This window comes from Lonchura striata, chromosome 13 (genome assembly GCF_050655825.1).
Source record: "Lonchura striata isolate lonStrDom1 chromosome 13, ASM5065582v1, whole genome shotgun sequence".
In the NCBI taxonomy this organism is placed as follows: domain Eukaryota; kingdom Metazoa; phylum Chordata; class Aves; order Passeriformes; family Estrildidae; genus Lonchura; species Lonchura striata.
The window spans coordinates 10,027,499-10,171,677 of record NC_140715.1 but is presented as its reverse complement, the minus strand read 5'-3'; the positions used below and the strand labels follow the sequence as shown (position 1 = coordinate 10,171,677).

Here is a 144,179-nt window from a genome sequence, read left to right as displayed (position 1 = left end):
GCAATGATTCTTACCAGCCCAAGACAGAGCCCTTGATTTTAATACTAAATCAGATCAAGTCTACGGTTCTTTAAAAACTCTGTTTCATGGGAAGGGCCTGCTTTTCACTAACCTATAATTAAAGAAATAGTTTGGAGAGTTAAGCTGTATTTTGAAAAATAAATTCTCCTTCAAGCTGATGGCTTTTACAGCCTAACCAGCCTCAGAACAATGTCATGTGAAATGACAGAGATCAAGACCTTTAGTTAAACTGTACAAGAAAAACATCTTTGGAGAATAAAGTGCATGATCATTAATTATTGCAGCACAAGGAACACAGCTGTAATTTTTTTGTTTGCCCAGAATATCTCCCACAATTTTATGAGTCTTATTGTTAATACAAGAAAACAGAAGCCCTTATTTTTTCAGTCTTTTGGTAGTGATCAAAATTAGAAAAGATTTATAGTTACAGCTGCTATTAATATATCTACTCCTTGAAAATATGGTAGTTAATTTCTTAGGATTCAGTGCACTCAATAAGCTATTCAAAACTGTAATTGTTCATGGCTGTAATTTTGAAGTAATTATAGAAATAACTATAGAAGAAATGCTGAACACAGTCTTTCCAACACACTGAAGTTCTCCAAAGTGAAAAGCATCCCTGTTAGGAAAATCAAGCACATAATCCCACTGTTGCCCTCTGCCCTAAAGTCACTGTTTATAGACACCTTTGTAGCATAGGGACTTCTTGCCATTGTAACTCCAAAGGCCCCAAAGGAGGGTGTTTGCTCAGGAGACATACCACCAGTGGCCCTGTGTCAGCACTGGATGCCCCCAAGGGACTTGATGGGGTCCCCCTGCACAGACTTGGGCTTTGCTTCCAGGTGCCTTCACCACTGCACTCTGCTGGCTCCAGGCTGTTCATAAACCACTTTTCTTTCGGTGACATTAGTGAAAATATTCTAGAAATTAATCTGATTAGCCAAGAAAACTAAATTAATGAGCCTTTGGGGAGTAAGATGCTCATCTCTCAAGGAAATGTTCTCACACTTCTTCCTCAGCCCAGCTACATGCACTTCCGTAAGAAACACTGTCTTAATTTTCAATGCCACTTTAAGGAAAATGTTTTCCATTAAGAACCTAGGACAAACTCCGTCTTCAGCTTTCCCACCTGGCTCCAGCACTGCCACCAGTGACACATTCACGTGTCCCAGAGCTGCAACTTCAGCCCATCCTGCTCGTGCAGGAAATAACGAGGAGAGCAGCATTGGTTGCGATTGCTCCAGCACAGCAGAGCCACCCACACATGATCTGCACAACCCCCCATTCCTCCTGAGTGCTTTTCCATAAGAAAACAGCAGGGCCTGTCCAACCACTGGAATCAAAGCTTATCTTAAGGAGTTAACAAAGAAGGAAAAACAAGTTCTAGATTAGACACTCTGGTTAGTGCTAGAAACTGAACAACGGGAGCAGGCAAAAGCACGGTGGTCGGAGAGTTTCACTCTATCAGAATTTTAGAAAGCACAGAACAGATGAAAGAAAGCTCCAAACCAAAACCACCAGCAATTAAACAATGTCTTTATGGGCTAAAAGGCAGCGGCCCGGGGATGGCCCTGATCTCTGGCACTGCGGCACCACAGGGCTCCCGTGCTGCCCTGTGACTTGTGCCAGAGAAGGGGCTCCCTCCAGTTCAAACAAGTTCTGTTTTTTTAAAGTGAAAAAGATGCGCCAGAGCAGGACACTTCCATACTGCCACCCCTCGTTCTTCCTTAAGATTTTTCTTGGCCTATAATTTCATTTCTGGGAAGCTTTATCTAGAGAAAAACTGTTACCAAGGGGCTGGGTTGCAGGTCCTTAAGGCAAACACCAAACTGAAAGCACGAAGGTGCAGTGAGAGCTGAACCACGGCACAAGTCCGCAGCAGCACTCGGACTGGGCGCTCCTCCCGCGGCCGGGGGCCTGGCCAAAGCGGGGGCACAGGCAGAGCAGCTGTGTCACAAGAAAAAGGCATCCGCTTATCGCCCGTGCTGCTTCGGAAATCGGGGACGCGCCTGCGGCCCAAACACTTCCTCTGGGATGTTGCAATGAGGGCCGCTGGCCGGGCCGGCACGGCTCCTCCGCGCGGCCCGGCGGCACTGAGCACCCGGACAGCCGCCTGGCTGTACCGCGGGGCTCCGAGAGGGAGCTCTGGGCAAAGCCGGCCGTGGAACAAAGCGAGCCCTCCGCCCAGCGCGCCCGGCAGGAAGCAGCCCCGCGGCCGGGCTCGCCCCGCCAACCCCCGGGCCGGTTGTTCCACCCGCAGCGCACCGCGGCACTGCCTGGGTGCCGAGGGGATCCGGGCACGGACTGCCCTGCCCGCAGCTGCGGCCAGCCGGGCACGGCTCGACCCAGCGCGGCTTGGAGCAGCAGCGCGGGGCCGGGGCGGCGCCCGGGCTGGCCTGGGCTGCGGCGCGCTGAGGGAAGGCGGGCCCGGGCCGCCGTGAGGGCAGCCGGACGCGGCTGTGCCTCACCGCCATGCGCTCCCCAGTGCTTTGGGCAGCCTCTCCTTATCACCGACATCCCAAACCGCCCGACCAGCTGCCTGCTTCACCTGCCTTTACTCCTGCTCCTTCTTGTGCCGTCACCACCGGCCACAGGCGTTAGGAGTTCTCTGGGCCCTGCTGCAGCTGGTTCCCTGGAGCTCAGGCACTGATCCCCACCCTCGGAGCAGAAGTCTTAAGCTCTAGCTGGGAACAAACAGCTGGAACACACAGAGGTTTAGAAATCAAATTCTGCCGCTGTACAAATATTTTTGGTAATGAAAATAAATACATGGGAGTAACGTGCTTCCTGCTATGCTTCTAGGAGGAGACGAGCTGCCAGAGAGCCTGGGAAGACCCAAGCGGGTGACATGTAGGTGACAGCTCACAAGAAGCTGTTCATTTCCAGAGGCCACACAACTGCCCAGCCTTGCAGGCCAGCAGGTGCTGAGGCAGAAAACGCTGCCCAGCAGCAGTCCCTCGGTGGAAGGAGAATCACAGCACCTCTCCTACACATAAACCCTCACTCCAGCTCTTCCACCAGGTTCCTGTGGGGACCCACAGCCCCGTGGGATGCTCCATGCTGGCACTTTCCGTGCCAGCTCTCACTCCTGTTCCTCGCTGCTGAGCTGCCTGTCTGTACTGTCAGTTCCTTCCCACTGACCACAGCAACAGGAAAATTAACCATCCCTTTTTGGGAGAGCTACCAGGCACATTGGGCACAGATGATTTACCTTCCAGCCCCTTTGCCAGAGACCTCTCAAAGCAAAGCAAAGCAAAGCAAAGCTGCTGGGGAATCAGGTTCTGCTCCAAAAGCCTGGACAGACCGCATAGGATTTGAACTTGTGTTTTTTTGGCAGTCAAAACAGAAAAGTGCTGCTTCCAGTAAAGAAGCATCTGCAGCCAGCATCAGCAACACTTTCTAAAACCTGAAGCACTGGTGTATTTAAATTTGCCTGTAGCAACAGCAAAGATGATCTTGTACAGGGGGAAGACAAGAAGGCTGCAGGGGTGCTGTGCAAAGCCTGTAACTGCTCCTGTACCACAAAATAAATGAGGGTATGGCTGGAACAGAATGTGCAAGCTGCAGCACATAAACAGAGATGTTCCTTGCAGCACAGAGACTCAGAAGTCACATGTGTCTCCATGCTCTCTGCTTACTTTTACCTCCAACTACCAGGCCACTACTTTTTAACAATAAACGTTTAAGAGAGAAGAAAGCAACAAGAGCTGTTAAGAGCTCTGTGCTTCTGTGCAACAAACACATCAAGCTGCTTCCCACCCCTGGATCCAGAAATTGCCCTGTGGTTACTTTAAGCCACACAGAAAATAATCATATCCTCTTCTGCAGACCCCTGGGAATAATGTGGGAGATGAGAGACGCCATGGTACTCGGGTGCCCGTGGCTTCCTTCCATCTTTGCCTCAGCTAAGTGAATTAGCTTTTGCTTCAGGAAAGTAAGAGAATTACAGAAAAGGAGTAACAATACATTAAAAATATTGGCTAGCAAGTGCTATGTCCCAGTTAGCTGGAAAGTTAAAAATGAAATCAATTCTGGGCATTAACATCAGCATTTTCTGGATGCTGCAGTGATTACACTGCTGAATTTACTGCTCACATCATCGCTGCCAAACACCCACACAGACACATGACTCCAAGCTACTCTTGCCATCCCCGTCAGGAGGACACCTCATGACCATCTACTCTGGTAACACAAAATTCTCTGCCCTCTGTCAGGTGCACTCAGCCCAAGAAGCCCTGCAGGAGGTCTGACAGTGCACATCTCAGTGCTCCATGGCAGAACTCCCAGCTAAAGCCGAGCATCTCCTGCTGCAGACTCTGCTGGAGCTGCCTGCTCAACTCCTTCAGTGCTGCTGTGGGGCTGCAGGATCTGCCTTGTGAATCCAGCGTGGAACAGTGCACCAGGCCAGCAATAACCCTCTGTGTTGTCAGTGTAAAGGGCAAGGGATCCTGTGTTAATTGCTTTTGTTGACTCACCCACATGGAGCACTGAGCCATTGAAGCAGTGTTATTTGGGATGCCAACAGAGAAGGCAGAGCCAGGGCACTTCATCCTGCGCACAGGGAAACCTCATGGTGGTATTACAGGACCAGTTTAAGCACCCAAGAGTCAGTTGTTGTGGCCTTCAGTCTTCTGAGAGAGGACAAATTCCATTCTTTCAGACACTCCCATCACGGGCATCCTTTTACAGGACTTGGCAGGTGCAAGTGGAAATCCTAGAAGGCCCCTGTGCTGTCTGGCTGTGCTGAATGTGGGACCCACAGTGTTCCCTGCCTGCAGCTGGTCACTGCAAGACAGGGCTTGGGGACACGAACCTCAGCTCGTCCCTCAGCTCATCCTGTACCTCACATGTGCAAGGGCACCTGGGCAGGTACCTACCAGGGCAGGAAACCACATACCATTTACAAAAAAGAAGAAGAAAACAGAAGGTTTTCAAAATAGAAGATGCAGTTGCTTCAGGCAAGGTTTCTGTCTTCTGCTTGTCCTTTTTCCATTCTTTGCAAACACGGGACCTTATTTAACCCAGATGCTTTAAAGCCTCATTTGTACACTCTGCTACATCTTCCTAATTGTTTTTCCTGTCATGTGATTATTACTTCACTTTTCCTGGCAGCACTGCTATCACAATTAGCTTAGATTCAATAAAACTTTACGAAGATTCCTCAATAACTTTCATTCCTGTGCAGTGGCCCAGAGAGACAGAGAAGGGATTGTACTCAGGCAGATGGGCACAAATACAGTGATAAACACAATGGCAAACACCTGTGTGGCAAACTTCCTTGCAGGTCACTTCAGGAATGAATATATGAACCAGTGGAAGACAATGGCTTTCTGTTTATGTTTGTTCACCTCACACAAAGTCAAGCATCGGTGCAGAGGATCAGGACCTCCCTCCTATCTCACTGCTGCCTTCTGGGGCCAACAACATTAACAGCTGAAGGGACAGCAAGTTCAATTACAAATTCTTGTTTGAAACAATTAATTCCTTATGAGATCCAAAATTCAAATAGCTGTAGCACTACCAAGTGCCAGAAACAATGTCCCAAAAAGGGGAGCTGAGAGGAGACAGGTGTCACATGTGAGATGGTTGACTCACCCACGGACTCATAGCACATGTCAAAAAAGGGACACATAAGGTACCAGAACTAAACTGACAACTGATACTGTATTTATTGCACAAATTTCCCCTAAAATTGGGAATGGTTATTATAATACAAGTGCACATCTTGGGAAATATATACAAAAACAGAAGAGATAACAAGTATGTACATTTTACCCAGCATTTTACAAGTACCATCATCTAAATAATTTAGAGAAAGCAAAAAATTGTCATAAAACATCTCTAAGAACTAACAGGGAAAACATATGCAAGGTGTAAAATCTGTTCTTTTAAACAGTTTTTTGTTCTTAGCAGCCCAGTGTTTGCCAATTGCAACAAAATCAAATTTGCTAATTTGTGTGCCTAGTATAATTAGGTTTCAGCCAGAAAATTAAGACATGTTAATAATGGAGATTGCGAGTAGTGGAAAAAACAAATCAAACATTAGTTTGCTATTCACATAAAAGAATAGTGATATATTTTAAAAAGTCAATTCTATATCCTGTAAAAATCCCTTTTTGTATTTAACAAACAGACATACGTACCACATTGTTCACGTACCCAAAAAGTTACCTCACAGGAAAACTTCCCATCACACAAGGGTTTTGGTTGTGTTCTGCCCACAATACTGCTGAGAGGTGGAGAGGGTGCTGCCATGCCAGGAGGGACTGGCACTGTGGGAGGATGACGAGGAAGCTGCATCCGTGGCTGCTCCGAGCACATCATTAATGCCATTACTGGCTGGTGTTGGGCAGAGAGCAGCAGGGCAGGTGCCACTCAACAGCCACCTCCTTCTCCTCTCACTGCAATACTCACTGCAAGCATGCAAGGGCCTTTCTGGAGAGTCAAACCCATTTCAAAGTGACCCCAACAATTTGTGCAATAAAGGCTCAAATGAGGACCAGTATTCTCCCTTAAGGGTCACTGAGCACAGTCCTGGGGGATGCCAGGGGGAGGGTGCAGCTGCCCAGCTCTCTGGGCATGTGCTGTGGATGAACTCATCCACGGAACCTCCCAAGGCACAGGCAGTAACCTCCTCTGCCAGCCCCAGCAGCAGAGACACAGCCAGGCCACTGCTGCCAGTCTATGCAGAGCATGGTATCCCAACTTCTGCCTATACCACACGCCCTAGCAAAGAGTTAAACATCCATGTTCTGAGTGCAATCCTATATTTCATTAGAAATGTGTTTACACAACTGGGCCCCTGTTTTGTGCTCATTCCAAAAGATAGATGTAATATAATTGTGTGGCAAGGAAAAGACATTTGAAAAATGGGAAAAACAAATCCTTGGATCACGTATTAAACACGAGGTTTTTTCCTGCAGCAGTCAGCATTAGATTTTATATACAAAAGTTTCCAATGACACTGCCTGTATTAATGTTGGGGTCACTTTCTGATGAAGACTCAGTCCTACATGGAAGGGAGATGTGGGTTTGCCACGTAGATCTCCCTGGAACAGAGTTTTAGGTGACATTCTAAATAGTACTGAAAAACTACTCCAGGTGAATCCTGGCCCCAGAGAAGGAAGGGAGGAGAGTTCTGTCACTGACAGAAGTGGGGCAGGGATATCTCCTACTGTTTTCAAGTTTATCAAATGGTTAAAAGAGATTTGTACTTAAAGTAATTCTGCAAACAACAATAGCAGGCATGCTGTACTATTGAAAAGATGATTACAGAATGACGTATTTATAGAAATTTTATAGAGTTTAGCGACCAAGTGAATACGTGTCTCCTACTTGTGTGAATAATCCATGAATTTCAATATACTAAACCTAATTGATGAAAACAGAAACTAAAAATCAGCAACATTAATTGGCTGCTAGGACAAATATGCAAAGCAAAGCCTAGAATGAAGTGTCCAGTTAAACTGAGGTAGTAGAGCCTTCAAAAACATAATCCACCTCCCACTGTCTATTTACATTACTTACACCAGGTTGGGTCCATCAGCTACTCGTACAGCTATTGTATATACAATGACAAACCAGTGATGGCTGAGAAAAAGAGAAATGCTGAGAATAAAATAAACAACATTTCCTGCTGGTAGTTACACGAGTGAGTAGAAAAGGGATAAGAGTCATCTGCAGCAAGGGTGTATTTGTCAAAAAAATAATTTGGATATTACTACACTATGGTGTAATCAATGTTCTTTTTTTTTTAGAACAGTTTTAAAAAATGTATCAATTAGTTACCTGAGCAATTAAGGGTAATAGTCTACTTATTTTGTCCCCAATGCTTTGGTACAATTATTTTTAGTTCATTATTTCAATAGCTGACTGACTGCTGTAAAAAGAATATGATGGTCCAAGATTTTATAGATCATAAAAAAGTTAGAGGTAATTGTCATGTCATTCTGGGGAACCCATGGGAAAATTACAGCCAACGTTCTCTTTAGATTATTTTTGTTTTTAACATTTTGATTACGTTGACGAAGAAAAGCATCATCTAGTATAAAGCAACATTTAAACATTATAAACATTTAATACTGGTTACAGCATCCAGCCAAGAATCTCCATTGCTAGTTTGTCTGTTGGCCTCTTCCTCTGTTCTCCCTGTTGCCCTCTGTCCCCCTCTATTTCCTCTTCACAGGAGAAAGATCATAAATAAACTCTGTAGCTGACTGTCATTAATAAGCTTCTTACAAAAAAAAACAGGCCTCTGCCCCGTTCTTCCTCTGGGAAGTATTCAGAATTGGGCTATGATGTGAAAAAGTAGAAGTTGTTTACAAATCATTGTAGCTTGAGAATTACAGATCCTAACGTGATCCTTATCAGCTGCAGCCTGGCTGAAGGCAGCTGCTCTCTTGTTCAGTTTATAAGGGATGATGGCATCACGTATTTCTCAGAGCAGTTCTTCCATTCCCAGTATAAGTCACAGTCAGCCATTGTCGCAGAAACTGCTAAAAAAATGCATCTCTTCAGCTTTGCTAAAATCTCCACTTTTCTCTGGCGGAAATCTTGGGTTTACTCAGTTTTCCTTTCTCCTTTCTTTATCTTTGTTTTTTAAATCGCTATGTGGGAGAGGAGAAGTCTCCAACTGTTTGCATGCCATGCAGTCATATATGGAGGTGCTGCAAGCTCAACAAGCAGTTTGTTTTACTTGCTGCAAAGAGAAAGGAGCCAGAACAAGTTGTCTTCCACTTTGTTTCCAGAGAGGCACGAAGTCAAAGTCTGCGGCCTCTGGCATTTTAAAGCAGGATCTGGGCAACATACGGAGAGTGAGTGCTCGCTACAGCTGCCAGCAAGGGGAGGTCGCTGGATTCAATCCTGGAAGGAAGCAGAAGAGTCATGTGTAATCCAAACTGAAATGTCACTGGGCTGAACACGTGTCAGAACCCACACTGCCTGCTCAAGCCCCAGCACTTGCACTTGGGCCATGGGCTACACACTGCAGCTGCCAGATTGCTCCTCCCAGCCCTCCAGATGTGCCTGCTCCCACAGTGTCAGCACTGCCTGAGCTCCCACCTGTCCGGTGGTTTTTAACAGGGCAAACAAACTGGTGAGGAAGCACATGGGGAAGGAAAATTCCTGCCTAACTTCAGAGTAAAGGGAATAATAGTTGGGGAACAAAGTACAGGAGCAGAGGACCAGCTAAAGCTGCCACATCCAGCACCACACGTGCTCTGTGTGCCTTCCTGCTCACGCTGCACTCCTCTGCAGGAAAACATGCTCAGAGCCTTCCTATAAACACCCCTTAAATATTAGCTCCTCTGCCCATGGCCCACACCCACAGAGAGGTATTATGTGCCTTACATGACACAGAGAGTGTTTCCTGCCATGTAGGGAAAGTCAACCTGGAGGAATCAGGTGCCCCATGCTGTTCAGTGACGACTGACCAACTAAGGAGGGCGTTTGATAAGCTCCGGAGTGCTGAGCCCATCTTCCTGCCCGCAGGGAAGCAGAAAGGCTGGGGGATCCTTGTGATTGAGCAATGCCTAAGGAGAAGCCTGAAGCCATGGGTAACTTAGGAGTTCCAGTCCCACTTAGGAATCCATTTCGCTGTGCTTAGGAACAAGCCCAGGCAGAGGGTATGGCACCAGGACACCCAGGGTAGCACTGCTGGGAGAAGTTTGTGACCATACCCCAGCACCATGCCCAGCTCCTTGACATGGACTCTCATCTGGCCCTTGAGATACTCAGACAGCATCTTGCTTTTGAAGTAGAGCTCCTGCAGCCGATCTTCCAGGTGCATCACACACTAAAAAAAGAAAAGGGAGTTGTGTCAGGGAGAAGACAGAACCAAACCAGAAAGCACACATCCCACACCCCTGTTCTGTGGCCATGTCTAGGTGAGATATTCTCTGTCAGGACTTCCATTTTTTAGCAGAAGCCTTTGATTACATGTTAAATCAAAATAAATGAGGCAGCTGTTTTGATTAGAGTGGTTTACAAACATCTACACCAGAAGTTGCACTGGCTATGAATACGAACACCAGGCAGAGCCTTACGTATCTCTAACCGTAAAGTTAAAGGGTGCTTCAAAACCATTGCCCTCGTGATTTCCATTTAGACTTACAAAGTTTGGAGATAAATTATGCTTGTAAAGCTGAAGAGTGGAATGAAGCAGGTTGGAGACGAGACTGGAGACTAACACTTCTTTTCCTAGTTTATTCTCAATCATTCGCCTCTGGCTACTGGCCACTTGCACCGTCCATTTGTCCGTGTCTGCAATAATGCAGACAGCTTCTGCAATGGGCTCGTCCAGAACAGGGTGCTAGGAACAAAAAATGAAGAGCAGATTCCCAAGAATGACAAATGACAGCAGTCTTTTCGCAAAACTTTTCACAGAAATATCCATTCTGGGTATTAAGACAGCATTGCTGGTTAGCAGGATAGCATCCCAGACACTGCTTCACCTAAAATACATCTGCCCACATTGCATTCCATCCATGAAACCAGCAGGGTTTTGAGAGCAAGGCACAGTCTTAGAAGGATAGTGGCTATTTTATCTTTTCTTACAGGCTTTAAAGCATGTCACTAGCTGACAGTTACATCTTTCTGGTATTTGATAAAGAGTTCTGACATATCCAAAGTGTATTTTAAACTCCTAAAACTGAAAGCACCAAAAATCCAGCTTGCTGTTTAATGTGGCTGTGCTAACGAGGTCAGATTATTCCCAGCTGTCACTGGTCTTCCTTCACAGGAGGCCAGCAGAGGGAGTTAGGAACCCAGTCTGTGCCTTGCCGTTCGCCCCTGCTGGTGTTCCACCTCTCCAAAGCCATGAAAAAGGGTTCAAAAAAGGGAGTATTTGGAAACTCACTGTCCTTCCCTAATAAATTTTATGGGTTGAACTATTAGCAATTATTTGCTTCCAGGGAGTCAGAAAGGGCATGCAGACAAGGACTGCAGGTCTAATGCACATTGTTGAAGTGAGAAGTAGAGAAAAGGGGACTTTCTGGAAGGTCTCAGGAAAGTGGCTGCTCACCAGTCTGTTTTTCCTTATTCTCTGGGGAATAAACTAGATGGAGCAGATGTCACACTTTCAGTGACATCCTGCTTTCTACTTCTTTCCTTGTAAAAGGGGGAGGAAATACCACATTTCTAGTCATGCCCCAGTTCATCTAGGGAAAAAAACTGCTGTGGAGGAAAGATTATCTCCAACACGTCAGAAGCACGAGTTCCCTTCAGGCCATTATCTTTACACTGGTTTCTCCTTTTCCAATGAGGATGGTGCTATTGGACACATGGACTACCATCCTAAAGAAGGAGCAATGTCTCCAAAATATTGAGCAATCATGAGGGAGAATACATTCTGCTGCACAAGCAGGAGCACATTGGTCAGACGTGCAGGGACAGAGCAGGGAGCAATGAGAGCTTCTGCAGCACTGCAGAAGGACTCTCTGCCCAGGAAGAGAGGCACAACCTCAGCAAATGGGCTTGTTTAACATCATTCCATCCTGCAGGGACACAATCATCAGCTTCCAAGCCTACAGGAGACAATGATACAGCTCAGCACTGAGATCCATCTTTTCAGAGCACAAGCCTCCCAGCTGGCTTCAGTGGGAGTCTGATCTTTCATGCTCCAAATTGCAGTGAAATATCCATGTTTTTCAGATACGTTAATTGAGAGCAGAGAAAAATTGGTGACCTGGGACTGCAGAAATCTGACAGGAGCTGTGACAGGAAATATTTCCACTTCCAGCAGGTTTGTACCTTCACAAACATTTATCTTTCCCTACTGTGAGAAATACATTTACCAAATATAGCTTAATTACCTGCACAGCATGAGACAAATCTGACACCAAACAGTGCCTCAGCTTTTCATCACTTCCTATTCCTTGCAAAACAAAGTCAGGGACGTAAGAGGAACAGTAGCCTCCTAGTAAGGATCTTCCAAAATTGGCAATACTGGGCTGGACAGAGTTGACTTCAACTAATTTTGACCTGCAAGAAAGGCATATCAAAGAGATGTACAACAGTAAACAGCAAATTCAGCTTACATAGGTTGCATTTCTACTTTTTTCGTATCTCTTCTAACTTGAAGTCAAGCACTTTTAAAAAAGGTTACAGTCAGCTTTTGCAGTCAGCTTATCATGGAAGCAGTGAATACAAGTCAAGATCACAATACACCATTAGTATTTTTTTCCAGACAACTGATCTCTCAATATTCCTCAATAATCAGCAAGCTCAAGAGACACTTTTCCAACCCCCGATGCCAAGTTAGGCTATAGCCCTCCAAATACATGGGAAGAGGCTCCATCTTTTTTAGGTTCTGTTAGTGCTGAACAGTACTTACCCAGGGAAGGGAATCTCATATTCCTCTGCCCAGTCTTCTTGCTCTCCTCCATAATAGTTACTGCCCAGTCTAGTTAGATCATGGCCTGTATCCTCACTCTCACTGTCACCCAGGGCACTGTCTGAACTCTCATTTCTTGGAATGTCCCAATCAATTCCCGGGGCCACTTTTTTCTCTATGTTTTCCCTGTCCCCATGGGGGACACGAATAGAGATTTTCTCTCTTTGGTCCTGCTCATTAAAGCAGTTTTTGTAGGTCTCTTGTCGAACAGAGTCCATAAATTTACAAAATTCACTAGGTGGTTTGCAAGCCTTTGTACACAGCTTTTTAGAAAATTCTAAACTACTGTTGTGAGCAAGAAGGTTTGCAGCTGCTTGCCCTGGAATATCATCAGTAGTCTGGGTTTCAACTGAACTGTCATCAGTGAAATATTCATCAAACAGACTCATGCTCTCAGCACTGTATGGGTTTGAGTTCCAGCTCTGATGCTCACTAGCAACTTGAGGAAAGGGTTCAGCTGTCCCACAGTCTCTATTTTGGTCCTCAACAGTTTGTTTAGCTTCACAGTTCTGATCAGCAGACACTCCTGCCTCCGCTGCTGGCGGGCTGTGATGCCTGGCAATTTGTTCCACTACTGCCTGACTCCTCAGTTCAATGTCTGAATCAGGTGACATGGAATCTCCGATGAGGAAAGTCACCTTTGTCTGAGCCTCGGCAGCACTGCATGGAAACGTGTCCATGAAGAGCTTATCGGGCGGCTTCTTCTCCACAGCAATGCCGGGTGTCCTTGTCCCACCTCCCGCCTGGCTGCCCGCCTCCAGCGCATCCTCCCTGCTCCACGTGCTGCCTGCTGCCTCCAAACAAGGCTCTGTCCCCACACATTTCTCGGGCGAAGCTGACCCTGTGCACACCACAGTCTCTAGTTTGGTATCCAGGCAGGGCCTTGGTTGTGTCACATCCACGGCATCTTCCTGGCCATCCTCAGGAACGATGGTTCTGTTCTCATCTGAAGAAGATTCCAGCTCTACCTTAGGAGTGCTTTGCAAGTCTTCTCTCTCTTGCTGTGCAACACCTTCTATGTTCTGTGCGAGGGAAATGGGACATTTGCAATATTTACAGCTGCAGTTGGGAGCTCTCATCTCTTCAGACTCAGTGGGTAGCAAGTTGCCCCTGTTCTTGTGCATTGTGACAAGCACATACTCAGACTCTTCCACTTCTCCTTTCTCCAGAGTGGTAGTGATAACAGTGCCAGGCATGACAATGGCCTCATCTTCCCCATTTTCCAAGAGGTGTGTCTCTTGAAGTTCAGAGCATCTGATGAAATAAGTGAGGAAATAAAGCAGCCTCTGGACCAGGTCATGTCTTTTGCCAACCACGACTGTTTTCGCTAATCTCACAGGTGATCCGATGGCCCCATAAAGGTCACCTAGGACAGGAAATTAAACACACAATTACTTGGCATCTTTGCAATAATTTATTCTTCTAACAGCCAGCTGTTGGGCCGCTTTTCAAAGACCAGATCTACAAGAGAGAAATACTAAAGCAGGAGAGTTACAAAAGTTATGCTGTATTTTGTTTTCAGTAAGAGAATCCCCAAGATGCTGTTGGTATGATCTGTAAGGTGAGCCACTGGTCAGGAGAACATCTGATCTCACCCATCAGTGAGCATTCACACCACCTCACTCTGGCTTTGGAGGCTCATCTCCTGGGATCCTTATACAGCCATGGGAGAGAGGAGAGGTAATCTGTGCCAAATTACCCTGGAAAGTCTGGAAAGTGGGCTGGACTTTTACCCACCAGAGAAAGCTGTAAAAGAAATAAACCTATGCCAGGAACGAGGACAAAAAGTGACCGTGGCAGATACATGGCTGAAGCCAACCTCCTTCTCTTCCCCTCCTTGAGTTCTGCTATGGGTTGGATGGGGTATTCTGGCTGTACTCAAGTCACCTGGGCAAGTGCCTGTGCCTGTGTGTTTTGGAGGTATTAGGGCACTGCATGACTGCAGGGCTGAGGGGACAAGGAGTCCTCTTGAAGGCCACACTAACCACAGTTGGTCCCTCAAGCCACAAGAGGCCTGAAATCAAGTTTTCTCACCAACACCCTGGCTGCTTCCACGTATACAATAATAGGACAACATCACAAAACCTTCCTTCCCTTCCCTAACCAAACTCTATGATTGAGTGTGTGTGCAGAGCAGGACAATCCGACCTCCCCTGCTCTTCTCTACTGGGCGATTATCAGACAGCATGACCAGCTATACCAGTGACTGGGCTCTGAGACCTTGCCTGGTGACTGCCAAGCTTTGATTTCATGTTCTGCTTCATTCTGTTGTATTTTAAACTTCTGATTGAAAGATGAGATTTCTTGTTTTTCTCATTCCAGAATGAGGTTTAGTGATAGTGGCATCCCAAAACATAAAAGCAGATTTTCCTTATAGGAGGAGGAGGACCAGAGGAGGCCTGGAATCCTTCACCAGCATCAGAGCAGGGAACCTTAAGGGACCCAACATAGAGGACTAAAGAGGCCTTTACTTTTTGGCTAACATTTTTTAATGGATAATGCCTTAAAAACTTAGAGCATAAAAAATGACAGTGACCACCTCTAAGCTTGAAACACACTTTTGTCTCATTTTGCATTAAAAATAAATAACTTAGGAGGGGAGTAAGCAGCATCATAAACCCTACCTCATGCACTCCCATTTCTGTAAAGCTGCTGGGGTTTAGAGGTATTTGCCACGTACCGAGCTGAGCCCATAGCGGGTTGTAGGGATGAGTTTTGGCCAGCATGTCCACACTCTGGGAAGAATGCTTCTCCAGGAAGATTCTTATTGGTGGCTGGCCATTGGGCATGACAGTGGGGACCCAGGCCAGGTGGTTCGTCAGCACTGCAGTCAGCAAAGCTGGTAAAAACCTGAAAGCAAAATGTTCAACATCGTTTTTCTTTTCCCAGATACACACTCAAGATGTTAAAGTGACAGCAGCTCTCATCTATATGGATCAAGGATTAAAGAAACAGCCTGACAAAATCAGCAGAGATCATCCCTTCAGTCTTGGTTCCTTGTGGAGAGAAAGAGTGGCTGGACCCTCCATCCCACCCTGGCAAAGCTCTTTTTAGAACACACATTTAAAGTAAAATGAAATACTTCAGCTTTGTGGCATCTCACTTACTCTGTTTTGCAATAATTTTAAGACTTCCTATTTTGCAAGTTTTATGTTGTAAAACATCTCAAAACCAATTATTTCATTCACTTTAAGAAAGCAGTGACACTGTGTGGCCCAAGGAGGGTCCAAAACCCCTAAGACTTGTGACTACAGATGAGAAGGAAGACTATTGCTACCAAATCTATAAAATAGCTGGGTGCTGTGTTCTTTCACCTACCTTTTGTGCAATTTCAGCCCATATGGCCGCTCCCTTTCAAAAATAACTCCCCCAAAGTTCTGTAGCTCAGCCAGAGAAGCTGTGTTCTTTTGCTGGCAAAACAGTTTTCACTAGCTAAGCAATTAAGGTGAAAAAACTTCCTGAAAAACATGAACTATCTGATTTACTGCAATGATAGAACATGGTTTCTGCTCTGTGGACTTTTCCCAGTCAGTTTTCCTGGCAGGAGTTTGGCCCAGGAGGCTCCACACACCAGCAAATGGTGCTAGTGGCCACAGTGGCTCACAGTGGAGAGGAAAAAAGCCAAATGTCTCAAAATAGTGTTATTTGAATAATTTACAAGCATCAGGAACCTCACAGCTTCTATGCAGCCACACTAGAGACAGTCAAAGGAGGAGAGGAGATTTAAAACTAGATTGGGAAGGATAAAGAGCTTAATTTTTCTCTGGTTTCCATCACTTAAAATTCTTATTATATTTAAAATAAAGAAAACAAACTCAAATAAATGACTGTTTAAATGTAAGGAACATGTGCAGGACTCAGAATGGATCAAAGGAGACAATCCCAGCAAAGGCCCTCCACTGAAGCAGGAACTGATCTCAAGAAAATACATCTGCACCCCTCACAACTCCCTGTGGGTTCTCCCTTGCCCTGGGGCAGGAGCAGGCAGAGCACAGTGACCACTGTCACACTGACCACTGTCACACTGACCACTGTCACACTGACCACTGTCACCTTCCCCTCAGGGGAGAGAAGAGAGGTCAAAGGTGGTGACAGAGCTGGAGGAGAGGAGCAGCAGCCCCTTCCCACCCTGCAGGGAGCAGTGCCCCTGACCAAACATCTGACCTGCTAGTGCCATTCCCACCCAAACTATGTCTGTGCTCTTTTTAGGACTTTAAAAAACTTCCCCTTCTCATGCCCTGGGGAAAGAGGATAAAGTATTGACAAAAGAAAGAGTGAATTTATCAGATTCTCCCCAGTTTATCAGGAACTTTCTTTCTCTGTTTTCAGCATCTGCTCACAGCTGGGGCCTGAGCCAGAGAGGTGAGTGAGCACTAAAGAGCACAGCAGTTCTTCAGTGGCATTTTAAAATGATTTAAGGTTTGAGAGCAATTTGTGGTCTGACAGTATTACACACACAGCTCTTTCTGAATGTATAATCCTGCTCATCATATGATAACTGATTCTGAAAGATAAGTTAATGTATTTTGTAAGGTATCTTCACCCCTTTCTAGATATCCACACACATCACACACTTCCTATGGACATGTTTCAGATGTTCAGCCTCTATCAAGATTTAGAGAATTGTGAAAAAGCAGGAACTTAACGAGATAATTTCTTATTAGTTTCAAAAATAAGGTATGTATGGATGGCCTTTTGATTCTTTGATTATCAGGATTTTAACAACTTACTTAAAATTTAGTTTGAAATATAAAGGCACAATCATATATGTAATTTAGAAACTAAAATCCACCATACTGATTTTTAGAAGCATTTTCCATCAAGAAAGTGAATTCCTTCATGAAGCGATGGCATAGCTGGTTTTTCTCTGGTGTCCCTGACATCATGGTGAGCCAGACAGGCTCCCCAATCCGTGGCATCGTGTAGAGATTGCAAATAGTTGTTCTAGAAAACAAAAGCAAAAAATCCAGGAGGTTAAAGGAAAAAACAAACAATCAAACAAACAAACCCAAACAAAAAACCCAAGAACCCTCAAAAAACCCAACCAAACAACAACAAAAAGTAGAAATCCCAGTTTAAAAGAATTCTGTGCAACCTTTTGATCATTTCTATCAGAAACAAAATTTCTCTTCAGCAAACATTATCCAAACCATGGTGTTCATTAAATAGTACAAATTCACCCTTTACCTCGGAGAGCTGAACCTCTCAGGCTCCTCCTGCATCCACCTGACCTGATCCCAAACTCAGCAACAATCCCTGTCACAAGTCAAGAGCTGCCCTACTCTCAATGAAGAAGGAATGGATCATTTCTTCTTGCTGCTATCTCCCTGCTTGTTCTTTATTTCATTTAAAATAAACTTCTGCTTTATTTATGACTAGGACAAGATTGTATGTATCTGACTTATAAAAATACCTTAACTTCCTCCTTGCTTTAAAAACTTGGTGTGTCTCCAGGCCAAACCTATGAAGTGTGGGTGTGTAGAGCAGAGAAGCAGTTCACATCTTTAGCTTTAAATAGAGAGTACGAGAGTCAAAGTCACCCTGTGGCTGTACCTATTACACACTCATCACATCCTTTTTGACTCTACAGAGGACAGTATATGTATGATGAAAAATTTGCTCTGCAGTAACATACCAGATTAAAATCCCTCAGATTACTGTTGAACTCCTCTAAAATATAAACAAGTTATAGTTCAGTTTTAACTACATTATGACACTATGGGAAGCTGTATTTTTAACACAGTAAAAATGTAAGCCTGAAAAAACCCAAAAGGACATGAGAAATGACTGATCAATTCAGGTTTCTCCCTGCCTAATGCACTACTTTTTCTAGGCAAAGTATTTTTGTTTTAAAGGGCAAAGATAAACATTACCCCATTATCCCTAGCACCACCCCTAATTTATAAAGATCTTATATCTTCTTTTTTTATAGATATAAAAACTTCTGAACTTTTATTATATCTTATATATCTTCTCTGGATATCATGGTCTCAGAATTTACAGACACTTTGAGAAGCAGGCAAACACGCTGGAGCAGCAGCTGCCAAATCTTCCCTGGTTTAGTGTTTGAAGTGAAACTCCCAGGAAGTGAGAGCTGCACGTCAGCAGCAGCAGCACAGCCCATCCCGCCCTGGGGAGGAGGGAGTCACCCCAGCTACTGCAGCCACTGGGCACAGAAGCAGCTGGGTGGTGAGCCCAGAGCTGCTCCCCAAAGGGCAACAGAGGTGACTGAGGTCACCAGGGCTGCTCCAGAAGGGAGAAGGTGAAGGGGCAGTGGCATTCTCTGCCTTAATTTTCCTACCATTTTTCATCAAATACAAAATCCATTCCCTGTGCTCACAACAGTCAAAATCAGCCCTGTCTTCTTCAAGGTTAGACCTTCAAATCCTCCACCTCCAGAAGCATGATGAGAGCACCACAAAAGAGTCAGTGTCCTGGAGAGGGGGGCAGCTGAGTTACCTCTGCACTCCCCAGCCCCCAGAGGCTTTGCTGTCTGCTGGTTCACTTTGGAGCAGCCTCACCAGCTGCTCCATGTCACCCTCTGCTGCTGGCGCTGTCCTGGGAGGAAAGCCCAGCCTGGTGACAGACCCAGGCACAAGTCCTGCCACCTGGAGTGGGGCACACAGCCAGGGACACCAGCCCTGCCTCTGGGCCACCAGAGGGTCTCCAGCAGCACAGAGTCGTGGGGTACTGGGAGTTCATTCGTCTGCAGGGGGCAAGCTGGGACTGGGGTGGGGTTATTAGGGGAAAGCTTTCTGTTCACAGCCCATTAATCGGAGTGGATGTTAAAGATGCCAAAAAAAAAAAAAAAAGAAACCTCAAGTCCGAGGATCTCAAACTCAAGGAGTTTCAAAGCTGAAAACAAGTATGAAAACTTACACCCCCCAGACACAGCTGACCTGAGAAGCTGAACATAAACAGCACAACTTAACGTAAAATACAGTTTATTTCTCCAACCTATGCAAACTAACCCAAGCCAAACCTCTTGCAGCTCAGCTGTTTTGAAAAAAGAAACTACTTCTATACTAAAACCAACATATTAAAATACTTGTTTTCGTTGAAAAGATAGCCTGAGTCTTGTGATTCGTTATTTACTATTCTGGTAACCCTGGCTGCATCTGCAGCTGATAGTGTTTCCTCCGAGCCAGATCAGATTGCCCTGGCCCGTGGCCAGCAGGCATGTGACTGCAGTACAGGGAACCCTCCACGCCAGCCAAGGCAGCAATGGCACAGAGACCAAGGGCAAGGATTAACTGCTTCCCAGCTCTTCAAACACCCGGGGAAGGACTCTCCTGCCAGATAGCAAAGGGCAAAAACGAAAACAAAACAAAAAACCGACACGAAGAAACCTTCCTCAAACACTACTAGGGTAGTTAACTGGATTTTAAAAATAACAATCATTAAAAATCCCTTGGCCCCTCTCCTCTTGGCCATCTGCAGCAGCACCCCCTCCCCTCCCTCCCCACACACACCCCAGCATGTGAGGAAAGCTCAGTTAATGAGAGACTCTACTCTTTTGAGGGTTCCAGTACATTTAAATTGGTTTATATTTGGAAACGCCTCTGGGAGGCTGAACTCCAGCCTGGAGCTCCCAGGCACCTTGGCCCCAGCATCGAGCACAGGGGCAGAGGAGCCCCTCAGGAAACACCTTCACATCTCACAGCGTTCGAGAGCCAGTGAAGCCCAGCCTGGCCAAGCAAAAAGGAAGCCCTGAGCCAAGCCCAGCCCAACTCCTCTGGGGTCTGCCTGCCCTGTGGGCACAGGTGGCACCAAGGCCAGCAGCCCTGCTCCCACAGACACCACAGCACAGCTGCTCCCTGCCTCACCTCACCCACATACACCCCCCAACCACCCTCGAGTTCAGTACCAATTTTCAGTACCAATCCCAGACATCTTGCCCTGGTGCTGTACAAACCAAACGAGCCACACAGCTCCTCATGGATGAAAGCATCCTGCTGCAGCCCCCTTCCTCCCCAAGGAAAACACACTGACCCTCAGCACTGTGCACCCAGAGCTGCTCTGCTGTTTAGGAGCCACAATATAATGGCAAAGAAAGAAAATAATCAGTGGTTTATAAAGTTTAATTCACATACATTTGTTTCCTATCCCCACACTTTCCTTCCAAAGATGATTTTTCCTTAAAAAGGAACAGCAGAACAAAGGCAATCCCCACTGCAGGGAATGCAGGAGCAGGGCTCCCCCACAACTCAGTGCCCATGCTGGCACCACTGAGCACAATGCATCACTCAGCTCACAGCAGCATAAGCTGCTTAAAAATTACTGGCAGAAAATGGGATCAAATCTGTCTGCCAGAGAGCAGAGAGGTGTTTCCCCAGGCCCTGCGATCGGGGTTTCCTTGCCAGCCTGCGTTTGTGCCACACAGGTATTAGTCACATGCATAATCTGTGTTATCAATGTGCTGCGCTGGCCTCAGGGACTGGGGAGCCAAAATGTTTATGCAAGTACAGTAGCTTATTTCGAAAGTCATGTGTCTGCACAGCTGACATCCACAGAGAGTTCTAAGCCTCTAAGTCAAGTGTTAATAGCTAAACCCATCAGTGCTTTAGAAAATTAAAAATTGCTGTAAAGTGACTAATGATGCAAAGGTAAGCCTGGAGCTGGGCACCAAACTGATGGCAAATTTATCAACAGCCTCCATTTGCAGAAGCAGCCTGGGCCTTCAAGAGAAGGCAGCTTTGTTTTCCAACTTTGACCCAACTCCCTTTTTGCGGGCAGTGAAGTGACCTACAGCCACAGCCCCTTCCCTGCAGAGGACTCGGGTGGCAGATCAGCAGGGCAGCACATCCCCCATGCCCACTGCTCTGAGGTTATTCTGATCACCAGACAAGTGCACATCAGCTACTCTTGAGCACCTCTGAAAATCTGGGGGGTTTAAAGAAAAGCAAACAAAAAAATATTCTCCTTAAAACAACTAGACTGCAATGAGTTAAACCAGCAACAGGATTATATTTTAGAATCACCAACCCACTGAAGTCAACACCCTTCTTCCCTCCAGCACAATTTGCTAAGAGGACAGCAATCAACACAAGTCTCAGGTTCACTAAAGGACTGTCTCCTGACTTCCCCGTGACTTCAGTGGGAAAGGAGACACCTAAAGAGATAATAGTGTCCTAAATGGGTTTGCTGAATCTGTGCCAAAGCATCTTTGCATCCAGCCTTTGGTATTTAAATATACCTCTCTCTTCTTACCAGACACATCCTGCATTTCTTTGAAAAGCAAGGGGGTCTTGCATGTCACAGAAATGAGGATGACACACGCTCTTGCATCTTACAGGGGCACAAGGATCCTGCCTCAACTGGGGGCACCAGGTGTTGCCCACCTCTGAATGCAATCCCTTAAAAAAACCCAGCAAGACCCAATATTGCCAAAGGCTGCTGCCCCAGGAAATTAATTTCTATGAAATTATACTGGATTTAATTAACTTCATTGCACTATTAAAGAGCAATATTTATATCACCATGGAAACCTCTGCATAGAACTGGTGGTTACATGCTCCAAGTGCTGGTTATGCAATGGCCATGTCATGGGAATGATCCCAGCTCCTGGTGTGCAGTGAGTGCCAACCTGCCTGTGTCTGCTGGGACAGGGCTTTGTTCCTGAACCTGACCACAGCAGCCTTCCTCACCCCATCCCAGCTCAGCACTGCTGAGCGTCCCTCCAGGAGGGAAAGCCAGCACAGGAGATTTTGCCTCTGTTTTCAGGGTTTTTTTTCCTGCTTTTGACTTGGGACAGGTGTCCCTCCCCAATCCTCTGGAACTGTTTAACTTGGAAGGACAAAGGAGAATGGACAAAGTCCGCTGAGTATATCTTGAGGGGGGATGTTTTGGGAAGAAGGTTTGGAACACAGTTGGGGAGCTGGTGTTAACAGAGGGTGAGAAGGCACAGAAATGGCTCAGGGAGAGACCTGGGAGGAGAGACAGGGCAGAGCTGTGGGAGTGCAGGAATCATTGTGGCTGCTCCGAGTTGCTGAACTTGTCTCAGGCCCCTGGGCTGGATCAGCAGCTCCCAGCAGTCATGAGCTCCCTCTGCTCCCTCTCTTGGAACAGCTTATCCCATCCACCTCTCACCACAGGCCCACGTGCTCCCTCTTTTCTGCCTTCTGTCCCTACAGGACATATCCCTCTGCCCTTCCTTGTGACTGCCTGGAGGTGAGCTTCTAAAAAAATTAAAAATACACTGTGCCTTCGTCCTGCAGCACCACCTAATCCATGGCATTCAGGTAAGAAGTGAAATTGTAGAAAAATAAGTGAGCCCTCAGAATCCTTCTCTGTTCAGTAAAATACATCCTGATGTCAGAAATTTCTCTTTATAACATCAGAGAGCTGTCTTCAATAATGTCTCTAAAAAGTAGCTCTACAGTGGTTGTAAAAGGAAGCACCCGCCACTCCCAACTGAGAGGAGATGAATCACTCGAAACAGACGGATTTCATCTTAACTCCCTCCCCATGACTTCAACTGTGGAAAGAAAATACAGCTAAATGCCAGGGATGTGCTTATCTGTGTTACTTTGTATAATAACTGTTGAACAGAGAGGCTCTGCAGGTACCAATAGCCAGAGATTACAGCACTGCATTTGACTGTGGGAAAAGACAGCTCTCCCTCCTCCTAGCTGTTTTTCTGAAACGCCTTTAGAGCACAGCTGAGCGAGGGGTCAGCTTTGCTCACACATCAGGACAACACACACTAGAGGAGGATTTCCCTAACAGGGCTTTGCAATGCTTTTCCTCCTCTTGACAAGCAACAAAAGACTATTTAAGAGGTCACTGGGAGCTTCCTTATCACCTAAAGCACAAAAAATCCTGAATATCTGTGTCCTATTCACACAGGACTGATGGACACGCACACTTGGAAAAATCCAAAACCTCAGAAACATCCATTAGGATGGTTTGGTATCACCAGTCCTTTGCTGTACTAACTTTTGCAGAAGACTTTAGACATTTCAAGTTATTTATCCTGCACTATGAAGGTCTAAAACACACTCAAGTGCTTTTGAAGAAAGAGACAGGAAGGACAGGAGACATGGGGCTCACCTGAACTCATTTAGTGCATCCACAATTCTGTTATATGCCAAACTCCGCTGGCTGGCATCAGCTGATCTCCGACTCATTTTCATAGCCTTGAAAACAATCATTAAACAGATAAGTAACACAGAGCTACAGAAGCACAGAAAATGGAAAACCAAGTCATGTGTTTGACTTTATCTTTTGTTCAACTGATCATACAAGTAACTTTTTAAAGTGATAAAGTGACGGTCCAAGTGCCAACTTTCCTATCTAAGGGAAGACAGGTGAGGCACGTTTGCAGATTCTGCCTCTTTTGTGCTTTTCACCATTCAAGGCATAAAAGGGGTCCAAGTTTTAACTGCAGTGATGCAATTCCCACACCCAACATCAAGTTGATCCCACTTTTGTAACTAGCAACAAGAGTTAGAAATTAATCTGACAGGGCTGGGAGAACATACAGCAGTACAAGTGCAAGAAGCCAAAGCAACTGTATTTACCTGTTCTATTGCACTCTTCAGTTTGTTCATGTGACTCTCAAAAAGAGGGAAGTGTGAAAAAAAGAACTCGTTAAATTTATTGTTTTCATCTTCATCTCTTGAGAGTGAAAAAATAACCCCAATTGCTATCTTTTTCTTCCTAACAATTCCTGGGGTTGAACCAGAGCTGTCATCTGACAAGTTGAAGCTTTCATCCATGGACCTTGGAGAATGAAAAGGGAAAGTTAATGTAATCCACTGCTTAAAGTTGTACCTTGGTTTCCTGTGTGATTCAGTTCTTGAACATTTAACTTCAACAAATACCTTTTGCTTGAATGTGCTGTCAAATAATCATCTTTTATAACAACCCCTTTGTGATTTTTTACAAACAAATATTAGTTGATTCTGCAACCACAAAACTCTGGAACCAGATTCAAAGTGTTCATAGGATCAGAATATGGTATTCTAGTTCTCTCCCATTCCTGAAAAAATTTGTGTTTTGAGTACCATTTTAGGGCTTCTAATCCTCAAAAATACAGCCTACAGATTTACATGTTGCAGATGGATATCCAGTTAGTGAAAAAACAATGAACACCATTAGGAACAGAGACTAAAAAAGATCAGCCTAACTTACACCTCTGCAAATACCCCACTGAAAGCATCAGCAAGAGTAGATGTACATATGCAAGAGCAGAATCAGGCTGACAATGGTGTGTGGGCTGCAAGCAGCACTTCCATCCCCAGCTCACCATCGAGGGAAGACCCCGTTCTCCAGGCTGGTGGTCTGGCTGCGACGCCAGCGCCGCTGGTAGCTGCTGGCACAGCTCTTGTTGAACGAGGAGCCCGGAGATGGAAACGGAGTGATGAGCAGACTGCTAAGAGATGCTGCAAAAACAGGAGGAATAAAAATCTCTCCAGAAAAAAAGAGCATTTGGCATATAACACCAGCAACTAAACAAAGTCCCTTAAGACATACTGGTGTTGCTTCTCAAGTGTGTTCTCTTTTGCTTATCTATGTTTCTAATATAAAAATAACCAGTTTATAATGACATTAACAAGCCATACAAGCACAAGGGTGGGACAGTCCTGCTGATTTACATAATAGGTAATGCACAGGATGCACCTTGCCCAGCAACCTGAGTATCAGGAAATAAATTCCTTGTGGAAAGGAGTAATGTTGGTCACATCCTTTAACAGCCTTTACAATCCCAGTCCAAGTGTCCAACATCCTGAATTTGGAGGGAAGAAAGGGGTGTTGTTGAGGCCAATTTATGTTTTAACATTACCATCACAGGAAAACAGAATCACAGAATGATTTGGGTTGGAAGGGATCTGAAAGCTCATCTCATTCCATCCCCTGCCATGGGCAGGGACATCTTTCCCTAGACCAGGTTTCTCTAAGCCTCATCCAACCTGGTCTCCTGGATTTGGAAAGGAGATGTCAGCAAGAATGGTTTAGGAATGCTGCAACTCATTCAATATTTAATCTGCCTTGCTTATTTGCAGCAATAATATAAGACACTGCTGTCAGGTTACAGCAATAATATAAGACACTGCTGTCAGATTACTGTGAGGCACCCTCAACAACTGCACCACCTGGACCTGTACAGAGAGGTGTCATTAATGCCACAGAGCAAAACAGAACAATCCCATTTCAGCACTGCTTCATGATGTGCAGAGATCCCATGACAAATGAATATTTTTGGCATTTACAGGGTTAACACATGGAACTGCCATTACCAGATCTTGCTATACCGCTGTCTCTGTCCTCATTCTGCTCCCTCCCAGGCATATCCATAGGGTTGCTGTGAACTGTAAAACAAGGAATACCAATCAGCAGGGGAATGCACAGTTCCTTTCTTGTTTGCAGATCTCCATGTAATTAATGAAACAAAACATGCTCATTAATTCAGATCAACAGCACTACACAAGGCCATCACCAAGAAAGACTGCTTAGCTGAACAAACCAAAACACTTACCTGAGAAGCCTGTATATATTTTTCTCAAGTCCATACACCTATTTTAATGCAAACTAAAACCAGGACTTTGTTTCTTTCCACAGATAATTTTCAATAAAATTTTATTGTACCAAGAGGATGTTGATAACATTTGTACTACTCAGTGTATAGGCAGAAACACACCAAAACTCAAAATAAACACAACTTCATTCCTATACCAGCTTTGTCAGGTATTATATATGTATTTTTAAAGGAATTTTGAATGCTGTCTTTTAATAAATTGATACATTTTAAGTTGTGAGCAGTGCATTGGTTGTTCAACTAAGCTGTAAGCTGTCCAGATTCGCAGTCTGCATATAGACAAGATCAAAGGTGTGTCAGGCTCAACAGTCTTTAAATGTGATATATTTTACAAATATGTGTGTGAAATAAAGCTACTCAGCCATGGAAATAAGATCCAGCCACTAAAAGCAAGAAATATCCATTTTGAATTAATCTAATTTGGCTCTAATTTTTACAGTTTGGTTGAAACCAATCCAGATCAAAATAGCTTGACATCATTGTAAAATACTATCTCCATAAATATTAATTCCATATTTAAATATTTAGGTTTCCAAAACAAAACAACATAGATAATACCAAAGAGGACTATTAAATGCCTGCTGTCCTCTGGGGATTTAAGGAATGTATCCAGAACGGTAAGGGAGCAAACAGCACTGTCCATTTTTTTTTTTTTTTTTTTTTTGTATGAGATCTTATTTGCAGGGCTAAACTACAAATCCACACAGTTTGTCACCCCAGCTAGACTAGCCCCACAGCACAGCACACAGCACACAGCAAACCTGCAAAGAAAGAGGCGCTCCGGATGAGGCGGAGCGGACCTTGCTCTGAGAATGCCCGCCTGGGGCTGCAAAGCTGGGAAAGACCTACATGGCAAAACGTAAAATACACATCAGAGAATGAGGTTAGTAAAGCAGAACAGTCCATAGGGAAGGGGGCCAGGGCAGGGAGAAGGTTTGAGCCAACATAAATGCAGAGTAACACAGGCAGGAGAACAGCTCTGAGGCTTCATCAGAACACTGATGCGAGGATGAGTCTCACAGCTGGCCTATACAGTATTTATAGATTAAAATAATAGACCCAGCTTTCCACTGTCTCCCATACAAGGATGGGGTTTCTCAAAAGGGCTTTTTGATTTTTTTTTTTATTTTAAGGTTGAAAAATTATTAATTTATGCAGGCTCAAAGCCTAACTTGACCACAAATAGGAGATTCATCACAGAGTATAATGTTTGTTTTAACATCCACACTGCTGAGGTGCCTGGGAACACTGCTTCTGAAGAGAAGGAGGAACGGAGAGAAAGAAGGCAGGAATTCATCTTAGTAGAACTAACAGAAAATTATAGGCTGAAGTAGTTCTGAGAATAGTCAGTACATAAGTTGAGTGAAATGACCACACAGAAAATAAATGTTAGCAGTCCCAGTAGTTAATTTTAAAAGTAATACTGGATTACAGATATACCAGGGAAACAGTGTATTTACTGTGTACAGAGCCAGAAAAAAACATGTTTAGTATTTTTAAAAAGTTAATTACCAGTCCCTCTCCTATATTTGAAGTCAATGCTCACTCAAAGTTTTCTGATTATACAAAACATGAAGGCTGCACCTCAAACTTCCCTTCCATTCTCTTAGGCCTCCAGTCATTAAAGGGAACACATGACCAGGGCTGCTTTGTTTGTTTTTTTTTTTAGCCAGCACATCTGAAAAAAGCACCTTGTAAATAGTTCCCAGCCAAAACACATAGACCCTCCTCCTGTCACAGGTGAGTCAGGAGCAGTCTCTGCTGCTGAGCACTGTTCTTAGAAATGCTGCAGTTACAGATTAACTCCTCTCCCTACTTTACCTAGGGTTCCCTCTGTGCTCAAACGGGAACTGTACACAAACACTGTTGAAAACTTGTGCAGCTCAATTACAAAGAAAACTTCAGCATCCTCTTCTTGCTGGCAACCTTGTGCCTCTTGCCACACACCCTTGCTCCGAGGTGCACATACCTCCTGCTTGGTTCTTGGGGCAGTCATCAGAGTCACCTCTCAGCTGGACACAGGTGAACAGGTGGCACTGGCTACACCTGAATCACTCCATGCCTAAGAGCTGCATTATCTGAACTGGACCTTGCAGTTTAGATCACTCTAATGCTACAGCAAACTTCTACCAGGCACAAGCCACAGCAAACCCTAACAGTAGATGAAGGTGATCTCCTTGCTCTTAGATCAGGCATCACATTCACTGCAAAAATCACAACTGAATTCTGAAAGGACTGTGGGAAATGAATTTATAAGGTTCTTACAATCTTAATTGGTTTCTCTTACAAATGGACTACTGCAAATTATTTTAATGAGGTATACAGTTCATGAGCTGGAGAAGCATTCAAGCCCATGCTTGGGCACAGTCTTAGCAAAGTCAATGTGAAGGAAAGCAGTAAACACCCCTAAGATCTAGAACTACATCAGAGTCAGAAACCCATTTAAGAAAACACAGTCATCAAATATACTCCTTACTTCCAACCCTATAAAAGCATATTTTACATACAGCAATATCCTGGAAAGCAATTGTGAAAATTAAGCCCCTTATTCCACCTACAACAGACATTTGCTTGGAAAGTCAACAATCAAAATGAAGGAAAAGGGAAGATGTGCTGTAGAGCCATGGACCAGGCTGCTACACTGGGCAAGCAAGCACTGAAGTCCAGTCCTATCAGCTCAACTGCTCCCAAGAGGAAAAGCCAAGACCTTTGTTATCTAATGTTCATGGAGCCTCCACCCACAGCTCTTCCAGGGAAGCTGAGAACTGAGGATTTCAGATGGTTTCTCAGGACTGTTTAGCTCCCATGGTCAGCCAAAGGAGAGAACACAAAAACATTCTGTCTAATCTGATACAAAGCTCCAGCACAGCTGAGCAAGGTTAACTGAGACTCGCACAGGACACGTGGCTACAAGTGCTCAGGTGGGCAGAGTACAGAGCAGAACGAGAATTATTAATGAAAATAAAACCAGGGAACTGAGCCAGGCAGAATCAGTCCTGCCTGATCAGAGATAGGCATTTCAGGAATTTCTACACAATGTTATTTTCCAACATTTTCTGTATTTGAACTTAAGTATATATAAATATTTCTATTATGTACTTTATATACACATATGCAGCTGTGTATACTGAATGACTGCTAATTCCCTGAACAGTCCAATTTATTCTCCTCCAAGCTCCATCAGCATTAATATTCTGTTATGTCTTTAACTTTTTAGAAATTTTATTCTATTTAAAAGGTTTGCATATTCTAGAATCTATGACTACTCAAAGATATCAGCAAATAAAATCTTTTTGCAATTACCTATATTCCCAAGAAGTCCATTCATAATTGTACTGTGGTCAGGCTTTAATGTATTGCTGTCTTGATTAATGAACTCAAGACTGTCCTGCAACCTATAGCAAACATAAAACATATAACAAAACCAGTGATTTGCATTTCAGTAGAATAGAGAGATAGTTCATTATAGCCAAAATGGAACAGACAAGGTAAGAACACAGGCTTCTACTAGAAAAAGTTTTCATAGCCTAAGCCACATCGTCAGGTGGGTCATTTAATAACAGAAAACTAAACTTGGAACCCTCTGAAGCCAGATATTTTGTGACACCTTTTTCTTCATCTTGGACTGAATCCCCAAGGTTGCAGGTAGGTACTTTTGTACCTTACAATATCAAGCTTCACCATATCAGCATGGAAGGAATGGTTCATTCATTCCCTCAGAGCCAGCTGAGGTGAAGACAACCATGAGGGAAAGGTGAGGACACCACTGACAGGGTGTAGCAAGGAGTTATTTTTTCAGAGAAAGAATCTGGAGGGTCCAAAGCAAGCCCTGTGTGTTCTTACATTCACCTGCTTCTGTGCAATAGCTACAAAGTGTAGTGCACTCACGTGTTCAGACTGCCATAGATGCTGCTTCCCGTGCGAGCTGTGAACACCTTGCTGAGCATGAGCTGGGGAGGGGAGCTGGGGAACAGGAGGGAAGATGTCAGTCAGAAACACTGCCAAGACAGGCTTTGCCTTCCATTTCACAGCCCTCCTGATTTTATGGACCTTAACACAACATAACAGCCTTTTATTTCAAAAATGACACCAGACTGACTTCAAAGCAAACACAGAAATCCATTTTACTATGTACTTATGCCATTCATTCCTAGTTTATCAGCACTAAGGAGTGAGTCTTCTCTGAAAACACCTGCAGCAAAAAGTTAATCTTACCGGATCTGATGAATTTTCAATGTGGAGCCCTTGTAGCTCATGGCCACAGAGCCAAACATCATCTCTCCAAGCATGTTGGCATCCGAGGAGCACCGAGAACCCTGCAAAAAATCATATCCACCAATATTTGGTTTTAAGCATTTTAGAGGCACACTTCTACTAAGGCAACACACAAGAGAGAAAATATTCCTTATTTAAAAGATAAATATGTAAAATATCTTGCTGGAACAGTGTTGAACATGAAAAATTGAACAGTTTAATCAAGATAATGCTAACAGAGAAAGTGATCTTCACACTGGCTGTGAGCTCAACCACTAAATCCATGCAACAAACCAAACCCACCTAGGTGAGAAGAAGCAGATTCCAACAGCACTGAGCCAGGGGACTAAACTTTTAAGAATGTGCTAACACAGCTCACTGAATTATGCCTAAACCTTGCTCCTGCTTGAAAAGAAGAATCAGCAGTTCACTGGAGATGTTAAGACTGTGCAATGGAGCCAAACTGGAACAATGTTTACTTGACAAAGACTGATTCATAAATTATCCATGGATTTTATATGGGACAAATCTCTCCCTGATGCTTCTGTGATGGCACCAGGAAAGAGCTGCAGCATCACAATGCCAGGCTCAAGGGGTATAATTCCTGCTTCTCTGGTGGCAGGAGTTTGCTGTAAGGCACACAGGCTAAATACTAAGGAGCAAAGTCACTATGCTGCATGATTGGCTGGGGCAAATTCTGCAAACAAAACCCTAAAATTAAAAAATTACTCAGGGCAATCAACTGGAGACAACTGCTCTGCAGACAGACTTATTTGTGTATTTTCAGTGACTGTGATTACTGTCCCTTTGTCGAGGGCTGTTTCACTCTAGGCCAGCAGAGTTTAAGTGCTGGGTCTCCACTTGCACCTTGCCCTGAATAATTTAAACTGTGGTGATCACTGAGTAACAGAGCTCAGCCAGTTCTCAGGTGAGGAGGTTTGGCACTGTGCTAAAGAGCAACACGTTTACTTCAAAGTGTGTGATAGCATGCAATTACTCTATTCCTTGGAGTATTCCTTCTAAAAGATCCCTTAAACCACTCACAGAAACAACTCTGCTGGAAGATGCTCAGTGCATCTCCATATTCCTTATCCAAGCTCTGAACAACCAGTATCCTGAATAGCCATATATTCTGCACATGACTGAGATACAGAATGACAGAATGGTTTGGGTTGGAAGGGACCTTGAAGCTCATCCAGTTCCACCCTCTGCTATAGGTGGGAACACCTTTCACTGTCCAGGTTGCTCCAAGCCCAATCCAGCCTGGCCTTGAACATTCCCAGGGGTAGGGCAGCCACAGATTCTCTGGGCAACCTGTGCTAGTGCCAGTGAGCCTGGAGCACAACCAAGGACAGGGTGTCCCCACCACAGACCACTACTGGGAGCAAGGATAGCTGTGAACATGCCACTCAGTGTTCCTGCTCACACCAGCCTGCAGAGCAAGAGTAAGAACAAGGAAATGCTCATCAGCCAAAAGGCAACAATCTTACAACATTTCTCAATTTTTAGTTATTTTCAAGGACTCTTAATTAAGCTGATGATACCTTTAACAGCCATACTTTTAACCTCTGAAATCTATCCCTGCAAGGAGGGGGGATGACTGAAAGCAGAAACCACAACTGTAAGAATGAGGGTACAACTCCAAGGTTTGTAAGTGTTCAATGACAGGCTGGGCCTCAGTGAAATTTCCATCTCTGTCTCCCAGGACATCGCACTGCTCAGGTGCACTGTAGGCAGTACTGGAAAAACCAGAATTTAAAACCAGTCAGTATGACCCAGCAGCTCCAAGGAAATCTCAGCATAGATGTTAATGACTCCAGGAAATAACAGGTTTGCCAGCATCACAAAATCCTGCCTTAAGAACACTGCAAATTACTACAGCCTCACACTGTGATTGTTGTTTTTAAATCTGTTGCAGACCTCCAAATGAAGGACACAATTCTGATTAAATGTCGAGTTGTTGATGGTGGGTTTTGATTTCAACTTTCTGCTGTTGTGAAAATATAATTCTAAAACTCAGTAAAAATATTTTAAGTATTGATTTTCTATGTCAGACAACCAAATTAAAGTGAAAATCAGCTGCTTTCAAATTTAATTATAGGGGTTTCCCTTTCCTCTGAAAGACAGACAAGCCCTGCTGAAGGCAAAGAGTGTGATAAGATGAGCCCATGGCCTGTTCAATCTGGCATTTCCTCTACAATTAATAACAGTAATTTTACCATGCATAACCAAAGACATGTATTTCATGCTTTTAGTATGGAAACACTGTTAGAACTCAACTCTTTGGGCCTCTAATGCTGCAAAATACAGGTCACTCAAGACCAAAGCAGAGTACAACCAATTGGGGAAAGGGGTTAAATATTAAAAACTCAAACAAAAGGTAGCCAAGGAGCATCTGGCAAAAAGGGCACAACCTGCAGCACTGACAACCTGGACACAAACCAGCTCCTCAGGTCACAGTTTATAGCTCCCATAAAAACTGATCATAAAATACCCACAAGTGCTTGTGATTGCACATTAGCATATTAGAGGCAGCAACATTTGCATTATTTGCAAATTACATTTCTGAACATATTTACAGCTTTTAATACTCCCTTTACTGTACATAATGTCCTGTCAATAACTAAGTGTATCTGTAAATTAAAAAGGCAATAAGGAAATAAATGTTAAATATGGGACATAATTACAGATTTGGAATCCTGGAGCAAATCCTCTGTATTTCACCTTGCAATTAAAGATGCTTATATATAATCAAAGTGTATTTAAACAAGAAAACATAAAGCAGTATTTTAAAAATCCCACAGTATTATATTATTTGAATTTCCTTTTTATACCCTTATAAAAAATAAACAAGAGAATTTATAAATACTGCAAATCCAATAAGTAACCTCTGAGGTTACAGATACAGCAGTTAGAACATAGGAAGTGCCAGGGTGAGTGAAGTCTGGATAAACTCACTCTGGCCCTTCCACATACCCAATACTAAATTTTATTGCACATTAAAGAATTATTGTATTTTTGTCTCTCTGCTCACTTGCTGGGGAAGCCTGGAAGGAGTCTGATGAATGCAGTAGACAGTTCACAATAAATATGCTGTGGAAGACCAACTTCAGCTGAAAGTGTGTGGCACAGTCACACAGCTACTGCGATTTCAGTTCAACTCAGAAACATTTTGAGTGAGTGATACACATGAAGGAATGCAGACTTCAAAAGGAAAACTTTCCACAGCTTTAAAATACGTTCTCATGCCAAACACTAAAATTTATTTTCTTTAGTAACATTGAGCATTTTTTGCAGAGAGCCTGCTCTGGAGGAGAGCCAGTTTCTGGGTAGTGGGGGGCATGGTTTTTCTTGGGCACACAGTGCACAAAGGAGGCTGCTTTGTGCTGGAAGGGAGCTGCTGACAGAAACGTCTCTTCCTTTCATAACCGCAGTTCAATGCCCTGCCAGGAAGGGAGGAACGGAAAACAGATCTTCAGCCACCTTACCCAAGCTGTGGAAAAGAGTGTGATGAGACAGAGAAAACAAGAATACACAGCTTGCCAAATATAGCAGGAGTTAACGTGACAGTAGGAAAGTCAGCACTGGAAGGTTCTTCAATTCTAATCTACGGGAGATTAAGACATCAGTAGTATTGTACTCCAGAGCAGGTTGTAGAGATAGCAGCTTCCCTCAAACACACAATTACTTCATTACAAAGAGTGAAAAGGGCTTAGTTCTATTTTAGGGTGGCTTAATATAAAACACTTGTGATCTGTGGAAGGAGAGATGACAAAAATATATCCGTGTCAGATGACTCTAACTACTCTCATGGCCAAAATCTCTTATATAAAATGGAACTCAAGTGCACCAAATCCCTTAAAAACCTGCTACACAGACTATCCCTACAGACAATGTGTCTCTCTGTTATTCCCCTGGCAATTGACAACAAAATAGACTATTTCATCTACACCAAGATATTTGTGGCTAGTCTGATCACATCAAATGAGTGTTATCACCTGCGTCACAAAATGGAACAAATGCCCTGGAGAAATTGCTGCCATTCAGGACATCCCAAGAGAACCAGTTGGTTGCTTTTAGACTTGATAATACCCAAAGCTAAAGTGTTAAACATTCCTGAGTCTTAACCAAGGTCTTGGTTCTGACTGAAAACTGCTCTCCATTGCCAGCCTCTCATTTCAAGTACTTTAAAACAGTCGTGCATTCACCTGCTGTTAGCATTTGACATGCGTTATGGAGAGAGGAAAAAAAAGTGACTCACCTGGTATTTTGGGCATTGTTCTTTTGGATCAGAGAATGAGGAGGATGAATTGATTGAACTATCCAAGGAAGAAGAGCTGTCTCCTCCAGGCTTTAGTTGGCAACATTTCCCAAAAACTCTCACTTGAGCATCACTGCAGAGTTTCTGAAATAAAGACAACACATGTGACACACTAAGACCCATGACCTGAAATGACTGTTAATATCATTGTACTTACCTGTTTAAGTAAGATATTTAACAGCTGAAAGGCTCATGCCCCAGGAAATAGGTAATACAACATATAACCATATCTTGCAGCCTGGCTGTCCAAAGGAAAGCTGAGCTCTTTTACTTCCAATTAGCAAGAAGCCAACAGGTCACTACAACTCCATCTTCTTAAGCAGAACTTTTTAGACCCAAGATTAGGAGAGAGGTTGGTACCAAAGCATTTAAAGGAAGGATGGCAATGTCCACCTTACTCCCTGTGCCTGCTAGAGTGGAGATGACACAGGAGTGTAAGCAGCACACAGGAAGGAGCAGCAGTTATCAAGTGAGAACAATACAGAATTAAGGAGATTCATGTTACACGGGCAAGTGGAGAGAAAAGATCCTGTTTTCCACAGATCTCTCCCTAGCTGTGTTTAAGCCTCCTAGACTTTCTCACGAGTGGCACAGAGGTGACACATTCCTTACGTTTTCTGTAGGATGGAATTGCGAGGCTGAAAATGGACAAAACTAAGAAACACAGTTGTTACAGAGAAGGAAAAGAAGATTTGCAAAATTATGGAGAATCAATGCAAAAGGTAAATTCTGATAGAGATTCAGACAGGAAGCAGAGCAGAGAATTTAGAGGGCCCAGATGGAGCTGGGACTGATGTACAGGATGGGCAGGATCTGTGTCCACTCTACACACAGAGAATTATCAATCACTGGCATGGGAGATGCTTCACTATGTTTCATTCACTACTTGAAAGCATTTGTGATTCCCCTTGAGAATCCCAGTATCCTGAGCAGAATCAACATCCACTAAGTTAATGCAATTTACACAGCATTGGCATTGCCAACCCTCTTCACCTAAAGATCTCAATGTATTTTTCACACACTCGTTACACTTCAGCACACCCCCATAAGGTTGGCATTATTTACATCTGCTGGTAGGCAGCACTAGGAGACAGAAATAGTCTACACTGCTCAGAATTCCACACTAACTCTGCCCTAAGACTTCCTTAATTACCATTTCCTACACAATCACCAAACCAGCAAGAGCAAGCTGGAAGCAAACCCTACTGAAAGCAAGGTTTAAGGGACAGATGGGAACACAGAAGTGCTGTTATATATCACAGCTTCATCTCTGGACTCACAGCTCCTTGCCACAAGCTTCCCCTTCATCCAAAAACATGGCCATGTCTCAACTTCTAAGGAAAAGGCATAAAGAAAAGTGTGAAATAGCCAAGGCACACATCAGTAACTCCATGACTGCTCAATAATCAGCAACAGCTGTTTGAAAAGATGACTGGCCTCACTGCTGTGGAGGGATGGGAGACCCCATGCCTCTGTCCTAGGCTGTCCAGGTTACTTTTTTAGGGACAGGTGACTTAAATTTGGCCCTAACTGTGGATGAGGTTTAGCAAAGCAGCAGAAAATCGCCAGGATTACAAAGCCCCACGTGGCAGCCTTCACTGCTGCTCCCTCAGAGAGCTGCTGCCACAGAAAGCCTCAAGGAAAAATGTGCAGAGAAATTAGTAACTCCGTGGCAGAGGGGAGGGCAGTGTTCACTTTCCCCCAGCCCTGACAGCTTTCCTGACACACAGCAGTGCCCTCTCCTTTCGACATCGTGGAGAGCTGGTTGAAATCCTACAATATGTAGATTTGCTAATGGCTACTGAGGATCTGTGGCTTGAGCACAGTGCACAATGGCTGGAACATGTGAACGATCATCATATGACTTCAGTAGGAGCTCGTGAACTAGAATTGCATTTTATCTCTGACACAAACAACAATGTCCTAGGCTAGGCAAGCATCATGTGATAAAACCACATACAATCCACAGGGTTACAGCAGCTTTTGCAGGCAAACCACATTTCAGCTTGCATTTTCCATCAGATGTTGAAAGTTCCTTCTAAAATGTTACAATTATAACTAAGCTTTCTTGAGACTGTAGAAATGCATTTAGTGACTTTACAAGAGAAAAATTCTGTGCATTAAAAAGAATAGGCTGAGTTTGTAAATCAATTACTTTTACATAATTTCTTCTCATTATCACTGCTTTTTTCTGCACAGCAGCTTTTCCCAGATCCACTGAGTGGTTGGGTAACTTGCAGTAATAGTAGCCTAATTTAAATGGCAAACCAGGAAAATGGCTGGTTGGTCTTTGCAGTGGAGTTTAATGAACCAAAACTCCTGCAAGGAGTCTTTAAATGAGGTCAGAATCTTTCAGCTCCCACTTTTCAGAACCTTCAAAACCTTGTGAACAGTAAATCCCTCCTAAAATGCAGTTAACTGATGAATTTTGGTGTTTTCTCTTTCACAAACTTAGCATATGTTTAAGATGAACTCCTTGGACAATGAGATCAAGTACTTGCAGTGACCCTCTCCTCTACAGTTTCTGACTTCAAATGTCAATGAAATTTTAGATGCTATAAATCTCAAGATATTATCCATCAAAGGAGTGGGATTACTTGCATTCCCACATAATATTCCAAAGACATTCAAGCTAGGTTTCCAAAAATAAAAAAGTAACCTAATTATTTAAGAACTATACAAGGGAATGTTTCAAAGCTGTGAATTTTCTTCCCAATTAGACATAGTTTTATCAAATCCAATCCCCGGGCAGGGTGGTGCTGGAGTGCTCTGAAATGCCCATTTTTGCTGGAGAGCAGAACATCTGCTGGAAGGATGCCATGGGCAGCTCCACTCCTGGCTGCCACCCTGCTCTCCCTGCTGGGGTCACACTCTGTTCTCTCCCTGCCAGCTCACTGCAGATACCACCCAGCTCCAAAGACTTCTGGCAGTCCCAGCTCTGACATTAGAGGTCATTGTTTGCTGAAAGTCTTGGAGACCTATCAGGTAGTTCTGAAGAAAAAGTAAAATGTCTTTATAGGGTACAGGGTACAAAGTCATTTTCTTCCTCAGTTCCTCTCCTGGAGTCTCTTTTCTCCACATCTGTCAGCAGAGACTTTTAACTCTTTGACGCAAACTCTCTATTCTCCTCAGCAAGAGGGAAAAACATGCCCAGTGCTGTGAATAGGAAGAGGAATTTCTGCTGGGCAGGTTTTGCTTTGGGGATAACAAGAAAGTTGAAAGGAGCCTGGTGTGTTGAACTAAATCAAAGTCTGTGTAGGTGTGTTAGGGCTGTGAGTGAGTGACAGAAGGGAAAGGAAATGTCATCGTATGCTTTACTCTTTTTTACCTCTGCAACAGCAGGTGCTCAAATACCACTGTGCTGGCAGTGATAGAGAAATCTCTATTTCCAAGCAAAGTTGCTACTCTTCAAGAGCTCTGCTCCTGATTTTCAAAACAGGGTTTCCAGAATAAAAAGAAATTCAAAACAGATAAATTAACTCTTTTGATGTATTGATATGAGTTGATCTGTATGTGCAATGAAATATATGTATCCACCTAACACGTGGGAGTAACCTGAACAGGCACTCATTCCTCCCCTTCAAGTGCTCATGTAAAAATCCAGATATCTTTCTTAAAATGCAGCTGCCAAGTGCTGCAATCTTCATTTCTACAGTTGTTGAGTTCCTCTATTACTCAGAGGTCAGTGAAAGAAGTCAAAACAACCTCGTGCTCCCTTACTCCTCTAGTATTTTTCCATGTCTGTTTAGAGAGAATAAGCTGAGCTAAGAAGGTGGGACTTGATCTCTGTGCTTACAGCTTGATCCATCTGCTCCGCTTCGCTCACTGAAACCTGTCCTGAGAGCCAGACAGAGTCCAGAGTCTCCATTTCACACAACTCACCTAAAAGCAAAAGGCTCACTATCCAATTACTAATCCCTCAAAGCAATTTGCTGTTCAACATTTATCCAGTGCTGAAGTATATTAGAACACGTGGCTAATCCTGGCTTGTTTCAAACAGCATGCCATTTCTCTACTTTGGGATAAATATGACATTCAGAGTAAAAGAAATTGCTGCTGAAGGAGATCAAGTATCATATGACCTTTTACTGAAATTATTCAAAGATAAGGACAACTCATGGAAGAGGTGAACTTTCCATTCTCCAAACTGAACCTCACTATTGCACCTCTACATCTCAAATTCTGCACCCCAGGTCTCTCATTTCTTCAGAAAACCAAAACAAATGCTATTTCTGAAAACCTTCTTCTGCCTCTAGGTCCTGGCAACAAGTCACTGCCCTTCTCTGATTCCTTGTCTTTCTCCTTTCCTACCACATGCCCAAACTCTAGATCTCTGCTCAGCACAGTGTAGTTTGGATCCTTCCATTTTTTTCTCCCTTCTCATGCTCCCCTGACACCCCTCCTTCCTCCCTGTACTTCAAACCTTCCTCTAGGCTGATCTTTAAACTTAGGAAATCTTTTAGCTCTTACATGTCCCATCAGCACCTCTCTCCAGCCAGATCCCCAATGTTAACCACTCTCTTGTCATAAATCCCCATTGGACAAAACAGAAAGGAAAATGAGCATTAGAATGAGACACTTAATCCCTGTCTCTGAACTCATTTTGCCTGTTCCAAGGAAGCCATGATCCAAGGTTCCCCTTTTCAGTTTCTTCTTTACTTCACTCCCCATTCCTCCCTTGTGGCACCATTCCTGTGGCATCCTTATCCAAATCAATTACCAGCCCTTGGAGGCAAACTCCTCATACTTCAGCTGGCCTTTGCACACTGGCAGTTATGGGGACATAATAAAACACAAGCCAGCCTTAGTGTGAGCTGAGTCTAGATGCAGTGTCAAGGTTGGGAAGCCAACCAAGCACAGGCAAAGGCACAGCTGAGGCTGACAGTCCAGCACTGGCTGGGCCACCTGCCTGCTGCACCTTAAGCAGGAAAAGGAGCTGCTTGTTGTGCTTATTTGAAATTCAAAGGAGCCTGGTGCCACAGTTTTTTGAGGAGCACACCTGTGTTCACACACAGCTTCTGGCTCGGGAACTTGATATAGCCCACAGCACAAGGAGGAGAGTGGGGTTGATGGCACCTGGGAGCAGAGAGCAGGAGAGGAGGTGTCAGAGCAAAAGGAGCAGACGAGCACAGAACAAAGTTGAACAGCAGAAACCAGTCATAGCTTGTAACATTATCACCTGCACACCAAGTCTCATTAGAAATGAGATACTTACTGCTATGAGGAATTAAAAAAAACTCTCTAGAGGAGACAGTGGCTCAAACCCACAAGCTTGGGTTCTTTGGTGAAAGAACCAAAGAACCCCCATAGAAGTTCTCTGATGCCCAAAAATCCAAGGGATGTGGATGCTTGGGTGGGGATAGAGGCTGTCAGTAAAGCCACCAGCAATGCCTCTTCCTCATAGCACACACTGCCCTGGTACATTCAGTGTGCAAATGGCTGTTCTGAAGCATTTGCTCATGACCTAGTGCCACAGGGCTGGAAAGGGCAGCCACTCTCCTCCTGGGATACCCTGGCAGAACTCAGACACACTATTTTCTGATGTTTGGGAGACAGCAGCCTTTCCCCTCTGTTCCAGTGCCCAGCTGATCAAGAGCCCATCCCCTGGAAAGCTGGGGAAGGACCTCTACTGCTTAGCACCAAAAAAGGTATAGGACTCACAAAGGGGATCTCTCTGCCTCCCACATGCAAAGTGCCCACAGCTGCCTGAGGCAGATCTCTGGCTGGCACAGCCTTGGGCCAACATTCCCGGTGTTGGGAATGGCCCCAGCCCTCCTTGTCACCGGCTGCTGCTCAGCTCCCCTCACCAACTTTAACTCTAGCAAAGCTGGGGGAGTCAGGACTTCTCCTGAGCAACTAAAATATTGTCATGGCCACGCTGCAAACTCTTGACTGTTTTCAGTGTCCTGCTGTGCAAAACCCTCCCCAAATTCTTGTCTACTTAATATTTATCTTTACTGAAGACATGAAGAAGCTGAATCCAATGAAAACAAAAGGTCCTCTATTTGTGTTATAGCCACATTTCCCTCATGGGTAAGATGAACCTAGCAGTGCTTTACTAATGAGAGACCAGCTTGGTGTGAACACAAACTCAGCAGTTTTCACTGATCAAAAATCCACAGCTTACTGTTTTATTTCTTGAAACATCTGTGTCTGCAAACATTTTCTCTGATGCTCCTTAAATTTTATGACCACACCCTCCCTTACAGAATTCAAATGCCTGAGCCATGTTCAACCTCAGCCCACCACACACAGCTTTTAACATATGTAGAGATTATACATATAAAACAGACCAAAACACATCTCACCTTGCTGCAGGCATGCAACTCTTAAATTATAATTGCTTTCATGTCTGATAAACAACAGAAAATGGAAACTGAAGAGCACAGCACCATAAAGCAAAGTGAAACCCTCTTGATTCTCTGTGTTAGACTACTTTGACTTGAACCAGAACACTCTGGCCACTGCCAGGCACTCTTGCAAATGTCTCCCCGGTGTTATTTGCAATCCAGAGGTATAAGTCCCATTAGAAAGTGGGGGGTGAGAGGGAAGAGATGCAGAAAGCCTTGCACAAAAAGTGGGGTGCTGAACAGATACCCTTTCAGAACAGAGAGTGCCCAGCCCACACATGGCTGGCTGCAAAAGGGCAAGAGTGCCTTGGAATGTGCTTAGAGCCAAGATCTGCCTTTGTATAGGCAGGGTGTGTCTTTGCTAATGAAAATCATGATAAAGAGCAAGAGAAAGGAACAATGCAATTCCTTGAAAATGGCCAGTACATCCTGCTCACGGCACAAACCCACACTGAGCTCACTTGATCAAGCCCAGCCAAAGACTCTTCTGCATGTTTTTACCTGCAAACTTTTGTTTTATGAGAAAAGTTTTGCCTGAACTGACATTATCTGAATGCTGGAGTAAGCAGGCACAAGGCAAGCAAATGCTTCAATATATCCACTTTCAAAGAATCCTAATACTATGAAAAATAAATGTATCAAGTTCCTACAGATGACTTCTGGGTATTTCAAATGCCCTGGAAAGAGTTTCCCTCCACTAGTTCCAGGTGGAGATGGTGACTACAGCTGTTTCCCTCCCCTTTAGCAAAGAAAAAGGGAAGATTAATATGGAACCATATCAGCTCCATTATCAGCCATTTATTTATCCTGTTGCTCTTGAGATGCCACAGTCAATGAGCTTTCTGAACTAACCCAAAGCAGTGAAGTTTGCATGTTCAGTGGGCAAGTACACATCTATCTTAAAGAGGTTTTAGACTTTCAAGAAATTAATTTAAATCTGGCAAGAGGATTTATACTGTAAGTTATTTTTATTAATGAAGTAACAGTGGTAAGTACAGCCAGCAATTCATACCAATAAACCACTTCTAAAGATCTCCTGTCTTTAAAAACCTGTTTTTCTGGCAAGAACATCAGGAAGAACAGGAACTAATAGAACCATTCTAACAAGTTTAAACAAAAAAGAAAGATGCATTTTTTAACATTTGTGAAACCTGCTTTATTTCACAAATTCTCTATAAAAACTAGGAAATTGGGATCTTGATTCATGGCTATAAAAGCACTGGAGTAAGCAATGAAGAAGCCTAGAAGTTTGTGCCTGGTAAGACACAGACTCCAGAGGTTTGGATATTGGACACAGCACTTGAGACCAGGGCTAAGAGCAACAGCCTGGAAGAGTTTGGAAAGCTGAATGAAAAATCTTGCTGTACTCCAATACCCAACAGGAAAACCAGGGCTTGGGGGTAATGTGTTATTTTGTGCACTCCTGCTTACAGAGGGACCTCCGTAAGTCCTATAGGTAAAAGCAGCTGGAATCATTAATTTCAATTTGCACCATGCTTTCTGCTTGCAGACCTTAAAATTATTTGTGAATGTTCTTAGAAATGGTGAAAAGGAAGCTCAAAGCAACGAAATAAGTTGTCCAGCTTCACACCACCACTTTCAGTAGCACTGTGCCCAGAAATGAATCTTCTGTCCAGAGCTCTTAGAAGGAAGTATCCTCATCTGACCTCATCCATTTCAGTTTCAATTAATAGATTACTACACAAATCATGCCAAAAGGAAAAACAGAGTTTTCAAGTAACTTTGTGTGAAAAAACTGTCAGCAAAGCATACAAACAACAACTGACAAAGTTAAGCAAACAGGACATAAGAGGACACAGGGCTGGGGAGACCTTCTGATTAAGAATGCAGACCCTACCATGGCACAAAACTAGATCACTAAATCCCAGTTCAGGCCCTGTTTCAAGCCCCAGCATTGCTTGCTGCAGCCCCAGGAAGGAATCCTTCTTGCTGCAAGAGCAGAAAGTAGATAAATCCCAGAATAAAGATATCACTACAGTATTTAAAGCTGGTAAGAGCGAAACCACTGAAGCCTGAATTATTTGTAATTTAACAGGCATTTAAATATAGCCCTGCATATAACCAACATTTAAATGTCAATGTGAATAAAACAGAACATATGCAATTTATCAACTTGGCCATTTGAAAAAATACAACTATAAACATGTAAATTGCAAAATACTCACCGACACTGAAACATCCTCTATTTTTCTTTTAGCACTGGAATCAAATAAGACATTCCGTCCTCTTCTTTCACAGTCCTGATACACAATCAGTCGGATCTGGCTTGGGTCAAACTCCGGCAAAGGCCAGCTTTAATTGAAAAAGAAAAGAGCAGAAGGATCAATTACCACAACTCTTTATTACACTGTTCTTTTTACATTACCTGCATATACAACTTGATTAAAACAGAGTCCAGAAAATTCAATGCCATTTCATCAAACCCTTTGATCGTGTAGCCAGAACTACAATCTTTGTTTTCTTTTCTTCCCCTATATGTGCCAAATTACACTGTCATAAACTGCACCATTCCTCTACAACTGCACAAAATGATTTGTGCAGCATTAATAGATCTTGTGCTCTGTCTTGTGATGTTTTCAAGTTCCAGCTATCTAAAATCAACGTCATAGAACTCAGCTTTTGTGTTTAAAGACACCAAAAAACCCCAGGGTGGTTTGAGAGAACCAGCTGGTTCTCTCCACATAAGCCACTGTGACTCAAGGGCATGGTCAGCAAACCACACAAAGTAGTCCTAAAACACCTGTTCCCAAACTGGTTTCCAAGGGAAGCTTTCCCAAAGCCTTAGAACCTTCCCTAGTGCCATACTCCAGATGAGGTCTCACAGGGAGAACTTGCAGGGATCAGGCTTGGAAACCATTCCATAATCTTCTCTTTAAGGGTGCTTTGTAGTCACCATCTTAAATTTTCACTTTAAAAAGCCAGCCATCACTTTAAAGACTAGCAAGCATTGTCATCTCTTGGCTTGGGAATCCATTTTCACTGACACATCTCAATTCTTGGAAGATAGGAAACAAGATACTTGCTGTATCCATGAAACCACCATGGATCATCTTTCAGCTAGTTTACAAGCCATTTCCTAGATCAAGTGAAATTCTGTCTTCCTTATTCTTGGCTTTTAGGCAAGCAGTGTTAGCGAGAACTTCAAGAAGCCAGAAACAAGGCACTGGAACTTTCCAGCTATTAATGAAGGATACAGAATCCCAATTTGCAAGAAGCTGTACACGTATTTCAGCAGAACGACACCCATAACATGGGTTAAACCTGGCATGTTAGACTCCAAGACAACAGCAAAATTTCCTCTCTAACTCAGCACCCAAAGGGTTTCCTGCTCTGTACCCACATTTTATGTGACCAATGAGTTCTGTAACAGCAGAAAATCCATTTGACCACCAAAGCCAACATCACCTATCAGAAGCTTTTAAGGCTGTTCAGTATAGGTACACAAGTTTTACAGCTAATGTAGTTACAATAAGGTGAAACTAAGCATCAGGACATACAGTTACACATTCTCCTGAGATGGAATCTATTTCCTAATCTGCCCATCCCCACCATTTAGCAACAAGAGAGAAAAACAGAAGCTGCAGAGAAGATGGTGTGCAACAAATGTCCAAATCAACTTATTACAAGAAAGAAAACCTTGAGCAACTTGAGCTGAAATAACTTCATGTCTAGATTTGGGGCCAAAGAGCCTCATACCCTCTCATTTGGACACCTAAAGCCAAGTGTTACCTGCAGCATGAAATGCCCACATGAAATGAGGACACCAAACTGAGCAAACTCTGTACCAAAACCCAAGCACAGTGATAAATTCAGAGCCAAGCTTACACTTACTGGAGGCTCTTCTAATTAACTCCATCTTGCATTTCAGAAAATGTAAGAAAACAAAGCCCCTAGTTTGACACATGCCTGGGGTGTTAGCAGGTGAGAGGCACAAAAGGCACTAAAGCTGGGGATGGTAACTGCTAAGAGCATGACTTTGGCCACAAGTGAGGAGAACCACTGCATAAACCGGCTTCCTGGAGCAACAGCCTCCATATATTAAAGTGAAATCAGTGGAAGTCCAGAAACAAACATTTTTTCCAGATAGGCCACTGTGGCTCCTATAAAGAAACTGTGACAATAAATAATGACTTGCTTGCCAAAAGGGTGCTATTGCTTGCTCCACCCTTGCAATGCGTTTGAATTTCCTTCACACTCAGACAAAAGCATGTCTTCCATTACCTAGTACTTTTGATATTTGACTTTGAAATTACTGGCAAAGAAGGCAATAGCTGTTCCAGATCTTAGGAAAGTCTACTTATAAAAAGCTCCAAGAGCAGATTACACACTAAGAGGAGAGAAAGCTAAATATAAAACTCTTGCTGTGTTCAGAAACATATTTGATGAAAGTAACAAGAGCTTGTTTACTTCTCAGCTTCTGCACATGACATTTTAACTTTCTCGAGACAAGAATTTAGTAGCTATTATCCATCATAATTTGTGATAATTCCAAAGAAGCGCTATCTCTGTTACATAATAGCATCCTTAAGCACATTTCAGCCTTGCAAAAACATTCCCTGGCAATAGCAGGCCACTTCCCAAACCAGAAGAGCCTTTCAGAGAGCTGGGGGAAAGTTCATTCAGACAGACAGTAAACAGAAGGCAGCCTGGCACCTCCAACTCACCCCCACCAGTGAGGGGGAAGCAGGACACAGAGCTCTGCTTTTGTTGTTAGCAGATTTAAGCTTGATATCTGAATAGATTATCCCCAGAAACATAAAATTCCTGCATGCAAGAGGCCTTCTCAAAACAAATATAACAGGGCAGCACTCCAGCGCTCCTCTTCAGGCAGATGAAAACTGACCTAGATCTTCTGAATATAATTAGTTCTGTTTATAAATGGAAAGTAACTTTGACATTTAACTGATGTTTTCTTGAGATTCCTACAGGAAAAGCAGGAGACATAGAATCAAATGTTCTAGCAATGATAATGAAAGGTGAGTCTCCATTTCCCACACTTCTCTGGAAATGAGTTTCTTGATGAGGATTTTTTCCCACATCACCTATCTGCCACTCTTTGATCTTTCCTTGAAACGTATTAGATCTAAAGAAAAAATCTAAAATTAACCCAGAGCAAAAACAACCATAAGAACTACCACCAAGAAAACCCCAAATACCTTTTACCAGTAAAAGTGTTTGTGACTTTGTCACACAGTGCTGTGAATTTGGGCATGGAACAAGAGAAAAACTGGTGACAAATTCCTTCTGAGCATGACTCTGCTCCTGTGGAGATCTCCACTAAACAACTGGGGATTCCTCTAGAATGAGATGTCCAAAAATACTTAGATGGAGTGGAAATCTGTTGACATATAAATGCTGTATGGGATGTTTTAGAAACAAAACCCAGCTCTCACACCATGACAGACTGGTTGAGGTTGGAAGGGTCTTCTAGAGGGCATCTAATTCAATGCCCCTGCACAGACCCTCACACAAGTGCAGAGTGCAAAAGAAAAGGAATTATTTGGGAGAGAAAGGGAAAATTTCTTATGATTAATGACGGAATTATTAGAAACTAGCAACAATGAGACCAAGATCTGAAAAATGGTATTTTAATGCATATTCAAGCTTAAGCCCTACTGTTGTTCAGCTCTTCCCTTTTCTCATCTTTTCTGCTTTTCTGCCTTTTTTACCTTCAGTCACCAGGAATATTACCTGCAGCTTACATTTACTCTACTATAGAGATTATATACTCTACTATAGAGATTCATAGCAATCCTGAATTCCAACTGCTCTCTAAGGATTAATTTTCTTGTGTTCCTGGAGTTTACTACCACCATCAATGTGTCTCAGCAAGAACTGAATGGCTGTAAATTGGTATTATTTCCTCTGTGCAAGTTTTAATAGATGACACAACAGACACAGGAATCCTTTGTTACCACTCCAACAATTAAAATACAGTATTTTCCCCTGTAATTGAATCCCAGTACATTCCTTCCTCCTCATTCCCACCTAAGACATGAACAACACTTCTTCATTACATTAAAGGTTTAGCTTAGTATTATCATCCCTCCTGGCTGAGACTACTTTTAAAACTGTTTATATTAACATGGCTTAGATAGTATCTGGTTTTTAATAAAAACAGATACTTTAGAAATCTTAAAATAAAGCAACTGAAGCAAAATGATCAAGATATTAAGCAGGTAGGAACTAGAAAAGAGTTTTCTAAAAAGTAAGGCTGCTCAAAACCAGAATAGGACTAAACATGTAAAAAGTAAGCTGAAACTATCAGTCAAACTATTGTTTTCCTACATCATATTACCCATAGTTATAAAAATTGCCTGGTGATGAATCACTTGGAACTATTTTTAAATGCATCTACGCAAATGATATTTATAGTTTATGCCAGCTTATCTGTTCTGCATGGTTTACATGTTAGCACCTTTTTAAAGGGTGACAGAACAGCCCGGCAGAGCAGACAGGCCCACCTTGTCCCGTGCTCCCCTCGCAGGCTCTGGCAGAAGGAAACATCTTCCTTCACTCCTGCTAGATGAGCATCAGAACAGAGGCACAGGGATCCCAGAGCTTATCTCCAGCACCTGTGGATGATTCTCCAGGTATTACCTTTGTTCCAGTGGTGCTTAGACCCAGCCAACTTCTACTGCCCAAACCTTTGACAGAGGCTGCATCTGTCATGAAGAGCTAACACTGTAAATATGAGTGTTCCACTGGATGCACTGGGATTTCAGAATATCTCCACATTCCATGGAGATGTACAGCCACATCAAAGCACACTCACCTGTACCTATACAGCCCAGTGTATGGGATCCTGCAGTGACTTTGCTACAGGGAAGGGTGATCAAGTCCAGAACGAAGTCAAGTCCAACCATCCTATCATACTCCTCTCAGCCCTGAAATTACTTTTCCAACCAGGAATTCTGTTCTCCTGCCCAAATGCCTCTGCAGATTTCTATTATCTCTTATTAGATTTTTTCTTTTGGCTTTGAGATGATACAACAAAAGTTGAGAATACAGGATTAATGGGGAGGGTCTTGTACATACTTTAATACCTTCCTACTGCATTTCAGTAATTCTCTTATTATTTGACCATTATTGTACAAAACAGCTGCACAGACCATTCTGAAAGATCACAACTAATTTGGAAACAATGAAAACAGAACTGTAATGTATATTAATGATGCTTGCAGCTTTGGAAGACCATCCCCTCTTACGAGGCATGGGCAGGTTATTTATTTCTTCAACAACAGCAGGTGAAACACAAAAGAACTTTCTCAGGATTCACAAGACAAGGATGATCCAGGCTGCATGGCTGATTTGCAAAGCTGGCATTTCAAGAGAGAGATTCCGTTTAAGTGCTGGTGACATAACACAACCATGAGGCTGTAAGGAGGAATAAAGTTCCCTAAAGTAGAAAAACTACAGGGCCTATACTTAGAAAAAATTTTGCAAGACATTTGTCTTTACAAGAGCTGAGGTCATGCCAGGGCTGTGTGACTGTGGTGGTGAGCACTTGCTGATTCTGCACAGAACAGCAGCGTTGGTGCCTCGGCCAGGGCAGGCAGGGAGCCCTCGAGGTTGGATTGCGAAGGAGCTCGCCTGGCGCCCCGGCTGACTCTGCCCTCTGCCACGGTGACCTCAGCTGCGCTTTCACAGAAGTCACAGGACCTGGGTTCTGGGTAGCATGGAAGAATAGACAGATGGTGGATCATCTCAGGGACAAGTACCCTTGACTGCTTGCAGTGACACGTTTCAGGTTTATCCCATGGAAAGAATGTTTCTTTAAAATACAAAAAAATAAATCCAAGCCCCCCTGCTTTTCATCTCTTGAAAGAGGGTGACATGTCCACAGCACTGCAGCACTGTGGAGGGTCAGCACCCTGCTCCATCTCTAAGTCTCATTATTTACCAGCTTAGCAATCCTCACCTGGAATAGATTCACTTCTTGAGCTCCAGGAAACTTGTGCTGCTTATACTAAGTACATATTGTACACCAGGAACAAAGTACACCAGCCAGGTATTTCACAGGTATAACAAACTTGGACCTGAACTTCAACTGCCTGCCAAGCTCCTTGGCTCTGTCCAATTCTTTATCTGTATATGAAGCTGACTTTAGTTTGTTTTCATTTTTTCTCCCTTCTAATGAGAGTCACTTGACTCTCATTACGATACCTAATTTATACTCTAAAGTCTAATACATGAGCCAGATGCTTTTCCACAAGCAAAAAGATATAACACTGACAGGTTAGGTGCAGCCTAGTCAACACAGTAATCATAATCTGGAGTGTTATACTGAAAATAAATGGGTGGGAAGATTTTGTTAAAGGTGTATAGTATGTTGAACAACCTCACTATTCACACACCTTGCAGAATTTACAATCACCGTTAATAATTTCATAAAATATTTTTAGGACTACTTCACTTAAGCCATTTCAAAAAGTACCTGTTCAGGTTTTAGCTGATTTAGGCAAATGTATGCATGCAGATATATGCACATACACACACAAGTATCATGCTCTCTTGAAATATTTTTAATTAAAACCAGACAAAAATGAGACACAGCTCCTATCAAGTAAATTCACTAGCACTGAACAAAATTACATTATTCAAGCAGACTTCCCTTTGCAAAGTTACAAGACAGAACCAATTCAGGCAAAAAAATTGCACCATTTTAGCATAAAATTATAGTGAGAATCATAAAGAAATAAATCTCTAGAAGATTCACATCTCTGGAAAATAAATATTTCCATCACAGGGAAAATAACAAGCTTTCAAATAATTATAATTATCTCAAGAACTGTGCAGCGACCATACCTGGGAAGCATCTTTGTCCCCCGAGCAGTTCCACTTTTCAAAATCCCTATAAACTCCTGTTGTGCCTGGCTGCCAACTCAGGTTAATAATAGCAATGAGCCATATTCATCCAAAACCACAAGACTGTCAGGTGACATATCAAGAGGTCTGAATTTAACTCAAACAAAAGACTCTCCATGCTGCAATGCAAAGCCTTAATCCTAGCAACAGGAGCACGGAAACCACCTTAAGGACAGCAGTGTCGGGGTTTGCACCCGGCTGCGTTTGCGCTGCCCCGGAGTTTCATAACCCAAATCCTGCCCCACAATTCTGCACAGCCTGGGATTTCTGCTCGAGGAAACAGCGCCCATCTCCTCCGCTCCTTCGTCTCATCCAGGCTTGCTGCAGAGAAAATCAGCGTCATTCGGGGGAAGCCCGGACCTGTCAGTGCCATCCATCCGCACGCTCCCGGCCGCGGCTCATGACCGAGTCCCCGCACCGCCGGCATTCAGCCCGCTCGGCGCGGAACGGGGCGGCGGAGCGGGGCGGCCCCCTGCGCCCCAGCCCTCACGTCCCCGCAGCGGCGGGGCGCAGCCGGCGCCCCCAGCCCTCACGCTCCCGCAGCGGCGGGGCGGCCCAATGCGCCCCAGCCCTCACACTCCCGCAGCAGCGGGGTGCCGCCGGCGCCCCAGCCCTCACGTTCCCGCAGCGGCGGGGTGCCCCCTGCGCCCCAGCCCTCACGCTCCCGCAGCGGCGGGGTGCCCCCTGCGCCCCAGCCCTCACGCTCCCGCAGCGGCGGGGCGGCCCAATGCGCCCCAGCCCTCACACTCCCGCAGCAGCGGGGTGCCGCCGGCGCCCCCAGCCCTCACGTCCCCGCAGCGGCGGGGCGGCCCCCTGCGCCCCAGCCCTCACGCTCCCGCAGCGGCGGGGCGCAGCCGGCGCCCCAGCCCTCACGCTCCCGCAGCGGCGGGGCGGCCCCCTGCGCCCCAGCCCTCACGTCCCCGCAGCGGCGGGGTGCCGCCGGCGCCCCAGCCCTCACGTCCCCGCAGCGGCGGGGTGCCGCCGGCGCAGGCCGGGCGTGCGGGCGGCCGAGCCCGCGCTGGCAGCCATCATGTGACGCCGCTGTCACCGCGGGCCACCTGCGGCCGCCAGCCCGGCGGCACCCCGCGCCCCGGCCCTCCTCCGCAGCGCTCCTCAGGCGGCGCTCGGCGGGGACGGGGCACGAGGAGCCCCCGGCCGCCCCCGCTGCGGCTCCCGCATCCCGCCCGCTGCTGCTCCCCCTCCTCGCTGCGAACAAAGCCCGCGCTGTGTGCTCAGCGAGGGCTCATCAATACTACACGGCAAGAAGCGGGCATATGCAAGACAATTGGTTGGCCACAGACGGGGAAAAAAAATAAATACGCAAAATAATGCGCTGAAAGAAAACCCGACCAAGCCGGGTGGCTGTAAACAAGGTTTCCTGGTTGTGCTCCTGGTCATGCTAGGAAGGGTACCCAACCATCACAACAGCAAAGTGCGTTTTAACAAACATTAAATAGCAAAGAACTATTTAACAAACTTATCTCTAAACTGTGGGGGAGGAATGAGGCAGACAGACAGGGAAGTGAAGAAGGAATTGGGCGTTCAAAAATGCAATGCATATTAAAAGCCATCTAGTCCTGTCACAGGCATCAGTGGAGCTAATCACTCATACTATGAATTCTGTATGATCTTCAGATAAAATTCAAGTAATACATGATGGCAGAAGGCTACAGCATCACAGTTCCTACTTTGGGTTCTTTCCCCCAGTGTCTGAAAACCTACAAGTTTTGCCAATATTTTAAATACATAAGCAGCAAAAATAGATTTATCATCAGGATATCCAGTTCCACTGCATCCCACAACCCAATGATATTGATGGTTCCCCTGTATCACAGAGGGGGTGAACTGGTGCACCTGTTCATGGACTTTGGTTCCAAGACCATACAATCCCAAGAGGACAGATGTCGCTTGTCATCTGGAATAGATTCCAAAGCAGAACACAAAGCTCCCTGTTCTGCTACGCATCTCATGGGTTAAGTTCAGGGAGAAATCCTTAATCTCTTGCCACTACAATGGTTTTGTTGCTGTTTTATACGATGGTAGTATTTTTATGTTTGGTGCTGGACAAGTGTTTTGACATAAAAGCAGCAAAACTAAAGAGAGATAAAACCATTATCTTTTGTTACCATGCTTCACAGGAAGTTCCTCATTTAGAAATGAAGAATTGAGGTCCTGACGCCACAAACCCATACGCTGTAAACTTGGCTTTTCATGTATGACTAGTGCTAGGGAATTCAATGGAATTACTCACATGAGCAAAACTGGGCATGTGCTGGTTACAAGACCCATGCCTTAAGCCCCAATTTTGCCTTTATAGCTTAAAATGCCAAACTTTAGGAGACAAAAGCAATAACATCTGACCATTCCTAGCTACCTTCTTGATCTAGGGAAGGAATGTGCAGTGCACAGTAACTTCCTTTACCTGTATGGCAAAGGCACCACTCTCTAAAGGTTACTGATGTCAAAAGTGACCTTTTTTTCTTAGACATGCAATGCTGAGAAGTGCCTTGTATTATGTAAACATTTATTTACAGGAGTAACATCTAAGGTTTCCATTTTACATCAGGGTAACCTGATGCGTATTAAAAGAAGTGCTTTGAAAGCTGACCCAGCCTCCATCCAACAACTGACCAGGAAAAATACTGGAAGGAATTTCTCTGCAAATAGAGACAGACTCAAATCGTACAAAGAGTAAACAGTGCTTTAGCCAGATCAGTGAATATTTATTGCTTGAGGAAGGAATTCAGATATTCAATGTTTGTTTATACACACTGTCACCACTCCCATATCCAAGAAAACACTGGAGCATCTTTAACATGAGATAGGCACCATCCTCTTCTCTAGGTGTATATTCAACCTTTGAAAGGGTGAAGCTTTCCTTTTTTTTTTGGTGTCTAAAATTTGAGCTTGAAAATCAAAGCTGGTAATATTACCCTGCTTCAGAAAAACACTCAAGCTCAAAAAAATGAAGTTATCAAAATCTCCTGTGATAGCCCATCACTTGCCAGGCAGGTATTTCAGTATCCATGCATATCCACTCAGCTGCAGATGGGAAAGATGTGGGCAATGGTGTTCAACCACATCCAGCAGCCCAGAGCCCAATGGGCTCTGCAGAACCCCATGCCCAATTTGGGGGGGGGGGGGCATGTTCTGAAACACAGAGAAACCAAAACAACCCTAAAACAAACAGCACCAAACATAACCACTTCCTTCAATGTAGACAAAGGCATTTCTGAAAACACTTAAAACCAATGCAAAGGCTCATATGCACCTTTTGGGTATAAATAATCTGATTTTAAACCAAGTAGACAACAGAGTTTGCTCCAACCACAGGCTAAAGAGTAATGAAATAATTAATTTTTGGTCTTCACTGCCTTAGCAAGTTTTTTCAGTCTTTTCTCTAAAGGAAGGCTTCCCTCACACATGTTGTAAACACACACAACAAAGAGCCAGTGAGTGAGCCAAGAAATATTTATTGCTTAGTAATACACAAAGGTAGGAGCTACAAGCCACACTAGATGAAAAGAGAGAAAACCAATTAGGATTTTATTTGAAATCTGACTAGAAATGCTTGGATACCATTTCTCTACAAAATACTTGCCTTAGTAGAATTACCACTGAGCTAGACTTCTAAACAAATGTGCTTTCTGGGCATTTTTGTATCCCTGAAAAAAAAAGAAAAAAAAAAAAAAATCTCTGCTGGAGGAAGAGAGCAGATGTTAAAGCACGAACCTTCCATACATACCTAGAGCACATACACAAACCTGCACACACAAACATAAGCCCAGCCAAAGGTCAGCAAGAGCCCAAACAATGAGAAAGATCACTGCAAGCAGACCTCAGGAGCTTCAAAACCTGAGCCCTCTATTCTTTAAAGGAAACCAGATTGTTAAATGCTGGAAAAAGTGCTTTTGATATGAGATTAAAAAAAAAAATCAACAAGTTTATAAACTCTCCATACACAGGAGTCTCACTACCAGCACAAGGTCTCATGACTGGAATAAACTGTCTCTACTGGCATTGTAAAGGAGCATCAGCAACTACAAATCTGCCTATGAGCATTCTTGGAGGGTAAGACATGAAGCAATTATCTCTCTTTTAAGAACATGGAGACCTCAGCAGATTGACTATCCACTGCTGTAATTTTTCATGTCCTCATAAAAATGCTGAAAATAAGAATAACTATCAAATTAAAAATCTGATGCATGGTTAGGTTACTGAAACATTGGTGTTTGTTCTGTATCATATTTCCAGACGCAATCTACTATAAGACACCAAACAAACCTCCATAATACCAACTGGTACTGCAAGACAACAGGGCATTTTCCCCCTGCCAAACAGTTACTTTATTGTGAACACTTGGGTCTGCAGAGCAGACTCTTCTGCAATAGCTATTAAAAATGAAGTGCAAATGCTGTGTTGTGTGCGTTTAATGAAAAGTTGGGGAGAAAAAAGTTCCATTACAAATTGCTTTTGATGAACATAGTTGGAAATAGCATAGTTGGAAATAAAGACTCTGCTAAAATCACCCAGAATTATGTAATGCAGCAGAGGAGGGTTATGGGGAGCAGACTGTGTTCCCTCCTTTGTGCTGTGCAGCTCTGGAGATGTCACGAGAGGTTCAACAATCCTTAAATCCACACACAAAACTAACCTGACAAAAAAAAAAAAAAGAAGCTCACAAGCTCGGATTTATCAACTGCAAAGTCTGCTTAGGGAATTTAATGGTGAATTGATGCTTTTTATTTTGGAAATTGTGAATATCAATAGATGAGACAATGAAGAGAAAAGACAAACAAGAGTCAAGGTTGACTGCAAGACCTCTTTTGTCATGAAAATAAAGACATGTTAGGAATCACTAAGGCTCAACTTTTTTATCAACACCAATACTAACAATAAGAATAATAATAATAAACCCTTGAAAGATTCCTGATGGAATAAGGGTACTTTGGTTGAATACTTCTAACATTTTCAATTTTTTAATAGACAAATATTGAATTTCCTGTATTTATCTTCAGCTTAGAGTGTCTTTAAGGCTTTTATTTTCAAGCACGTCTCAGAAACCATAAGGACTATGGCAGTTTTATTCTTTTTGCACTGCTGAAAACTGAGAATTTCAATATTACTTCAGGAGACATTAAAAGAAAAGCTGCAAGGTGCATAACCGAACTGCTGGTGTGCTGTAGCTGACATGTCAGCTGATTCCTGCACCAAGCAAACACATCTAAATAAGCTCTATTTTTTAATCAGACAGATACATCTAAAAATAAATACATTTTTAAAGGCCGAAAGACTAGCACGTAAACAGCTGCAATTCTTTTATGTCATGCTTTCTAACCTGTGAGCTGTAGCAGGGTGGGTGATGCCATGCTAAGGTGCCAGTGGATCCCTGCCAAGGCAGCTGCCCAGAGCCTGCTTTTTCCATCTTGAAACGCGCTGGCCTGGCTGCAGGTGGGCAGGATACCTCCAGCCTGGAGATGCCACTCCATGGAGTGCCCAAACCACCGGCACCTCCACCAGCACATGACAGCCACCAAAGCTCTGGCTCAGACCCTGCACCTGCTGCACAGCCCTGCGAGCGACCCACGAGCCTCTGCTGCGTCGGGGTGCAGGGAGACATCTGCTGCTGCTGATTAAAACATCCTGCAATACTTGTTTTGTGAATTTTAAAAGGGGAAAAAATATGGCCTTGGTGGTGAAAGTCATCCAGCGCAGGCAAGGCAGCATGAGGCTTGGAGCATTCCTTGGCAGTAAGCCACGGTCCTGTAATTGATTAAGGTGGCTGCACTTGTGACCGAGTGATAATTGAGAGCCTAATAAATCTCCACACAAGTATTTGTCACTCAGAGATGGAAAGCAATTGTTATAGGCCTTCATAATGAGCCACAAGTGGTAAAATTAGAGCTAATATTAAAAATACCAAGAAAGCCCACAGATCACTCCTAAGTTCCTTGCCCAATGTTCACATGCTCAGTTAAATTTCCAGGAGTGTCAAATGCACAAGGACTATACTTTCAGGCTTTAAGCGAAATCATCCCCAGCACGAACTCAAATCACTCCAATTCCTCAAGATTATGTTGAGAACTCCCTGGTCTTCCATCCCGCTAGCCCAGATCTCATTTATCTGCATAGGCAGCATTGCTTTAGCTGTGGTCTACATGCTATTCTCTTCTCTGGGGAAAAAAAAAAAAACAAAATAAAAAAAGCAGAGCCACAGCTGTTCGGGGTTGCTTGGAAGAGGAGGAAGACAGAGGTAAGTAGTTATTCTCCAAAGATTCACAGGGATCAGTGCCTGAACAGCATTTTACTCTGTCCCTCATGTGACTTTAATTAGGTGTTGATTCACTCAGTCATGAGACACAAGGAAAAAGGGCTGCAAGCCCCAACGTCAAAGTAATGCCTGTTCTGCCAGTTTCTGTATTAGCAAAGCACAAAGGGGACATCCAGTTCTGAGAAGCAAAACTTGTGTTTTCTTGCCCATAAACCAACTCATCACATCATTTCAACCTTTCCATATTGAAAAAAGAAAAAAAGGAAAAAAAGACATATGAATTATTTCAGAGAAAGATGTTTGTGAATTCCCTGATTATTCTCGCCTGTAAGAGCCAGGACCAGTGCTTGTGTGCACAGGGTGAGCTCCCTGGCCAAGCTCTGAAGCCCTGAGAGCAGAGTGTCCCCTTCCATCTGGTAATCCAGGTCCAAGCTGCTTCAGGATATCAGGGTTTCTTCTGGGGTTTGTTTGTTTGCTTTTGGGAAAAGAATACAAGCTATTTTTCTGTGGCTTTATTCCTGTTGTTAAGTGAATTTCTTGGCCTCCTTAGCACCAAAAAGCTTTTCTGTTATGGGGTCTGGTTCCCATAGCAACAGGCTTTAAAAATATCAAAGAAATTTTCAGGACATGGTAAACCAATTTCACAAACTGTGTATGTTTCTAATAGGAAAAGCTGGCGGACAATTATTTATACATACTCAGTTCAAACAAGGTTTGACATAGGGATAATCCCAAGATGCTGCTCTCAGCCCAAAGTCTGGGGTTGTAGAGGACTACAGCGAACTTTAGCTTGCTATGTTACCAGTCACTGCTATCAAGACAGTCACATAAAATTAATAGATGATGGTCATTTTTCCGATGCAGGTGACATTTAAGCTCAATATGTCACTGAAATGCATTAAGTGCCAAAAGCTTTTCTCCTGATGAATACAACCCCCTAAACTTTTGATTTTAAACATTATGTGCTTGTAGTCTCAATCTCCTCATTCATGTAGATGTTACAACTTATTTAAAACACATGCCTAGCGCTAATCACATCAGTGGTTCATTGGGAGCAGTCAAAGTACTTCCAGACTTACAGCACATGCCTAAGCACAGTGCTGACTCAGCCTTATTCCCTCATCAGCTTTCACCAAAACCCCATCTCAGTTACACAGGAACAACTGCAAACTAAAGACAGAGGATGATTATACAAGCAAGTATAAGAAATTCATACCTATAGAATGAAATCCCAGGCTGCCCTATCCGTAGCGATGCTCATTAATATCAACACCCCACAAGTCCTAATGATAGATACTCCCCATGAATCAACAACTGCTTGACACCAGTGCTGTCACTTGCCATCTAAGCATCCTCCAACACCTTCAAATGTCTGATGTGGCCCAATTCTGCAATCTTTCTGCACACAAAGTGGTTACCTGCTGCCATAAGCCCAGAAGACTTTAATCCATCCCTTTAGTTAACCATCAAAACCCCTAAATGTCAAATACACTGCATTTCAAAACTATTGCCAGGCTCTGAACCAGAAACAATTAGGAATGATTTCATAGATCTGCCAAATAACTACTGAATATTTAGGTGAACTGGGTCTATCCCACAGCTGCTTTTCAGGAGGGAAGACTTTTCCAACTTGGCTCCAATCCATGCACTGAACATCCCTCCCTTACTGGCTCCACAAGTCAAACAGGCCTCTACTTAACTTGCAGAAGGGATGAGATCTTGATTTGTGCAGATATTGCAAGAGCCCCAAGACTACTGTGAGGAGACTAGACTGCTTAATTCTCCAAGGCAAGAGTCATGCTGCTCTACTGTTTTCCAAATTAAGCATGTAAAGGTGACCTGAAACTATTTCAGGTAGATTTATATAGAGCAGACACTAAAGACATTGGTTGACTTCACTTTTATGTAACTCATAAGGACATGAGGACAAATAAAAATCAGATGCTTGAACAAGCCACAACTTCATTTATATTGGAAAAAAATATATAGACTATCAGAATATTGGATCAGCCTGGCACCTTCAAGCAAATGCACCTTAACTGTGAGGTCTTAAATGCTTTAATTCCCCAAAGCAGAAGAACATGTAAAAATGTATTTAGCTATCAGCTAAGGCCCACTCAACCTTTAAACCAAGCTTAACAAAGTGCTCTACTGGGTTTGCTCCATCATGCTTTGCTCACTGCTGCAAGGAGCTCTGTACCCTCAGGCTTTCTGCCATCTCTTTCAGTTTTCTAAGTCTCACTACATGCTCACGGTTTTGGGTTTCCAAGAATGGTAGGAATGGAAAATACAGGGTAGGACTGGCCATTGCCCAAACTCTTCAACACAATTATCCATCTAGAGGGATTTTCCACAGCAGAAAGACTCAACTGGTCAAGTATTACTGAGAACCCCACATGACAGATACATGGCAGACTTGAGCATCAGCTGAACACAGCCCTTACATGCCTCAGAGCTTTTCTTACTGCTAAAATCTGTCCGTGATAAAGAAAACTGCAGGTTCAGCTCAGCATGCCCTCCCTGAGTATCAGCACTGGAACTCACTCCAAACACACACCTTCCTTATCACAGAACTGAGCTGGAACACACAGTCCAAACCAGCTCTGCCTGACAGAATCAACAGAATCACTTGATAAAACCTACGCTGTTCTAGTGGGAGAGGCTGTACTTAATCAAGATATATATGTATATTTAGTGTATGTTCAATAAACCCCTCTTTGCTGGTAGTAACCAAATTGATGCAAACATAATTCCAGACACTCCCAGCCACCACAGCTTGCCAGCAGATTTCAGTCAGTCCACGTGAGCATCCTTAAAATGTGGAACCCGAGGAAGCCTAGTGCTGCAGGTAACCTGCTGTGAACCAGCCACAGCAACACACAAAGCTATTTATCCCATTGCATCAAGGAGAAAGAAAAGCTCAAGTGCTGGACAGCAGTAGCTGTCAATGCCACCAGGACATTTTGGATTGGGTTGTTCTATCATGGTCTTTCTAAAGGAGCTGTTGACAAAGTTAATTGCTCCCTTTGCTTTTTGTTTCCCTTTCCCCTTTTCCTGCTCATGCACATCACTTGATGTGACACAACAACAACCCCAAACAGGATGCATGCCTCTGCTTGTGGCAGGAGGAGGAAGGGACAGCACAGCACCCAGAAGAATGCTTCAAAGAGGAGATGCAGCACTGCAAGTCTCAGAAGACACTAAGAAGAGAGCAGAAGAATAGAAGGGAAAGCAAGATGGGCTTTAATTCTCTTCTTCTTCTGTGTATGAGTACAAGTTCCCAAAGCAGAGCACCAAACAGGGAGAGTGACAATGAGGAAGAACACTAGAAGGAACAAAAAATCCCAAGCTAAATGAATCACAGTATCACTACAGTTGGAAAAGTCCTCCAAGATCATCAAGTCCAACCTTTGGCCAAATACCACCATGCCCACAAAACCATTACGCCCTGTAAATTGTATGTATGTAATCACAGCAGCATCATACAACTGCTTCCAGCTACACTGGCACATGTACCTTTGTAACCTTCTGACCACAGGGCAACTCCAAAACACCTATACAGCATCTATCAGCCAACAAAATCACAAAACTCTTAGCATCATGGTTCTGATCTATGAAGCAGCTGGGGGAAACACCAAAGTCCTCTCACAGGAACAGAGCAAAGCAGTGAGGTTTCTGCTCTGTGGTATCCTGATTACTGTGACTTGAGACAGGTGTTCACACACTCACAGCCATGACAGCAAATGAAGGCACCTGGGTATATTTTCAAATATACAGATATGTGTATTTTGTCTGACACGAACAAATATATACATACATGACACAGATCTAACAGTGAGTTCTTTCCTGCTCTTGTAATCTCTTTTTCTCCCAGCAAGAATATCCTTCAGCAAAGCTCAAGGCTTTGGTACTGAAAGCCTTCAAACCCTAGTGAGGATGATGAGGACTTCATAGAATTGAGCCAGATTTAATGCTTAAGTTTCTCTTTAGTTTAATTTTTATATAAAAAAAAATTCTTGTCAAATTCCCTGTTTCCTCTGTATTTTCTTCTCCTCCATCTTCTCTATCCATACAGATGAGAACAATTGCCATTACTGAATCTTACATTATTTTGCATGGGTTTTTTCTCCAGTGTGGGCATAGACTAATGTCATCCCCTGAGTGCAATTCAGCTGACTTGTCCCACTAGCTACTAATAGAAAAGACCAGTATTTAAATGAGTATATACTAAACCCAGGTGCAGAAAAACCCAACAAAATCCCAAACAAACAAACAAACAAGACCCCATAGTACCTGGTATCTTATCTTCTGACCCCAATGTGAGAAAAAGCCTTACACAACACACAAACATAAGCTACCTGGCAGTTTCTGAGCATGCTTCAATCGAAAAAGAAAACCTGATTACACATTTTAAAGTAGCTACATATTCAGGCCAACCAAAATTATTCATTTAAAGAAAATAAAATAAATTAGTCTTATTACAAAGTGATATTTTTGCTTACCTGATAAAAGTTTGATAAATATTTCTTTATACAAAAATAAAATCCTGTTATAGTCTCAAAAGAAAGTAAAGTTGCTTTGATGTGTTGTGGGGGTTTTTTTGTTTGGTGTTTTTTTTTTTTTTTTTTTTTACTTCTACCCTTTTTTACTATGTCTGTTTTGGGGAAAAAAAAAAAAAAAGGTCAGCAGTTCATGATTAGCATCTCTTGTATAACTAGTAAATAGACCCAGTTAAGAAACCATCATGCTCCTTTTCAGAGCTTCTTAGTACTCCATACTGTCAGTAGAACAATTTCCTTTTCTACTGAGCAAGTAGAGTAATTTCCAGTAACTCACAGCAGCTGAAACACGTTTAAGTACTGAAAAAACCAACCACTTTTTTCTGTCTGACTATTTAAGTTCTATGTCAGTTTGGGCTGTCTTTAAATAGAAACACAGTTAGTACTGTAAGCCAATTCACTGTCCTGACATTTGAGGCATTTCTTTAACGCTGTCTTAAGGGGTAATACTGTTATTTTTCCTGTAGGAACAAGAAAATTCTGGCAGACTTCTTTCCTAGCAGCTTCTCAGATGTTCAGATAATGTCACTCAACTAGAACAAGCTCCTGAGAAGGAGCACAGGCTCCCCCCAAGCTCCACAGCCTGTTCCCTGCACACCCAACCACACAGCTTATCATCTGCACCCATTCTTCATTAACACCTGAACTAACACAGTTTTTCACTACAAATTTCTGGTGAAAAGGAGTAAACAAACCATTCAGCCAACTCTCCAAATGGCAAGAACATTTTCTAGGTAAGGCTTCACGGGGGCAGCGTGGGGAGAGTGCAAAACAAGAATCTCATTCATTTGCCACTGAACTGCTCACACGTGATGTGCTTCCTTCTGCCCGACTGGAGGCTTCCATCATTACTCACAAACATGACAAACCAAGTGCTGAGCACACAGGCTTGGGAGCCCTGATTTTAACCTTGGACACACATGAGACAAGAGAAAGCTGGGTATGCAGCAGGCAGTGTGTGCTTTGATACTCATCCGATAGCAAAATAATTTAGCTAACAGAGGTTTTGATATTCTGGTATTCACAGTAGTCCAAGACTGGCCTTTCTTGAGGTCACACTACAGCTGTTCCCTGCAAACTATGCAGGGCAAACAATGGAACCACACGACCATGTCTTCCTCCAACATGCCCATATTCTGGCTGTCCCCAGGGACATAGCCACAGGACACAGGAATGGACAAAGGGCAGCCAGCTCAGAGCAGGAGAGAGACAGGCAGGAGACACCCAACAGCATCCACAGCTGTTTCACTAGTGAGAGAAACTCAGCTCACTCGAACTTCTGTTCTCACATTCTCCACCAGACATGACAGAAATCAATCAAAAGGTTTAGAAATTACTGAGGGGAGTGCAAGGCCAAGCACTGCAATGTGTGAGCCACCATTTCCGTAGCTCCTGAGGCTAAAATAAAACAAAATAAAAAGATATATAGCAAAGTAACAGTTCCTTTGGGCAATGCTCAAACAATTTACCTTCTCTGTCTTTGAGTGGGAAATGACACAGAACTGTGGTGAAGATACTGCTCTGGCTGAAACAGGCACAAGGCCAGGATCTAAAGTCAGGGCTGAACTGCATTTGAAGTTTCTTCATTTATCAACTAAAACAGATGGAAGAGAACTGTAATTTGGCTCCTGTTTCTTCCCAGCTCTATATCACACAAACTGAAAGAGCAGAAGGTTTCTGGTACTATTACAAATTTTATGTTTTGCTGACGTTTTAGCTACAGCAAGGGAAAACACATTTGAAGGTGCTGAGAGTGAGGCACACGCAGATCTGGAGGGGCATGAAACACCATGAATGTGCAGGGCATGATCAGTACCCAGAGTAAAGGAAATGTGACTGTTTCTGTGACATATTTTACTCATTTTAGACAAAAATAACTAGTGGATGTTGTGGAACGATCCTGGAGAAACAGAGCAGGATCAGTGGTGTGTGATGGATCTTTACCATACCCTGCTGTCAGCAGGGGCTGGTGTAGGTCCACACTTGGGTACAGCCAACCAGTGGGCACTGTTGGCTGTTGATGTGGGCAGGGGGTACCTACAACCAGGATTGTTGCTACTGACACTGGCACCACTGCAGAATCTCCCCCCTGTACAAAATGGGCTCTTTCAAGGCCAGAGTTCCAAAGACAGGTAATATGCAAGAGCTGGAAGATACACAGATTATCAACACAAAAGCATCAGACAGGACTGTTTAATTGCTTGATAAGAGCTATGAAGTTAGAAAAGAAAAAAACTTTATTACAAGCACATTTTCTTGCAGATGCATCTCACATACATGCACTGTTAATACTCTATATGTAGTTCATGGAGTATTTCATGCTGCAATTCACAAGTTTGAACAAGCTTCTCTGCAATGCATTATGTTCTGAATAATACTATCTCCAGAAGCTATCAGTTTCAGAGAAGAAAAAGACTGTTTATGCAAATGTGCAGAATCAACAAGTAAAAGCTTCAGCTGAGCACTAAGCAACATTGTTAACCATGCATTGTTGTAAAAATAAATAAATTTTTTTCAATACAAAGACTACATAATAACCACTCACATGTCAACGAAGCAGAACATAATTGTATTGTGTGTATTGGGCAGGTATTGTTAGAAATTAATGATTGAACGTAGTACTTATGGTCACATTCCTTAGGCACAGCAGAATCACATGAATTTTGTGCAGATATATTTCCCACATGTGAATATATCCCATATATGAATTCTGCTACTACTCACTTTAAGTTGGAGCAGCCAGTGCATTAACTGATTACTAATTAATAAAACAATTTCCTGTTTTTAATGAGCATAACTTTTTTCCTCCAGCAGATATTTTACAGATTAAGGTTCTCTATCTAACACCACAAATGCAAAATTTTTCAAGTCCTCAGAGACAAACTCTGTTCTTGGCTGATTCTGGAAGCCCAGCAGAAACACACTCTGGATTCGCCGCTGCAACTGAGCTTTGCATTTTTCCTAACCTTACTCATGAACATGTGATCCTGCAGACATCCAGCTCCAGATGTAGCACTGGGAGGGAACACAACCACTGAGCATAAAACCACTGCATGCATTACTTTCCACTTGTAAAACTGCTGAAGTGGTCACCTAGAGCATTCAGCCAAAATTACAAAACAAGTTGCAGGCTCCAAGTCACACTGGTCCAGTTTATTCCAGAACAGAAGCTTGGATTCATCCAAGCTGTCACCATGAGCATGCACTAACTCAAAGCATAACAGAGCATACAGAGAGCAAGGGATAAAGCCCTCTGAAAATACAAGGGCAATCTATCAGTCAACCAGATGAGCTGATCATCCCAAATCAGCAAGGTTTATAACATGAGACACATAAACACACCCTCAGTCACCTGAAAACAAATGGTGGGAACTGTTTCAGAAAAGGAGAAGACATTGCAGTGCACAAGCAGATACATAGACACCCCATGCTTCTGGTACATCCTCATGCCTCATGACCCCACCTAGAGCAGGAGAGGGAAAAAACAGAACCCAAGGGTTTGTAGAAACACCTTCTTTACAACACTTGCCAGTGTAAGCCAAGTGTGAAGCATTTCCACTTGAGTATATCTATATGTACATGATTCACTCACCCCAACCTCTCCTGAAAAAGATTTCTAATTTAGAGGAAGGAGCTGAAATGCAGGAAGGGGAACCAAGAAAGTGACTGCTCCAAAGGCTGCTCAGACAGGAGACTGCAGCTATCCCCAGACAAGCCAGGCCATCCCACAGGGAGGAAGCGATGCCGCAGGCTGGGAGGAAGCCGAGTGCGCACTGACAGTGCTGACCTCGTGATGGCCAGGACGGGCAGGGCAGCCTCGTGATGCCAAATTCTCAAGACACCACGAGCTCCCAGCCACCACAGGATACACCAGGAGGAAAGGCAATAAGGGTGACTCTTCACCTGTTAGCTCATTTTGGATTGCACTTTACCTCCTTCTAACGAAGAGAAAAAAATGAGCAGAGGGCTTTCTCATTCCACCACTCCACCATTTGTCTCCCCCGTTCCACTGGTGATGGGAAGAAGCCAAGGTGAAGCAAGGGCTAGGCAGTGGTCCCACCAGGGCAGGCAAAAACTTTCCAAGGCACAAAGCCAAGCAGACACAAGCACCCCAACAGTTTTTAAATAATTTCATTTTTCTCTGTACTCGCAGCTAGCATGCCGGGAATATCAATCCAAGTTAATTCCTTCAGATCTGGTGACAATGGATGGACTGCCAACCCTCTGATTATCAGCTCCTTCAGTCACTGTACAGATCCAGCTTGCAACATTGCTTTATTCAGAGTTAGCACCTAATTTTCAAGGACATACTGGGTGTTTTAGGAACATCACATTCCTACCTGGAGAAGCACATAGGATACCTAGAGAATGGTGGCAAGGAAGGCTTAGAGAGTGGTCCTTTCAGAAGAAATTACCAAAACTATCTCCAAGCTCTAGAGGTGCTCAGTGGAATCTTGTCACTTGTATGTCTCTGTTTCCAAGATGAAAATTGACTTTAAGCACTGGAAGGTATATAAAAACTTCCATGACAGGAAATGCCAAACAGATTCTGGCAAAAAGAAGTACTTCAGAAAACAGCAATATATTTCAAAACACAAGCCAAAGTCGTCATAACACAGAGAAAACTGTGCATAAATCAAAGTGAAGTATTTATTACAACTTGGTGCACTCAAGTTAATGAATGCAACCAAAAAGCCAAAACCATACTCTTCAAGAGATTACAGAAGAGATGAATTTTTATAAAAAAGCAAAACTTGAAAGGACATTAAAGGGCAGAAATTGGCTCAATAAAATACAGTAACATTTCAGATGTTGAAGAATTCAAGTAGTCTTAAAAATTATGGAACAAAATCTTTTTAAATTAATCAGATAACTGGAAAAGATAAAAAGCTGGACTTATTACAAAATGAGGTCCAGCTAATGCTCTTTTGGAAGAAAGACTTAGAGGTGGTGAAATTCCAGGAGTTTTACAAATATTGACAAAAATCCTCTCAGAATGCCAGTAATGAGCAAACATCAAAACATGCTGTTTCGTTAACAACAGGTTTTGGTCAGGCTGGCCTGATGCACTGCTGAGGAACAACTTTTAAAAGCCTTGTGCAGAACTATTAGGATCAGGAATTTGCTGGCTGTGTTGCTCCTGAGAACTGACACAATTTGGCAAGAAATCCGCTTTCCTGAGCTCAGCCAAGCTGTACACAAAGCTACCTGCTCCTGAGAAAAAAGTTCTCTGGGTAAAACTTCTGACTGGACATACCAATGTAAAGACAACTTTCATGTTCCTCCTTCACCATACTCCAGCCTCCACTTTTAAAAGCTGCAGTAGTCTCTGGCTACACATTAATAAATGTCTCTGAGCCTCTTTGCACTTTATTTCAAGAAATTAGCCTCTGGTTCAAGAAGCAATTATGCTTTTGTAAGAAAGCACGTACCATTTTTACTGTGCAAGAACAATAGCTCTGCAGAAGAACTGGCTCATGAAGCATCTTTGTATCAAGCTACCCATTTACAACTCTATGCTTATTGTAATTCCCTGGATGAATACCACTGCCAAAAATTATGTGAAAGGAAACAAATCTCAGGACACCATTTAAAGTCACTGCCACAGAGAACAGAAAGAGTTTGGGCTGATGGGGAATGCTTGCCTCAACAGATTTCAGGAAATACTACTTTGCAGTCAGCCTGAGGCCAGTCCTGTCTCAGGAACCTGGCAAACTATTCTCTCAATAAAGGAGCAGCACATATTACTAGAAGACCCCAACCAAAAATGGCTTTCTCTATCGTAAAGTACATTTAAAATTATTTTTTCCTGTATGTCTCGGCTTGAAAAACAGCACTCCTTCTCAAAAATACCTAGATAACCAAAGCAAAGCCCTAAAGGAAGAATGTGCTCAAAGATACCCCACACCATTGGTAAGACTTGAAACTGGAAGGGGTTCTGTCAAGCTTGAACAATCACCACACAGCTGTACCTCTACAACAGGTGCTTTAACAAGAGCAAAACAGAGTTTGCAAACATCAGTGGAATGCCCCTCGGGGTAAGATGGTTCTTTAGAGTTCCCTAGATTAAAATAAAAAAAGAGACACTGAAGCTTTTATTGAGCTGTAGTGTAAAAAGAACTCCTAATTAATAATCCCTCTATCTTCCAGCTAGGCAGGCAGGATGTCTAGAGACAGAAGGGAACAAGTATTTGAACTTTACACATGAGATGCAAAAAATCCCCACTGAGTTCCCTCCTGCATTGAGCCCCAAAATGTACAAGTCCCATAGCTCAGTGTTACAAGACAATCCCTCTCCCTGTGCCACATGCTAACAATGCCCCAAGTCCAATCAGGATCCCAACACACTCTCCTGCAGAAACCCTGCTGCAGTCCTTGCAGCTGTATTTACCATTGGAAATACTGCCCACACATCCTGACAAGGATTATAAAGCCTCAGCCCTCCTGGTAATTTACTGAGCTTCAGGCTCAATCTACTGAGCCCGTTCTGAAGAACAAAAAGCTGGTTGAGTTTTCAGTGATTTACCAGCTTCCTTTTCTCCAGAGGGCTACAGTGGATCCCTGGAAAGCCAGGAAAGATACAGCAACTGGAAATCACTATCTGTAGCAGTCAGTAACGTAAATGCAAAGTAGAATGTTTTGTGTGCCCATATATTATGCAGCAGAAATGCATGGCTACTTCTGCTTAATTTATGGAACTTTTTGTAAGATTATTTCCATGTTACTGGAACAGGGTTCGTTTATTTACTATTTCACAGCGTATCTCCATTTTAGATACATACAGCTTACAGCTCATGTGAACACCTTTATGTATTTTTACAATAGGAATACTTTGATTATAAAATTCTAGAAAACTGCGTACCTGAGATTTTATCCTAATAACTGTAACAGCCTGAGCCTGGGCTGAGCTCTCCTGTCACCAGCACTGGTCTGTGCCAGATGCTACAATATGGCCAAGAGATCCTATTTATAGTAAGAATTACCCTCAGGGAAAATCCACTCACATGAGTATTATTTGCAGTAGACAGCAGGTACTCTACATCTTGGAATATAAGGGCTTAACTTTTCCCTCCTAGAATACTTGCAGGTGTTTCTGTGTTTCTTGTAAAGAGATTTTACCACTAAAATTTGAATATTCTTGCTCACCATGTGAATGTCAAGCTGTAGCAAGAGATTTCAGTCTAAGGGCCCAATCTGCCAATTGCCTAGGATTAAATGGAAGAGCTAAAAAACTAACAAGCAGTGGATCTACTGTGATTTCCTAAAGTTCCTTCTGTAAAATAAACTGCATACATATAGATATATATGTTTAAAATTACAAAAATGGCAAACTGTCACCTTAGCAAATATTTTCCAGTTGCTAATTTACTGTTCCCGTTACTAAACCTCTTAACTTCTCCAGAACCTATTCACAAAGAGTTATACAGAGTCTGGCTAGACATAGGCTCACAAAATTTCACACACCCACAGCACAGAGAGAGATCTTTGGCCGGAAATTAAAAAAAAAAAAAAGAAAAAAAAAAGAAAAGGAAAAAAAATTAAAACCCACCACAAACCTACCCACAAATCAACAACTAAACAAAATGTGTCTCCTGAAAAGTACTGTTTTATTCTTGAAACAGTGTAAGGTCAGATAAATAGAACTGATGAATTTTCACAATAAGACTGATGGAAATGTAAAATACATTGATAGTAAAAAAAAAAAGAGTGGCAAAATCATTCTTAAATGTTCTGCTATAGTAATGTCATTGCCAGAGTAATTGGGTTCTTCTCTCCAAGTACATATTATTCACAAAATATAATAAGAGAATTATGCATTTTTATGGGTTTTCTGAATAAGAGAGTTGTGTTTTCAAAGTGAAGACAGACAGAAATAACAGCGCTCAGAATATTTGGGAAATGCTGTGTTATTTAGACTGTAAATAGATATAATGTATCAATCCATAAAACATCACCTTGCCCCAATGAAATTGATGAGGTTGGTGCATTCAGGTTCACTGGAACCAGCAACAGTCGAAAGTGCTTATTTCCAGTCTCCAAAGACTCAGCTGTCAAGTATCAGTCCTTATTTTGTGTACCACCTGAAAGTTTCATCAGGAATTGATAATCCTAACAAGTTGTGATCTTAGCTACAAACTTAAGCCTCATTTGTAAAATGAAAGCAGCCATTAGGCAATGTGCCTAGAGAAATATGTATTAATCTTTAAAAATACTACTTGGCTCTCCTAAGTCAGAGCTGGATCTCCCACCCTCCCCAGAGCCTCATCAGCCTTTCCCTGCAAATTCTACCTGTGGTTCCACAAAAAAAAACCCAACTGCAAATTCACCAGTTACCAGTTGACAATTCATATCACAAAGTGAAACAGCACTACAAATTTCAGACCCAGTTTGGCACAGAAGGATACAGGTGACGAGGGAAGCACAGACCTTGCCAAGTACTCACTTTCCTTTCAACACGGGTGTGAGTCCCACATTTCTGCCCCAGGTCTGCACTGCAGCTGTTGCATGAACCACCAGTCTCTAAACAAACCCATCACTAAGGCAAGGCAAAAGGTACTAAGAGCAGTCTTAGTACCCCTTCCCCACCAAGGGCTCTGGTCCAGTATTAACATGATTTGGAAAATAAGATGACATTGACATCCTTCAAACGTTTTGTTTCTTAGAAAAAATAATTTTAAAAAAGGATTCACTCCATGGTGAATATCAGAGAGGTGTGAAAGCAGTTACGCATCAGTGTCTTCAAAAGTAGTGTGAGCTCCACGTAACAACCAGGAGCATGTCTTGACTCCTTAAGGACTCATATAGTCCAACCAATATTTTTTGAAAACCTCTGTAGTTAGGTAACTGCAAATACACTGTTATCCATCTAAGCTGCTAAATACTGCAGCTGAAAGGTGTATTCCACCACAGAAAATTAAGCCCATCAGTCAGAGATGTCCCTTTACAGAGCAACCCAAGGGCTGATCATTTGTATGCAGTAAATTTCAAGGCAGCGGGTGGGAGGAGAGCTTCACCACACTGTTAGAAGTGCTTCAAGAAGCCCGTAACTCTTACTAATGAAGCAGATTTTATTTCCATCCAAATGGCAAACCGCACTTTAAGGCGATATTGAAGGTTCTGTCTTTGCCAGGACGCAGACACGGCATCGCTTTCGAGCCTGACCATTATTCACGCGTGGGTCAGCACAAAAGCTACCTGTTTCCGAGGAAAGCAGCCCGCGAAGCCCCAGCGAGCCCAGGCCCGCAGCGCATCGAACCAGCCTCCGCCTGGGCCGGCCCCACAGCCCCCGGCCCCCGGGCTGCCCGGGCCCCTGCCCCGCTCCCCGCGCTCAGCCTGGCCTCGCTCGGCCGAGCCAGCGCTGCTGCTGCGCTCAGGGCATGACGAATTTCACCACAAGCCCCACTCCTCTCTTCGCCAAAACTTCACGTTCTCTCCCCGCTCCTGGGGCTGCTCCCTGGGGACCGGCCCGCAGCATCCCCGGAGGGGCCCGCGGGGCCTCGGACACGGCGGGGAAGGGGAGGCAGCCGCGGGTGGGGGTGAGGCACGGCCCGGCGCGGGGAGCGGCGGCCGGGGGGGCAGCCGAGCGAGGCACCGCGGCGGCCCCGACGTGGCGGTCCCGGGGGCGCCCGCCCCGCGCCCGCCGGAGGGGCCCGGCCGGGGCGGCCCGGGGCTCCCGCGGAGGACGGGGGACGGATCCCCCGGGGCTGGGGGGGAGCGGGGCACGTCGCCCAGGAGCTGCAGATGGGGCAGGGAAGGGTCTGCCAGCCCCCGCGTCCGCCGGGCGGCGGAGGGAGCGGAGAACTCGGAGAAGTTTGGGGCAGGGTAGGAGCGCGACCCCGTCCCGGTTACCTGAAGACACAGTCGTCGCGGGCGTCCCTGGCCGGGGAGATCAGGCCGTGCTTCTTGTTGAAGAGCTTCTGGAAGAGGGTGGGCGGCATTTTGGGGCGCTGCCGCTGCCCCCGCCGCCGAGGCGCTGGGCTCCGCGCAGCCCCGTCCCTTCGCCGCGGCTAGTTCCGCCCGCCCCGCTCCATTCGGTGTCACAGTCATATGACAGAAATTAGTCACCCGGCGCTGCCAGGAGGGGAGGAGGGAGCGAGGGGAGGGACGGAGGCAGCGGGGGCCGGCCGGCGGGCGGGGCGGGCCCCGTGGGGCGGCCCCGAGTGCAGAGCGGAGCCCGGCAGACCCCGCCGAGCCGGGGGCAGTGCGGAACTCCTCCCGCTCCCCGCCCCGGCGGCTCCTCCGGCCGCAGCGTCTGCGGGAAAAGCGCCCGCTCCCGGCCGGGCTCAGCTGGGGGCAGGGCCAAGGAATGCCCCGGGGGCGGCGATAACACGCCGCTGTTGTGTTTTCCTTCTTCGGACGGAAGTTAAAGGCAGGAGCCCCAAGAAGGCGAGAGGAGGTCACGATCGAGGCATCAGATCCTTCTCGTGGCTGTACCCAGCGCCTTCGGGACTCGGCGTGCAGGGGTGAACCAGAGAAAGGTGACGTTTTTACCCCAAGCCTCGAAAACCCAGCTCCTTCCCGCTCTCCTCCCAGGTACAAGAAGCGATTCTCCCACAGCTGGAGCAGAACCGCTCAGCTCAGACGCACTGGAGTCAAAACCTACAGGGAAGGTGGAACGCGTGTAGTTGATGGCAGAGAAAGCCATCATTAACAGGTAAAACATCCATCCACAAAAGAGTATTTAGGACATAAAGCCTAGCAACTGACTCCAAAAGAAATTAAAAAAAAAAAAAGTGTGATAGGTTTTTTAAAATCAAAAGGATCCATGCCTTTTTACAAAACTATTAGTAATACCTAAATGAAATAGAAACAGTCTCCTTCAGTGTCTCACTGTTCAGATACAATCCTGCTAGGAAGTTTAATTAAGGACTGACAAAACTGACTGACTCATCTGCTTTCCCCGGAAAATGGAATTAAACAACATGTGATGTAAGATTAAATTAAGCATTATTCTTTTTAAGGCATAATTTAGCACGTGTAATGTATCTACAGAATGATTCTTCACAATCATCCATCTGTAGGAACTTCGTTTTCCATCTACCAGGAGTTGTAGACAATTCTACCATAAAACAGGAATTAATGTTTAGATGCATCTTTTCCCCCCTTATTCTGTACAGAAGACACATGTGGCTGCCACAGATTACACATGATGAATCTTTACATCTTTTCACCATGTAGAAGCCTCCTGGCTTCAAGAGGAGCACATAAATACTGTCTCAAAGATAGAAAGTCCTCAGGGAACAAAACTATAGAATAATGGCCAGAGTATATAACTCAGCTCTCAGCAGTTTCACAACTTAGAGCAATGAAGATTTCACTAAGCTCAAGTGCATTGCAATTCAAGCTGATGGAGTCCCTTTAAATATAACTGTACTTATGTATACATTCAGCATATTTTGATCTGGGCCCAGACATCTTTTCTGTGTCTAAAGATTATGAACCAAACCAGAAACATCTGCATGTAAGGCTTTACCCTCCACTGACCTGTTCATGTGCCCCCCTTGTAGTACTCCAGTACAAGACACATCTCCCACCATCTCTGAGTACTTGGAGTCAAAGTCTCTTAAAAGTGCACTTCAGATAACAAGAATAACTGAACATTGTTAATGAAAAACCTCTTACAGATTTATGTATAATACATTTACTCAACATGCATCTGCCATGCACAATTCCTGCTGATAAAGGATTATCAGAGTTCTTGCATGGACTGACTTGCTGGAAGCAATTCCATTCCAGCCATTAAGACTTCATCATGTCTGGGATGTGACAGAAAAGCCCTGGTGACACTGAACAGATTCTTCTCCTGAATCACTGCACAAATAACCTCCTCAGTCCTGCCCATTAACTGGCCATGACCCATAACCTTTATCTACCAATATGGAAGAGCCAGTTCCCACTCTGAATGAAATTTTATGTAGTAATTTTTCAGCTGAAAACCAAACTATGGGAAAATGCCTTTCCTTTGAGAATAGAGTAGGGATTGTTGCAGCGTCAAAATGAATTTCCTTCCCTGGGGCAAAGAGCTAGGCTGGTAATTAATTACACTTTCTCTAAGAGTCAGACAAAAGATGATAAGAAGCAGTGCTTTCATAACTGAAGGGAAGGACAAGAGATTGTGGTTCGTGATATTTCTGTCCTCCTATACAACCTCATCACATCAAGAAAAACAAAGGCAAACCCCAGCAATATTCATGCTGCTACAGCCAATTCCACAGTTACAGACCATGTTTTCCTCTCTTGCACTTTCCAATTAGTTTGCCAGTATTAGTCTCTTTGTATAACACTACCAAATGCCCTGGGGCAAAATAAGTGTTTTTTCCTATGACTTCCAGAATACCATTACAATAAACATATCTTTATTCTGGACCATCTTTTACTTGAATAATCATCATAAGCATTATGATGATTATTCAAGTAAACTCACTAAATATGTAACTTTCAATTTTGCTTAAAGCTACATCAAGGAGCTCACCTCCATCTCCTAGGGGCCCTAGATTATTGCATAATTACTAGTGATAGTATTTGCAAGAACAAGGATATTGATAATTAAAAGCATACCCGACAGGACTCCAAGGAGTTATTGGCAGAACTCATTCTATTAATGCTTAAAAGAAAAATAGCTTAATGGCATAATTTCTAACCTTGAGCCATTTAGAATGTTTATATAATACTTGTTCGCAGACTAATCCAGCAGCAATTATTTGCACTTCCTTCTACCCCAGAGCAATGGGCAAAAGATCAGAGTTTGAACTTTCACAGGTATTTTCAAATGCAGTCAAACTACAGTTACGGATTTTGTATGTCTTCTTTTAATTCTCTTTTAGGAAATACAGAACTATTTTCCAGGGTGATAACACTGAGAAACAAACTCAGACTTTTGAAAGCCATACTAGCATTTTGAAACATTGAACAATTTTCTTTTCATCCAGATAGAGTCTAAGTAAAGGATATTGTAGTGGGAACACTGTAGGGGTCCAAATTACTTTAATGTGCAATGAATTCAAGTGGAAAAAAATTGTTCTTGACCGTTTTTTCCAAGACATTCAGCACATTAAGAACAACATTTATGAATTAACAATCCACAACCTGAACAGGAAGCACAGGGAGTCTAACTTATGTGGACACAGTGTGAGAGTAACCTGAAAATCCAGAATGTCAATATCCATCTCTTCAAACAGTTCAGCTATAAAAGGGTTTTTCCCACCATTGTCTTCATGTAAGGCATTTACTTTCTCTTAAGTCTGAAGCCACTAGAAGAGAGAATGACTAAGAGATGTGATCTTACAAAATACCTGAGATGAAACAGGAAGGACTCTGTGGTGGCAGTGGCTGGGCAGTGGATGTGCCCTGAATGGTGACAGTGCTGATCATTAAGAGACAATTCTCAGTGATGATGGGGTGAAGATGACCTGTAGTCATGTTCAGAAATCAAATTACAGCAGAACTCACAGTCCCGTACCTCCAAAGTTCTGCAGACTTAAGCACTCAAGGAGTTTAATGGTGCCATACTATTGACTTCTGGGTCTCCGAGAGTGCATGAATGCTTTCATGGCCACTCCCAGGACTCCATGTTAACACTGACCTTCATAGTCAATGTTAACATTTAAACAGAGGTTCCATCTTTTGATGCTAATGCTACTAGAGAAAACTAGAAATCTTGGCAGAAAGAGCCAAAAGTAATTAATTAAAGGAATTTGGTCTCCTGTTCTTCAGTCACACTTTTTAAAAATCTAAACAAATTGAAGAATCATCTCTATGGAATCTTACAGAACAATGCCCAGAGCAGGATCTAGCTGCTGAACACAACAATTTAATATAAAGTATTTGAGTATTTACTAGCTTATAGAAACATGTAATATTAAATTTCAAACAACATTCATACAAAAACCATATAACTATTATTTACTAGTTAGGAGTTCTGTTTTACCACCCTGTCACAGTAGCAAGACAGTAATTTCTTCTGTTAACTCCTGCTGAGAGCCAAAAATCTCATCTCTGTTTACAGTAGATCCAATTTTTGGTACTTGTTATAGTATCTGGAAGAAAAAAAAAAGTGATAAATAACTATCAATAAAGTGGTACATTCTCACAAGTAAAAGAAAGCTCAATGATCTAACCAGCTGTTCAGATGTTCACTAGATATATCCAATGCTAGCATTTCTGTGGAAGAATCTGGATTTTGCAGGTCTCATTTACCAGTGAGGAGAGAACAATAATTTTGAGTATATGTACATTTCTAATGAGAACTCCTTGAGCAGAGAATAAAACAACCAGCATAAACCACCCACCATAGTGGGGTCTAATTCCTGATACCAGGATCCCCTAGAAAAGGAGTAAGAAAACCAAACTTTTGCTCTCACAACACTACTTGCTGATTTGTGATTCACTTGCCCACCAAGTACAACCTGTCTTCTGTATTACCACAATTTGCCTGGGCACATGACCTAGCACAATCCCAGTTCTTTGATCTGCACAGAAGCGTCAGATGAGTGTCATTAATTAATACATACACACACACGTACAAGCACTTCCCTGCATTCTAGATGCTGCATATAACTGGTAATAAAGTAGAAAGACATTTGGACCTAAGAGACAGCAAATGAAAATTTTTGTGTATTCAGTATTTTTGAATACTGAACTGCCACATTTACGCAGTATCTCTGTATTGAATTAAAACAGAGTGACACACAACTTGCAGGAAACTTGTAGAACTACTTTAAACTTTGGAAGACACGTGCCATCCAGTGGTACACCAAGAAACTTCATGAGAGATGGGAAAGGGAGAGGCTTTTACCTCTGTGTTAAGTGATGAGACAGTTTTGTTCACAGTTCTTATTTTTATTCAACAAAAACCAAGGAAGTGAGTAAAGGAGTTTTCCCTATGTTAAGGGTTTCAGGAGAAAAGAACAGAAACCTTATGAGAAACTGGTAATTTTTGAAGAAAAATATTACTGATAACTTGAACTACTTTGGTGGAGGGGTGGTGGTGAATACCAAAGTTTAACTCAGGCTTACTCACCCTAGAAATAAAGCAACGAATAATATTAAAGTCTTAATTCTGAAGTAGCCTATGACTGTATTAATTCCCATGCTAAAGATACTTGGAGGAGAAAACGTTAGTGCTATTTTATTACAGTACTGTTGCACAAGAACACTATTAAGCCAGAGAGCTGAAGTTCCATGCATTTTTTTACTCTTTAGCCTTGTGATTTCTCCAAATATTCAGACTTTAAGAAAAAGCCAAACAACCTTTAAACACTCAACTAACCAGTTAGCATTTGTACAGTGTATCTACACTATATATACAGGAATATAGAACCAGGTCTACACCCCTTTACCTTCAGGCACTCCTTTGGGACAGCGGAACTTTTTAAATTTAACTGGAACTTGCTGGGGCCAGGAAGGCCTCGGGTCTGGTGACAGTCTAACGATGGAGCAGATTTCTTGTCTGTCACATTGAGGCTGAAAAGATTAATAAGATTTTATTCACACGACTACTCCCACTGAAGAAATGTTCTTTTAGCTTTCTTCTAGGGAAATTAGAGATTACATGCAGATTTCAAAGCATGTCACTAGAAAACATTTAAGGCTACTTGTGTACACTCAATATGCTATTGGAAAGGATGATGGAAAGCTTCAAAGCTTTAAACATTCTCTGTAGCAGTTTTGATACTCTAAGGATTAAATATACAGTACAGTAGAAATTAGAATGACAAAACTGGATTTAGAAAATGCAATAAAGTCAGAACCTTTAAAATATTCTTTTCTTCTGGACTCTGAGGAATAATTTCTTTTTCTGAGCTCAGAGATGCAGGAACAATTTCTTCTGAGTTTACAAATGGACCTGTGGTATTCAGGAACAGGTCTTCCCCAGGTGAGGCTTTACACACCGGTGACAAGCTAAGCTACAGTTCCATCAAAATACAAAATATATAGGTATAACTGCCCAGTTAAGTAACAGACAACAAGTCAGATTGGCTAATGCTTGTTGGCTCATGCAAAAGATATTCTATTGCTTAAAAAAAAAATATTTAGAGATTCACCAAGACACCGATGTTCTCTATTTATTAATCTAGTATGCACTAGCTCAAGTGTGAAGAGAAAGTGGCAGCACTGTACTACCCGTACAGCCAAAGAATTCAAACATTTAAATATCAATTTTGAATTAAAGAGTTTATGCAAGTACAGATCCTAGTACTGGTTTTACATTACATTTGTAAAAATACAAAACAAATTCCTAGATTGGATTTTTGAGTTTTTTAATTATCCAGAATTTATCCATTTGTTCTGAAATTTGCAGTGTAACATATATAGGCAGAAATGGAATGTGCCACAAGGAATGATTTCTTTGGTTTTAATCATTCAAAAAAAAAAAAAAAAAAGCCCCAAAACCCCAAAAAAACCCCATCAGATAGACACACTCACATCTAGCTCTAGAGGCTGAGCATTACCAGGATTTTTTAGGACTTTATTTTCCTCCATGATTAGCATGGTGGAAGTCATTGGCTAAACAAAAACAGAGAAGAACTCAGTATCAGTTTCAAAGTCTTTGCTGTTTATTATTACTCTTACAGTATTTTAAGAACTTTAAATACTGTATATATACAATACTTTTAAGAATACAATACTTAAAGAACTCAATTTAGAATTACTAGTAGTTCTTCAGATTTAAGTACTGAATTCCTGTCATTTAGAGTTGTTTTGTTTTTTTTTTGTCTTATACTCTCCAAAATTAAGACAAAGAAGTAGTTTACTGCAGCATGGACATTTCAAATGTGGCACTTCCTGCCACTTCTCCTATTTAATTGTAACTTTGGTCAAGATTCACAATTCCTGTTTCCATTCCATGCCAGTGTTAATCAGTGGGGCACAATGGGAATACTCACCACCACAGCATCCCTCGGTTTGGCTGCCAGAACTTCTACTGTCAATTCCTTTGAGCTGTCTGACATGTCTTCTGAGGCATCAAGCTGTGTAAATGATGATGAACCTTCTTCAAAGAGATTAAAGCTGCTTTCTTTTTTCTTCAGCCTTTTGGCTTTAGTTGTTTGATTATCATGCTAAATAAAAAACAATTACATTTTGTGTTGCAAAGTGAAACTCTGTAGCCTGATAAGCATTAAAAAAAAAAAAAAAAAAAAAAAGAGTCCCACTGTCATAGTCAAGCTCTACACAACCCATTTCAGTACCACTGACACAGCCAGTCTGAAAAACAGTGAGCTCGGGGACATCATGATTATTGCTCTCTCAAGAGGGAGAGGAGAGCTACGTCTTCACTCTGCCCTGGCTGCACACACCACTTTTACAAGTGTAGCAGGAACTACTATTCCTCTAGGTGGAGTTTTCCACCCATACAAGGAGGAAATCATTTGTGTTACAACCTTGCTGATTTATTAAGAATCTTTCACCTTGCTTTCCGGTCCTAATGGTGAAGAACAGCGCGTACCACTTTTTAGGTCTGGAGTTCTCTCTCCTGCAGCTGTTATTTTACAGAGTTTTTTCCCTGTGACAGATTTCCAACACATTAATTAACTTTGAGACAAAGACCACTAGAGCTACTCTCCACCCCATGTCTTACAGGATGGTTTCCAAAGAGGAATAATTCCAAAGCCACTCCTGTAAACACAATTCTTCCCTCCAATACAATCCTTATCTCCTTCTCCCCACCATCAGGACTGATTTACTCCTCTCCCATTCCGTATACAAGGCTACTTATTAAAATGATCACTCGGCTGGGCAAATACTGTGGGACCAGAGACCTGCACAATCACACGGACAGAATTGTATTGGTCACAGATCAGAACTGTAGTTACATCAGGGACTCAATGTATTTGTGAAGCTGATATGAAAAAAGCTCAAGTAAAGAGCATGACACAAGCAGTTGTTTTCCTGGGTAAGGTAAATAAAAAATGTCAATTTTCACTGAGCATCATGGGTGATTAAACGGAAAAATGCAGGGTCTGAGACTTTAGTTGGTTGGTTTTGTTTTCTTCTCCTAACACATTAATTAGAACCAAGTCTTATTTGCTAGGACAATTTTTCAATTTACACTTTCCCTTCTGGACACAACTAAGTTTAGTCTGTGTTGGAAGACAAATGGCACAGTCAAAGCCTGGTTTAGATACAGTGCAATCATTAAGTTCGGGTAGAATATTCTCTTCTCACAGCTTGTACAACTGCTTCAGGTCATATTTTACCTGCCAGCGTAGCTGAAACGTTTAATGCTGAAGAGCTTTTATAGTAACTTGATGGTCTCTTTCTAGAAAAGGAGAAACAGAAAAGAACAACTACCCTGAATGAATGTTAACATTAAAAAAAAAAAACGATTAATAAGAAAATCCTAGGAAAACACAGGTTGAGTGAAACAGGATAAATCTCATTTTAAGAAATATTGTTAAGGAGTTGCTTAATAATCCTTTACAGTTATTTGATAGTTTATGAAGTCACACATCTATCCTGAGGACTGTTGCAATTTAAGACCCACAGAAGAGTCACTAAATACTTAGCACTTCAGCATTCTAGGACAGAACACATTTAAGGAGGATGCAGGGGAAATTAGGTTCACAAGAAAATTCACAATCAATTGTGTAGAGATCTGTAACAGTAAGATCAATATGTATTATGAATGAAAATGTCTGCATAGAAGACTGGAAGGAGAAGCACAAGGGTTAAAAGAAATTATGCTGGTCCCAGAAAAACACTCATGCTCCTCAGGTTTTTATGTTAGGATCTGAAGGCATCTCTGTGACAAAGCCAACTATACAAGGCCCTTCTCTGTGAGAAAACCTCACCTCAGACAACTTGTCAGAGAAAAGCCACCACCCAACAACAGGTGAGTGGCAACAGGGTGCCAGCATAGCACACACACACACTCAACATGCACCATTCTACTTCCTGGCAGATGCATTCTGAGTAAGAAAACACCATCAAAAGGCAGTAACTAGCCCAGGATTATACCATAAAGTCAGCAGGATTCCAAAGCCAAGGAGCCCCCCATTTAAGTTGATGATTCCTAAAGAACATAAAAGACCTGCCCAAAAACTGATTTTTCTATGGGCAAGCACAGAATGTCAGACTTATTGAAGACTTGACAACAGGTACTCTTCACACTACTGCAGAGACAAGCCTGGCCAGACCCCTGAGCACACCCCTTTTGCTGTGACTGAATGAAATCTGACATAATTAATGCAATTGCATAAAAGCAACTTATTTAGGGATTTTGTAAATAAAATGTCAAATGTCTCTCCTTACATAAAATCCTTAACTGAATTCTTTTACATTGACTTCCCTACAGCTGCAAGGCCAAACTAGAAGCCTGTAACATAAACTCTTCCCTGACCAATTTCAAATTCCACCAATATTAGTGAGGACACAGGTAGCCGACACTCACAGAAGTGTTTGCATGAGTAGAGGCTTATTTGCACTAGCCTTTCTTTTAAGGACCTCTCAAAAGAGAAGAGTCTGAACATTTAGGTGCGTCAAAGAGTCTGCTGTAGTGATTACCTTCTAGTGCATCGCTCTGGAAAATCCTCTGGTACAGGTTCTAAAAAAAACCCAAAACATGAAAGCAAAACTTTAAATGAAAAAGCTGCCAGATTAGACCAGACAATTTTTTAGTGCAAACTAACTTACAAAGCACAATATTAGAAGCAAACACAAACCATTAGCAGGGAGCTACTCTGCATTATCAAACAGACTTCACATAAAATGATCATTACATATTTTATACAGGTTCCTCACATCAGAGTGAAATTTGTTTATGTTTATATCCTGAAGTATTGTAGGAAAGAATTACCTAATATTGCTGAAAGATTTGAGATCTGTGGTATCTTATCAATGGTCACTGCTTTGCTGGAGTCCAGGAGAGTAGAGTTCTTGTACTTGCCAAGGTCCACAGAGTAAAAATTGCATCTTTCTGGATCTAAAAAATATAAGTGCAGATTTCTTATGCTGAAATTCATTGAGTTATTAAATTTTTGACCAAACTGAAAGCAATCACATTTGCAGGACAGGAACTAAAAAGGAAAATTAAAGCACCATCTTGGCTCAAACAGCTGCAGAAAAGTTTGGAATGAATTTGGCTGAACACACATTTGTGGTTCATTCCCAATAACCAGCTTGTGTCAACAGTGAATACTTTAGGTTTAAAGTAGGATTCAAATTACACAAGGACCTGATTCATACCAGATTAGAGGACAGATACACCAATTCCATGTTAAGCACAGGTTTATAGCAAGGATGTGACCTGGTGAGTCACACCAAGGGAGGCCACAAGTCTTTCTATTGTAGACAGTCTCCCTGCATTTTATAAATCAAACAAACCTGAAAAAAAGTTGCCCAAAAGTCTCACCCAAATCATCATCTCTGAATGTTTCAGGAGATGAGTAAGTTTTCAGGCTGTCACTAGCAGCGCTATAATTTGCAGCTGAATCTTCATCTAAACACTCTATGAGAAAGGTGGAAACACCTGTGGGAAGAGTAATTTCTGTACCTAGAGAAAGAGACAAAAAATGTGGCTAAAAAATCTATCATCTTGTACAAACCATCAAGATTTCCTTATCTGAGTTTCATTCCTGTAATGAGTTAAAAATTGTCACTCATCATATAATAAGTCAAAATACAGTTAAAGAAACAAACAAAAGGCATCCTTTGTTTACTTCCATACATTACCATAAGCAAAGGCTCATGGCTCACGGCTCACAAGACATAGCTGAAGAATATAGCCTCTAGTAGGGCAATTCTTAAATAGGTCACAAGCTTTTGGAAATGCAGGTCTGAGTGAACTGAGAAACTCCTGTCCACAACTAGTTCTGTCAATGATAAAAGCAAGATCATGTGGCTTCCAACAGGCTGAGCTCAAGACTGTCTCAGGTGCTGTGGGTCTGTCTATGCTGCCTACAACTAATTGGTGCAAGTCCAGCCAGTGGTACCAAAACTTTCACTTTCTAATCACACAGTCAGAACCAGTACAACAACAACACAGTATAAGACCAGTACTTTTATAGAAATAAAATTATATCAGGAATTTTACATTCAGTTTATTATCAATAGCAAATATATTTAATAATATAATGTATTGCCATTATACTTACTTGAAGTCACTTCAGCATTTTTTAAACTTCCTTTACTTTCAAAGTTGATTATTTTGTAATCCTAAAATTAAAAGACCAATACAAACAACCTGAGAAAACTGAATGTAGACAAAGAAAGGCATTTAAATATCATCCTACACCAGGAAAAAACTCACTGTCTAGTACTTCACCACTTAAGCCTGCTATTCACAGCATAATTTGTAGCAGGATTTTTCATGCACATTAACAAATCTGCAAATTTACAGCTCTAAAATTCATGACAAATATCCAATCATTTGATCCTGCAATCTTTGCTGGATGAGACTGCAATTGAAGACAAACTGACATCAACTGAACTTAGGCACAACAGAGGTGGAGTAATGAACTTCACTGTCTTTAGATTTTTTTTTTCCAGACATCTAGTCCTCACTTTCAGAACCCTACATCATTTCTGTAAATACAAACTCTTTGTACTCATCTCTATACATCTATGATGTATAGGCAGTAGATTCTACAAAACTAGGCATTTTATAGAAAATGTAAATAATTGGTAGATTCTAAAGAAGAGCTAAGTTTTATACCAGTATCACCTGTGCCCTTTGCTGCAGCAGATTTCAGTTCAAACACATCTGGTTCACTATTCTCTTGTCATTGCAGTATTAACTGTCCTGTAACACTTCTGCACCACCACCTCCAATCACTTTGTTCCAGTTTTAATAACACAATAAAGAGCATCAGTGACATGTCAGAGGTCTGTGCCTGACATAGAAGTGAGCAATTCTCTAGAATCACAATCTACTGAGATCTCTTCCACACAACAATTCCTACAGCCTTGCCTCATCCAAGATAACTAGTATTGATGTTTTCTCATGCTATTAGTAATTCCAACAGTTTTTATTCTGTCCAAATACACAGAAAATGTAAACCAAAATTAGGACCAAGCCCAGATAGCTGGGCTCACAGAGGAAATTTTACCTGAATAGAAAAAGAATTTAATGTGTCACATTTCTCTGATTTGTCCTCCATCACTAGTAGATAAAAAGCAAGACTGCATTCTCACCTGAAGTGGTACACTGTTTTTTTCTGGTTCCTCATCTTTTATCTTGAAGTCTGTTGTTTCTCTGACAGTCACTTGATTGCTGCAGTTGAAGAACAGAACCAAGTTCAATCATAGAGCTACACTGCTTCAGACAAAAGCAACAACTCCAAAATGTCTTTATGGGGTGTCAGTAAATAATCTGACAAACATCAGTGCACTGATAACTCAGACTGCACTGCTCCAAGAGATATTTCACAAGACAAAACTATCTAATTTACTAGCAAGTCTTAACAATGGTGTGTTTGAATGAGTTCTAGCTGACCTTTGGTTGCATGAAGAGCTCTCTTCAGTATATTCAACATTTTCTTTAATCTTTGGTAAGTTTTTCCCACTGGGCTTTTTCTTCAGGCCTAGAGAATAAATATTTAGTTCAGTAATGGTAATTTCAACATCAGAATTTAATTATTATTTCTAATTTAGCTCTTCCTACCTTCTACATTGATAACACTTTTTGACCCTATTATCACAAACAATGTAAAATCTGAATTTGCTTTTTTCAGCAATATATCAAGACAAAATGAAAAGCAGACCTAAAGAAATACTTCTCATGTTTTAGAAACCTGTTTAAATGGAAAAAAACTCCACGACCTTGGAAGCAACCTTTACCTTGATTCAGTCATTTGAGTACATATCAGTTTTAAATGGTGTTTTTTAGGAGTATCAATGATTTCTACATAAACTGATCCTCACTGTATATAATCCCAAATGACATTAACAACACAATTAATCAGTAACCAGCTCACTGTATATAATCCCAAATAGCATTAACAACACAATTAAATATTAGCCAGCAAATTTCAGAAACATATTTTATGAGTCATTTAGCTTTGTGCTTTGCTTTCATTATCTAAGAGCTAGAAACAGTCAAACTTTCTAGTTACACTTTTATGACCATAAAGGAGCATCCATCCCCACACTAAAATCTGGGTCTGAGTCACTGCATTTCCCCAGGGCCACATAGAGCCCTTCGGCTGAAGCTTCCTGGGAATTCAGGACAAGATGATATATGGACAGGAGTCATCCTTTTCTTCTCTTTTTTTTTTTTCCAAGCATATGGAAGACCTCCAGGTGGCTGATTGTGCACAGGAGCATTAAATACATACAAGAGTAGGACCAGCAGAGCAGGAACAAGGCAATAACAAATGTTTGCTGCATCCCATCACAGCAAAGCTTTACTTTTAAATTACCAAGATCAAGACATCCCATGCTGGTGTTCCCCATGCTCTGTCAAGCTTCACTTGATTCCCATCCCTTCCCTTGAACCGCGTTTTTTTCCTTAACAGGTCTCAAATGCTTGTCTTGGTATCTGCTGCACTGCGTTCAACAACGAGGCAGCTCCTTTTGAGTAACGAATTCTTAAGATATTCTCTCAAATGTAAGCAAGGCTTTTGTCTTGCCATTTCTCGATGCTGCCTTACAACTCGACTAAATGGAGGGGAGGTGCTTTACAGAAGGAAAAATCCTTCTTCTTGCTACCGAGAAGTAACACTCCTGTTTCCAGAACAGCAGTGTGCTTTCTCCAAGCGGTGAAGGACACGGATAACAAGAAACCACCCACCAGCCTCTCACAGGACCCGCTGCGCTGGGCACGCGTGTGAAGAACAAACCTTTGGGGACCACCGAGGCCGCTACTGGTAAAAATCCTGGCATCATTACCCTGCCCAGCGTCTTTACCCACGAGAACACACCGCACAAAGCACAGCGCAGGGTCCTCCTTCCCCGACCTTTCCCGCCAATACCGGCCCAGCCTCCTGCACCCAGCCCCGCGGCCGCCCGGCACAGGCGCTTACAGGCGGGCTCGGGCCCGCGAGGCCCCGCGCTGCCGAAGAGGCGCCGCCGGCACATCTGGGAGCTGCCGGCCCGGCTGCCCGGCACAGCGGCCGCCCCCGGCAGAGGGGACGAGCGGCGCTTCTTCCTCTGCGGCTTCGCGGCGCGGGGGGCGCGGAGCCCGCGGCCCCGCTCCATCGCAGCCCGAGGCCAGCCCAGCCCGCCGCCGCCCGCGGCCCCTCCAGCGGCGCCGCCCCCGCAGCCCCGCCCGCATGCGCGGGGCGGCCGCGCGCGCCCCGCGTGAGGGAGCGGCCCGCGCGAGGCGCCGCTGCGGGCGGCGACGCCGTCAGCGGGTCCGGCGGAGCGGGGTTCGCCGACCTCGCAGGGAAAACACGGAGCAAATGAATCGTGCGTGTGATAATCCCTGTACACGTCCAACCCTCGTCCGATCCTGTGCCAGCGCCTTGCTGCCCTCACAGGGACAAAACTCCCGTATGAAAACGGAGCACATAAATCGTGTGTGTGATAATCACTGTACTGGTCTGACCCTGTGCCAGCGCCTTGCTGCCCTCACAGGGACAAAACTCCCTTATGAAAACGGAGCAAATAAATTGTGCGTGTGGTAATCCCAGTACAGGTCCAACACTCGTCCGATCCTGTGCCAGCGCCTTGCTGCCCTCACAGGGACAAAACTCCCTTATGAAAACGGAGCAAATAAATCGTGTGTGTGATAATCACTGTACAGGTCCAAGCCTCATCCGATCCTGTGCCAGCGCCTTGCTGCCCTCACAGGGACAAAACTCCCGTATGAAAATGGAGCACATAAATCGTGTTTGTGATAATCACTGTACTGGTCTGACCCTGTGCCAGCGCCTTGCTGCCCTCACAGGGACAAAACTCCCGTATGAAAATGGAGCACATAAATCGTGTGCGTGATAACTGGTCTGACCCTGTGCCAGCACCTTGCTGCCCTCACAGGGACAAAACTCCCGTATGAAAACGTAGCAAATAAATCGTGCGTGTGATAATCCCTGTACAGGTCCAACCCTCGTCCGATCCTATGCCAGCGCCTTGCTGCCCTCACAGGGACAAAACTCCCTTATGAAAACAGCAAATAAATCGTGTGTGTGGTAATCCCTGTACAAGTCCAACCCTCATCCGATCCTGTGCCAGCGCCTTGCTGCCCTCACAGGGACAAAACTCCCGTATGAAAACGGAGCACATAAATCGTGTGTGTGATAATCCTTGTACAGGTCCGACCCCGTGTTTCAGCTTCAGGTTGTAGAGAGGAGCAATCTCGTTGCGTCGTTCCCTGAAAAAACAGAGCGTAGAGGATCAGAATGGTTTGGGTTGAGGGAACCCCAGATTCAATCTCCTTCCACCCCCTGCCCCTGCCAGCCAGGGATGCCTTGTGCCACACCATGTTGTTCCAAACCCCATCCAACCTGGCTTTGGGCACTTCCAGGCGTTTCTGGATTTCCGAGTGAAGGCAAAGTGCACACAAAAACTGGACTAGAGCCCATATGCTTTGAAACTTTATTGGTTTAGACACAATCTGAAAAAATACTATGCATTCCCAATTGCAATTCATATTAAACAAGCATATACATGTGGTTATATTATTACGGATTTAAAATTAAAATCAAAACCATTACAGAAAGACTGCTGCATCTTCAGAGAACTTTGCATCAATTGGTTTTCATAGGAGATTGCTAAAATCAATCTCATGTCCCAATATGCTTTTGGTCACTATTTTATTTTACATAATTTCTTATTTTTACAACACGTTTAGTTTAGCCACACATTCCCAATGACTTCATACCAATGGTGAGGACAAAGTGCTGGAGGAAAAACAGATTTTATAAAAGAGCTTTTATTGTATGTCAGTCCACAAGAAATCTTATGAGCAGTTTTGAGAAAGGTGAAAATTTAGTTCTTTACAAAAGTTTCCATAGATGACTCTTTGATATACATGCTAATATACCAAAACTGAAAAAATCTTAATAACAGTTAGGATTCTTTTTTTACACAAATGTATATGTTAAATTTTACCCCCCTTCACTTTCAGTTGAAAATACAATAGGCAACACTTACCAAAATGCCTCATTCGTTGGCTGCTTTTACTTTGCTAAAATACATAACAAAAAGCTGAAATGAAGGGCTTAAAGGGACTCCAGATGCCTCAGAAAACATTTTTCTGTGGAAGAATTCAAGGGATTTAAAACTTTTTCACTTCTAGGCTACAGGCATCTAGATTTCTTTTCTGGAAAGCCTCATTGTTCCACAGGCACATAGGTGGTATAGAAACCACCAAATGTGTAAAATACTGAGAGCATCAATTCCAAGAAGAAACAATGGTTTAATTCTGATTTTTTTTCCCCTAAGTGAACTAAGGATACAAAAGGTAGACAATAGAATTTCCACTAAATAAAATGCTTTTTCAATTTTTTTCTAAGGCATCAAGAGGTCTTTAAGTCACCTATTACCATGCAAAAATAGTATATTCTTTCCCATTTTACATTCATCTTGTAGCATTTATTTACATATAGATCAGCAGTTTGTGCTTTTAACACATGTAAAACTAAAAAAAAAAAAAAAACAAAAAAAAAAACCTAAAAACAAAACGCTAAGTTATTTTTTCATTCCAGAGGTTATGGTCAGATTGTTTTGTTACACATGAGAATTTTATATTCATGGCAAAAATGAGATTGGACTTTACTGTTGCTGATAGATACTGACAAACAGATTGCAAAATGGTACTTTACCAATAAAAACTCACCATCTCTGTCTCACCTGATGTGCATCAAGCATTTTAACTTGCAAATGTGCCTTTCAGGACAGAATTTTTCAATGTATTTCCTGCCTACATGGGGTTAAAGACTCTGGTCTGGTTTCTGCTCACACTCTGTGCATTTTGGCAGAACAGATTTTTCTCTGTGCAATATATCAAGCAAAGAACATACAAAATATATAACTAAGTAAAGGCCTCTTCCTGAAAAATGTATTTTATTGTGTTTTTTTAAGTCTTTAGACTTATAAGACAGTCTTCCAGTGATTCCACAGGCATAGCACCAGGCCCAGGAAGAATCAAGAATGCAGTACTGCAACTGTAAAACTGACTGCAAAAAGAGTTGCCACTCTTTAGTATGAATAATTGAAACTAATTTTGTAATTAGTTATCTTAAGGTAAAAAAAAAACCCAAAAAACCAAACCAAACCAAAACAAAAAAACTCCCCAAAAAACCCCAAAAAACTGGTTATTGGACAGCCCTGGGGGTTTTTCCTTGGTGGCCACAAGTGTTTCAATTTAAGAAAGCTCAGTACAAAATAAATATGCCTGGAATTTGAAGAGAAGCAGGATTGAGCCCAGCTCATGCCTTATGCATGTCTCTTTTTCAAGTGTTAATTTCTTATATCGTTATGATTGTGGTGAGAGAGTGACCTGCAGAGGAAAAATCTCATTATACAAGTAAAAAAGAGAGCTTTTAGTTTATTTATATAATTTTTCACAAGTTCTGAAAGCATTCACACTTCTGGTGTGTCAAAACCCATCTCAGATTTTGCATCATCCAAGTGTGGCCACGTCTGCTTTTCTTTCCTATTATTTTGTTGTTCATACAATTGCCTCTAGTGCACCTGACATTTTGCATCAAATACCAAAAGAAGACTATAGATATATTATTCAGGGTCATATATGTAAAAATAACAGTCATCTAAGCTGTAAATAAACTCATACTTGGATCTTCTGTACTTATAGAGAGTTTGTCTCAAAAAATCTGAAATCACCTTAAGAGAAAAGTAAATGAAATTCAAATGGCAAAAAAAAGCCTCACTGAAAAATAGCTTGTCTCTACTTCCTTAGATGACTAGGGTTTGGGGTTTTAAATTTTAAAACTATTGCATTAAAACAGACAGGAAATTGTACTGAATTTAATTCTCCATTGCTTTGAAGGTTGTGTGTGTAATAACTGTCTTTTGGCTGATACAAAAAGGATATGAACTAAACTCCACCGCGATAAAAATCCTTCATGACTTGACCTAAAGAACCAGATTTTATGCAGTAATCCCTATCCTCCATTGACGTGGCACACACAGACTCCCCAGGGATGCTATTGCTGCACACATTGGTGAAAAATTATGATCCCATCAGATCTCAGCTATTTCTTTACTTGCTCTGGACTGATATGAGTCACTGCACTGAAATCAAATGAGGAATCGGATGCATAAAGGGATTCGGACAAATGCACATTTGATAAATCAAACTGTCACATTCTTTGAGTCATTATGTTACTGATATGGTTTCCTATGTATCATTTTATTCTGAAATCACTGCAATAAATCTGTCTTTGTAAAACACTAACTTATTAATTTATTTCATTTGGAAGCATGCAACAGAACTTCAGAGAGAAAATAAGATATTGTTTAGATTAAAAATTTAAAGTTTTAGCTTCAGAAGTCTACAGTGGATTCCACTTTAAGAGAGAAAATCAGTGTTCTTCCACTGTCCTAGCAAAGATCTAGCAGGCACAGCTCCATGCTAGCATGTACTAGTGCAACAAACATCAGCTAGTAAAATACACAGATATTTAGGACCCTGTTTAGCAGAAGAAGCTATCGACAGTCCAAGTATTCAAGCAACTGGACATGACAGTTTTCTCTTTGCCTTGTACCATGCTTTGTACCAAGAGGGAGCTCTGGAGTCTGTTCCTACTCCTTGTGTGACTTATCCCCTTTCTGATGACCACAGAAATGTAAGGTTTTATCCACACAACTTGCTGGTTATTCCAGAGAGGCCACTGGAGGTGATGCCAATGGGATTTGAAGCTTCCAGATGTCTGACCATAAGGATGTTCCCATGACAGGCCTTTCTGCCACCACATCCACTGTTCTGCCATACGGTGACACCTTGCACAGCGATGGCTAACACAGCCTTTAGCCCATCCCCATGAGTCTTTTGGGGCAGTATTCCTTCCCCTTCCATGGCCAGACAAAGGATGCACTCCACTGCTACATCTCAGGCTGGCCTTTTCCCAAACCTTTCCATTTTGCTAAGCCCCATCCAGAATCACAGCTTATTCCTTGTGCTCCATTTCTTTAGCGCTGTTTCTGAAAGGGAGTTAGTCCAGCTGGACTACACAGTATTAGCAGCATGTGAAGTAATAAATTAGGGATTGGGAGCATATGGATTATCGTGAACTCCCACCTAAAGCCACCACAGAGCCAGTGATGCTTTTGCAACCTTCTCCATTTGAGCAGTTCAGGTGTCCGTGGGTGCCCTGGACTGAAGGAGCCCTAATGCAAAATCTGCATACCATGGATAATCTGTGTTTGGATGAAAAGGAAATAGAGGGAATTCTGTGCTATTGCTTCCTACCCTATTCTTGTCATTTCCAAGTAACATGAATTCATTAGATGTAACATATTAGATGTAATAGGTCTATTAAGTACAGATAGTGGGAAATTCCTTCCTATTTCTGTTCTGGTTGTTAAGTCATCAATGATTAAATCAAATCAATGTCATTTATGTCCTGAAAAATATAAAAAACTATCATTTATTATATAGACCAATATCCAGCTTGAAGTTCCACATCAGAGAACATAGACTTTTACTTTCACCATCAGTCACTGATTATTTGAGGTAGACCACATTATTGAATTACTTATTATTTTAGTTTCTAATATATTAGGTTGTATATAATCAAATACCAATAGACATACCTGAAATTTTCCCTATTTTAACTAGAAATGTTTGTAGTTATTTATAAGATATGCTTCCATAATTTACTTGGTCATAGATTGAAATTTCTGCATATTTTGTGGCAATTTAGCATAGTTTTTAGTAGTGTCTTACTGTGTACCTAGAGTAAAAAAGAAATTGTATCACACCTGATGGCAAAAAGAAGGGAAAATATGGTTAGTGATGAAATGCTAGAAAAATGAAAGGCTCAAATGTAAGATTCAGATGCTTATCCATTTCAGCAGTGTCATTCTGGCTCTGTAGTTTTTGAGTATTATTCTAATATTGCTATGAAGTCCATTACTCAGAAGATTCTTCCTGTGATTTCAGATGGAGATGCTTGAATATAGGTCTTCTATTTGTTTTTTGAAGTAATCTCTCAGTTCTGGTCTCTTAGCCTTTAATGTTGGTGTCAACAAACCGTTTTGCACCGAGAACATATCAGAGTGAATATAAATGGCTTTGACCTAAAATATAAGAGAAATATGTTTATAGTAAAGGTTACAGGCATTACACTGAATAAACATTAACTTTTTTTTGCTGTGCTTCTCTCTGGCAGTGCCTCAAGTCCAGGGCACTCTTCTGCTGAGTCCCCAGGATTTCCATCCCCTGCCCACAGAAGGGAGCTCTCCAAGAGAATGAGCACATAAACTTCTTTTCTGTATGAAAGCAAGGCCAGAGCACTTCAAGGCAGCGCACCAGGGATAGAGTGATATTGTCACTGCAGTTTCACACAGCTGAAAGGCAGTGGGGGAGAGGGCCAAGGCAGGGAGTTGTGCTAGGAAACCTCAACTTAACCCCACTGCAAAAGTAAGCAGCATTGATTCAATATCTCAAAATTAGCATGAAGCTTTGCTGGCACAAAACATGCATAGGTGTACATTATGATCATCTTTAGCTAATTAAAACGATACAAATCTTTTAGCTGTTGCAAATGGCATTTCATAAGGCTGCCCTTGTTTGAGGCAGTGGCTCTGAGCACAGTGGGGAGCCTGGCAGCACAGATGGGAGTGAGCTTTTCCTTCCCATGCTGGTGTCGGAGAAAGCAGAAAACTGCTGCGTGACTGGTCAGAGCCCACCGATTTAAGATAAAATTCCCCAGCCATCTGCTGCTTTTGTGATTCCCCAAGCCAGACTGCTTTGCAGTTTGTTTGGCTGGGAGCTGCAGTGGTATAGGCTGCAAATCCATTTTCTATTCCTTAGATATGTGATTCATCTTTCCCTGCAAGCAGCATGGTCCAGGTCCTGCCCCCATGCAATCCTTCATAAATCAGTGTTTGTGCTATTAATGCTCCCCCATTTGCTGCATTAGTTTTCAGGTTCTGGAAGCTGATGCTTATAGAAGTCACACTTGTAATTCCCAAGACAGAAATCCAAGCTGCAGACAAGGACGGGGATGATAAAGAGTATCCCATAAACAGGGGATCCCATCCCACATGAGCATAGCCACAGAATCTGGCTCAAAGTCTTAAGATTACATATTGCAACAGAGATTAAGTTTTGAAGCCCTTTAATTTTGAAATTTGTATAATTTATTTTTTATTCTATTCTATTATTATTTTATCCCAACTTTTAGGAAGATGACAAAGGTTTCCTCACTACTTTATTAATTGAAACCTGCTGGTGGAATCGATTACTTGAGGATATTTCATACTGTGAAGGCCTTGGCAGAGGCAAACAAGACTTATTGGCACAGAAAATTATGTGCATTAAAAACTATGCTTTATATGGAATTATTTTAAAATAAATTTCTTTTAGGTGTTGTTTCATTTGCATAGATAACTGAGAAATTAAGAATAACAGGGTTATGTTTAATGATGCTTTTGTTCCACTCCAATATGGTGAATTACTCATTACAATTATCACCCAGAAACAGTCCTAACAAAAGCAAAAAAGCCCTTGCTAATTATATATAATGATAAAGATATTTGGCTTTTTCTACAGAAAAAAGCCTTTGACATTTTAAAATGGGGTGGATAATTTTTCTGTGTTTTTAATGCTATGTAGACCATGGTTGATTTCAGATCTCCCCTTCTGAAATGTAGTTCTATTGCAGAAATATTTACACAAGCAGGAAAGAACTTGTGCCCAGACTAAAAATAAAGAAACCAGCAGCATTTCAAGGTCAGGTATAAGAGTAGTAATTAGTGACCCAATTTCTAACAGAGCTTTCAGTGGCAGAAAAGTCAGACTCCTACAGATGTTCATCTTGACCTCTGGTTGTCAGTCTGGAGATTATCCATGTCCCCGATTTAGATTTTGATCTCTGCACCCAAAACTTCCACTAAATTTAATTCAAATTGCAAACATGGGTGTGAAGCAGAATCACAGCAAATACATTTTTCCAAAGGAATAAATACAACTTTGTCAGCAATAAAGCTTTTTCCATAAACATCATGTACAGCTGCGACAAAGATTTGTAGTAGCATGATAAATGCTGACAAATCCCTCTTCTATACAGTCAAATTGCCTGTCTGACCACACTGAATGATATGTTTAATTTTACCTGCTCAAAGGAGTGAAGCCCACTCTCCTTCCCTAACCGTACCATGTCTTCCATTATCGCTTGCTGCAGTTCCTGCATTAAAACACAGAAATTCCCCATGAGCTGCCATAGTCAATTACATGCAATTAATGCTCATTGTTCACCAAAAGAAGTGTTTCTGAGTAAAGTTCAAGTGCCTTACTAACAGTTAATATAATTAGCAAAATTCTATGGTAATATATAAACATTACACTTAAGTGTGGCAATGTTGAGCGTCTCCTTGGTATGAAAAGGCTCTATTTTCAACCCAGCTATGTGACATAGCTGTTAAATTTACAGTTCTTCAGCCACCTGCCAGACTTCAATGCAGAATCATTGTCCACAAACACCAGTGGAATGGTTCAGTGGCATCAGTACTTATTGATGTGACCCAATGCAATTCCTCAGTATTATAGAGCATGTGTTTAAGACTGGGGTCCTTTTTATAGAAACACAGAATGTCTTGAGCTGGACCATGGACTCCAACTCCCAACCCTGTACAGAACAGCCCCAGGAGTCATACCACGTGCCTGAGAGTGTTATCCAAATGCTCCTTTGAGCTCTGTCAGACTTAATGGTGTGACCAGTCCCCTTGGAAGCCTGTTCCAGCATCCAGCCACCCTCTCTGGGAAAAACCTTTTCCTAATACCAACCTCTGACACAACTTCAGACCCTCCCCTCTGGTCCTGTTGCTGGTCACCACAGAGAAGACTTATTTAGTTGTCTTATTTAAGAAATCTAAGCAAACACAACCCTTCCTCGTGCTGTACTGTTGTTCTCTGCAAGACAGACTCTTGGCCCTCCCACACCAGAGCTGGCAGAGGTCAGTACGACCAGTCAACACATATCACTGGGTCCAGTCAACCCTGCTGAATGTTCAGTAAGGAAGTAATTCTTGTCACTGAACTAGTCATTCCTAGACACAGTATTGTGCATACATAATGCTACAGCAAAAAAAAACAAAAAACAAACAAACAAACAAACAAAAAAAAAAAAGTCTGTACTGCAGATACAAACCTTATTTTTACAGAGTTCTGCATATGTTCCTTCAAACCCTCTTTTCTTTGCCCAACCTGGCATGACTTCGGAATCAGGCACCACAATTCCCACCAGGAAGGCCTGTAGGTAAAGGAGAAGGAGAGTTGCAGGCAAAAGCTGAACCATATTCCAGGCTTTACATTGAAGTGAATACACAAGTCAGCTGAATTTCTGCATGTTTACTACTTCTTGTTTAATTATGTCAATAATTTGCTAACATCTCATCATGAAGTACATTCTGATGGCTGTACCTTTTTCTCAGATAAAAGTTTCTCTGTTTGCATTTACCAGAAGTTTTAGTATCCTCAGCTGGGTTTGTGCTCCTCCTGGACATTAATAACTCCCATGGCCCTGCAAGTTCCAGGCAAACTCTGGGAAGGGGAGGCTCATGCTTGTGAGAATTGAATGCAGAAGATGAATTGCCATTTTGGTTTCAAAAGCTGTAGGTGTGTGTATAAATGTGCAAACTAACAGAACAAGGTTGGTCAGAATGCACAGGCAGTGTGGGGGCAGGAAGCAGTGGCTTTGCGTTTTCCTGGCTTACCACAGGCAGGGTGGCAAAGGACGGCACTGGAGACCCAAAGAGTGACACCAAAGCCAACTTCAAAGCTTGATCTTTGGCCACAGCATTCTCTCTAAGCTGCTCAGGGTCACACCAGCAGCTCAGTTCCTGCCTGGCTGTCAGCCAGCTCCAAAGAAGGAGGGAGACAATGTGGCGTGATCCACTCACATTTTCCCTTCCTTCACACCCAGCTCTGTCTTCTAACTACTAAGAGTAAAGTAAGATTTTCTGAAAGCTTGGTTTGTACCTGCAGGCTGTCTCCATGGACATAGATCTGAGCAACAGGGTCACTGCGGATGTAGATATTCTCTATCTTCTCCGGTGCAATATATTCTCCCTGAGCAAGTTTAAATATATGCTTTTTCCGATCAATAATTTTGAGGGTCCCATTCTGTTAGGAGAAAGAAATGAGAATTCCCAGAGAAGTTATTTAATCACAGAAACTCAGCAAGCAGTCTGTCTTTAACAGAGCTTTCAATTGCCTGTTGTGCTTTCAAATGCTTATTCTCCAAATATAAACTCAATCCTTTGTAAAGATAGACCTGCTTGGAGACCTAAGTTCAGTCCTTGAAAATTTACTTGGGATAATACAATTGCCATAAGAACTCTGAGTGTGTCCAGTACGCACAGGTAACCATTTGCCAATGTCTCCTGTGTGAAGCCAGCCCTCCTGGTCCAGTGCCTCAGCTGTCCTCTCTTCATCTTTCAAGTAACCTTTAAACACATTGGGTCCTTTCACACAGATCTGCAAAACAACCAGGGTTGATGATTAATTATTTTCTTGTTCTGCTATAAATACAAGTTAAGTATTAACTCGCAAAATTTGAAATATTTTAATGACTGTGCTCCATGAAACTAAAATAGATTGGGTTATTAAATTATCTATGAATTTTTTTCAAGCTAATGGAAATATGAAGTAGGTTTTGCAAAACTGATTTGTTTGAAGTTGATTTGCATTCCATTTGCAGTTAAAAATAACAAAGTTATTTCAGTAAGTTTAATTTTTGTGTAGTATAGAAATCACAGAAATGTAGAAATCATAGCAATTCAGCTCTTCTTAGCTGAACTAATTAATTCAGTCTTAGCAGTTCAAGGAATCAGGCTGGAAGTACTTCCACGGCTCCTTTTTCATTAATTCTGTGTTGCTCTGTTGTTAAACTTCCATTTTCCTTTCCTGATTGCATGATGTAACACATCAGCAACCATGCACACTACAAAGGTAAAATGCTTCTATAAACTACTTCATACAGTGTTAACTAGTGAGAATTTGATATAAAAATGTGATTTGCTACCTCTCCTTCTCCTTTGGAAGCAAAATAATTCAGTTCTTCCACATCCTTCAATCTGATTAAGTTACAGGGCAAAGGGGCTCCTACATGACCTGGAAATCAAAGTTATCAAGTCACTTGTCATCCCTCCTATAAACAATAATTACCATTTTATCATTAGTTACTTGCATAGTTGTAGATACACTGGATGTTCTTGCAGGAGCTGTGTCTGTGTGCAGAAATAATTTCCTTAATTAAGGTTTTGCACTATTAAAGCTAAATACCAACACCTCCTCTTTGGATATAAAACCTGTTCTGAAACAGCGTAGAGTGGTTTGGGTAGGAAGGGACCTTAAACTCATCTCATTCCAACCCCCTGCCATGGGCAGGAGCACCTTCCACTAGATCCGGTTTCTCCAAGCCCCATCCAACCTGGCCTTGATGTTACAGTCCAAAATTTCCTAAAGGAAAGTGCATTTCTTTTATTTCTTCAAATGGTGGAAGAAAAGAATTACCTGATGTCCAGTCACCTGGAGTTGTAAAAGTGCATCCAGCTGTGCATTCTGTTTGGCCATAGCCTTCATAAACCTGACAAAGAGACGGGTATCTTTAAAAGACCATAAAAGATTTTGCTAATATAAACTGAAATCCCAAGCATTGCCCTCTGTTGCACAGTCCTGTGAGCTGAGGCTGCAGCTGCAATGTGTGAGTGCCCATTTGCCATGGGGACATTGTCCCTGACTTCTAGTGTACAAAATTCCATTTACATAACTAGGAAAGACCATGGATCTCTATTGTTGAAAATAGGAAATGATGAGATGAGCACTTAGCCTTTGAGTAAGGACATATGCTACACTATGAGAGGAACTTATTAGTGGGAAAAAAATGGTATTTTTGTGGGACATTTTGAAAATCCACACTTTTTTTTTCCTTGACTAATTTTAGGCTCTCAAATGAGACCTTTCAGTTGCCCTGGGCTTCCTATCACAGAGAAATAATGCAGTGGACACCTCAAGTGGGTTAGGCTGATGTCTGAGGATTAGCTTCCTCTATTTATATATAGAATAAAATTTGTATAATGAAGTTCCCAGGACTTGCACATACACATTTAATTTCACATACTCAGTTTGGTGCTGAGAGGGGTTTTTCTGGGAGATGCCCAAAGTGAAAACATCTCTTGCCTGTTACTACCATCCCAGGGCTGTTCCCACCCCACTGAGCTCCGGGTGTACCAGGACTTCATGGCTGCCCCAAGCCCTGCTGTTTGATCCATCCTGGTACAGCTGTCCTAAATGCAGTTCTGAGGGTCTAACCCATCTCCTTTCTTAAATACCACGTGTTCTCTTGCCAGCAGTGGATGTACATCCCTGACCAGCCACACAAACCCACCTGGCATCCGAGGGCCGCGCGGAGGAAGCCCAGGACAGTTGGGGACGCAGGCGCAGCACCTGTCACTATCATGCGGACACACCCCCCAAGACTTGCCTGTTTGGTAGCAGGAGGAAACAAAAGAAAGCATCAGAAGCTACTGCAGATGGCAAAACCATGAGCTTGCACAAAATGCTCTCTCTAGAATAGATGTGCAGGATTTTGTGCCCACGGCATGGAGTCAGAATTAGATGAACTTCAAGGAGACTTCAAACCCTGCCAGTCTGTGGTTCTGTGATGTGGCCATGTATGGAAACACCAACTAGCTCTGAAGTTTTCCTGAGGGATAAAACCCCATTCTGTGTACAGAGACAGGAGTGCTCATGTCCCTGGCAGGGCAAGCTGCTCAGCCTGGGCAGGCTGCAGACCTGGCTCTGGGAACTGCTGGGAAAAACAGACTCTTCCCCATCCAGTCTTCTTTGCTTACTTACACCTCACTGGTTTTAATGAATTGCCTCCCAAGCCTTCTAAAATAAAGTTGTCCCTTTTTTAAGGCAGATGACCTTCAAATATTTCTGGAGGGTATTACATCAATTCCTGTGTCCTATTTTACTTCTTTCTCCTCCCCTTTCATTTCCTTTTCTTTATTCTAGAAGTAAAAAAGAAAACCCAGCACAAAAGACAACAACTGCTGACTGAGTCTGCCCGTCTCGCCAGCCCTCGCATCAATATGCAGCATGGCTCGCTCCCGGCTGGGTGAACTCTGCTATCGGCACACTGAGGACACTAATCCACAGACCACAAGTACAGTCAGTTTCTTTAGTTAAAAATAAAGTGGCATGTCTCCAGATAAGTCATCCAATTAAAAAAATGAAGTAATTAGAGCCTCCTGGAGTAGTACAGAGGCCCCCCAAAAAAATGGTTTAAACCCAATTTAATCTCTTTTTTTACTGAGATGTGTGGGAAGCAGAAGGGCATTCTGATTTCTTTTTTCGTGGTTGCTAAACCATGATTCATGTGTGCTTTTTTCTTTTCAACCCTCTTTCTTTTCTTAGGAGGAAAAGTAGGTTTGAATATGCCCAACTGAAACCCAACCCTAAATCCAATCCTATTTGTTGAGATTTTGCAGAAAACTTTGGAGCAGGATCTCTTTCATCAGCGACTCCTTTTCATAACCACCTTTCTGAATTTCATTCCTAGATACCTTTCCTCCCCTGCAGGGGTACAGTTTCTATGTGAGAGCTGCAAAAAATTTTTGGCACCATTCCATAAATTAGTGATTTCTTGGTGCTGCTGAAGAGGGATGTGGCTAATGTCATCTTATCCTGCCTTGTGTTTCTCCATTTCCCTCTAGAAAGTTATCCTTGAGAGAATTGAAATTTTGACATTATGCATGGTGCTTAAAAACAAAACCAATAAATAAAAATAAATGTGGCAAAACTTCATGGAGCAACAAACTGTGTTCAGTTCCCTTTTTCTATTCCATTTTCCAGTCTCTTGTTCCTTAGTGAGTGGTGATTGCCCACAGTTCATCATCACGCAAGTGGACTACACTGACTTTAAGGAATCATAGGCTCATAGAATTGTTAAGGCTGGAAAAGACCTCTAAAGTCATCAAGTCACACCATTAACCTAGGACCATCTTCACCACTAAACCATGTCCTCAAGTGCCACAATCACATCCTTTTTTAACACTTCCACCACTGCCCTGGGCAGCTTGTTCCAATGCTTGACAACCCTATCCATGAAGAAATTTTTCCTGCTGTCTGAAACTCCCTTGTCAGAAAACAAGTCATTGCTAGAAGAAACTAGAGCTCTTTAACTTCGGACTCACTTCTTGAATCACTTACCTGTATTTTATTAAAGAAAAGCTTATCCCACAAACTGTCATTTCTAATGATGCCGTTTCGAACTTCAGCCTTTTTCCGTCTCGCCGCAAATTCCAGGATCCAGCGCTTGAGGGATGTGTCAGCCTGGCTGAAGATCTGCAGGACACGGGATGGCAGATGAGGTGTCACAGGGAAGAGGGAGCACATCAACACCTGTTCTCCCTGTGACACCCACGCAGCCAGGTGGGTACAGTTACATTGGCAGCACAGGTAAACAAGGCTACACTGGGGTTTGTTAGTCAGGGAAAAAAGAATTATGTGTTTTGCCCCATTCCCTATTGCTCATGTGGTTCCTTCAGGGGGAAAAGGCAGGACGGTGGTCCAGGCTTCAACTGGATTGACAGGGTTGCTCTTACTATATAATTTCTGTGATAGGGTTCAGTGAAGTTCATGAAACCTGAGCAAAAGGGAATGAGCAACATGAACAGGTATCAGTGGTGACTGATGTGGTGAAGGGGGCTTTATTTACCTCAGCTTAATCAGGCACCAGCACAAAGTCCACCTCCACAAATGAGAAACCCACAATGCCTGTCCCCTTAATAAAGCACAGAAGCCCTGACCTTTGGGAAAAATTAAATCGGTAGCTTGTGCTTAAGCTTATCTTTAGCAGATAAGTCTTCTGAGGAATAAATATTCCCAGCTGGTCAAACAGATTTAACATGATGACCAGACGTGCCTGTCTTAAATACCTTGCAATACCTTTACCTTAGTTTTAAAGATTTGTAAATCCAAAAGCCACTGTCGCATTTACACTGCCTAAATCTTAAAGGCTTTTTGAAATTTCTGATTTCCAGCTGTTGTTGCCACCAGAATGAAAGATTTGAATTTCAAATCTGGTTGAAGGGCACAAAAAGTCCTTGTGCAGCCAGGTTTGACTGATGTTTTTGTGATGAAAAAAATCCTGTATCTCTAGCAACGTCACTGGTAATCTTAATGAGAACAGGGTAGGAGGCTAATACAGAGGGATTTAATATTCACACGTGATAAGTGTGTCTGGAGTCTGTGTAAGGCATAATACAGACTTACTCACTGAAGTAGCTGTATCCATTACACAGGGTGAGAATGTGTCTAGCAAGTCAGAGCTAGTGTCATCTGCTTGAGAAATCTCCATGACTAAGGGAATTCTCCCACATGAGTAGTAAAGGGACATAAACTCCATTGCTCCAAAAAGAGTAAAATCAAAATCCAACTCACCTTGTCATACATTCTGTTCAGCAGCCGTGGCACCACGGGGAAGATGGTTGGCCGCAGTGCCTTCATATCATCAGACAGGAGGCGAATATCTCCTTGGAAGAAGCCAATTCGCCCTCCATGGCAGTATACTACAGACTGGTGGGGAGAAAGAGGAACACATGTAACCCCTTTGCTTTCAATTCCCAAAGCAAAGCATTCCTCCCAAGCGCAGAAGCACCTTTTCTGAATTTCTGTTCTGCAATATGGCAAAAACGGGACTTTGGAAGTACAATGAAGTAACAATAAATTGTGCAGAAAATAGAAATATCCAAATAGTTCTGGGCATTTTTCAGTACAAGCAATTCAGCATCTGCCAAATTTACCACTTGTTCTGGAAGAACAAGAAATCAAAATTTTCAGAAGGGATTTCCCTTCATCCCCTGCATATGGGGATAGAGAGGTCCCAGTTATGGTCAAAGTCTGGATCAGAACTTTCCTAAAGCCCAGCCCTCCCATAGCAGCTCACAGCATGAGGACCTATCGTCAATACAGAAATGCAAAGTAAGAAACATCATAAAACACGGAGCAGCAGCCAATTTTTAGATGTTAATACTTTAGTTTTGTTTAAATACAACAATATAAACTACGTTAGCAATACAGTGCCTGATCCTGTATCCCAGAAATAGAAGCCCACTTCATGAAAGGTGCTTGACTTGTATGGAAATTACAAATCCAGAAGCCTTGTACTGGAAAACAAAGCAAGATGTTTTCCTCATCAGCAGAATGGAGCTCAGTATGTGAGATGGGGCAGAGGGGCTGCTGGCCATGAGCCAGCTGGTAGCTGGTTACTGGTAACCAGTAACCCTGCCAAGGAGCCATCTCAGACTGGGTCAATCTGGCATTTTATCACTGAAGAACATTTGGAGACCAGCACTTCTCCCATGGTTTTACAGTGCATGGAGGAGAAAGTGTCCTCAGCAAGTGCCTGTGAGGACAGCTGAGCCCAGCCTTCCTGAGTAGACTGACAACTTCAGCTCCCTTTTGTGGGCTTGTCTTCCCCATATAACTAAATAAGTTGAAAATTCCTTGAGATACATCCATGTTTTTTGTGCTGCTCCTAAAAATCTGCAATACTAACCAAATTGCTCTCACTGCTCTGTCAGGCAGCTAGAGACTGTCTCCATCAGCTGAAACCACAGGAATTTTACACATGTGATGTGGGTTTAATGAAAATCACACTACTGAATTTGTGCTTTACACTGCACATAAATTTAAAAAGTGCTCACTGGGAATTGAAAATAACAACTAGAAATTTTTAGCTTTAAAGAATGTATTTGTATGTTTTTAATTGTAAATTCCAGGGATGAATAATGTTGTCTAAAACTAGGGCCACTGATGTGGTGCTTGCTGTTCAAAATGCTTTTGAAAATTACTTTTTAGTCCTTTTGAAAAAAATCTCTATATTAAGCTGTTTCAGATGGGAGGATAAACCTGGACATATTTTGGAGGCTGTCCCTTTCAGTACAGCAACATCCTATGAAATGAAAGCATTTTCAATGTTTCTAATTTCTTTCTGCCAACCCATCAGATGAATTTTGAATAATTATATTCTTGTTTGCCCGAACAGTGCTGGCACACTGACCAACTTGCCTTGCAGGTGGAGAAAGGCTGGCCTGTAATTCTCCAAATCTTTCATGGGCTTTTACTTCCAATTTGTGAGAGTTTTAACAGGGAAAAGTATATTATTTCTGGCACAGATTTTACTAAGAAGTGGGAGGTTTACATGCAGATGCTTGTCTGACTCAGAAAGTGTCCTTTCAGCCAGAAACAGGCCTCCCTGAGAAAGTACAGAGCTGCAACTGGATCCAGATCCAATCTTCACATACTGGATCAATTTTAAGTTTGCAGCTTCTCAGGCCAGGAGACCTGATGTGGCTGTCTCACCTGACTTGCCTAACTCACAAACTGCAGCACAAGTCATCACCCTTTTTTTTTTCCCAAAGAGACATGGAGTCAGTTCTTTGGGCTGGCAAGACCTTGGATCTGCCATAATTCCCAGGGGACACAGGCTCCAGTGAATGGCCACCACGTTGCCCTGCTAGGAGGATCACATGTCTCACCATCTCACCATGATCTGTTTCCTCTTTTTCAGTGTCTGCCAGGTTGGTTTTTTTTTTTTTTTTTTTTTTTTTTTTTTTTTTGCAGATCATGTTATTTATGCAATAACATCATTTTAGCTGATGTAGAAAATGGCATGAAATTATCTTGACTCACAGGACACCTCATCCTAGAGTGCTTTGAAAAGCTGTCCCACAAATTGCTCAGGTGGCAGTAGCCCTGAGCTGAATGAGCCATGAGTTTGGCTCATGGCTGAAGGGCTGTTTCTCAATCCCTGAGCCAGGTGTAAGAATTTGGGAAACTCCTGGCCTCGCTCTGGATTCAGCCATGTCACTGAGACCATGGCTCTGGTGTTATGCACATGGCACTTCTGGAGTACAAGCCTTTTTAGTGCTACAAGATATCACTGGTTATTTAGTATTTTATTCATTTTATTTTATTTTTTTTGTTGTTGGCGTGGAAAAAAGATGATTTCCACTGACACCATGACCTTACCTGTACCATTCTCTCAAACATGTGTGCTAAAGGCAAATAGGAAATGTGTACATCCTCACAAGTAGGAGACCACTGACTCTGGAAGAAAACACAAGGAGCCCCACGAGGCCTCGTCAGTTCAGGCAGGTTTCTTACCTGTATAACTCTTTCAAACATGTGAGCCAGAGGCAGGAAGGAGATGAGCACATCGTCCTGTCTCGGAAAGATCACTTTCTGCAGGTGAAGGGCATGGGAGACAGAAAGGAAAGAAACACTGACAGGAAGACAACAAGAAAGTCATAAAATAATAAAAAGAAAAATGGCACCAGAGGAGCAAAAGGGTAAAGATTGTCAAGAGAGGAGGGAGCGGCGGACACAGGGAAGCGTTAAAGCCACAGCATCATGGAGCTCAGTTAGCAGAGGAGTAGAGAGCACGGAGATGTACGCACAGGGCAATGGAGAGCGCTCTCCTTGGCAGAAGGCAGATTGCACCCGCGCAGCTCACGCTGGGAATGGAGGCTCACCCTGACGGAGAATCCCATTTTTATTCACTGCTTTCTACCAGGAGGTGCCGAGACCCTGTTCTGTGCTCTCAGCTGTGTGCAGACAGCAGGATCCTGGGCCAAACCTGTGGGAGCCCCCAGGATCCCAGTGCTAACCTGCAGGAGCCCCCTGGACACCAGCAGGGCTCTGCAGGAGCAGCACTTTCCCACATTGCATACAGCCCAGTCAAGAAACACAGTGTTACTAGAGTCAATATTAGCCATTTTTTCCCTTTTCCTTCGGTTAATCATTGATTTGAATCAAAGTGTTGGAAAACTAATGATTTAATCTTAGGCTTCAAGAACTAATTACTTCTGTTAGTGTTTCTCATCATTTTAAGTGATTAAAATGTGATTTTAAGGGCATTATGACTGTCCCACAGACAGGGGAAAGAAGGGAAGAGGGGAAGAAAAATGGCAAAGTCTTGATTTTGCCAAGTTTTTAACTCTCTTGAAGGCTGGAATAAACAAAGGCCCCAAGAGCCTTACCTAACCCATTCTCCAAAAGAAAATAACCTTTATACCTTCATTTCCTAGGGTACAGCTAGCTGTAATATTATGGATTAGAAAAACTGAATGGTTGACTACCCAATAATTTGCATCAAGGCCAGTGGTTAGTGGAAAATAGGTATAAAAATCTATCAGCTCACAGTATTAACAGTTTATACCCTCTTGCACCTTCACTGCTCAGAAGGAATCAATAGCCCATGACCTGGGATACAGTGGAGGCAGACACAGGAGTTCATCCCTCAGGGGATATTTTCTTGAAGTTAAATCTGTGCTGGTCAGATTTGGGTATGGCCTCTAGACCATCACCTACCAAAGTCAAATATCATTAACTATATGGTGTTCTCAGCATCCCATTTCATATTATTGTGTCTGTCAGTCTGAATGAAGCCATTAGAGCTTGCAGATCTATTTATACTTTATTTCAATTTGGCTTCATTTTCTGCAAGCACAGTAATGCAAAACCTTCAATATCAACCAGGGTTTTTTTATTACTGCTATAAGAGTCCAGACAAAATAATCTGGTTTTAAATCAGACCAAAATTATGCCATTGAATAGCATTTCACAGTTGGCACATTTGTCCAGTTAAATATAAAAATATAAACAGCTTCTTGGTATTTGAGAACAACCTTATAATAAAGCTCTGGACTCACTTAAAATATGTTCGGTTTGTAAAAATCACTGAACTAAGCAAAACTGCCACAAGAACTTGTAAACAACAAACCCACAGAACTTCTCATTTTATTTCTTTAATTTATACTACTTTCAAGTGTTTCACACTTTACTCTATTTCATTACTGCATCAGACATTACCCAAATCTTGTGGATCAGCTACAGGCATTTACCCCCTGCCAGCAATACTCTGGTGACTGGAGATAGCAAATTTACAATCACACTAGACTTGGGTCTCAATCTGATATCTTTGAGATTGATCAGAGTCCCACTCCATCAGCAAACACTAGATCCATTTTTATGGACCATTTCTGGAAGATGCCAAGTTCCCTCAGCTCTAAATTAGAGCTCTTCCAAAATAAATTCCTGCCCTTAGAAGCTCAGGCCTCTCCACGCCTCAGCTTTCCTTTGTGCCTCTTGCTGCCACTGAAGCCACGGACAGCTCCATGCTGAGGAGCCCTCAGTGGCATTTTGTCCTGCACACTTTGGAGGCTCAGTCCTGCAAACATTGGAACATGTGGGTTCAGTGGGATTTCTTACATCACATGACTCAATTTCTTTACACCAGAGGTCCGGAAATCTCAAAAAATTCCAGGATTAATGTAATAAAACTGCAGTAATTTCAACATCAACAATAAGACCAGTAAGGGGTATGAGGTAACCAATTGTCCATCCTATGTGCATGTAACTACTTTATAGAATTGCCTGCTCACTAGAAGAAAATAGATTATTTAGATTTGTTTTATATAAGATGCATAAAATCATTACTATGTCATGGTCAACTGACTTTGCTTCCTATATTGTTTCTAAACATGAGTTTACATGTTGTATGAAACATATTATAAAGATACTTGACCAGCACTCTGTTATGCTCTATTAGAAATATATATAACAAAACCTGAGATATTCTGGAATATCAGTTAAATTAACCTCGCATTAACCATTAACCATTCTGGTAATAAATAATGGATGTTCTTATATTTATATATTTATACATACACACGTTGTATGCAGAGAGGTTTCAAATAAATGGTGACATTTTTGGGCACAATGGGACACAAAGAGCACAAGAGGAGCTCGAACTCCTCTTCAAGCACCAGTTGCAACTGTACAGGGCTTGTGTGCTCCCCTAATTCTTCAAAAAGAGTTAATGAACTGATTTGCAGAAGTCAGCATTGTTTCTCAGAAGCCTTTAGTGCCCTACAGAGGCTGGGAGGCAGGGCTGGAAAGAGGATTTACTGCCCTCCAGTACTGTAGATTCAGCCTTGCTCCATTCCCATGGATTTGGCCCTCTGAGCAGGAAAAATGTCATTTTTATCTGCAAGTGCATACTTCCAGCCCATGCAGGGCCACAGCTTAACCCACACACTCTGCATATGGCAATATTTTCTAGCTCAGGGTAATCACCTCTGTCACTTTCAAAAAGCCTGAAAAATCCGCCACCACGTTTCCATGGGTCAGCATAGCACCTTTGGGATTTCCTGAAAGGAAACAGAGAGGGATTTTAAAAGATAAACCAGAAGGTAACTTTCAGAAACTTAACAAAAAACCCCGAAACAATAAAAGGTTAAAATATGTTTTCTTCTTCAATTTTAAAACATGTCATTTACACCATCATTTCTGTGCTCTAATATGCACCAAAAAAACCTGCAGTACTCAAAACTTAATAAAATGATACTGCAAACAGAAATATTTCTCTTGGAGACTCTGGAAAACAGGTTCCAGCAGAAATAGCCCAAGTGCAAATTTCTGATGGTGCTCAGATGGAGCCACTCAATGAGCACAGCCATCAGATTTGGCTGGCTGTTCCAGCCTCTCTTGGGAGGATTTATTTCATCTAAATTTTGACTAAGAATGATCTGGAACACCAAGAGACACTGTTTCAAAGGCTGTTATACTCCTACTTTGTCTGTACTCTGGATAACATGAGAAATGCAGGGAGCAGTGCAGATAAAGATTAGGCTACAAGAAGACCCTTTGAGCCTACAATCAAGGGAAGTATGAACGAATGAATAGTATCAGCAGCAGAGATGTCTTGAAGACAGCTCTAAACCCATTAGGGAGCCAGCAAAGTCCCTGTGTTGTGTTACAGAGCTGGGCACTGCCCCTGCAGCATTTCATCCACCAACAGCAGGCACCTCAGCACCATCAACATTTGCCTTTTTACACTCCTTTTACACAATGGTCAGCTGACCACTTGCATTTCCTATCTTTTGGACACAAAAACAGAGTGTTTATTAAGCAGCAAAGACACAGGCTGGAACCTCCATGTTACCAAAAAAGTGGCATGGAGGGCTCTGCACATCCTCCTGTCACAGCACTGTCCCTTTTCATCACCCTCCAAGGTTTTACTTGTGAAAATAAGGTGTAGCTCAGCTCAAATAAAGATTATGGGGCCAGCCTCTTTCTCTCCAACATGTTTTTAAGCAGATTGTTTTAATTCGATCACACCACTGCCACGTAGTTCCTGCTGCTCTGTGTGAGGGCAGATCAGGAGAGCTTTGCCTGCAGGTGCCCAGTGTGTCCCCAGTACACTGGGCATGAGCAGCCTGACAAAGCTCCTTCAGTTAATGTAACAGAATGGTAAACCAGCCAGAATTTCATTCTGCCTTCCTCAGATTAAGAAGAGACTGTGGTGCTTTGTGAATATGTTTCAGCACAGAAAAGTATGCTTAATCCTCTCATTTCAGAACAGTTTGAGGGCTGTGTTGCTAGCAGCCCTCCAGTGTGGGCATGGGCACGGACATGGGCACACTCAGCACTGAGCCCTTTGCCCTGCCAGCACCACCACTATCACTCCTACTCAACCTCCCAAATAATTAAAGGCAGGCACAAACAGCAGTAGCAATTGTTGCATGCATTTATTGCAGTAGAGCAGGATATTTTTAACACAATATATTATACTGGAAATCCCGATTTGCTGCTCCAAGTGCCTTGAGTAATTCAGTCCCAAACACTTGCAGATGAAGATGGTGCACAGGAGGCTGGTTTGGTCCCATCTGAAGCTCAGGGGTGAAGCTGACAGCTTTGCTCCCATGCTAACGTGTTGAACCAGCAGGCTCACAGATGCCAAATCAGCCTGGCAGGTTATTTTCGCAGCCAGGTGCACACATGGATCCAGGCTCCAAGAAAAGTCCATGAACAGGTGTCAGTTGTGCAATATACACCACAAGTCAAAAACCATTTGTGTTATTGAGGTGTCCAGCCAAACACAGGTGCTCAGCCCCTGCAGTTCTAGAAGCAGCTGTGCCCCTGCAGCGTCGCGTGGCTCAGGCACCAGTGGAGAGGATGTGCTCAGTACTGCTCTGGAAACTCAGAACTGTGCCCTCTGGTACACATCTGATCCCTACATCTTGACAAAATTCTTCAGATGTTTTTTGCAGGATTTGAAGTGTTCAGTGCCAGGCTGGGTGGGGCATGGAGCAAACAGGTGTAGGTAAAATTGTCTCTTGTTATGGCTGGGAATTGGAAATGGACATGCTTTAAAGGTCTCATCCAAGCCAAATTATTCCACAATTCTATGAGATTTCTCAGATGTCTGATTCATTTACTCACTCCACCTCTGACTTGAGTGCAGATCCAGTATCTCTGCCATGCCTGGAAGCAGTGTTAACATCCTGACTCCTTCCTCTGCATCCCTCTTCTCACAGGCTCAACATCCTGGACAGGCTGCAGTGATAATGGTGTCTAAGCAGAGCAGCAGTGCTGGAGCCAGGAGAGCCTTCATCAGGAGAAATCCAGAACAAACCATGCTGTTATGGGACAGCTGCAGCTTTTTGGGTTGGGGGACTCCTGTAAGCTTTAACCTTCCTTAGTAGTTCTAAGAATTAACCTAGCAAAAATAAGTGCCCCTTTCTATGAACCCTTTCCCAGAATTACAACTTGGAGAGAAGAGAGTTGGCAGGGATGTGGCTTTTCTATTTAAAAAATCAATGCCATTTTTTCTGTAACACTGTTCTTGTTTGAATTTCCTTACAAAGACAGCCCAGTGAGTGTCCTGTTACAGAATTAATACCTTGCAATCCATTAATAATCCAGGAATGTCAAGTCCTCCTTATCTTGTGCCAGGCTTGTTTGATAGCTCTTATAAGCAATAGTAGAACCTTTAAAAGAATAGAGAATATTTTCCACATTGCCAAAAGGGTTTTTTAAGTGCTCCAGCACTAATTTGATGGTGTGATCCATCAGCGTTCTGGGATGCAAGCACTTTCCTCCCCTGGGGAGCTCTGGCAAAAAGGAACATGCACTGCCAGGCTGGAGAAACCACTGGGAAGCAATTTTTATCCACCTGGATTAGTGGATCCTTGAGGAAATAACAGTTGATTTCTCTGGAGTAGCTAACATGAAAAATTGTTTCTTGTTATCTATGTGCCTTTGGCCCATTTCCAAGTGCTGATGACTTCTTGGCACAGCCATGGAAGTTGGTCTTGTCATCCAAGATCAGTAACCTCAGCCTCTCTTTTATCCCTGAGAAGGCATTGGGGCATCTGGTCCTATCAAAGAAAAACAAGTGTTAAAGTCTGCTCCTGGGGAATTCTTTCCAATTTTACAATTTTCAGGTAACAAATTCTCCAGCAGAGATTTTTTTCACACCATTAAAAAATACTTAAAGCCCTTTGGAATTAGAAAAACCATAGAGAATGTATCCTTTGGAAGAAAATTCTAAATTTAGTCACTAAAAATTACATGGGCTATATAAAATTCTTACATCAAAGCACAATGTAGAAAACAGACCAGAGTGTTGATGCAACCTCTGGAAAAGGCAGAGAATGATGTGCAAAGTCCTGCAGCAGCAGAGGATGGGCTCATGCATCACAAAGTGTTGTTATGAGAGGGTTCAGTTTGAGATGAATTACAAAATTGGAAATCTCTGATTTGAATGGGAGAAGGGAAATGAACTTGCTGGTTGTCCTATTTCTGTAACTGAGCATGTTTCTAAGAAAAGCACAAAATCGGAAACTGGCCCATGATTACATCTGCAAATTAAAAAAAAAAAATCAAAAGAAACCTTCTCTATGCAGAATTTCTTATTTAGAAATAAAAATATCAACAATAATGTGACTTGAAAAATAATTACTCAGCACTTGAACATGCACAGAAACACACTGTGCACTGCTGTATCTATGGCATGGCTCCTTCCATTTCCTACTGCTCCCATTTGTGCCCAGCCACTTTGCACTCACTCTGTACATGGCTGTGATGTTCATGCCCAGCACTGAATTCTATCTTTCCCATTTAGGAATTCCCAGTGCTGGAACAGAGCAGTCACAGGCTCCTTTCCCTCAGTGCTCTGCCCTGGGCACTCTGAAGTGCAGATCTCAAAACTAAGGACCATACATGAAGGTAAAATACACAAACCCTTTTAATACATCTTGAGCTTGTACTTGGAGTTGATAAAGCAGTTGCCTACCTGGTCTGAAGCACCAGTCTTTTCTGGGAGGTGGAGGATGAAGGTGTTCCCTCGTGCTCAGCCTGACCCGCCATCTGAGGAGCACCGGCAGCTCTCAGCATCCTCTGCTGAGACCAAACTGAGGATGTTTTGGCATAGGACCAAGCATTAGGCAATCCCAACAGCACAAGTGGATCTGGAAGAGCTGCTCCAGCAGTGCCTGGAGCATGGACCTTCTCTGCAGGAACGTGTAAAAGCAGTGTCCCAAGCAGTGATGCCTTGTGCATCTGCCTATACAGCTTCCAGGGAGATGTTACAGAGGCTGAGTTCTCAAGAGTAGGAAATTCCTGCAAGCTGATGAAGACCAGGGTCTGGAGAGAGGAGAAAGAACTGCCTCTCCTAAGAACAGGCAGGAAAATGATGCTGTTTTTCTTTCCAAGAAAAACAGGCCAGCAGCACACGAGTACCAGCACCATGGGCTGCCCAGGCTCATCCCAAACCTCCACAGCACTTGGTGTCATGAGCAACACACAAGAGGAGGAAATGGAGGTGACAAGGACCTTGGTGAGGCTGGAGACATCAATGTGCTTAGGATACAGAGAATGGAAAGCTGTGGAACCACATTTTAAGTTTTGGGGTTTTTTTAAAAACACCTTTGCAAAAGATAAATACCAATCAACTAAGTGTTTCACAACTACACAACAAAATGGGAAGCAGACATATGGGTGGATTTTCAGACAACTGAAAAATCATACTGGCAAAGTGTATATCAGAGAATTCAATTTAAAAATAAATATATTGTTATTTTTAATTTGCAATCTACAGAAGTATATAAACCTATATATTCTTAAATATTAAAAATGCTTAGAAATATCATTGCCATATCAGTATAGCAGCAAGTTTGTGTGTATTCAGGTCAGATTAATAATTAATTTCATAAGATATTCTAACATTTCTAGATTAAAATGCCTCTTTTACCTGTAGTGCCACTAGTAAAACAGACAATTGACAGATCTTCTGGTCGAGGAGGCTAGAAATACAAAAGGAGATTAAGAAAATCACATCAGTCAAGTGCAGACATGGCAGTGGCAGAGACTGTTGACATTTTAGAAACCTAAAGATCAAACCAATTATGTTTTTGCTCTGACATAAAAAGCCATCATTCTCCTCAGCATATATAACCAGGTTTCTTCAGCTGATGCAGACTCTATTCCTCTCTTTATGCTGTGCTCCAGTTGCACTAAGGCCGTGCTTTAGTGTGCCTCACAGTTAGTATTTTCCAAGCCACCACCTGTATCTGTAGACATGTAGGACAACTTGTGATAATTCATCAATTTCCAGGTCAGTTCTGGAAAGAACTCCCCAACAGGGGACAAGATTCCAAAGCTGCTGATTGTTACCATTTCCTGCAGCATATCTGTTTCTCTGCACCACCCCATACGTGCACTATTTTGGATCATGAATGATTAAATAAACAGCTTGAATATCAGGAGCTGCTTTTAAGAGTTTTGTATGAATATGAGCAGCCAGTGAAAGATATCAAAGCAATTTTCCCAAAATACCCCCTATAAATACTGCCAAGTAGTGTTTCTGAACTATAGGAAGCCCAGCAGAAAGTGAAGGGTACAGAGACATTCCCCAGTGCCACCAGAGTAAGGTAGTGGAATTAGGGTCGCTTAACAATGGCATTTAATTACTGTCCCATAAACACATTCATAGCAGGATGAGCTATCTCAATTAAGTGTTCCAGGTAGAGGGAATAAAGAATAAAGCAAATACTGCACATTGTTCCCTATGGGGGTGGTGAAGCCCTGGCACAGGTTGCCCAGGGAAGCTGTGGCTGTCCCATTCCTGAAATGTCCAAGGGCAGATTGGACAGGACTTGGAGCAGCCAAGCAGCCATGGAAGGTGTCCCTGCCCATGGCAGGGGGGTGGAATGAGATGAGCTTTAAGGTGCCTTCTGCTGCTGCTGTAAGTGGGAAAAGCAACAAAGCAACACTCACCACAGGCACATGTCGATTCTCACGGCCACAGTCCTGGAAGAAATGAAAGTAACAGAAGTGATTTCCTCCTTAATTCCTGCAGTGTAACACATTTGATAATAATCTGCAAACTACTAAGGGAGAGTGTGAGCTAAAGCAGACAAAATTCCTAGCTGACACTGAGGTCATCTTCATTATCCAGAGTTTATTGCCTTAACTGCAGTGCCTTCCTTGGATTTCAAGTAGTGTTTAGGTTGGTTGAGCTGCATCCAGGGTGTTTCAAACAAGTGTGAGGCTGTAATGTGGGTGAGGGTTCATAGTGACTCAGAGTCCCCAGGCAGGTGCAAAGGAGAGCTGCTTTATTGCAAAAACCAGGTCTTTTAAAGCAATTAGTCCATTATCAGTTACATAGTCTTAAAGCATAACAAACATAATTCAACCAACCACCATACACCACGATGTGAACACACAATGGTTATATAACTCGTTTTCATACTCCTAATTCAGCTGAGTCTCTTTCTATTCTGTTTAGCCAAACAGCCATGATTTTACAAGGCCTTCCTTTTGTAAAATTTACTTATCAGTAACATTGTAGGACAGTGTCTCAAATAACAACCCCCTTCCCATGCTTAAATAGCAGCTGATAGAGTATTTGAGGATAAAGAATTGAAATGTTTGCTATCAACAAAGAATAACACCAAGAGGCAAGTGCACCAAACATCAGTATTACCAGCCACAAGCTGCTATTTTGTGCTCTCCACTGAGCCTGGCACACAATTCATAAGTCCCTGTACATTGTACTGTCTTTTTACAAATAATACAAAAAATAGTAAAAGGGGAGAGAGAGCAAACTGACCTCCACCTCCTGCATGGTCTGGATGCGAACCCCACAGCGCTTCCCTCTCTCTGCCAGCTCCTTCTCAAATGAGTCCATCAGGATGATTGACCTCAGGCCTGGTGTTTCTCTCCTCTCCACATGGTCAAGGAGTATCCTGGCTTTTTCAGGCTTGTCACAAATGACCGTGGAAATGTCAGCTGCAAAAAAAAACAGCCAAACAAGCTGTTTGCAGTAAATCTTCTTTAATGCAAGTCTGGCTCTTAGCTAACCCTATATCAGTTCTGACAGTCACTCCAGGCTACACCAGAAATCCCAGCATACAACACGTTTCTCTTGAAAAATGAGGAAAAAAACTCAATCTTAGCTAACCTAAGTCAATTTCAAAGCTGTAGTTCTCATTTAAGATTATTCTGAGAGTCAGTTCAAAATATCAAAATTGGTCCCTACATGCATTAAAAAATCTAGGAGGCAAAATATCAAGCAACACAGGAGTGAGCAGCCATAGAGTACTTCCCACATCCAGAGCAGCCCTTATCCATGGCTATGCACAACTGGGCATGTGGAAAATGCAACAGAGGCAGCACAGGGACACACGGCTTCTCAGGAACCTCTCTAAGTGAATTCAAGACACTCAACAAGTATAATCACAATGCCTCATCCCTGGAAGTGTTCATGGCTAGGCTGGATGAGGCTTGGAGCAACCTGATGTAATGTGCCCCTGCCAACGAAGAGGAGTTGGAACCACATGAGATCTAAGGTCCCTTCCAACCCAAACCATTCTAGGATTCTATGATCATCTGTCTGTTAGAAGCAGAAAATGAGCCATTCTGAGCAACAAAACTGAGATCACATCAGTTTTGATTTTACCTGTGTTGACAATGTACCGAATGGCTCCAGGACCTAAGGTGTCATACAGGGGAACCACCACCATGGAATAGGTGTAGCAAGCCAGCTCAGAGATGATCCACTGAAGGAGAACATGGAAGCACAAAGGTAAGAAGGGGCCATGAGAGCAGATATAACTTGAGAACAAGCTGACAGGTCAGGAACATTATTAATACAATACCAAGTTGGACATAAAATCTCACCTCTGGGCGGTTTTGAGCGAAGACACCAATGAACTGCTTTGTGGATGGCTTGCAGCCCTGCTGCAAAAGGCCTGAACCCAGAGCTTCTGCTCTTTCAGCCACCTGGAATTTGGAGAGGAAAATATACATTAAAAAAGAGGAATATAAACAACACCAAATTAAGCAAAGACTTACAGGGAGGCTCTCAAATGATTGTATTTCCTATCTAAAAGTCCAATTTTTATGTTACCGTGAACCATCATTAGCTGACTAGCAGTTGATGAGGTCGGTGATGCCCCATGGCTCTAGAGTGCCTCAGTGCTGCTTTCAGGAGTGGGCTCATGGCATGGAGCCAGCTCCTGAAAGCTGACACACCCATGCAACACCTGGATGTGCCAGGGTGGGGACACGAGGAAGCATCACACAGTGCATGAGCAACCCCCTGGTCTAATGTGCAGGCACCCCAACACCCCTTCTTGTGTTGGGCAGGGGAAGAGGATGCATAGAGGGTGTCACACCCAGCTCACCTCCTTGTAGGACAGCCACTGGTAGGGCTGCTTGGGCTTCCTGAACCCCAGGCAGGGGCCATTCTCTGAAAGACACAAAAAGAGATGATGAGTTATGGGGAGGCAGTGCCAGAAGTTCACACATGGGGCTACAATGTGGGGGAGCTCTCCAGGAGTAAATCCATAGTAAATGGGTTGGTTTTCACAGCGATCTCCAGCAAATTATCCACACAAGTGCATCTGATGGGAGAAGAGCTGCTGGGATTCCCCAAAAAGGCTTCAGTCCTCCCCACTGACAGGAGCAGTTTGCCCCAAACAGCCTCATTAAATGACACTTCTCCAAAGGTCACATAATCATTAGTGTCTGATAAGGGCACCCATCCCAAACACCAGCTCCCACTACTTGCGCTGCCTCTTGATTTAAAAACGTGAAAACTACTATGTTTATCCCAGCCTGCTCTGGAGGAAGGTAAAACAACACACAGCAGTGCATGACCAGATGAAAATTTGAAAATTTTGAATAATTTTTAATGGTACCTACTTTCAGGAATCCATTCCTCCATACAACTACCGAGTCCTTCATTTACCCCTGTCTTGTGGGGCAGAATATGTGCAGATCTACTGGGGTTTTTTATGGTACCAAAAATAATAATCTGACCATGACATTGTTGCATCCAATGAGGCAGGACACCGTGAACAGCAGACATGGAAATAGTTATGGTAGAGCAGAGAAGGGCCATCATGGCTTTTTGGAGTGGGAAGTGATGTCTCTCAAGTGTGAGGGCTCTGTGACGATGCCGTTGACCATGTGGTAAGAACACCTGCATGGCCTGGTCCCCACCTCTCCCAGCTTCTGGTCCTAGACCTCCTCACCACTGTGCTCTCACCAGAGATGCTGAATCCCCTCCTGAAGACCTCGTACATGGTCCTGGCATCATCGTAGTAGTGCGTCAGCAGCTGTGGGCTGTCCCCGATCACTGAGCGGCGTGCCCCAGCCAGGCCCTGTGGGAGATGAGGTGACACGAGATGACACAGCCACCAGCACTGCTCAAGGGGTGGGAGCTGGGGAAACCCCCCATAGAGCAGCATGCTCCTCAAATGCCAGCAAGACCTCTGTGATCACTGCCTGCCCCAAGACCCAGAGGATGTGAGAGGGGGGACACTGACCTCAGCACCTCAGGGACAGAGAGCCCTCTGGTCACAGAGGAACACTTGACCCAGCTCATTGTCACTGAGATCACTGATATTTCCCTAGGGAATGTAATAAGGAATTATGGATCTGGAAGTAATGGAGTGGGGATGAGCTGGGGGAAGCAACTGCTCTGAGCTCCACAGGTCTCCAGGACTAGCACCATGAGCACTTCCACAGGGCCATCCAGGCCCAACATCAAGGACAGACTAAGGTGGACGCCAGCGCCCAGTGCCATGAGCTTGCCAGCGGTGTTATAGCAGTGGGCAACCATGGTGAGAATGACCAAAACAGGACTGCACTGGGAGCCAGAAAAAAAGTCTAACTAAAGCCCTAACCACAGGGAAAAACTATCTTGAAAAATGTAAATTCCTCCCAGCCTTTTAAAAAGCTGTTGTAATTGAAAAGACAATGACATCTTAGAGGGAACATCACAAAAGGCTTAAAAATTCTCATCCCACTTTCAGATATTAAAATAAGCAGAGACAATATTCAGAAATATTTATTTCTTTAAAACAGAGCCACATTATTAAAGCCTTTTGCAAGGATAACAATTTGTAACTCCTCAGCCTCTAAGCATGGATTCAGGTTTAATTTTTCTCACTATTACCAAGTTTGCAGCACCAAACTCACCAATGGGCAGACATGAAGAGTGCCAGGTGATTGGTCTCATTAGCTGTTGCCTTTCAGTTGTTTCTCCCATGCAATGGCAGTGCCTCTAATTTTTGGCCATGGATGGTTGAGCAAAGCTAAGACCAAAATTTTACTGAAAATCTAAGAGAACAACATGCTGTATTCTAGTTTTTTAGTTTACAGAAAAAGGTGAATTAAGGGGTGAAGTGATCCCTAGCACAGTGAATTAGATGGTTGATTTTAGGATGAGGTTGGGGAACTACCAAAACAACAACAAAAAAGCCTTCCTGGTATCCCCTGTGGACATAGATCTGTAGAAATAAGTCCAGAGGAGGCCATGAAAGTGATTAGATGGATGGACACCTACCCTATGAGGAAATGCTGTGAGAGTTGGGGTTGTTGAGCCTGGAGAAGGCTCCTGGGAGACCTTAATGAAAGGGGCCTACAAGAGAGCTGGAAAGGGACTTTTTACAAGGGCACACAGTGACAGAACAAGAGGTAGTGGCTTCACACTGAAATAAAGTGGGTTTAAATTAGATGCTAGAAATAAATTCTCTCCTTTGAGGATGGTGAGGCCCTGGCACAGGTTGCCCAGAGAAGCTGTGGCTGTCCTGTCCCTGCAAGTGTTAAAGGCCAGGCTGGATGGGGCTTGGAACAGCCTGCTCTAGTGCCCGCGGCAGGAGGTTGGAATGAGATCCTCTTTAAGGTCCCTTGCAACCCAATCCGTTCTGTGACTTCCAGGCATGCAGAACCTGGGGAAAGCCAGCTGGGGTTGCCCTCACCTCGACTTCTTCCGACTGCATGCGCAGGTCACAGGGCGGCTTCACGGCCCTGGGCCGGCTGGCAAACCAGTAGGCGACCACAGCCGCGAAGGCACCGATGCCCACCAGCGCCGTGGCCGGCAGGTTGCGGAAGAACTGGCTGAGGTCATCAAACTCGGGGAGCCGCAGGCTCCGCAGGATTTCCTGAGCCTGCATCTTCTCCACCAGCGAAACTGCAAACTCTGCAAGAGCCAGAAGGATGGGTCAGGTCGGGTGAGGTCAGGCGGCGGGTGGGCAGAGGCAGCACGGGGCTCTGGGCAGAGGAGAACATGCTTTGCCTCATCAGCCATCACAGACACCCTGCTCTGCTGAGCCAGGGGCTGCCTGCCAGTGGCCACCCTAACTGAGAAAAACAGCATCTATGGAAGAGACAGAAGAAAGGAGGAAGCATCTGTAGCAGGGTGAGCAGGAACAAACAGCTCACTCCCTAAGGACAGCTGAGTACCAATGTAGAGGAGGTGATGCAGCTGCAGTTATCTGGAGTGAGAGATGCTGGGATAAGCTCTAGGATCCAGATATGACCCCTCAGGGGCTGCCAGGACCTTTCTCTGCCTTCCCTGAGGAGGACTGCACAGAGTTGTGCTGGGCTCACAGAGTGACAGCTGCTCCTGGGAAAGGCAAGGTCACGCCGTGACTGGGCATCGATCTAGACTCTGACGCAGCAGTTTGCCTTGCTTTTCCCATTTGCACAAACAGAAACAGCCACCAGAGAGAAGGAGCCAAGCAGGAGGCTCACTGCTCCAGGGTGAGGGGTCAGGCAGTCCTCAGGGGACTTGTGTTTGGGTGTTGAGCACACAAGGAACATTTTAAATAACTCCTGTTTACAATGACAGCCCCGTATCAACTCCTCACTGAGGAGTCCCCAGTATTGGCCAGCCCTCTGAGGATAAGCCAAGCAGTTGCTGCCCAGGGGGAATCCAAACAGCTCAGGTTTCCCACAGCTCTATTTATGACTTTACAAGAGCCAAGGTCTTAAAAAAGTTTTTCAGCCACATGAGCCCAGGCAGCCCCTTCCCGCTTGCCCTCTGGCCTTGCTCCAGCTTGTGGAGCTACCTGGCTTCACTTCGATGAGGATGCCTGGACTTCCCACACAACAGCACCACTAACACAAACCTGCTTTCTTCCACCTGGGAACACTGTCTGGACTGCACTGCCCTGAAGTCCTGAGGGTCAGGACTATCCTCTAGTAGCCTTCTCCTGTGTTTGAGTCAAATGAGCATTGGGGCTGGCACAGGCCAGGTGGCGAAGACAGGGGCACCCCTTGCACAAAGCTCTGGAAAAGGTTGGTAAGTTTACAGAAGAAAAAAAACCAACATCACAAACAATTAACCTTACTCACTTTTAGGTTGTGAAATGGTGAGGGCAGCAGCATGGGGACAGTGACACATAGCCCATGTTCATGGTCATCCATCTACCCCTGAGAGCTCTGGCCCAAATGTCCCTCTGGCCTCCAGCTGTTCCATCACACTGGCCAACACCCCACAGTCACCTCTGCTCCCAGAGAACTCCCGACTGCAAACCCTCCAGGATCACAACCAGCCTCTTCAAGAATGGTTAAACCCCTCCAATAATCACATCCAGATGATGTTACTGGGAAATATCCACCACCCTCCTGAGATTTGAGGACCTTTTCAGATATCTCCACATGTCATAAAATACTGACTATCCTACTGCAATGATGTCAGGATGAACTGTGAGGGTGGGGAGGCCCTGGCACAGGTTGCCCAGAGAAGCTGTGGATGCCCCATCCCTGGAAGTGTTCAAGGCCAGGAGCTTGGAGAAGCCTGGTATAATGTAAGGAATCCCTGGTCATGGCAGGGCAGTTGGAACTGGATGAGCTTTAGGGTCCCTTTCAAACCAAACCATTCTGGGATAAAATGACTCTATGAACTGAAACGGAGTACTGATTTCTCCCCTCAATATTTCTCAACACTAGATTATGAAAAGCAGCCTGACAAACACACTTTTACTACAAAAACTGGGAGAGCTTAACAAGGGAGCTATTAATTTACTGATGAATTGCCTATTTGTGCAAAAGCATTTCAGCAAGTCCCAATTAAGACTGTCTGCTCCCAGAAACAGCCTGTCCCACCAAAAGCAGCCATCCAGCTTGCTGGTTACACTGAAATCCTGGGAATTACTCCCTCAACAGCAGCCTAAAAATGCTGTTTTGTATCCATCTGTGCAGTTAAGTTGAAAATGGAAAGCTGGGAAGGTGCCTGTGAGAACAGCACTGTCACGGGGGGATGCTTGGCTACAGCTGCAGGGTTTGCCTGGGTAGAAGCAGGACCAGACCTTTACGTCCATCTGGGTTGAGGACATCCATGGACATCTAGAGCTCATAGCATCAACAGCAGGATCATGAGAGTCAGGGCTGCAATTTCTGTTCACATTCAATTTTGGCACTGCAGAGCTCACATAAGTTGCCTTTCGCAATAGTTAATCCTGGTTTTGCATCCTAAAGTGATTCATGATTAGTCCATACTTGATCTGCTCAGAGCAGCCAACCTGCCCTGGGATGGTGGCCAGGAAGGGGACCCAGGTGTGTTTGGGATGATCAGAGAGAACTGCCTCACCCCCTCCCTATACCTACAGAAAGAGGGGTCAGGGTGCCTGGATCACAGCCTCCTCTGACAAGTCAAGACAGGCAGGTGAGCACCTCATGGTTCACATGCTCTGGGAATACATTTCTCATGTAATTAAGAAAATAGCTAATAGCAATTTAAACCCAGCACAGTTGGGCTGGGCTACCCATCAGCAAGGCAGCATTGCACTCCAGAGTACACAACCAGCAGCTGCTGCTGTCACCTCGGGATCAGCAGCAGGATGCTCTCCACACCCATTCTCTACATTTCTGTTACCTTTGTGTCCCATTTCTGCTACTTCTTGGCCCCATTTCTGTTGCCTGAGGTGGATTTACCAGCCTGCTGCAGTTCATGTTCCCCACAAGCAAGCAGCCCTGGGTGCCAGCAAGCAGAGCATGGCACCCATTCATGTGGCACATGGAAACGCTGCCATTTCCATTTATTCCAAATGGCACTTCACATCACCGGATTTCTAAAATATTCCCATGGCAAAGAAAAGAGAAACAAATATGCAAGGAAGGGCAGAAAAAAGTGGTTTGGAGGAAGGAAGGAAGAAATGCTGGAGAAGTGCCAAGAGAGCACAACCATGGGTAAGAGTTGGGGGTGCCTGGCACAGGGGAACTTCCCAGCCTGGGTCTGGTCTGAGCAGGGCTCCTGCAGCCTGACAAACACTGGGTTCCAGGTCACCCACCAGCCTGTGTTCACAGCAATCACCCCCAAAACAGGGCTTATTTATTCATTTTTACAACAAACTGCTCTTTTTTATGATTTAGTTTTCATCTTTTTCTCCTGGAAGTGGTTCTGTAACTCCAGTCAATGGAGTTCAGTGACATAAGCCAGTGTGGGAACAGCCTCAAGCTGCTGTTGTATGCCTAATGCAATTAAAATTTTACTGGTCCTGTGTGGCCACACAATCACATCCTCCCTACCATTCCTTCAGTGCCTGCTTGGGAAGAACAGCTCCTGTTGGGGTATCTGTATCCTCCTGCCCCACTGCGTTCACAGTGGGGTGGGGAAGAGACGGGTGATCCATTTTATCCTGAAAAATGGGCAAAATGTCCCATCACCATCCCTTTGTTCAAGCCCTAGAAAAGGCTATTTTACTTCATAGCACAAAACCAAACCCAACTAAGCAGCTTTTCAATATACCTGAGAGAATTAACTGTTTGCAGTGGGGAACTACAAAGCAGAGCCAGTGCCATGCAATGGCTCAGAGCACGCAGACCCTCTGCTTCTCAGAGCAAGCTGGAATATCCTGTCAGCCAGCAGTCACCATGGATCCGTGTCCTTGGCTACGGCACTGGCTGCTCACTCATTTCACTGAGGAAACAGAATTTACAGCATCTAAAACATCTCAATCTAGATGGGCTGATTTAGAGGGATTTCACGCCAGTGAAACACTACCAGCTTTTTGAACTCTTTTCTCATGTTGAGTTCTGCAGAGCCCAGATCCTGAGATTTATAGTTGTTTTTCTGAAATGGGGTTAGTGACAGAAGATTTGCACAAAGAAGCATCCAGCAAAACTTGAACCACTCTCCCTCACCATCCTGTGCAGAACAAAAACATGCCTAGTGCTCTGAACAAAGGGCTTGGGGGACTTTGCAATAGGGATTCAAATCACAAATGGCACTCAAATCATGACTATGTCACTACAAGAGAGTTTTCATTTGCCAAAGGGAACGGGAGCATCAGCATTCCCAGGGACATGCAAAGTTATTAGTCAGACTGCATCACTGGAAGCCATTTGTTTATTTAAATGGAAGCTGTTGCAATAATTAACATCTTCATGAAAGCATGCACAGAGGCTGTAACAGCCATGCAGGCAGAGGCATTTGGGGATGTTGTGTATTGCTTGCAGAGTATAATCATTCTTATTTTTCCTTTTTCCTCAAACTCCATGTAGGCTCCTGGGAGGAGCCCCGGCCATTAAATGCAGTTCTGACCTTCTCCAGCTTGGCCAGGGAGCTGCTGGTTCACCACAGGCTGTGAATTCCTAATCACTGCTGTAATTAAAACCAGAGAGGTGATGCCAAGTCAGCCTCTGCTCTGCAGCTCCACGAGTTTTCCCTGTGTGGGCACAGAGGATGAGAAGCTGGATGAGCCTTCAGTCCTCATCCTGAAGCCAGTGTGGGCTGGGGCTGGGCTCAGGTGAGGAAAGGGGACACCAACCACTCTGCAGCAGGCTGGGCTCACATTTCTCTAGATTTTATGGGAACAAGTGATCTAATGAGATCTACTACTACAGGCTGTGCCTCAGCCACAAACACAATACAAGGTTTAATCCAAACCTGCAGATCTTTTCTCATTTGTTTTATTTAAACATGAAAATTTGGAAAACTTATGGCACTTGGCCACCTTTCTATTTTCAACTAGTTCGAGATCAGGTCAATTGATTCTGTTTTAATGCTTTTACACTATAGTGTTTATGGAAATGGTAATGTCAGTCTTTACAGCAGAACAAAACCAGTGTTAATTACAGAGAGAAAATGTCATTATGCATTTGTTGGGCATTACAGAGAGCTACAGAAAACCTTACAGAACAATTCCCTGCTGTGAGACAGGAAACCAGGCAATCTGCAAGCTTGCAAACTGCTTGAGAAAGAGTAAAGGGTGTGATAAACATAAAGGGGAAAATAGGAACACCGGAAGTATCTGAAACTATGAAAGAATCACTGTGTGGAAATCCAGTCAGCAGCCCCAAAATGAAGCAGGAGACAAGCAATACTTGGCTCACATAGTTTTGCAGGATCTCTAACAGCTTCTGCCCCACACACAGTTGTGGTATAAATGCATGATCACAACATGATATGAACCCAAAATATTTCACTGCTTGTCCTACATCCCTCCAGAGCAGTCTGGGCAGGGGTGACCCCACAGCCCTGACCCCCCACACGTACTTGGATGCCTGCACAGGGGCCCTCTGTACTCTGCAAGGGCTCATCACACATAGGATTCAGCAATTACTAGGATTTTTGATCAAACCAAGGGTAATACTACTTAAAACTTTCTGAAACCATACCTGCTTTTGCTCCTCTAAAGTGGCCTATCTCACTGTAGTTCTTTTCTCCATTTAATGTCTCTCACCTTCAGACACGTCACTCTAAGCCAATCTCTCACAGCCTCCACATGATGTATCACTGCTTGGATTTTTGGGACAGCACATTTTCATGAAAATTATATTTTCCATTAGAAAAAATGCCCCCTACCTAACAAAAACCAGACCAAACTGAGCTCTTACAGGTGCTTCATTTTACCCACTGAGAGAAATAATTGCCTCTCCAGTGCACAACCACAATTACTGTGTTTTACTTAGATCACACAATTCTTTGCAGGGTCAAATAATAATAGAGGACTCAAAGCCAAGGCATTTGGCCTCACTGACTGTGGCTCCACTATTACTCAATGAGTTATAATTGGGAAGGGAAAAAATAAAGAGGGGAAAGAAAAAGAATTGGTTTTGAGATAAAATTTCTTTCTTTGGATTATTTATGCCAGTGCTCAGGCAACAATAAGAGAGGCAATGGATAGCACACAGTGCCTCTGATGCTGTGGCACTTCTTTGGGGAGCAGATGCTAGAGAAGCACCCCACAATCAAGAAATGTTATAAAAGCAGTTTATAACTTTTATATTCTATAAATTTTTACTAACAAGGAATATCCTTCTCCCTTTCCTTTGAGAATCAGACCCATCCAATCTGTGAAACTGGCCATTTGCCAACATGACTATTAAAACCAGGGTTTCAGTAGTACCCAAGCCTCTTTAGCTCAAATTGCTTTTGTGCTGGCAGAGCCAGCTGGGGGTTCACTGCACCCCGAACTCAGGGTCTGGGGCAGCCATGGGGCTGCAGCAACGCCACCAGGGACTGTCCCCATGCCCCTGCCTCCCACTCAGCAAGGCAGAGTTAGCCACAATGGAAAAAGGCTTTGCATCCACCTCAAGCCTTTGATCTGTAGGAAAATAAGGCAAATAAACTTTATGGCAAGGAGGCCAGCAGTGCTTTCCTGTGTCCTCTGGTGACTGAGTGAGTGGGGAGAGCACAGGGATGGATGAAAGAGACCAGTTCAGCAGCAGCATGTAGTTGAGGCTGTGGTATAAACTTGGCCCAGTGGTGTATTATTTTTTTTTTTGGAAGACAGGCAGTTTCACTCAGGATAGAAAAAATGTCTCAGCAAAAGGCTCCTAAAGTACTGGGTCCCATTTATACATAGTATTTACACACATTATATATCTACATGCATGGATGTAAATGCTTGTGTGTGCATGTGCATATATATAAAATATAGATAAAAAGCAGAATTTCCCCCTACTCTGTGTGACTGCTGATTAACAGCATTAATTGCATAATACCATGTGCCCCTAGCATTACTATATAATATACATTATTATAGAAACATTTCACTCCTTAAAAAACTCCAAGTAAGTAGCTGGTGTGTTAACAGCCCACGTGTGACCATGGCTCCACATTTCCCCGGGAGACAGAGCTCATGGCAGACCACAGCACCCAGGGGCTTTGCTGACCCTCCAGCTTCCATCCACCTTCCTGACAACCCCAAGCCCAAAGGTAGGGCACAGACAAAGGATGGGAATCTCCAAGCAACCAGAGGAGCAGCACTGGCCTCTGCACTGCTGGGAAGTGTATTTGCAAAACACAAGATCTTTGCAAGCATCCACTAAAAAGGGAAAAATGCTAACAAGGAGCTCAATGTCCTGAAAGAGACCAGTAATCACACATAAATAGAAGTATTCAAAGTATCTAAAATATCTACAGAATATTGGTCCCTTGCCAAGAGAAATTATTCAATAAATAATTCAGTGCTATGCAGAGATCTTACTTTAGACATCTGGGATCTTTCAGAGAGCAAAATCCAGCCCCCAGCTGTCTGGAAATGCCCCTTGCTCAGAACCATGCACAGACTACCAAGCCACCATCATCTCTCTGCACTGGGTCCCTCTTCATCCACTGATACCAAATCCTCACATCTAGCTCTGTCCTCCATCCCACACCTCCTCACCCACTCAGCACAGTTCAAACATGTGGACCAACATAAAAATAGCTTTTGCACCCCTGAGCAGAGCAGTGTAGCAGCCCTCAGAGCCACTATGACTCACACATATGGAAAAACCATGACTGGGAATCTGGTCCAAATCTGCCACTCCTCTGTATTACAAAGCATCAGGAAGCCAGTGCAAGCATTTTAAATTTCATAGCAAAAGGGGAAAGCTCAACAACTCTGCTGTCTCTGAAGTCTATCAGGTCCCCAAGGCACAGTAACAAAAAAGCTCCTCCAACTGCTGAAACATCCCTAAAAGGTTACCCAGCACCAGCATAAGCCAGAGTAACGAGGTTTCATTGACCAGGCTAAAAAGCTCAGCCTGTGATAGCAGAGGATGGAGTTCAGATAGGAAAACCTACATGGGATATTTTTGCATCCTCCATCATACTCCTCTTGTTCCCCTTATGGCAGTGTATCTTCTGTGTGCTCACCTCAAGTGTGCTCAGACCATTCCTTCAAGCTAAAATATAACCCAGCCAGAAGGAAAAGCAAACCACCAAAGTTGTGAGGTTTTCTGGATTTCTTCAGCTCTCTAGACCCTGCTCACACAAGTGTGCCAAAATCAGCACAGGGGCTGCAAAGTTCCATCTGGGGAAAACAGAGCCTGATCCCTCCCCGTTGGCTTCCCTGGCTCACAGGCAGCATAGTCCACAGGAGCATCCCATTGAGGTGACTAAAGCAGGAGAATTTGCCACTCAGCCTTATGGCAAAGCTTGCAGGTGGCAGTGAACCCTGCACATGTTTTCTGGGCTCGTGCTGAAGTGCCATGTGCTGCTGGCATTGGCCCAAGGGGCTGGATCCTGACACTGCATCGTGGGGCTGCTTTTGCTAGGGCTGGGGCTTCGTTCTGGACACTGCTCACAGAGCATCTGCAAGGCACCCCCTTCCCAGAAGTACACATAAGTAATTATCAACTTCAGTTCTTGTGAAGAATGAGGTTAGTTGGGCTGGGTTTTGGCTTTTTTTATTTTTTACTGACACTAATGGTTGATTGTCCCATATACTATATGATTCCTCAATACTCTGTGTTAGGCAGCAAATAAACAGCTTGAAGAATGGCATAAAAATAGTTATCTGGGGCAGAGTACAAAGAGAAGCACTGAATGGAAAGGGAGAAGGGAGCTGCACCCCTGACAGCTGTCTTGGCAGAGATGTGAAGGTGCTTTGCAAAGAGCTGGATGGCTTGTTGCCAGGGAAAATTTTGATACTTGCTTTCAATATTGAATTAAATAAACCTTAGTATTGTTTGTAGAGGCCCTGGTCCAGCTAAGAATCCCAGTCACCTGAAGGCTCTGCAGCAGTGTCAGTGCTGGGCAGTGCAGAGGTGCAGGGACCACAAGGGCACTTACCTCCAATGCACCCAGGTGGGATGTGCTCCCCTCCTCAGCTCACTGCCCGGCTCATTTTCAGTCTCTCCACATGAACATGCCAGAGCCAGGCCCTCTGTGGCCATCTCACTCTACATAGCCCCTAGCCCATGTCTGGGTGGAGGCAAGGAGATTTTGGGGGTACAATGGCAGGCAGGGAAGAAGCTGGTACCACAAGCATGCATTGCCCTGGCTGTTGAGGGCAGGTCACTGCCAGACAAGGACTCACGTGCAGGCAAGTTCCTGCACTGCCAGTTCCAGCTCTCCATGACCATTCACACCCTGCCCTTGGCTGCATCCGGAGGGTCACTGTGAGACTGGTGACAGTGATACAGGGACAGCTGAAGGGAGAGCCCTGGCCCTGGCTGCTCTCCTGCTGCACACACCAACTGCAGAGGTCTGATTCCTGCTGGCTTCTCACAGGGTAGCATGGGTGACCCCAACTCACACCACTGCTGGGCTGGGCCATGAGGGGCTCCTCACTGTGTGCCCACACTGGGCACATGGTAGTTGCCACAGAAATACTGTCCTGATATAGTATCAGAAAAAGTGGTTAGTTTATAAGAAAATCCCCACCTGGCATGACCAGATGGCATCCTGGTGCCAGGGTGGGGTCATGTCCTCCCTGCATGGCTCCCTTACCCACCTCCACCCTTGCCTGGAGCACAGCTTGGTGGAGCCCACACAGGCTGGGATGCCCCACCATATTCCAGGCCTGCCAGGGCAAGGAGTCCTCCTGATCATCTGCCCCTTCCATCACTCCCACACCCACCCTGACTTTCCCAGGCACCAGCACAAATATTTGTGCACCAGTCCAGGGGTTCTGATCCAGCTGCAAACCTGTTTGGGTTCATTGCTGACGTTTATTTTGGCAGCAGTACCAGAGTAAATGGTTTCTGAATAACACTCTGAGGATCCTGCCAGCCAGTTGCATTCAAGCAAGCATGGGAGTGCTTCATCCAAAGTGACACAGAAAACTAAACAAGCTCATAACAGAAAATCTTCCATAATGCTTAGGACATGACACAGTGGCATGCCCAGAGTTAGTCCTGCAGAGAATAGGGAAGGACAGGAATGTTTTGAATACCACTTCCAAGCCAGGTGTTTACCTGCCTTGTATCTCTGACAGCTCAGACTGGACCAAAATACTTGGCCAAACTTCAATTCTGTGTTGCTTTCTGCAATATCAACAGTTATGCAGCAAGTGTTCACAGCAGGGCTAAGCAAGCCAGACTGCAGCTGACATTGCCTCCAGCCATGAAGATCCTGGAAATCTGGCCTGTTGCTGTCTGCAGGAGGCTGCCTGTGCATTATCACACCACAGATTTTCATCTTCTGCTGCAGATGTAGAGAGAGACCTCACAGTTTGGGCTATATCTTAGCTAAACACTGCCTTTATTATTATAAGGAGCAATTCTCTTTATGCCAATCCTACAGCTTGAAGAGCTCCAATACTTACTGACCTGCTACTGCAGTTAAAGCAAAGCCATATGAAAAAGGAGAGGACTGAAAGGCTCTGCCAGCTCTGTGTCAAACACATGCCCACAAAGACAATATTACAACTGTCACACTGGAAACTGAAATGAGAAAATGACATCAAAATGAGAGTTTACAAAAAAGTAACAGTAGCGTCACTAAGTATAACAAATACAGTTGTATCCCTCTCTTAGTGTAAGCTGACTGTAATTAGACCAGGTTAGTTAACAAGAAAGTGCCCTGCAAGTTCATGGAATCACAAATGAGTTGGAGGAGATATTGAAGATCATCCAGCCATCCCCCACACAACAGGCAGAATGCCCTTCACTAGGTCAGATTGCTCAGGGCTCCATCCAACCTGGGCCTGTCGTTGTAGTGATTTTCTAAAGGACCCTGTCTGCACAGATGGGAAGGAGTGAGGGGGTACCAAAGGTTAAATACATAGCAGAGTTTTATCCAGACCCTGTGCACATAGAGCTGTGACTGCCTGAATCTGCTCCAAGTTTTATCCCAAACAAACCAGGAACTGAAGGCAGCTTTGAAAGTTGTTCAAGGCTTATTTGGCAACCTTGCAGCACAGTAAGGGGCAAGAAAATAAAGAGGCAGGCCATGTGCCAAAAGCCCAAAGGAAGGCAACTGCCCCCTCCCAGTGCAGGTGGGGGACAGCAGCAGGGACAGCAGTCAGGGCAGTGTGATGCAGCAGCCCTGCTCGCTGCACAGACCTGCTGGTTCCTGCCGTGCCCTCTGCCTGCCCGGGCCCTGTGCCAGTAGCCTCCAGGCAGAACTCAAACACACTGCCTGCAAGAGCCAGAGCTTCTCAAAATAATCTCTTCTGTGCTCAAGAGTATCACTATGCTTTTAAAGGAGCACAACTGGCTGTTTCTCTCTTGCATGGTATCAGTAAGAGCAGAGTGATTACTGCAGAAAGGGTCCTGGTGTTAGGGATGCTCTCACTGCCCAGGTGCAGAAAGTTTTCTTTCTCAGGAGGCCCCACAGTGCACACAGCCACCTCTGCAGCTGTACCCGGGGCCATGCCTGACATGGTACACCCTCAGGAACAGGCAGGGACCCTCCACCTTCCAGGAGGCTCTCTGAAACTGCTGAAAGCACCATCCTCCCATTCTCTTCACATCCCCAACCTGCTCTGTCCCCAGCACGCCAAAGGATGGAATGCACCAGCAACAGGCACATATACAACACAGCAAGCAAGAAACCACACCATGTCCAGATAGGGGATTTCATGGCTACAGATAAGGTTTTCATGTTCTGTCCCTGACACCAAGGTGCACCCCTATGAGCTCTCACACCCAGCACAGCAGCAGGCTCTTCCCATGTGGATGGAGTACACTCATGGTTCTCTGCATGAGGGAAGTGTGAATGCACAGCATGGAATTAGGAACAACATCACACAGTACACACTGAATGCTTGCAACCTACCACTGCTGCATAGCTTTGGCAAAGGCAAGTTTTGTCACCAGTCCCAGGAGATCCCTCAGGCAGAGACATACATTGCAAAGAGACAGCACTGATGTCTGGGTGGTTGAAATTTGAGACACAGAAAGTATAGAAACCAGCAGGATGTCACAGAATTCCAGAGTCATTTAGGTTGGAAAAGCCCTCTAAGATTATCAAGCCTAACCATTCCCAGCACTGCCAGGCTTGCCACGAAACCATGTCCCAAAGTGCCATATCTACATGTCTGTTAAATCCCTCCATGGATAGGGACTGCACCATTCTCCTGGGCAGCCTCTTCAAAGGCTGAAATATTCTTCTGGTGAAGAAATTGTTCTTAATATCCAACCTAAAGTTCCCCTGGCACACCTTGAGGTCACTTAATCTAGTTCCTCCATTTACTACTTGGGAGGAGACCAACCTCTCCAGCTAGCTTCACCCTCCTCTGTAGAGTGATAAGGTCCCTTCTGAACCTCCTTTTCTCCAGGCTGAGCTCCCCTGGCTGCTCCTTATCCAGCTTGTGCTCCGCACCCTTCCTCAGCTCTTCTCTAGACACAATCCAGCACCTCAATGTCTTTCTTGGAGTGAGGGGCCCAAAACTCAACACAGGATTTGAGGTCAACCACAACTGAACAGGTGTGACATGCTCCACAGAGCTTCTGCTGTAGGAAACAAGCCCTGATAGGTAGGGTGAAGGATTTGGGGCAATGAACTAAGAGAGGCAGAGTCTTCCAGGGAAGTCCCAGATGCCAGGCTCTGCATCCCAGTGAACTTGCCCCCACGCCTGACTGGGTGCAGGTAGAGCTGCCCTCATCGCTGATCCCAGGGGTGCCCAGGGGTGCTCCAGGCTGTCACCCTGGAGCCCTGCAGTCCACGCGGGACCAACGGGCCGGTTGCCTCCAGCGCTGGGAACTCCAGCCAGAGCTGGGCAGGAACTTTTCCCCCTCTGAGGCTGCTGGAAACACCGGGAAACTGCCAAAGGCACGTGTCAGTGACCCCCGAGAGCCATCCTGAGTGACCCCCCGAGAGCCATCCTGAGTGACCCCGAGATCCAGCCTGAATGACCCCCCGAGAGCCATCCTGAGTGACCCCCGAGATCCATCCTGAATGACCCCCCGAGATCCATCCTGAGTGACCCCTGAGAGCCATCCTGAGTGACCCCGAGATCCATCCTGAATGACCCCCCGAGAGCCATCCTGAGTGACCCCCGAGATCCATCCTGAATGACCCCGAGAGCCATCCTGAGTGACCCTGAGATCCATCCTAAGTGACCCCCGAGAGCCATCCTGAGTGACCCCCCGAGATCCATCCTGAGTGACCCCCCGAGATCCATCCTGAGGGACCCTGAGAGCCATCCTGAGGGACCCCCCGAGAGCCATCCTGAGGGACCCCCCGAGATCCATCCTGAGTGACCCTGAGATCCATCCTGAATGACCCCCCGGGAGCCATCCTGAATGACCCCCCGAGATCCATCCTGAGGGACCCCCGAGATCCATCCTGAGGGACCCCCGAGATCCATCCTGAGGGACCCCCGAGAGCCATCCTGAGTGACCCCCGAGATCCATCCTGAGGGACCCCGAGAGCCATCCTGAGGGACCCCGAGATCCATCCTGAATGACCCCGAGATCCATCCTGAGGGACCCCGGAGACCCATCCTGAGTGACCCCCGAGATCCGTCCCGCACCGTCCCCCGGAACGAGCCCACCCACCCGGCAGCACCGGGGTCTCCGTGCACCGCAGCTCTCCGGCCGCTCGCTTTTTGCGCCTTGGCTCTGCTCGGCATCCCCGAGCCCGGCTCCGGCGGAGCCTGCGGGCCCCCGGGAGCCGCCCGGGGATGGGGATCGCGTCTGGAGCCCCCCGGCCCTCCCAGAGCCACCCGAGCCTTGCCGGGCCCCGCTCGGGCCCCGCCGGGCTCGCAGGGAGCAGCGGCTCGGAGCCCCGCCGCACTCACCATCCGCCGGTGCCCCCGCTGCCCGCCCAGCTCATGGCCGGGGCTCTGCCCCGCCGATCCCCGCACAGAACTGCTGACTCCGGGGCGTCCCTCCCCCTCCCATCTGCAAACGGCTGAAAGAAGTTAAGCTTGGCTAATATCGGCTTAGGCTGTATTAGCGCAGCAGCAGCAGCGATGCCCGCTGTAACCCTTGAGGTTCCGCACGCCCAGTGAGGAAAAACCCACCCTCTCCGCTCCTGGATATTGCAGCACTTTCGCACATCTCTGTCATACTGGAGGATTTACAGGCTCGAAGCAACGCTTTTGGGTGTAAAACTGTAAAACCTTTCTGCAACTGCGCGGTTTAAAATTAGAAACGGCTTTTTTTTTTTTTTTTTTTTTTTTTTTTTTTTTTTTTTTGTTCTTTAGGAAAAGTCATCCTAAAAGAAAGTTTCTGACACAGAAAGTCTGTGGTACCTCTTCAAGTCTGCTGAACTAGAAACTCCATAGGTCGGATATCGGCAGATAATTAAATGGGCAGATGGGGACAGGACAAAGGGTAATGGCTTCACACTGACAGAGAGCAGGGTTAGATGGGATATTGGGTAGAAATTCTTCCCTGTGAGGGTGGTGAGACATTGGAACAGGCTGGAGAAGCTGGGGGTGCCCCATCCCTGGAAGTGCTCAAGGCCAGGTTGGATGGGGCTTGGAGCAACCTGGTGTCTAGTGGAAGGTGTCCCTGCCCATGGCAGAGGGATTGGAACTGGATGACCTCAAAGGACCCTTCCAACCCAAAACGTTCCGTGATGATAGAGTAGAATAAATACAAATCCTCATAATCAATAAAACAGTAAGAGAGTAACTATTGCCAACATCATCCTTATACTGCTATATGTGTTAAAAGAAAAAACCCAACACCCCGGTATTGCAGCCCAAACCAGGTTTTGTTAATTTACACTCAAAATAACAAGACCAGAACTTTGAATTTCATTTGTCATGGTAAATTACTAACATTTACATTTGAGACATCTGGCTGAGATACTCTCAACTACAAGAACATTCCTTTCAACTGGAAGCCAGCAGTGTCTGATAGTTTCCAACTCCCCACTCCTGAGCAAAGATAACATGGGTGTGCCACCCCGGGCCCCCGGGAGCCTTTGCTCCATATCATCACATTATTTACTGTTCATTTTTCACTGTTCAATTCCTGCTTCGGACTCTGGCTGTTAGGGAGGCATTTGAGGGGTCCTCCTTTCCAGAGGCTAAGTATCTGGCATTATTAACACTGAAATTATTGTTTTCCTCAACTCCTTTTTTTCCTGGCTGGATTTCCACAACTGCTTGGCAGAAAAGGGGGGAGGAGAGGGTGAGGAGCTGTCTGAAGACTTACTATTACAATAGTTAACAAAGTTTCTGTCTGACCCGTCCCAAATTTTACTTGTGATATTGGAGTTTGTAATGGAGAATCTCAAAGAACACTTAATACTCATGAATGAATAGATTATTTAATGAGCTTTCAAGCAAGATTGTCAAATATCACTTCTTTGAGTCACATGGGGGGTGTTCTGCAATCAGGCTTAATTCATCAAAATGCAGGAGTAGGGCAGGGAGTACTAGACTGAATGGTCTGCAGGTGCAAATCAGCATCACAGTGCTGGCTTAATGGGACCTCAGCAATATTCACCAGCTCAGATTCCTGCCTCTTTGTTCTTTATGAGCCACAGCTTGGCAAAATCCTTGTAGTCAGGAAAATATTTCAGGTGTGTGAACAGCCCTGGGCTGGCTAGGTGCTTCAGTGTCAGCAGCCCACAGTCTCACCATTTTTGTGTTCATGCTGAAATGCCCTAAAGGGGACATGGGAATACTGTTTGCAAATGAATATTGGATTAAAACCAACATACTGTGCTATGGAGCTCTTCTTTCAAGCTCCTGCTGGTAAGGGCTGGTCTTGCCTACCAAGATGAAGCTCACCAGGGGCAATATACCCTCAGCAAAAGTGGTGAGATTGTGTAAAACGTGTGTTTCATGGTACAGTCTGACCCTTTTACCTCCTCTGTAAATACCCTGAGCAGTAGCTCCCTTTCTCTTGTTTTGCTTTCATTGCAGTGCATAGCATATAGAGTCACTCTGACATAGCCATTGGAGATATCTGAGGCAGAACAAAGAGAGGAAGATGGATGTGGGCTGCCTATCTTGAGGGAAAAACAATGTAAGCATACTCTAAGTAATAAACTGAATGAAAGCTTTCCCCCTGCCCCAGAATTTTCTGCCAGATAATTTGCAGGGGAGAGTGATGGGGACAGAGCTTTATGGGAAGACAACTGAATTTTTTGGACTCACAGCCGAGAGAAAGCATTGAGAAGGGATATTTATACAAGTACAAAGGAAATTAGACTTCACCTTTTTTGCTCTGTCAGTGAGACCCACCTACCAGTAAAATCAGTGGAAAGACTTCAAATAACTTTTCTGGGTTTTGGCTGAGACCTGACCCATCCAGGAAAAAAAAAAAAAAATACGACGTATCAGTAAATCACAGTGCATTTAATGCTCCCAGACAAAGTTAAAGAGCTCTATAAAAGAGAGTAATCTATGGAATTTCTCTATGTTTTTATACTTTATCAAAATTAATGAGAAATGCAGATTAAGATTGAATTTTAAACATTGCTGCTTATAGCCAGAATACAGGATACGACATGCGTAATGGTTTTAAACTAAAAGATAGCCAATTCAGATATAAGGAATGATTTTTTATAAGGAAGGTGATGACACACTGGCACAGGTTGCCCAGAGCAGCTAGGAATGCCTCAGCCTGAAAATATTCAAGGTGAGGTAGGACAGGGCTTGGTACAACCTGGTCTAGTTGAAGATGTCTGCTCATTGTAGGGGCATTAAACTAGATGAATTTTAAAGGTCCTTTCCAACACAAATTATTCTATGACTTTACATAGAGTCATCAGAGCAGCTAAATGAGGCTGTACCACCAGGAAACCACACAGAGCTGAGATAGTCTGGGAGCTTCCATTGCTTTATGGAAAAGTTCCACTTCAAAAAATTCTGAGCATAACTCAAAAAAACCCAGTTGCTGCTATGGTTTTCAGGACATTCCCATAAACCAGAGCGATAGCTTCAGTTACAGAACAGAAATCTGCCAACAGTATCTCTACATTCCTGAAGGCCCATCCATGGAAAACTGTGCCTCAAGTAGAAATAAAAAAACACCACTAATTCAAATAATGTGTAAGAAAGGGGAACTTTACTGCTTTGTGTGTCTTTTTAGTAGTCTCTTTTCTATATCTTCTGGTCAGATACTACACTTTTATGTTTATACAGCCCACATTTTTGACCACTTCCAAAGAGCAGTAGGAAGAAAGCATACAGCACAAAGAGAGGATTAATTGAATAATTAGGAACATTAATATTATGTTACTGGCCAAGTGTTTCTGCCTCCTCTCCCTCTAGCCCTCAATTTCCTTACACCACAGGAATGCCAAGTGATGGCAAGGTAACAAAAATAAACCCATGATGATGAATTTATTGCTTATGCATCTCTTCCCAGCTGTCATCCTCAGAATATTTTACAGGCACCCAGAAGTAGTCTCCACATTGCAGCTGAGCATGGTAGGTGCAGCACACAGTGAGGTGCAGGGGCCGTGTCCTGGCCCAGTCCAAGGGGGTCTCTCCTGCACCCTGGCATGTCAGCAGGGCTGGCATCACCAGCCAGAGACCCCAACCACATCCCACACCCAGCTCCTGTTCCCCTGGCAGCAAGGGCCTGGAAAATGAGGGAAAAGTAGGGATGTGGCATCATCTCATAGAGGGTTTTTCAGAAATCTGTAGTTGGGCTGTGATTTGAGATGTCCTTAAATATTCCGAATTAAACACTTTGCTGATTTTTTTTTTTTTTGTCCTGGCACTAATAACAAGCAGTTACATTGTTTGAATGATTTTTAAACACACGGTTTATGTTTCAGGATCTTTGTTGTTGCTTCAGGGTTTTTTATTTATTTTGTTAACTAAAGCAGCAATTAGGTTATTTCTGTTTTTGTTTCTAGAAAGTTCCCTTTCCTGATCACACACCCTGAAGCACCCTGCACCCTTCTGTGCCTGACACTGCTGTAACTTGCTTTTGCTCTCCTGTTTTCACAGGTACTTTCAAGTCACCCTGAAGACATTTCTGTCCATGCTAAATTTTGCAAACTCTCTTCAAGTCAGTCTGTGGCTCCATATAAGTGAATTTTCAGTTCAAATGTAAATAGCACATTTTTGCTGACTTCTGTCAGGGGTTTGCCTGTCTCCAGCCTTCTTCCCCATACCTGCTGCAAAAACAGCCTTAAAATCTCTTTTTTTGGGATATTTTAAGCCTCCGAAATGCTGGAACAGGGTTCTAAAGGGTTAAAATGGAGGAGGCCCCCAGTCGGCTCATTCTGCAGTCTCAATGACACGGAGCTTTTGCCTTTTCAAATATATTTAACCAAGTAAAGTGAATAGAGGATATGTAAATGCCTTTCCTGAAAGGAACACAGCCCTGAATTGTTGTTGGCAGGTCAGAGCATCACACCACACTCAGCAGCCTCTCAGCTGCGGGATATTCAGGCTGGAGGAGGTGGCGGCACAAAAAGACCCTTTTCAAGCAGAAAAAAAAGCAGAACTTGGGTATTCCAAGGAGACAGAGGGAGGAGGTCACTGGCGACGCTGCTCCAGCATCTCAAAACCCTGGTTCCCTGTGAAGGTGCTGAGGCCCTGGCACAGGCTGCCCAGAGAAGCTGTGGCTGCCCCATTCCTGGAAGTGTCCAAGACCAGGTGGGACAGGGCGTGGAGCAGCTTGGGACAGTGGCAGGTGTCCCTGCCCTGTAGCAACATGAGTGAGTGTGCAAGGGAGACCCACAGTGAACAAAGGTTCAGGGGACATCAGGACACTGGCACAACTTGGGTGAGCTTTTACAAGCTGGTGCTCACAGGCTAGCCACAAGCTGCTCTCATCTCCAAGGAGCTATTTGAACAGTTGGCTGAAGAAAAGATAATTCTGAATGAGATTACCTGGAGTTATGGAGAAGTGTTTTACCTAAAACTGAGCTGTATTGGCATCTTGGTTTGAAAGGCAGGTGTCTGCCAAGGAAGGCAGAAACCTCCCTTGGAATGGAAAATATGCCCCCCTTCCGTCCGAATTAGTAGAAATTTCAGGTTAAGGGGCTTCCAGGCAAAGACATGGAAAGCAATAGCAGTTCTTTACGCGTGTGTGAGCAGGCAAACCAAGCACAGCAGCGGCGGCCAGCGCTCAGAGCCGCTGCGCTGGCCCAGCCTGGCCCTGCGCTGCAGTTCCGCGCACGGCCAGCGGGGGCGCCGCTGGCTCCCGGCCGCGCGGGCGGGGCAGGGATTCCCCGGGGCGCCTGCGGGGGGCGCTGCGGAGGGAGCGGAGAGGGGAGCGCCCGGGGGCAGCCGGGCCGGCGCCCTCCGGAATGTGGAACGGCAGCGGGCACAGCCTCGGAGCGGCGCTGGAACGGCTCAGCCCCGCACACCCGCGCTGGCAAACAACGTGTAGCACTGAGCCCTAGGCGGTGGCAGAGGCAGAAGCACCACGGGGTCCTGGCAGGCGCTGGGTGTCCGACTAAAATGTAGCAAAAACACGCAAAATAACGGCAAAAAAACGGCCGGGGCTGTGCAGCAGCAGCCAGGCTCCCGCAAACAGCTGGGAGAGGCTCCCTCAGAGGGGCTCAGGGCTCTGGGTTTTCCCCTGGGGCACCCAGTACATGCTGAGAGCCCTTTTCCAGTGATGTCAGGTGTTGAAGAGGTTTAACCACTGCTCCTACAAGCTAAGGCTCACCCACGGTGAGAAGTAGTAAAAGACTGAACTGCTGGAAACTTCATAACTTTTAAATTTTTATTTTGTCTTTCTAGTTACGCTTGTCTTGACGTTACCTTGGAGAAAGGAATTTTCTTTAGGTTTTTTCGGGAGGTGTAACATCACTCTAAGGAGATGAGCTTAGCATACCATCAGATTTGGAGTAGCCCAAAGATACCCAGAAAGATAAAAGGCCACGGAACATTCAACAGAATGTGGCCACCTACAGAACATCCACCATCACAGGCCACCTCTTGCAACGTCACAGCCACCTCTTGCAACGGTGAAGACATCTGGTCTGGGAAAGGACTGATAAGAAAATCAAAGAATCAAGATCTAACTAATCAGAAGCAAAGAAATTTGGATCCAATGGAAAACTGAACACTAGGGGTTGCTCAACTCTAGACCAATGTACTTTGAAGCAGTGCCACTCTTTGGGTTTTGACTGTATAAAATTTGGGGAGAAATCCTGCAGACATGTGTCATGGAATGATTCTCTCTGCACACCCAGTCTATGTATGGATGAGATTATTTCTGTGGTCAGATCAATATCTTGGCCAGAATAAATCCCCTCCTCCTCCTCCCACCCACAGATTTTGTTCTCTTAAGAACCAGTTGTTATCATCTCTTGGGCATCAAATGGTACAAAATTCCCTGAGAGAAAAAAAAAGGGAAAATCCCAATCTCCGGCAGTTGGCGATACTAAATAAAGTATATTTAACATTTCAAAAGGGCTTCTGATATATTTGTCTTTTTTTGTCCATCATTGCGAAGACTTTTACAACAAACTAAATAATATCCTCTCCACTTCTTATAACTAAGCATTTCTGAAAAAAAGACATTAAGTCTGCATCATTCCTGCCTTCTATAATTTGACTGCTTAGATCACCTCCAACTCACTTCAATCAACAGCGGGATGATTGACTCTTTCCTAGATAATTTTCCAAAGGAGAAAAAAAAAAAAGTTAGATCAATTTAGCAATCTGCGTGCTGGTTCCTGTGCTGAACAGCTCATACTTGCCTTTGGAGATGGGGGAAAAAAAGAATGCCAGCTTAGCAAAGGTCTCAGTGCTTTCCCTGCTGTAGCTTTTGGCTGGGGCCATCTAGCAGTGAGTGGGACACCCCAGCGGTCACAGCGATGTCACTATGGCTCCTGATGCTGATTTTAGGGAATTCATAGCCCTTGGAAAGGAGTTGCTTGTTGCTCTGGAGGCAAAGAGGAGCAGGGCTCTGACCCTTACCCTGTGCAGGCCCTTCCCTGAGGAGGCTGTTCCTGAGCTCCTGTCCCTCCCTAGGCACCATCACTGGCCCAGATGGGTGGGCACAGCCCAGGGCTGCTCTACCTTGTGCACAGGGGCAGCTCAGCCTCAATTTCCTAATGGCTGGTGGGAGAAGGAAAGGTCATTTCAGCCAGCCCCTTTGATTCTCAGCCATGAACAAGCACAGTGGCTTGCCCAGGAAAGAAGGTGAAAGCTGTGCAATTTTCTGTCCAACAGCAGGTCAAGCAGTGGCCCAAAGTGAGCTGTGGTGCCTTCTGCACGCATCCACCCACTGCCCGTGCTCTCAGCAGGGAAATCCCATCCTTTCCAATGGCAAAAGAAGCCAGGATAAAGAGGGGGCACAGCCCCAGGAGCAGATAGGATGGGGCAGATCTGCCACATGAGCAACTGTCCCAGAGAGGAGGCTGTGCCATTGTCTGGGGTGAACACATCGGGGAAAAAGAAATAGCATGGCTGAGACATCATATTGGCATCCAATTAAGCAGGATCTGGATTAGTCATAAGCAAATCTGAGAGGAAACTTGGAAGATTTTCTAGTAGTTTCTAAAACTTTCCCACATGAAAGTATGTTCACAGCAGGGAGTCACACTTCTGTGGAAAAATCAGCTTACATAGCACCACACACCAGGTTCCTGCCACCTCAGTGCTTCTTCTTCTTGATCCAAAGTTATATCTTAATAATTACAGAATAATAGAATCATTATGGTTGGAAAAACCCTCAAAAGTCATTGAGACCAATGATAAATCCAGCAATGCTAAGCCCACCACTAAATTACATCCCCTAGCACCACATCTATATGTGTCTTGAACACTTGCAGGGACAACAGCTCCAGTACTTCACTGGGCAACCTGTTCCAATGTCTGACCACCCCTCTCATGAAGAAATTTTTCCTGATATCTAACTTAAACCTCCTCTAGCAGAACACAAAATCCCATTGCAGTGACTGATCTGATTGATAGCTTTGGAGTGGCTGTCCTTCTGTGGTCAAAACACAAACTCAGGCAGCCAGGTGGAGCAACCAAGTATCTGTTCCCAGGTGTGGGACTGATGCTCCCCTCCTTGCCATCATCAAAACTCTCAGCAGTGAAAGCAGTGAGAGGTCTCTTAGAATCTGGCCACTAAAAGATGGATTTACACAGGTAACCCTCCACCTCTGCCACAGGCCACAGTGGACAAAAGACCCTCTGCTGGGGTTGTTTTTCCGAATAACCCAGCATTTGGAATTTTTGCTCCTGGGCCAAGTGACACACTTGACCTCAGAGGGAAAAGTCACCTAAAAAGCCCCAGGTGCCTTTGGAGCATTTTACTCTCAAAGAGGTCAACTCATCCAGCACAGATTTTGCAGCTTGACTGCACAGTGCTTAGTGGAAACTCCTCACTGCAGTTCACATGTGGTGTCTCTGAGATTTTATCTACACAACCAAAGCCACTTTGTTGAGCAAATGGAAATGTGAGCTGCAGTCTTGCAAAACCATGGCACACAGGTCTGAACAAAAAGGCTTTTCCTCCCTGAACTGGGGCTTTCCTAGAGAAACCATGGTTTCCATTGAATGACACACTTTTTTTTGACAAGTGATAATCTCTTCCTGTGGTGTGGAAGAAAATGACTTGGACAGGTTGGTTGGATTTAGCTTCTTTCCACGTTCATGAGATTGGAATATCCCACACAACACAGAAGACAGAAAACCCCCCTGTGTGGCTGATTAATTTGGGGGTTGTGGGGAATCACCATGGGGTCTTGCCAAAACCGTGCTGTGGACTCAGCCCAGGACTAGAAGGGGCTGGATTTTCAGCCATGCTTTTCTGAATTATCTGCTATACACTGTAGCTGCAGCAGCTACATCACTGCTTGCAAAAGCCCAGGCAGAGAGTAAAGGGTGCTGAAGTGTGGCTGCAGCAGGGAGCTGGGGACCAGGTCACAGGTGCTGAACTGCCCCTGTGGCTTTGACACACTTTCCTGACTAAAATTCCCCACTCATCCCAGTGTCTTACTTTCTCACCACCAGCTACTATCTTTTCCATAGTGCTGTCTTCAGCAGGATGGTAAAATATTTATAATTTTACCTATATACAGAGTGTAGGAAGAAGCAGAATGAGGCAAAGCCCCTGGTCTGCTTCCTCACCCACCTTCCCTCCTCAGGTCACCGGGGAGGCTCTGTGACAATGTTTATGGTGCAAGGAGGCTTGACACAGCAAATGACTTATCATCAGTAAGTGGCACTCTACAATAAATCCAAGCCCAGCAAAACATTTCCCTGTATCATGCTGTACGGAATCATCGCTCAGTTCCTTGAAGTCTCCAAAAAGGAGATTTGCAAAAACTCTGAATCAGCATATCTGGGAAGAAAAGCTCCTGGAGAGCCAATCATGGCTCACAGCAAAATGCAGGAGAGTGTGGAAAGGAGTGTGAGGGTCCCTGCTGGGGATGAATGGATTTTATGTGTATGTTTCAAGCATACTTACATGTATTTTTCATAGTCACATGCTGTCTGATACACCTTTCTCCACTCTATTTGAGTGGTTTCACAGGGTAAGAAGGTATCTGGGTTCCTGAGCTCTGTAAACCCTCCTGCTCAGTGGGAGAAGAGGTGAGAGGATGAAGCAGTTTGGACCACCAGAGGGGACAAGACCAGTGAGCTGCAGGAGTGGAGGTCTGCACTGTCCCTCCTCTGAGCTGTCCCTGCTCCTGGCACCCACAGCCCTGAGGGGACAACAGCAGGGACAGATGGGTCCCCAGTGCCAAGGACATGCAGGGCTTTGGCTTTGCACAGTAGCACAAGAGACAGAAATAGCAGTGAAGGAAGAAACCTCATTACTTGTATTGGCCCATCCCCAAAGAATATATGCAGAGCGCTTAAAAATAAAATAACAAATTAACAAATTCTTTCATGTTGATTTCTGATCAAGAAAGGGGGTGATTAGGTTATTTTATTTGGGTCTATATGAAAAAATAATGTAGCAAAGTTAAGAACAAAGCCATGGGAAAAGAGCTGCCCTGGATGCCTGCCTCACCATCTCTTTCCATCTCACCCAGACTTGCCTCCAGTTACCTTTAAGACATCCAGGTGCTGATTGCAACTGTGCAGTGCTGAAAGAAGAACAAGGTATTTCTCTCAAAGTGCTCTCAGAAATGGACTCACGATTAAACATTTAAACCCTCTGGTGCTCCACAGTATTTGGTGACATCAAAAGGGCAATTATACTCTTACTGATGTAATGTTGTATTTCTTTGTTTCTGGCTCACTCCCAAGTCAGCTTTCCTATTTCTGAGGGTATTCAGTTCATTCAGTTTACCATCTGTCTTCAAAGTTTCTCTCCTATTTTTATTACTTGAATGTAATTGTAATATTCATAGTTCTATTGTTGAGACAAGAATCAAATAAAGTCCAGATTAGTCAGGAGCAGCAGAGAAAAATTGCTATGTCCTATCTTTTCCTGTGAGGTAGCAGGGAAATCCAAATATATCTAATCTTTCCTTTTGATAGTATCTAGCAAATGTTCGAATGGAGCAGTAATAGAGGGATGGAGAATATAAGCAACTAAATATACTTCAACCAACATCATGAGCTTTGCCTCCAGTGCAGCACCTGGCACTCCACAGGCTGGGCTGAGCAGCCTTGGGCATCTCCTCTGTACACAAAGCATCACCAAGGACTCCTGTGTCGCAGCATAAGAGCCAGGATCAGGAGTGGGATTGTACAAGTCTATTGTAACCTCAGATGAACCTCCCAGCCCTTTGCAAACAAGCACTGAGAAATGTTTGGAGATGCACTTGCTGCTGGTGGGAAGGGACACTGATGGCAGATTTCCCTTCTTGTGCCTCCACATGAAGGCAAGTGCCTGCCTGGCCCCCAGCTGCTGCCAGGAGGCAAGAGAACAAAGACTTCTTTTCTGTAAGGCAGGACTGACAGGGCATGCAAGAGGCTCATGGCTACAGCCACATGAAAGAGAAGAGTAGAGGGGTAAAAATAGGAAATCCCAAAGATTCAAAGGGTAAGGTGAACTTTTGGACAATTTCAACCAAACCAGCAATGTTCAAATCCCTAAGGGAATTTGCCATTAGATTTGTGCTTTGTTTAGTATAGCACACTCTGCTTCCATCAGACCATCTAAGACTGCAGAGTAGGAAATAATTGGCTTTGTCTTTCACTAACTTCTATCATTATTTCATTGAGATAAACATTATAAACCTGTTCTCAACTTATTAAAACTTTTCTAATGGCATCAGAAATTAATTTGAATTAAAGAAGAATGCTTCACTGGGATGTAACGGCCAAGGAGCCCCTTGTTCAGTAAATCAGCACAGCCATGGTGACTCCTTTGCAACATGACTGATGGGATGGGGCCACCAGAAAGCCAAAACCAGACACGAGAGCAGCAGCTGCTGCCAGGTCAGGCAGAGCCATTGGATCTCTGGTGGGATCTGTCTCCCAGAGATCACCTGTGGTGGCATCCGTCTCAGTGCCACTGCGAGAGGCAATAACAGCACACCTCTCATCTGAGGGCACCTATTCTGCAGACAGAAACATTGGGCCAAAGTCATGTCCATGCTAAAATAAAGAGAGCACAGCATTAAGTGCCCAGACACACAATTTGGGATAGCCAGATGCACAAGAGATAGGAGGTGGGACACAGCAGAAACACTGAGATGTGAAGCATAGAAATCAATAGCTCAGGGCAGATGTGGAGGACTGAGGGTAGGAGCTTACACAGGAGACCTGTTCCCAGTGGGTCCTGTTCTCCTGCTGTTATCATAAACAAGCCTGGTGCAACCAGTAATGTGACTCAGGGCAGTCCCTGGGGCCTTGGGCCCAAAATAGAGTGACAAACATTTGCCCACAGCTTCCCAGCCAAGTCCTCCTTTCTGTTTCACCCATGTAATTCCCTCTGGGCCATATTTCACCACATGAGTTTTGCTACAGTTCTAAAGCAGCTGATTTAAGCTGCTGATATAAGTAGCTGTAAGGCCACTGCCTTTAATGAGAGCCACCAGGATATTTTCAGAGGCAAATTCAGGCTAGCAATCTTAGGTTCCCTTTTTTTCAGTGCGAAACATCCTTTTTCATAATCAAAAATAGCAAGTAGACATGAACATAAACAATTACAATCTTTTCCATTTTCAACACTCCCCTCAGAACATCTACTTAATGATGTTAAGATGTTGTCTTTTAAAATAATTTTCCCCTTTGCACTTCTTCTCCTTGGAAGTCTGCCTGTCTAGAGGGAAGCTCTTTGATACATAAAGGGGAAAATAGCACAGACACTGAACATTACCTTTCTTTAGAAAAGACACTTCACACAGATTCAAAGGACTCAATTTCAAATCAGCACAGCAGATCAATTCAAGATGAACCTTTAAATACCTTACAGAAATCCTCCTGTTTCAGACTTGCAAGAATTTCCTAATGCAGACCCACTTGGAATCGTCACTGCCTGCCCACAAAACAATGGGATCCAGCATCACCCTCTGTCCATCAGCTCTCAACACGCCCATACCGCTCCAAGCGCGCCGCCCTGCTTCACATGCCCACTACAGACAAAGTGCCCCAACAAATTTACCGGAGATGGGCACAAACCAGCAGGAGTGTTGGAGAGATATTATGTAATGCACCCGCCGAGCTCTCTGCACCGCCGCCGTAGCGGCCCGTGGTGCCGGCGCTCGGCCGCACGCATCGCGCCGAGGATCGTGCCATCCCCATGCTCCCGCCCGCCTCCTCCCTTTACAGAGCTCGGAATACCCTTTATCCCGGAGCAGGGCCGGCCGTGGGGAGCCAGACCGCGGGCCCGGGGCCGCTTGGGAGGCTTCGGGCCGGTGCCACCCTGGCAAGGCGGGGAGCGGGTCCCCACCCGCTGCGGAGAAAGAAAGAGGGAACAGGGAGAGGGGCGGGGAGAGGGACAGAGCCGGCCGGCGAGGCGGGTCGGGGGAGCACTCACCCAGCAGCAGCCAGCCCGAGCCCGCGGAGCCCAGGAGCGGGGCGAGCATCCCTGCGGCGCGGCCCCGCGCCCGCTCCGCGCACTGCGGCGCGCACTGCGCACCCGCGCCCGCTCCGCCGCGCACTGCCCGCCGCTCCCCCGGCGGAGGGCGGTGTTTGGAGCAGCCCTCCTCCTCTCCCCATCCATCCGAGCCCTCCAGATCCCTCCTAAAAGGGAGAGAGCATCCCTGCACCCTCGCATCCGTGAGCGGCGGCGGGGGGAGCCGGGGGGAGAAACTTACTCCTTTATAGCCTTCTTCTCACCTTTGGCCGAGGAAATTGCAGCTGGACGGTGACCTGCGCAGCAGGGTACTAAAGATGATCAGAGATGCTGAAACACAGCCAGATTCATCGGCAGAGACAGCTCGGCATTGCCTTTAGACATATCAT

At 43.9% G+C, this 144,179-nt stretch overlaps 3 protein-coding genes and 1 long non-coding RNA gene across 17 annotated transcripts in view; all 4 read right to left on the bottom strand.

Annotated features, from left to right (window-relative positions):
• The window catches only part of LOC146766172 (uncharacterized), a 3,048-nt gene extending 341 nt beyond the window's left edge, over nt 1-2,707 (bottom strand). The window contains exon 1 of the long non-coding RNA XR_014958303.1: nt 2,574-2,707. This is a non-coding gene — a long non-coding RNA (uncharacterized LOC146766172). The remainder of the gene's footprint in view (nt 1-2,573) is intronic.
• Nucleotides 2,708-5,666: 2,959 nt separating this feature from the next.
• FNIP1 (folliculin interacting protein 1) lies at nt 5,667-70,643 on the bottom strand. 3 transcript variants are annotated; one of them, XM_021549544.4, is made up of 18 exons: nt 70,446-70,643; nt 43,064-43,190; nt 34,468-34,611; nt 30,168-30,268; nt 29,841-29,915; nt 29,256-29,347; nt 26,714-26,797; nt 25,654-25,725; nt 24,663-24,798; nt 23,935-24,136; nt 23,465-23,550; nt 17,210-17,356; nt 15,093-15,262; nt 12,353-13,778; nt 11,832-12,000; nt 10,133-10,330; nt 9,699-9,814; nt 5,667-8,883 (listed from the first exon to the last, which is right to left on the bottom strand). In XM_021549544.4, the coding sequence occupies exons 1-18, from the start codon at nt 70,532-70,534 to the stop codon at nt 8,805-8,807; spliced, it is 3,513 nt and encodes a 1,170-aa protein (XP_021405219.1). In that variant the 5' UTR covers nt 70,535-70,643; the 3' UTR covers nt 5,667-8,804. The 3 variants fall into 3 exon arrangements, with proteins under 3 accessions (XP_021405219.1, XP_021405220.1, XP_021405221.1); XM_021549545.4 differs by lacking the exon at nt 70,446-70,643 and adding an exon at nt 49,707-49,850; XM_021549546.4 differs by lacking the exon at nt 26,714-26,797 and having other exon boundaries at nt 70,446-70,638.
• Nucleotides 70,644-73,386: 2,743 nt separating this feature from the next.
• On the bottom strand, nt 73,387-84,777 carry MEIKIN (meiotic kinetochore factor). Of its 7 annotated transcripts, none has more exons than XM_021549490.4 (14): nt 84,557-84,777; nt 83,029-83,116; nt 82,728-82,806; nt 81,689-81,749; nt 80,947-81,087; nt 80,392-80,517; nt 80,100-80,139; nt 78,794-78,855; nt 78,005-78,099; nt 77,483-77,656; nt 77,022-77,102; nt 76,346-76,501; nt 75,935-76,058; nt 73,387-74,632 (listed from the first exon to the last, which is right to left on the bottom strand). In XM_021549490.4, the coding sequence occupies exons 1-14, from the start codon at nt 84,729-84,731 to the stop codon at nt 74,586-74,588; spliced, it is 1,449 nt and encodes a 482-aa protein (XP_021405165.4). In that variant the 5' UTR covers nt 84,732-84,777; the 3' UTR covers nt 73,387-74,585. The 7 variants fall into 7 exon arrangements, with proteins under 7 accessions (XP_021405165.4, XP_085447365.1, XP_085447366.1 ...); XM_085591239.1 differs by lacking the exon at nt 84,557-84,777 and adding an exon at nt 84,374-84,477; XM_085591240.1 differs by lacking the exon at nt 80,947-81,087.
• Nucleotides 84,778-86,055: 1,278 nt separating this feature from the next.
• On the bottom strand, nt 86,056-143,895 carry ACSL6 (acyl-CoA synthetase long chain family member 6). Of its 6 annotated transcripts, XM_085591216.1 has the most exons (22): nt 143,752-143,832; nt 143,181-143,250; nt 116,793-117,013; nt 115,076-115,190; nt 114,210-114,274; nt 113,704-113,805; nt 113,483-113,582; nt 112,634-112,812; nt 111,799-111,831; nt 110,774-110,825; nt 105,814-105,887; nt 102,841-102,918; nt 100,114-100,248; nt 98,881-99,015; nt 97,052-97,147; nt 96,178-96,250; nt 95,687-95,775; nt 95,023-95,139; nt 94,642-94,785; nt 93,812-93,913; nt 92,777-92,848; nt 86,056-90,737 (listed from the first exon to the last, which is right to left on the bottom strand). In XM_085591216.1, the coding sequence occupies exons 3-22, from the start codon at nt 116,985-116,987 to the stop codon at nt 90,597-90,599; spliced, it is 2,097 nt and encodes a 698-aa protein (XP_085447342.1). In that variant the 5' UTR covers nt 116,988-117,013; nt 143,181-143,250; nt 143,752-143,832; the 3' UTR covers nt 86,056-90,596. The 6 variants fall into 6 exon arrangements, with proteins under 6 accessions (XP_085447342.1, XP_031361873.1, XP_021405170.1 ...); XM_031506013.3 differs by lacking the exon at nt 143,181-143,250 and having other exon boundaries at nt 102,706-102,918; nt 143,752-143,895; XM_021549495.4 differs by lacking the exon at nt 143,181-143,250 and having other exon boundaries at nt 143,752-143,895.
• Between the last annotated feature and the right edge of the window lie 284 nt (nt 143,896-144,179).

Excerpts from the sequence above, each read along its gene's own strand:
- FNIP1 (XM_021549544.4), bottom strand. The coding sequence starts at position 70,534 with ATGCCGCCCACCCTCTTCCAGAAGCTCTTCAACAAGAAGCACGGCCTG. Across the intron at positions 43,191-70,445 it reads CGCGACGACTGTGTCTTCAG|CTGGCCTTTGCCGGAGTTTG; the intron begins GTAACCGGGACG and ends TTTCAATTAAAG. Across the intron at positions 12,001-12,352 it reads TATGAGATTCCCTTCCCTGG|GTCAAAATTAGTTGAAGTCA; the intron begins GTAAGTACTGTT and ends CCTTTCTTGCAG.
- ACSL6 (XM_031506013.3), bottom strand. The coding sequence starts at position 143,800 with ATGCTCGCCCCGCTCCTGGGCTCCGCGGGCTCGGGCTGGCTGCTGCTG. Across the intron at positions 96,251-97,051 it reads GCGCGGCCCTCGGATGCCAG|GTTTATGAAGGCTATGGCCA; the intron begins GTGGGTTTGTGT and ends TCTCTTTGTCAG. Across the intron at positions 95,776-96,177 it reads TCCAGGTGACTGGACATCAG|GTCATGTAGGAGCCCCTTTG; the intron begins GTAATTCTTTTC and ends TTTGATTTCCAG.
- MEIKIN (XM_021549490.4), bottom strand. The coding sequence starts at position 84,731 with ATGGAGCGGGGCCGCGGGCTCCGCGCCCCCCGCGCCGCGAAGCCGCAG. Across the intron at positions 77,657-78,004 it reads CATTAGGACCGGAAAGCAAG|CATGATAATCAAACAACTAA; the intron begins GTGAAAGATTCT and ends TTTTTTATTTAG. Across the intron at positions 74,633-75,934 it reads TCCCAAAGGAGTGCCTGAAG|ATACTATAACAAGTACCAAA; the intron begins GTAAAGGGGTGT and ends TTTTTCTTCCAG.